This window comes from Myxine glutinosa, chromosome 8, assembly GCF_964187855.1.
Source record: "Myxine glutinosa chromosome 8, kmMyxGlut1.1, whole genome shotgun sequence".
NCBI lineage: Eukaryota > Metazoa > Chordata > Myxini > Myxiniformes > Myxinidae > Myxine > Myxine glutinosa.
In genome coordinates, this window is record NC_136268.1 from 18299108 (window position 1) to 18443286 (window position 144179).

At 46.7% G+C, this 144179-nt stretch overlaps 1 protein-coding gene and 1 long non-coding RNA gene across 3 annotated transcripts; one reads left to right on the plus strand and one right to left on the minus strand.

Annotated features, from left to right (window-relative positions):
- Nucleotides 1-17396: 17396 nt before the first annotated feature.
- On the minus strand, nucleotides 17397-118234 carry LOC137417327 (MOB kinase activator 2). Of its 2 annotated transcripts, none has more exons than XM_068103179.2 (5): nucleotides 117893-118234; nucleotides 28074-28225; nucleotides 25567-25660; nucleotides 24154-24281; nucleotides 17397-20249 (listed from the first exon to the last, which is right to left on the minus strand). In XM_068103179.2, exons 1-5 carry the CDS (start codon nucleotides 117928-117930, stop codon nucleotides 19978-19980), a joined length of 684 nt encoding a protein of 227 aa, XP_067959280.1. In that variant the 5' UTR covers nucleotides 117931-118234; the 3' UTR covers nucleotides 17397-19977. The 2 variants fall into 2 exon arrangements, with proteins under 2 accessions (XP_067959280.1, XP_067959279.1); XM_068103178.2 differs by lacking the exon at nucleotides 117893-118234 and adding an exon at nucleotides 65306-65480.
- Nucleotides 67991-100355, plus strand: LOC137416080 (uncharacterized). Its single transcript, XR_013624206.1, has 4 exons — nucleotides 67991-68033; nucleotides 76753-76888; nucleotides 97700-97746; nucleotides 100074-100355. It is a non-coding gene; the product is annotated as an uncharacterized LOC137416080 (long non-coding RNA).
- Nucleotides 118235-144179: the final 25945 nt, after the last annotated feature.

Sequence of the window (144179 nt, forward strand, 5' to 3'; positions counted from 1 at the left end):
GTTCAGCAGCATGCTGATACGCACCTCGTGAACGCCGCCACGCCCCGCCCACCGCCGCGGCGAAAACCGCCACCGCGGGGAAACCCGTCGACTCCACCGGCCTGGCGGAGCCAGCCGCGCTCCTCCAGCTCCACCACCTGGTGCTGGTTCCACGCCAAGTTCGGCCACGAAGCTCGGCGGTGTCATCCGCCGTGCTCCTTCAACGGGTCGGGAAACGCTCGGGCCGGCGCTCAATTGTGGCGATGAGCGCCGGCCGTTCGAGCAGCCTGCTGTTCATAACGGACACCTTCTCCGGGCGCCGTTACCTGTGCGACACGGGAGCACAGGTGAGTGTCATTCCCGCCGGCACGTCAGACAAGCACGCCGCGGGTGGGGGCCCCGCGCTGCTTGCCGCGAACGGGACGCCCATCCGTACGTACGGAAAACGCTGCCTCTCTCTGCGGTTTGGAGGGCAGGTTTTCCGATGGACGTTCGTCACTGCCGACGTGCCCATGGCACTGCTTGGCGCGGACTTCCTGTGCGCTAATGGGCTCCTGGTCGACGTCAATCGCAGACAGCTTGTCCAGGCCGAGACGTTCAGCTCGCTCGCATGTGCGTTGCCAAGCTCAACGAGCGGCTTGCCAAGCGGCTTGCCGAACGATTCGGTTCCGGCCATGTTGGTCTGTACGCTTCCGGCAGTGGACGCATTCACCCGCCTCCTCGCCGGCTTCCCGGCCCTCACGCGGCCCACCTTCTCGGCGGGGGCCGTCAAGCACGGGGTGGCCCATCACATCCCCACCGTCGGGCCACCGGTCTACGCCCGGGCACGCCGCCTCGAGCCGACGAAGCTGGCGGTGGCAAAAGCGGGGTTCGCTACCCTGGAGCGACTCGGCATCGTTCGGCGCTCAGAGAGCGCTTGGGCGTCGCCGCTGCACATCGTGCCGAAGCCCGGCGGGGGATGGCGACCGTGCGGGGACTATCGCCGTCTCAATGACGCCACGACTCCCGACCGCTACCCCGTCCCCCACATTCAGGACTTTTCCGCCCGTTTGGCGGGCAGGTCCTTCTTCTCGAAGGTGGACCTCATACGCGGCTACCATCAGGTCCCCGTCAGGCCGGAGGACGTCCCGAAGACGGCGGTCATCACGCCATTCGGACTCTTCGAGTTCCTGCGCATGCCCTTCGGTCTGAAGAATGCGGCTCAGGCGTTCCAGCGACTGATGGACAGCGTCCTGCGCGACTTGGATTTTGTCTACGTCTACCTGGACGATATCCTCGTCGCCAGCGCGTCCCGCGAAGAGCACCTACGCCACCTCCGCACGCTCTTCGAACGCCTGGGCCAGCATGGCCTGATTGTGAACCCCGCAAAGTGCCGGTTCGGCGCCGCCACAATCGATTTTCTGGGGCACCGTGTCACCAGGCACGGAGCCGTCCCCCTGCCGGCCAAGGTGGAGGCGGTGAAGGGGTTTCCGCGTCCCCACACGATCAGAGGGCTGCAGGAGTTCCTGGGCATGGTGAACTTTTACCATCGGTTCCTGCCCCGTATCGCCCAGCTCCTGCGCCCCCTGCACGAAGCTCTCCGAGGTAAGCCGGGCAAAGGCGACGTTACCTGGACCGAGCAGATGGACACGGCGTTCACGGGCGCGAAGCTCGCTTTGGCTAACGCCACCATGCTCGCGCACCCGGCGCCCGATGCACCGATCGCCCTCACCACCGATGCCTCGGACTACGCGGTGGGCGCGGTGCACGAGCAATGGGTGCGTGGAGCTTGGCAACCGCTGGCGTTCTTTAGCCGGCAGCTTCGCCCGCCCGAACGCCGTTACAGTACCTTCGACCGCGAGTTGCTCGGACTTCACTTGGCGGTCAGGCACTTCCGCCATCTGCTCGAGGGCCGGGCGTTCACTGCCTTCGTCGACCACAAGCCGCTGATCTTCGCGATGGGCAAGGTCACCGAGCCGTGGTCGGCCCGGCAGCAGCGTCACCTCTCGGCCGTGTCCGAGTACACGACGGACATCCAGCACGTCGCGGGGAAGGACAACCCGGTTGCGGATTGCCTTTCCCGGGCCGTCGCCCACGCAGTCCACCTCGGCATCGACTATGCCCGGATGGCAGCGGACCAGGCCGCTGACCCCGACGTCCAGGCCTTGCGGACCGCCGTCACGGGCCTCCGCGTCACCGAGGTGCCGTTCGACGGCGCGGGCGCGGCCCTCTTGTGCGACGTCTCCCTCGGGCGTCCTCGCCCCATTGTGCCCGCGGGCTGGCAGCGCCAGGTGTTTGACGCCATCCACGGCCTGTCCCACCCGGGCGCGAGGGCCTCCCAAAGGCTGATCGCCGACAAGTTCGTCTGGCATGGCCTCCGGAAGGCCGTCCGCGGCTGGGCCAGGACATGCCTCGCGTGCCAGCGCGCCAAGGTGCACCGGCACACCCAGGCCCCGTTGGCCCCGTTCACGGTGCCGGAACGCCGGTTTGACCACGTCCACGTGGACCTGGTGGGACCTCTGCCCCCCTCACGGGGTTTCACCCACGTCCTCACCATGGTGGACCGCACCACCCGGTGGCCGGAGGCCGTGCCCTTGGCGTCGACAACGGCGGCCGATGTCGCGCAGGCTTTCATCGCCACCTGGGTCGGCCGGTTCGGCGCCCCCTCAGACATCTCATCCGACCGCGGCCCCCAGTTCACCTCGGAGCTCTGGGGGGCAGTTGCGCAGGGACTCGGGGTCCGGCTGCACCGAACCACGGCCTACCACCCCCAGGCTAACGGCCTGTGTGAGCGATTTCACCGCTCATTGAAGGCCGCGCTCCGGGCCACCCTCCGCGACGGCGGCTGGGTCGACAGGCTCCCCTGGGTCCTGCTGGGCCTCCGGACGGCGCCCAAGGAGGACCTGCGCGCATCCGCGGCGGAGTTGGTCTTCGGGCAACCGCTGCGGGTGCCGGGCGAGTTCCTCCCCGACTCCACGGCACCATGGTCCGCGGCACAGCAGCGCTCCGCTCTGCAAGAGACCGCCCAGAGGTTCGCCCCGGTGCCAACGGCATGCCACGGGCACCCACCGACGCACGTCGCCCCGGAGCTTCGCACGGCGGAGTACGTCTTCGTCCGCCACGATGCCCATCGGACACCACTGCGGCCCCCGTACGACGGGCCTTTCCGCGTGCTGGAGACCGGGGCGAAGCACTTCACCCTGGACATTGGCGGTACTCCTGACCGCGTTTCGGTAGACCGCCTCAAGCCGGCCCACCTCGATGTGGACCATCCACCGCCAGTGGCCCGACCCCCACGTCGGGGCCGCCCTCCTGCGGGCAGACCCCCGGCACCGCCCAGCCCCGCCGCCACGGCGCCCCCCGGTCCTGCACCCATCCCAGGGGCAGCCAGGGGCATCCCACCTGGTATCCCTGCACCCCGGACGCCGCCGATCGCCAGGGGGCGCTTCGGCCGGGTCATTCGACTGCCCCACAAACTGGCCCTCCAGGTGCGCGGGAATTCTGGGGGGGCGCGTGTGGCGGACACAAAAGCCCACTGGCGTGGTGACATCATTCCACGCACCAAGTGGGCGGTGGCCACGCCCGAGGGGTAGGCGTGGCCTCATGATATACACCGGGCGACCAGCCCGGAAGTGTTACAGTGTAGTCTTACAATAAAGACGTTTATATGTTACCGCTTGTCCGCTTCCTCCTTGCTCACAAGCAGCGCGCGTAACGCCGCGCTTTAGGAACATGAATTGCTAACTTGGCACAACTGCTGACTCAAGCCAATGTTGATTCGCATGCTTCCAATCTTTTGAGATAGCAGCATCCATTGCAAAAGATATCCTAGGTATTGTTCTACACCAACAGCTAGTTTGTATTACCTCACTTTGTGTTGATATACAAAGATGAACAGCGATTTCATAGACTTTAGGAATGCTCTGGTTTGAATTTAATTATGATAACGAACACGGCAGAATTATACATAAAGAAGACTCATTCGGATTTTAATTCAGATCGTTTTGAAGGTGCTACGAAAGTTTATGGCGACCGTCTTAACGTATCTCCGCAGCTGCTCTTGCCTTTTCAATAAACTTGTTACATCTTCAACAACTGGCCTCAAGGCTCGGTCTACCTCGGAGGACGAGGAAAGGGGTCGGATCCAACATTTTGGCAGCAGCGAGCAAGGCTCATCACGGATCAGGACCGACCCAGACGAATCCTGGAGGAACTGAGAGGAGACAGGCCACGGCAATTGATTTGATTAAAAAGGTAAGCCTCTGTGCTTAAAAAGGGATTCCAAATTGTGCTCCAAGCTCTTCCTCTGGGTTTTTCGTCTCTGCCGGCCGCCGTGCTTGAAAGCCACGAAACGAGAATTTGTAAAGTATGGACGATTGATCCGAAGTAACAAGGGTATTGTTAAACCAAGGGGGTAGAGGGTTTGGTTGGCAGGGGAGGGGGGGGGGTGTGTGAGGTAAAAAGGCAGACGTCATACGCCGAGATCATTCCAGGAAGGATAAGCCTACAGAGAAGATGGGTAACAAGACAGGAAAGGAAGTAGTACCTCTTCGCAAAACTCCGGCACATTTTTGTTCGAAAGACATGGATTTGCCGCGGTGAGAGAATGGAGGCAGTGGGCTGAGCCAAACCAGAACCTTCATTGAGAAATGGACAAAAAAGGGAGGAAGATCAGGTCAGGTTGAGACCAAGGTGAACTCACAATCGGTTGAGTTGGATTGGGCATGTAGAATTATGCCCAGTTCAGGAAAAGGAAAAATACGGAGCTCCAAAGGAATGAATGGAATGATTTTTGGTCGAACGAAAAAACGAATGAATCATGAGCTCAAATGGGTGCGTGTCTTGAATGGTGCGGAAGGAATATGAATGGATGAAAATGGTTGGATAAGACTGTACAAAGAGATAGGTGTGCCGGTGAAGGTCAGGGTGTGTGCTTCAGAATGGTGTCTGGTGTGGTGGCGGGCTGCCGGTGAATGTATGGAAAATATATTTGAATGAATAAATATTGTGTCAACACACACACGCAAAAGGGTGCACACGTGTGATTTCAGTTACAGAAATGGGCAAGTATTTTTTGATCCAGCGGAACACGTTCTGAGTGACGATTCAGAAATGTTTTGTCTGTGATCAATCTTAAGGATACAAGCCTCTTTATGTGCGAATTTCTGTGTGATCTGCATGTTGACCTTGTGTTGGAATATAAATATAATGTGCGATTCGCGTGCTCTAGGATGCGGCATATCGGCTAGCTGAATGATTGTGCCCTCGCCTTTGAATATGTGCCTGGGGTGGTCTAGTAGTTAGGATTCGGGGCTGTTTCACAAGCTTGATGCCAGAGTGTCTGATCTGTGCGGGATCCGTGCCGGGTAAGATAATTGTTTGAGAGAATGTCGCATTAAGGGAGTCTTGAAGGATAAGGTTGCGGCTAGACCTGACCAGAGTGCGAATGGTATTGTGATAAATAAATAAATGCTACAGCATATTGGTATATGATGGTAGCATGTACCATTGATGGGTATGGAGTATATATGACATCGTTGGCTCAGGTGTGGATGTGCCACTGATGCGGTGTCCCTTTTTGGATGGGAACGTGGCAAATTGGAGCTATCATTCACCGGCGAGCTTACGTGGTATGTAGATGGGCTAAATTCACTTGGGACTTGGGCCAAAGTATATCGTGTGGAAGCACGAACTTTCGCTCTGAGTCGAAGACGGCATGACGTCATCGCGTTGAATTGCTTGCGTCAGGAAGGGGTCACATTTGTCTCCAATTGGACATTTGATACAGGTGTGCGAGACATGTAACCAGGTAATGAATGCTCACGTGAGGTGGAGATGCAAATTGGCCAGCTCACAGGTGAGCATTGTAGAGTGGCTGGATGAAGCTGGACAAAAACAAGGTAGATGAAGGTAAAGAAGCGAGTTGTCTCTGTCAGGTCCCATGTAATCTAGGGTTCAGAGTGTGAGGCAGTCTCTTGGCGGGGGCCACACTGGATGGGTTGCCATTGCCTTTGCAGTGGTACTTAGGGCAGGAATTTGGAATTTGTTCACAATGCCGGTGATAACTCCCCTACTCTTAACAAAGGACACTGTGGGATCATGCATCCAGCAACGACTGCCGGACAGACGGGACACCAAGTTTAACGTCCATCCGAGGGATGGAACACACATTGTGAAGTCTTCCTGCCTGAGAAACATGGGATAAAAGATGGGATCAGGACCCCTGTCTTGCTGTTCGACTTCTGTTCTGTTCTGTTTGTCTGCCTATCTGTCTTTTTTGTCTGTGAGCTGGACATCTCAAAAAGTTGTGGACAGATTCGGACGAAACTTAGTGGGCAGGTTGTGTGTGTGTAACAAGGAAGAAGAAGAAGCATATCGATTCTTTAGCTCTGGATTTTACCAATGGCAACCATTGGTTCGATTGACATGGGGGTAAAACCGCCTGGGTACTGTTACGTGCTCCCCCCCAAACCCCGGTCACGGTGTACCTTCGAGCCCCGAGAGGAGTCACAGCAGAAAGATGTGTTATTCTGTGTGTCAAAGATCAATGGTGAAACCACACCAATAATTGTTACCAACAAACAAGTATTGTATTAAGATCACACAAGAATAACAGCACAATAACAATATTAATCAATTGTACAACCAATATATCATTCCTGTGATGGTACCATCAGTTTCGTACAATATAACTCACTGTGCTCCAAGTGAGTGAAAATAACATTCCCAATGTCTCTGTCCCAGCTTCAAACCAAAGTCGATCCACGCTCCAGTGATCGTCAGAACGATGTTGTATCGAGACCAGAATCCCGTTCGGTTGACAGTCACACTGCCAAAGATGGGCAAAAGTGTCCTCAAGAGGCGGCTGGGAAATCACACCTTCGGGTATGGACGTTCAACGACTCCCAATAGGCGAACCGCAATTTCCCACTCAAAATCCACGTTACACACACACACCAGGTTAATGGCTGGATGCGTTGAAATGGTTGAAGCGAGGTGAAAAACCTGGAGCGATGCGAAATCGGGCGCGAGGCAATCTGGCCAACGGTCCGTTCTCGAGACGTAACGGCACTCCAATGATTCTCTTCGGAATCAACTGCAAAACCTGTCACGCAGGTTTATCTGTCACAGCGATAACAACTCTGTCGCAGGAATCCCTTTCCCAGGAAACCCCAAAGTTCGCTGGTGACCCTCGTTCGCCAGCGTTTGCTCAAAGCCTCAACGCAGCTCCGCTCCTTCTCCGAACTCACTCGCTCCGCCTCCTTTTCCTTATCTTCTTCCTCGTCCAGTTCCCGATCCGGTTTCCGGTTTCTTTTTAAAACATTAACTTTTTTTCCTTTTGAAAACAGTAATCTCTATTTCACTTAAACGATAACAATAATAGTACATGGAACCAAAAATGTTTACAGTGGATGAGAACCACAACAACGGAAGTGACGAATCCGTAACAGTACACGCATCACATTGTCAACATGGGGCACAAAGGGGTCCGACACATGTAAAGATGGTATGACGTCGGTGTCTGAGATGTCGGTCTTTGACCGGTGGTCTGACACCTGTGGTATGGTGCCTGAGACTGACAGAAGGTCTGTGGTCTGTGGTCTGACTGACAAGGTCAGGGGTCTGAAACAATAATGATCCCACCCTCTGTCCAGTCCAGTGTGTATGTGAATTCTCTGTCCAGTGTGACTGTGATGTCATGTATAATGATGTTTCTGTCTGTCTGTCATGTATAATAATGATGATTAAACAAAGTTGTATTGGAACTGCTGTTCGTAATAATTTGCTTAACATTAAGTTTGTATCAAACTAATGAGGATAAGCCGATTAGATTTTGTTTCAAGTTTGAATCCAGATCCGGCCCAACTTTGGGATACAAAATTGATAACGACTATGTGTTATCATGATGTTGTTTGAGTACGAAAGGTATGTGATCACCAATTCAAGGACAATGGTATGTAAAATATATACAACCACGTTGTGGGTACAGATAGATATTAGGAGTAGTTCACATGTTTTCCGATTGGGTTGAGATGTGAACATGTAAAGGGTAAATGTAATTAATGTAGCAAAATAATATGTAAATTTGGGACACTTAAAACTTGTGGAAAGATGCTTCCAGTGTTCCTTAGAATAGTTGGTGGGGTTAGGACAAAACGGATTCCTAGACATTGGAAAATTGTGACCAAAATTGGAAAAGAAATGGTTGAATGGGATAGTTAATAGTAAAATTTTGTGAGGATTTAACAAAATGGTGCTCAAAGTCTGGGGCATGGATGGAGTAAGACCTGACTGATTGACAATCTGATGATGGTATAGATCTCACGAGGAATTGGATGCCATGTTATTAAATTGAAGGAACGCTCCAATTAATGGAATGATATAATTTATAGTAATTTTTTTTTTAAATAAGTGGTGTAGATATTTTATAAGATGGATAAAAAGGGAAGGAAACAGTGCCCTTGGGGGCATACACCTGTTGCAAGGGCATACACATAAGGAACTGCTATCTGTCCTTTGAATGTGTCGGTTGTTACGGATGAGAAGTATAGGTTATTTGAGGTCTGATGGAATTAATGTGTATGTGAGGAACATCAAAAAAAAAGAAATATGGATATATGTCATTACTAAAAAAAAACAAGCAATTGAGAGTTATTGGGTTAATGGGATATAAAGGTATGCATCCACAAGTTGATGGGTTAATAAAATTTTAGTTCTGGATGATACTTAAACTATGAACAATGTTGGCAATATACAGGGAATGTGACTTGTTGGTTTTGGGGGCAAACAGGTGGGTTAAAATAACTGGCTAGTTTTAAAGATCGAGAGGACCACATGATCGTGCAGATGTTGATTGGACGCATGATTGGGCTTGTGGACGGATTTGGACGGGATTTGGCGTATTTCACGGGGACAGACGATTGGATTTTGGTGAAGATGTAAATATGGATTCGGATATGAGAAAAATTTTAAAGTGCTTCTTCATCATCGAGTAATATGGCCAACCAGGTGGAGTTATACTCTCCACTGAGTGCCATTCTAGTTGTAAAATGCTATTTGTCAGAAGGCATTTTTTCAGAATTGAATGCAGATATTGGGAAGTTCTGGAAAATTGAAGTAAAAAGACTCAGGATTGGACTTAATTATTGGATGAAGTTTAGGAAATCACATACTGGCGAGATGTATACGTGTGTTTATGGGGCACCATGGAGAATTAAACTAAAAGACAATTTTTGGAACAATTCATTTACCGATTGGTGAGAAACGCCATGGATCCCTACCAAATGTAAGACAGTATAAGACAGCCAGAGGCCGACAAGGGCAGTAAACAGGTGCATGGTGAACAGGTGCATGATATGCTGAAAGCAACACCCAAGCGGAGCCAGGAGGATTGGAGTGGATTGGATTGATATGGAGTGGATTGGAGTGGTGTGTGTGGTAACGACCACCAACTAATGCCTGCTTTCGTGATGTGTGTTTAAAATCCACCTGAGGGATGGACCACATGGGATTGATCGGACCAGGCACGAGATATTTTGCTTTGTGAAATTGCAATTTTGGGGTCCAGATGTAAAAAAAAAATTGGTAGCTTTGGTAGCAGGAGCTACTGTGTAAATTGGGGTATGCTGCGTTATGCGCGAGGTTTGCAGAATTTACCCTTGATGACAAACTTTTTGGCATTTGGAGTCTGGACGGACCCAAGGGAGGGTGTCCAGGCAGCATGTCGGAGTGTTAGTGTCGAGCTGTGATCAAAACGCTTGGCCTGCGATTGAAATCTCAAAATGTTCAAATGAGATTTTGAACATTGGGGGTGGAACACGAATCTCAAAGAGGACGCAGACAGGTGCGTCAGGTGACAGGTGTGTGACAGGTGTGTCCCTACAGGCAGAAGCGACAGTCTGGATCGAATGGGCATCTGTGAGACCTTCCTGTCAATACGTTGAGGTTTGCCCCTGTCTGTTTGTCTGTCGAGTCACCTGTTGGAACACAACAGATAGGAGGTGGGCGAGTCACCTGTTGTAAATTGTCGGGGAACATTTGGTATGTCCCCCTATTAATAATTTGCAAAAGAACAGATGAACATACAACGGTCGGACAAATTGATTCGTGAAGTAAGTGCACGTAGGATCTCTAGCACCGGAAGTGGCCGAGTATTTTTCAATCAGGCTAGTGTCAGCAGGTGACGACGTCTTAGTATATGTTGTGCTGCTGGTAGTTGGGATTGTGGTGACAATGGCGAGTGGTATCAGCAGCGGGAGCTCTGACGGTTTGTGAACAAGTGTCGATGTGACGAGAGATGGACATTGAAGATCAGAGAGGTGATTGGTTGAAGAAAACATTTTTGAGATGTTTGGGATGTTCTGCTCTGGAAAATTGAAATTGTGGTGTACAGGTGTATATTCCAACCCTAAGGAGGGACGATGGTAGAGGTCGTCTCTGTGGTAGGATGCCTTCGGATGGGAGAGGATTGGTTGCGAGACCCGTACCCTTTTGTAGTGGCTGAAGGAGAGAGAGAAAATTGGTTTGTTTAAAATAATCGTTGGAATAATTTTTTATATTAGATGCTTGAAAAATTCTAATCGTGGCTGTTGTCAGAAGTTTTTTGGGTTTTTCAGCAACGGAGATGCTACAAATGGCAGGTGGGTATCCTCAGAGACGCAACACCAATAGGCTACTCAGGGAACACCTGCACTCGCCCAGGGCGCCAAACAACCCCAGCACACCATGTTGCTGCTAGTCATGATAGAAACACCGCTAGTACAGAGCGAAGCACCACTGAAACAACATGTATGGCCAGCAATGGAGGAATGAACCTGCGCCAACCTAACAAGCAGAGATAGATTTATTTGATAACTGCAAGGGGGACCTGCTACTTGAGTTCGGAGATAACCGGAGGTCCTTTTGTTCGATAGCCTCGACGTCTATTTCAAAAGATTAGTTGGGGTTTAACAGTAGACCGGACAAACGGGGACAAAGGGATGGCCCATTAAAAGCGAACTTCGAAATATACTCAAACCTCACCCCCGGCAAGAGGCTCGAGGGAGAAACGAGGAGAACACACGTTGGAAACCGAATGGCTCTCTAAATGATTCAAAGATTGGGGGGCAACCATTTTGAAATCCCATGTGGGCGCAGGAATTGGCTGCTCCTGTTTTTCCTTATTTGTTACAAGCTCTTAGCTCGGATCTGATTCCCGACGACTTCGCTTTGGGTCCGACTCCCGAAGAATTGCTGTCACCACATGGAGGACATGGATTTCCTCTATGCTAACGGCGCAAGCACATCCGCGGCACGAACCCTTGGAGAACGCAACACTGCAAAATGGCGCCGATCATGCAAGCGTCATTTCAGTTCTGATTGGCGACAATTTTACCACCACGAGATTAAGTATCGCGGGTGTAGCTTTGTCTCGGTTCTGTATAGTCTTGCGTTTTCAGTCCTACGATTGGAGTCGACGATGGCAAGATGCCTACGCCGGAGGAAGGGTGAGCTGGAAGCTGCTCTGGGCGCTAAAGGATGTAAGAAGATACACTGCCGAGTACTAAGAGGCTCCTGTAATTCTACTTGTATCAAAATGTTTCTGCGACATGGTTCTTTAGAAACAGAGACGAATGTGGAGACCAAGGGTCTATTCAAATGGTAAAATGATACTTAATTGAGAAATAATATCTATAGGAACATGAATTGCAAGCTTGGCACAACTGCTGACTCAAGGCTCGGTCTATGTCGGAGGACGCGGAGTGGGGTCGGATCTAACAGTAGTCCCTGCCAATCTGCTTGAGTGACTGCCAGACTCGCTGCTGGCATTGAGGCAGCTCTCTGGGAATATCCAGAGAGATGTTGACTTTCACAAGCCCATGATCAGATGAACCAATTGGAGCAGAGGAAGCGCAGGAGACATTTGTGGGAAAGTTAGTCATCATGTCTAGAAGGGAGGACTTGCCATTCGGAGAAGTCCGGGTTGGAAAGTTTACAGATCGAGTCAGCCCCATGGAGTCATAGAAGTCCTTTGATGAAGTGCCATGGCTTGTGAGAGGTGCCCACACCAAGCGGATTTGCATGGTGACAATTGAAGTCGCCACATACAAGGAAGCGAGAGTTGGGATGAGAGGTTAAACGTTTGTCCATGTTCTCTGAGAGACATGTAGATAGAGTCATCACTGTTTGGAGGACGGTACAACATACAGATGAGCAAGCAGTGGGAGCAGAGGGGAAGTCACAGGCAGAGGTATACCTGGGGGTTGGGAGGTGCAAGGTGAGTCCATGGGCAGTTGGAGATTGAGTTCTTGATGTAAGGTGCAACTCCGCCACCAGGGTGTTGGTTGTTCAGGCCTATCAAATCCGAAGACAGCAACGAGGGAGACACTAAGCAGACGGGGATGTCCTGTAGGAAGGATTCTGGTTTATCGGCAACGATATTGGATTGAGAGATCTGTCATGTTAAAGAGGAGACCTCGGATGTTTGAGATCCACAGAGGTGGGGATGGAATGGGGGGATGGGAGTGGGGGGATGGGAGTGGGGGGAGGGGGGGGGGAAGTGTTGGGGTGGTGCTGGATGGTGGGGAGGCGGGGGCAAGGTGAGGCTTTGCAGCGTGAGATGAGGAGGAGGTTTAAGTGTGTGGGGGAATGTTTGTGTGTGTGTGAGACAGAGAGGTGCGGGGGAAAGATTGTGTGGGTGGGGGCAAGGGAAGGTTTGATTGTGAAGGGTGTGGGAGAAGATAGAAAGGGGTGACATGAAGTTTTGATGGGTTGGGGTGGTGGTGGATGATTTTCCGGATTCCACATTCCCCAAGTTTGACAGATGGAGATAAAGATCATGAGATGGAATGTTGGAATGGTTGTTAACACTGTGCTGCAGGAGAGGGGCTGAGGTTGGAGGAGGTTTGTGGATGAGGTGCAGCTATCCTCAGCACCAACTCTGTGCGATCCTGTCAGACAAAATAACACGAATACACGCACTAAACGCACCATTAACTCAGTAAATAATAAGTTAAATGCTACTTCAGTTCATTACACTTGCCAGATGGTATTGCATTTGGTCCGTTTGTTAGTCTGTCTATAAAGTACGTACTATTGCAATGTGAGCACGTCTATAAAGTACGTATTATTATAACGTGAGCATGTCCATAAATGATGTATTAATAAGAATGTGAGTACGTGTATTAAGAACGAGAGTGCATCTATAAAGTACGTACTATTAGAACGTGACTATGTCTATAAAATGCATATCGTAACATGAATCTAAACAATAAAACCGAAACAATCTTGTCTGCTATGTGAGCATAACCTCACATCGTCAACGCCACACAAAGTCCTGGTGAGGGTCTGACCTTGGCGAGGGTCTGCAATGTCTCATTGCTCTTTCTAGTTAGCCCGTCCCCAGCACAGCGGGGTTTTGCAATCACTTGTCTGTGTGTGTGTCTGTCTGGGCCGCAACTTTTTTTTTTACCATTTGAGCGTTGTCATCAAATTTTCAAGGCTTTTTAGCTCACCTGGAACAAAGTTCAGGGGAGTTTATGCGATGGTGCGTCGTCCGTCCGTCAGTCCGCCCATAAGCACTTGTAACTTCTTCTCTGAAACCACTGATGTGAGTGTGACGAAACTTGTCACAAATGATATTTGTTATGTTGTGACTTGTTTGTTTACGGCATAAAAATAAATAAATTAATAAATCGGGGCTTAAGGGGGTTTACCAGAGGTCAAAGTGGATCAAAGTCTGCCCCCCCCCCCCCCCCCCCCAAAATAGGAATTTGCTTTTTTTCTCTGAAACTACACACAATATTTCGATTAAAACTTGAACACAACCTTCATCACCCTTGATGCACCGAAGTTTGTTCACGGCATAAAAAAAATGGGCCCGATTGGGGTTAACGGAGGGAATCGGGGGAGGTTTATGATCACAAGTCTTATGATTACGTTTGTATGATTCTACATGCTGCCCTGTCTTTTAGCAACCATTGAAATTGGTTTAAAATACAGTGATACTCTTTAGAATACCTTGACTGCGTGGAGTATCGTGCTTTATTCTACCAGGTGAGCACCTAGAGGTATGCCGCTATTTTTAATGATAAGAGAAAAGACAAATTCATAATTTTGTCAAAAGGTCAAAGGTCAGCGTCACCAAAAATCATAAATTTTCATCCAATTGACCTAAAATTTCAATTTACCATTTGACTTTTGTCATCAAATTTTCACCAAAGCTTTATTATGAGAATATGGAGAAAGGAAATTAATAATTTGGTTAAAAGTCTCTCAGATTCACACTCACGATGTCTCTCCTAAAAGACCGTCTGGACAACCCTCCCATCCACTTTCTGAATAATCCTCTCCAAGAAATTCTGTCACTCAAGCTTTTGGGTCTCACTATCTGCCATGATCTTTCCTGGGAAAACCACATTTCAAATCTGGCCTCCAAAGCCAGTCGCCGACTGGGCATCCTCCGTCGTGCGAAGTCCTTCCTTGGCACACCTGAGCTCCTCACCACATACAAGGCTTTCATCCGCAGCTCAATGGAATACTGTTCCCCCATCTGGTCTGGTGCTCCTGCCTCACACCTAGCTCGTCTTCACGCTGTTGAAACCAAAGCGTTCAGAATCATTGGTATTGAAGGAGTCCGGGCTCCAGCAGAATACGGACAAAAGCAAGGCACAAACTCGTCCGAGAAGATTCGTAAAACCAACTCGGGAACACTGAAAAGCCCGTTTATCGGGCTGCATTATAAAGCACAACCCGAAACCGAAAGCCACGCCTCTCAAGCGAGGTGTGCTTCGGTGGTCACGTGATCGACAGGTGTAGCTGATTATACCCGCACGCGCGGCACGCTTTGGTGGTCACGTGACCAGCCACTCTGGCGCCGCGGATCCCCGCCGGTGACGTCACCAGCTGGAGCAAGGAGATTCTGATGCTGGTCTTGCTTGGGGGACCCATGGGTCGCTACACACGCCCCCCCAGAATGGACTTGGTCCAGGGAGGTCAACCTGAGGGGGGTCTGGATGACCCGACCGAAACGACCCCTGGCTAGTCGCGGGGGGGTTGGGGGGGGGGTCCGGTGTGGTGGCGGGTGGTCGGACGGGGGGTGCAGGCAGGGGGGGTCCGGTGTGGTGGCGGGTGGTCGGATGGGGGGTGCAGGACGGGGGAGCGGCCGAGGGGCCGGGCAAGTCTTCGGGGGAGGCTGCCGAGGTTCCTCGCGGGCCTCCCGAGGTTGCAGTTCGCGGGTGCAGTGCCGAGAAGGCTCGAGCGGTGCACGCGAAAAGCGGGTGAGCCAACCGAGGGGCTGGTCCAGGCCTCGGGGGAGGCTGCCGAGGTTCCTCACGGGCCTCCCGAGGTTGCAGGGTCGGAGAAGTAGTTGCGGTTGTAGTTGTAGGTGCGCGAGGGTGACGAAGTGGCCGTGCCGCGAACGTCAGTGTGCGCGAAGGTGACGAAGCAGCCGTTCTGCCAACGTCAGTGCGCGCGAAGGTGACGAAGCAGCCGTTCCTTCGGAGGGTCTTGGAATAGCTTTGCCCCTCCGGTCGTAGAGGAGGAGCTGAGCGTGGTGCGCGAACCTCATAGTCATGGCCATCGTCGTTTCCGAAACTCCGGCATTTCGAAACCGCGTTCGAAACTGCGCCCGAAGCCGTGCGGGAGAAGCCGGCGTCACCAGCTTAGGTGGCTTCCCTGGCTAGGGCGTGCTTGCCGTGTCCGTTCGCAGCCCCCGCATCCGTGCGGGGGCAGTCGGGGTTGCGTGTTCAAATTCGGGGTCACCAGTGAAGGAGTCCAGGCTCCAGCAGAATACGGACAAAAGGATGGCAAGGCACAAACTCGTCCGAGAAGATGTTTATTCGTAAAACCAACTCGGGAACACTGAAAAGCCCGTTTATCGGGCTGCATTATAAAGCACAACCCGAAACCGAAAGCCACGCCTCTCAAGCGAGGTGTGCTTCGGTGGTCACGTGATCGACAGGTGTAGCTGATTATACCCGCATGCGCGGCATGCTTTGGTGGTCACGTGACCAGCCACTCTGGCGCCGCGGATCCCCGCCGGTGATGTCACCGGCTGGAGCAAGGAGATTCTGATGCTGGTCTTGCTTGGGGGACCCATAGGTCGCTACTGTATCTCCTGCGATGAAGCTGATTCTGAGGGTCTTTCACTTACTCACCGCAGGCAGGTTGGTGGTCTTTCTATCTTCTACCGACTCCTCTCTGGCCTTGCTCCCCCAGCTCTCTCTGGGCTCTGTCCCCCAAATATTCCTTCAGGTCGCACAAGATCTGCCTGCAACCCTCTTATGGTTAAACTGCCAAAATCAAGACTCTCTGCTCACCTTCACTCCTTCATTCCCTTTCTCCCACCTCTGGAACAAACTCCCCCACTCCCTTCAATCCCACTCCTCCCTCCAGGTCTTTAAAACAGGTGTTCACCACCATCTCTTATCTTCCCCCATCCAAAACCTTGATCTTTTCTACTCCCGCTAAGTCACCCCAGATACACGTTTTTGAAATACCAACTTCTTTCCTGGAAGTCCCAGCAGTGTCCGTTTTTTTTGTTTTTTTTAAATCTCTCGACCCTCCCCCCCCCCCCCCCCTTCCCATGCCTCCTCCCCCCAAGCCTTCTCCCTCCCACAGATCTCCCGATGTCCCTGGTCTCCATCTTCTCTTGTCCCTTTATCATATGTTTTATGTGTCAGTTTGTCTTTTTTATTGATCAATGTTCGCTCTTACACGAGCCTCGATCTTGTACACCTGCACGGGATACCAACCTTTGCAGTACCCACTACTCCACTAGTAGATATTGCATAAAGTTTAGCGAAGGATGCAACTGTTGAGGAGACTTTCATTGGTGATGATTCGGTAGAAGGGACAATCTAAATACCTACGAAATGGCAGTGCACATTCCAAGTTGACCACAAATCCATGAGTTACCTGCATGTGACAACAAACGAGTTTTAACAGGTAAATATTCAGTTGCAAATTGCCAAACAACCTGTCTGTCACCAGGTCGCAGGATAATACATTTGAGATGTACAATTACAGGTTGGAATCATCAGTTGTCCGAAAAGAGTGCAGAGGTAGCATACCTAACTTTGCGTTGTGTGGCCTTGGTTCGATCCCCGACCCGAATATGAAGTGCCTGGTGCTTTGCCAGCAGTGCGTTCAGGGTTGCAACATCAAGTACACAATCCCTCTGCGGAACGTTAGGCCTGGAGTTAAATATCCCAAGGTGTCTTTCGCTAAGAGGAAACAAGCTATCATTGCTTACTCAAGACTTGCCCAAATCAGCTCAAATCGAACGTCAGGCCTAGCCATCTGGTTCATGAAAGACTTGGAAGAAAACCGTTCCAACCACACAAAGTGGGAATACATGGCCTGGCAGTTGTAGTAGTAGTAATTGTCTGCACAAATGGATGTGATGCCCCACCCACAGCACAACAATCAATCACAGAAGAAGCTTTAGAAGAAAAAAACCCAAAAAAAACACAAACTTTATTACGCAATACATTACTGTGGTAACATTCAGCTTAAAAAGAATGTGACGTAATGAACAAGGGCAGCACAAAATGGCCGCTTTCAATCTGCACAAGGAGCCTCTACGAACAAACAATTTAAAATGTAGACATATTTGAACCCTAAAGAAAACCCAGGTCACTCACACCGATCAGGCAGGCAGTCCCACAGTGCAAGCTCAAAGTGGAACACATTTAAACATGGTAACGAGCAACGCTTCAAATGATTGGTGATACAGGTAAAAAATACACTATGTACACTGAAGCATGCGTACAGAAAAAAAAAATTATTTTATTTATTTATCACACTTGGTACATCTTCCATGAAAGTCACACTGAGGTCCACCCCCTCAAATCCCCCGACCACCAAATCAAGATATACGTAATAAACTTTAAAAAAAAATTATACGATTGATAAATGAAGAAAAAAAACCATTCAATGGAAATGCCGAACGATTAAACGATAATGGAAGTTTCACAACGCTGCCGGATAATGATCGGAAAGCAACAAAGCTTGCCAGCAATAAAAACTGCACGTCTAAGTTGATGGCAAGTGACATGGCCTTTGCCGAACCTGCTACAATAAGGTTCAGTGACGTCAGTGCACCTGTCGTGCACGTCAACGCCTTCGGACAGTGACGTCATTATTCTCCATGACCATCGCCAAGCGTACCGTCGTTGCCAATGGGCCACGTGAGGCGTTTTATAATGGTGTTGTCTGCGGAATGTATGCGACGACAAATATACAACTCCAAAACGAATCGTACAAGATTGGTGCTTTGTTGCGTCTATGAACGTCGTCGACTCGAAACAATCGGCAGCTTTTTGATTCGTATAATTTTCCGACAGGAAAAGTAAAATGCTAAAAGGCACGTTTTGAGACACCTGCATTCCTGGGTTGGACGTCCCTCAGGAGCACCGTTCAGAGAGGAAAGAGGCACGGTTAGCTTTTCGGACACGAATGGAAGGCACAGCAGAGGGCGCTGGTTGGACGTTTAACGCAAGACGTCTCGTAGATACCAAGCGTATTGCCGTAGAGGAAAAACTCATGTGAAACCCTTTAAGATCCAGATTGAAAAGAAAAACGTGTCACGTGTTCTTACATTTCATCAAATTCGCCAAATATGTCAAGATGTTCAGGCAACAAAGTGGCGAATGCTGAACCGAAAAGGCTGCAGCAAACCAGGGATCAAAAGACCTCGAAGCTCCTCCACAGGCCTGGACCATGTAAGCTCGATCACAAAGCATTCAAAGTCTCGAAACCGAAAGACGCTCTTTTGCTCCGCTCGATAATCATAAAATTCCACGGCCCTTGGAGAAATTGTGTGGGTCACCAAAGTGGCTTGGGAGGAGATCCGATTCGAAACAACAGACCTGGATGCAAATGTTGGTGGAAGAATGCATTCTGCGTTTCGAACATGGACGTTTTGAAAGAGTGGCATGACAATCGGTCCTTTGGAGGCGCTTGTGCTTTTCGCTCAAGACAGGAGTTGGGAACGATTGCGGAGATCTTACGGCAAAGTGCACTTGAATAAATGTCGGCCCCGGCTCGCAAGACACTGTTGGTGGGAATCGGGTGGACCGTTCCTAAAACAGAGTGACAATTAGTCAGCGCTAGGACCGGAGGTGTAGGCAAGGCCTGAAGGTGTAGGCCCAACAAAATAAGGTTTGGCAGTGAAAATCCTGATTAGTTAGGGGGACGGTGACACTCTATCACAAAAATAAAATCAACACCCATACGGCTGGATAGTTATAAGGCACAAATAAGGTCTAGACTCTAGATAAACCAAGCGGCTGTCATGGAAGTCACGCAGAGGCAATTGCGATATGTTGTTAGGGCACAAAAATGACTTAAAAGCATTTTACTTTGTGCTCAGTAATAAGTTGCCACCTCCAGAGTATTGGGAATTTTCTACTTTGCAATTGCACAGGAATACAGGAGTCCGGCTCACGAGTCCAGCTCAGCTAGCATGCTCGGAGCACAAATTCGCAATGGGATCGTGTCCGGATGCAAGAGCGTCACAAATAGGGAATGCTAGTTGGGGAAGGCAGACACCATTTGTTGTGACTGCCAGGAGGGGATGCAAAAGGCATGCCGCCGACATGCAGCAGGCCAAACGACCATGTGGAAAAAAATATGTCCTCGATGTCGCAAGTCTAGGAGGCCACCATGAATGCGAGCGCATCCCCAGACCACGTCCCAAAGAAACGGATCAGAATCAAGGAAATGAAAGCGAACTCATTTTGGACGATGCGGATCGAATGCTACTTATTAAATAACTCAAATGACTGAAACCAGCTCAGCAACAAAAATGGTGGTGACCAGCACTCTACAAAACCCTCGCCTCGAGTCAACCTCGAATAGTCACGCCTCGAGTCAAATATAAAAAAGATAAACAAAGGCAACAGACATTCGTTTGCCATAAGAATGTGAAAGAAATAAGAGGAATAACCAGCAGCTTTTGGTTCAAAACAGCGAAGCCATGAATCGAACCTCAGTGGGCTCAATGTTTGAATGTCGACGCCGGCTCATGGAGCTGCCTTATGTTTGAGGAGCGCGGTGGTGTGGCGATGAGGCGGAGGGGATGCACAGAGCGTCGGTCAGGTCGGAAAGAGGCGCAAGCTCCGCGGGCGGTAACAGGGAGAACTGGAGGGCGAATGTGACGAAGTGAACGTAGAGGCTATTGAGATGCGAGTGGAGATCCAGCGCCACGGTCTCGCGGAAATGCGAGTGGTACAGGTGTGCGAGCACGTGGAAGCACAGCCGGAAGATGCGCTGGATGTAGGTGCTGAATGCTGGAGGAAACTCCTGGCCTGCACAGAAAGAAATAGTGCAAAATCCATCATTATTCTGCTGTAAACTACAATTAGTCAGGTTTACTATGTTTTTTTGTTCAAATTTTTTGGAGATTAGCAAAACTACACATTTATGGAATATTCAGAGCATGAGGAATCCAAAAATTAATGTTGGCATTTGCGAATTAATTTTGCCGAAAATGACAGGACAGTGATGAAGATCTGTAAAAGCATATTCCTGAACGGTGTAGACCTAGTAGATCCTGTGTATAGGACTTGTAGTTCAATCTGATACTAACAAGGCTGCTTTCTTGCTTTATAAACCCATACCTATAACTTCAAAGGACTTGCAATATCATGTATTAAGTAATACAGTTATATCACAAATATAAAGACAATGGTATTCAATTACCTTTGTTTGCTGCTTTTCTATAATCCTGAGCACTATTTTGAGGCCTTTATTGGATTCCTTGACCCAGAAAACATAGGATTAGCATATTTAATTAAGTTTCTAGGTTGACTAGAAGCCGAGATAGCGCAAAATATGTATTTTATGGCGGCCATTTTGAAAATCCAAAATGGCGGCCATGCAGGTGTCTGTGCAAATGCCAACATTGATTTTCGGATTCTGCATGCTCTACAACAACAAAACAACAGGCATTTTAAGGCCATTTTCCCTGCTAGAGCGGGGGTTAGCCTTGCGGTCCCCATGACAATCTTCTCCATTTTGCCCTATTTTCTGCATCTCTCCTTGTTAACCCCCTTGCCCGCATTTCTTCTTCGACCATCTTCAGCCAAGTCTTTCTCGGTCTTCCCCGTCCTCTACTTCCTTCTATATTCATTTCCATCACTCTTCTCAATCAGTCACTTTCATCCATCCTCAACACATGACCAAACCATCTCAACCTGTTCCTCTTCACAGCATCAATCACAGGCTCTATTCCCATCATCTTTCGCAATTCATCATTTGTCTTCCTCTCTCTCAACGATACTCCGCACATCCATCGAACCATTCGCATTTCCACCCTTTCCAGCCTTCGTGCTGCTCTACGTTCATTACCCATGTCTCGCTCCCATAAATCATAGCACTTCTCACACATGCAGCATACACCTTTCCCTTCAGCTTCAACGACACGCCCCTCCTCGTCAGCACGCCACTCAGTTCCCAAAACTTCTTCCATGCACATCTCACTCTCGCAACCATTGCCGAGTCTGATCCACCTTCTCCATTCAGCATGTCTCCGAGGTAGCAAAATGTTTTCACAGCTTTCACAGCTTTCAATTCCCCATGCTCTGATGATTCCAAAAATGTTCAGGTTTGCTAATCTCCCAAAATTTTGAACGAAATTATATTTGTTAACATAGTGAACCTGACTAAATGCAAACTACAAGTATGATTACTGGCTTACTTTTCAACAGGATGCTAGAATGGGAGAAAACCTAAGTTAAAGCGGCCTCGTCTGGGTTTGATTCTCCACCCGACTATAATCTGTCGGATTGGTGCATCGCAGGTGGGGCGATATATCACAAAACATCGCCACCATTTGATCAGAGATGAGAATTGCAACTCGTGTGTTAACTCAAGCCGACCAAGCTCAGAACAAGTGTGTGTCTACCCTCAGGAGTGCCAGGAAGCACTATCTCTTCACACTGAAGAATGAACTCTCAAACCTGTCTCCTTCCTCCAAATCCTGGTGGCGTCTGGTCAAATCCGTTTCTGGTGTTTGTTCCCCCTCCATCCCCTCCCTAATACCTCAAATGGCCACACAGTTGACATCGCACGTGACAAAGCCGAATGCCTCAACTCTGTGTTTGCCTCAAAATCTTTAGTCCCAAACCCATCTCTCTCTGTTCCCACCTTTCCCAGTCGAACCCAACTGCTCCTGGACTCTGTGTCCTTCTCTCCTGACAAGGTGGAGGAGTTTTTGTCTAACCTCGACTCTGATTCTGCAACTGGACCAGACGGCATCAGCCCACGGGTCCTAAAATCCTGCTCTGCCGCTCTATCTCACCCTCTCTCTGTTCTTTTCACCCTCTCTTTTGCTCAAGGTCATCTGCCAGCATCCTGGAAATCAGCAAACATTACCGCTTTACACAAAAAAGGTGCAAAAACAGATCCTTGCAACTACAGACCAATCAGCCTGCTCCCAATTATCAGCAAAGTCATGGAATCCATCATTGCCTCGGATATGAAATCTTTCCTCTTCTCCAATGGCGTGATCTCTGATCATCAATTTGGTTTCAGACCAGGTCACTCTACTCTGGACATGCTGCTTCTGCTGTCTCAACAATGGATGGAGGTCCTCAATGCCAAACAGGAAATCAGAGCTGTCTCCCTTGACATATCATGTGCCTTCCATACGGTCTGGCACCCAGCTCTGCTCACCAAACTCTCCTCGTATGGTATCCATGGAAATCTCCACGCATGGCTTGCGGACTTCCTCTCTGGTCGTAGTCAACGTGTGGCCCTGAATGGATTTCTCTCATCTCCCCTTCCTGTTCAGGCTGGAGTTCCCCAAGGCAGTGTTCTGGGCCCTGTGCTTTTTCTGGTCTTTATCAATGATCTCTCCGACTCTCTGGAAGATCCTCTCTATCTCTTTGCTGATGACTCCACTCTCTGCCGCTCCATTCTTCTTCCCTCAGATCGGCAGTCTGCAGCCTCCTCACTCTCTGAAGACTTGGACAAAATCACAGACTGGTCAAACAAGTGGAACATGTCTTTCAATCCTGACAAATCTCACACTCTTACTATGTCTCTCCGAAAAGATCGACTGGACAACGCTCCCATCTACTTTCTCAACAATCCTCTCCAAGAAGTTCTGTTGCTCAAGCTTTTGGGTCTCACTATCTGCCATGATCTTTCTTGGGAAAACCACATTTCCAAGCTGGCCTCCAAAGCCAGTCGCCGACTGGACATCCTCCGTCGTGCGAAGTCCTTCCTCGGCACACCTGAGCTCCTCACCACATACAAGGCTTTCATCCGCAGCTCAATGGAATACTGTTCTCCCCTATGGGCCGGTGCTCCTGCCTCACACCTAGCTCGGCTTCACGCTGTTGAAACCAAAGCTTTCAGAATTATTGGAATCTCCCACGATGAAGTTATCTCTGAGGGCCTTTCACCCACTCACCGCAGGCAGGTAGGTGGTCTTTGTCTTCTTCCGACTCCTCTCCGGCCTTGCACCCCCAGCTCTCTCTGTGCTCTGTCCCCCAAATATTCCTACAGGTCGCACAAGATCTGCCAGCAACCCTCTGATGGTTAAACTGCCGAAATCTCGGCTCTCTGCTCACCTTCACTCTTTCATTCCTCTTTTCTTCCGCCTCTGGAACAAACTCCCTCACTCCCTTCAATCCCACTCCTCCCTCCAGGTGTTTAAAACAGCTGTTCACCACCATCTCTTATCTTCCCCCATCCAAAACCTTGATCTTTTCTACCCCCGCTAATTCACCCCAGATCCACCTTGTTTGAAATTCCAACTTCTTTCCTGGAAATCCTGGCAGTGTCCATATGTTTTATACCTCTCCCACCCCCCCCTTCCCATGCCGCCCCCTTCCCATGCCCCCCCACCCCCCAAAGCCCTCTCACAGATCTCTCGATGTCTCCATGTCTCCATGTCTCCATGTCTCTCGGTCCCTGCTCTCAAATGTTGTGTTTGTGTCCTTCCCCCTCTCTCCCCATCTTGTCTACCGCTCCCGATGTTATATGTTTTATGTGTCGGTTTGTCTTTCTGTGTGATTAATGTTCGCTCTTTCACGAGCCTCGATCTTGTATACAAAGAAAAAAAAAAAAAAAAAAAAAGAAGCGCCCAGGATCTATCCAACGGTACGATCTGGCCTCCCCTGGCCGAGGCGTGTTTGAGCACGTAGTGGCGTCACATTCCCCGAGGGACAAACGGGATTAGAGAACACATAGCCGTATACTCACCGAATTTTGTGGGGAAAATGCTTTCATTTGTGACAAGCCGCTGCACGGAGCACATCACGCAGTCGACGTACTGAGGTGCCGCCAATTTCACCTTCTTGCCCTTCTCTCCATCCTGCCAGTGCAGCATCCTGCAAACACAATCCACCAATCAAATAAACGCTCACCACTCCATCATCAAAGAACCACCACTACTACTTCACCATTGCAGGTGGACAAATCACAAAGCTCAATCAATTCTTCAATACAATTCAGGCATGACCACATGTGTATTACAACATGCTAAATCACACCCTGAACAGCAACTTCATCAGTGACCACCTGGTATGTGTAACTGGTGGTTGGAACAGTCGGCATGGATTGGCGACTCCAAACAAATAGTCTCTCCCTTTTTGAACGGAAAGTTATCTTAACTGGAATTGCGCTACTGGAATTGACAAAAAAACGTTACGGAACCAAAGAGAAACCTTATGCTTATGAACCATGTTCTAGGACAAATTCACTGCCCCACCACTCTTCCTTCCTCCTCCTAATACCAAATACCAGTTCCACTCCCTTGGCTGAACCTCCGAGTTCGTCACGGCGGCGTGATCATTGCACACAACACCACAGTGCGTGCATATGGAAATGAAATGTCCCCACAGGAAGTGTTGCATCATCACACTTCTGGGAATGAAACCACAAACTCTTCGAGCCAACTGCTATGCGTCAATATAGGTGTGTGTACAACACGTGTGTGCGTGTGTAACGTCTTTGTGTACAGTGTGTGTGTGTCTGTCTGTGTATGTGTCATGCTGACCCTCATTTATGAGTGTATCTATACAAAGCGGTCCATCCATAACCACCAAAAATGGCTTCCATCCCAACACCTTTTGGAACCAACAATCCTGTCACTATCTCAGTCACAGTGTCGTGTGACACAGACACAGGGCTTGGATATTTATTTCTTTTTTTACAATTTCCAGTGTGTCTCAATAAAATGTAAACAGACTAATAGTTCAGAAGAGTTAATTAAACATCAGAAAGAGGCGATGATGAGTGTCACTAATACCGAACAGACAGGTGGTGTTAGCGTGTGATGGAATGAAATGATTGCACGTCATCAGTCAGCTGTTACTCATAAAGTGCAGAACGACTACATTGTAAAGTTTCTCTTTTCCGGGATCAAGTCTATATACATTTTATTGAGACACCATGTATTTTAAATCCAAAGAGTTCAAAGATCACAAAGTCCGGGGTCAAATGGTACTCCAAAATCTGAATTATGAAAATCTGAATATTGTATTACGCTTTATGTGTTTAAACAACACAAAAAAATCACAAAAAAAATATTCAAAACCTGCGCCAGACTGGAGGACGTTACATACATTTATTGAACGACACCCGATCCACAGCGGACGGTCATGCAGCACTTACGTGCCAGGAATAGCCATGCTTGGACACGTCTGACTGGTGCAGTACTCCGAGATGGTGCTGTACTGGAGGCTGATATGGTTGAAGAATGTGGTGGCTGTGAAAGGGAGAGGGACGGGGGAGTGGCGGTGAGGCAATGAAGCAAAGAGGAATGGTGATCCCGGCCTTTAGAACTCGCAGAAACAAATGAAACGTGCAATTAGAAAGAAACTTCATTTACACTGGAATTCCTGCCTCATAATCAACCTCAATATAGTTAGGCCGGAATAACAAACGCGCCCAATGGTGATTTATCGCTCGAGAAGCTCTGCACACAGAGGTCCCACTGTTGGCATCTTATTCCAGGAGAAAATCCAGAGGCTGTCTGTAAAGTAAAGGACAGTTGATCGACGTGTGCCAGCAACTGCGTGCACAGTACATTTCCCCTTCATACAAGAGTCCGCGAGCTTCATACAAGTATCTAAAAGTCCGCGAGCCAGAGAATGGCGTTCAGACATTTGCAGGAAAAACACATTTAACCTGCCATTTTTATTTTATGATCGCGTGTCTGTCCGATCCATTTCACGTGAAATGAATGATCCTTACAGGTGAGTCACGTCAAAGTGTCACCTGCACAGGCTCGAGGCACCGCACGCGATGATGAGGCCGAAAGCCACAAAAGCTGGTCATGTTAGGCAAACACACGGACAATGTGATTACAAGACACGAGTTTTATTGTGCGTAACGTGAGCACCCAAGCAAGGAGATCATACAGGAAGGCAGCTGGCTTCATGGCTTCAGTAGAAACGCCGATGGAAGCGTCAAAATTGAAGGATTGCTATTTTCATGATGAGAGGCCAATGCTCACAAACAATCATCCTCACACAAACGGCAAACTCGGGTATGCATAGCACTCTGCGCTTTGCCTCAAGTTGGAATCTCGGAGGTTCGAGTCTGGTCGGCAGTGAAGGGACATTAAAGGTTTATTGCTCTAATAGGTGCTGTTACAATACAAGAAAGAAAAAATACAAAAGGGGCTTTGGATGCTTTTCTTTCCCTTTTGACAGGCTGCCTCGCAAAGAACACCTGCATTATATTGCCCTACTCAAATTTCTCCCTCACCTGTGACATTCCTTCCTTCAACTTGTCTACCCGTGTATGTCCCTCACGGGATGTCTGCGAGCGACTGAGGTTGGAAACTAGTGCAAGGATCTAGGTTCCCTACGCAGACTCACGGCGCAATACACAAAACAAGCATTCTGAGCATTGCGCTGCAATACATGTCCCCGACCGGCAGTCTGTCGCCCGGAAAACTGTTGGGGAAATTACCAAAGTTCAAAGTGCCATAACTTTGTCAAAAACGATCGAAACGTCGTGAAGTTCGAACTTGATCTGTAACTTATCAGGTGGAAACGATGTGCCAAGTTTGAAATCATTAGCATTAAGAGTTTAGAAAAAAAGTCCGGAAAACTGTTCTTTGCGTGACGGACTGACGGACTGACAGACGGACAGACGGACAGACGGAGGGACGGCGTGCAAACCTATAGTCCCCTCCGGTGTACACCGGTAGGGGACTAATAAACAAGTAAATAAAAAAAAAAGAGTCCTTGGAACAAATATACGAGAAAAGATTGACCACTGGAAATAACAACAAACTGGTCCTAGAAAAGTGATCCATGCAAAAAGAACGGATTACTTTGTGCCCCTGGAAGACTCGTGTCCACCTTCTGACACTTGCTATAGGAGATTACAAACCAACGTGAAGAATAAAACAGCGTCGTGGAGAAATAATGCGCTGCAGCTGCAAACGGCATGGAATGGCAGCCAGTTGTGGATTAAAGGCAATCTAACTACTGAAGCAAAACAACGCGGCTTAGGTGAAGGCCCTTTGGTTGGTGCGAGACCGAACCTGCCTTGATCATGGAATGCAGGTGCCTCGTAAACAGGCACCATCCCACACCTTAGCCCAAGGCAGTACTCACAAGACATTCAGGATGAGTTGAGCAGAGAGAGAGAGAGAGAGAGAAAAAGCATTTGGACAAAATGAAGAAGAACCAAATATGAACCACCCCAATCGGTCATCTCAGCACAAACAAGTTTCGTCCAAATCCGTGCACGACATTTTGAGATATCCTGCCATGTATCATTTTGGCCCTATCTCCTAATGGTGAAGAATCACTTTAAAAATTCTAGTAGCCGGATCCGAATCCTGATATTCACCAAAATCGTGTCACATACGCTACATCGCTGCCAAATTTCGTCCGAATCCGTGCACAACTTTGAGATATTTTGTTCACAGACAAACAGACAAACAGACAGGGGTGAAAACATAACCTCCCTAAGCTTTGGTGGCGGAGGGAATAATTAGCCCTACCAGTTAAACTTTGCTCAATGCACGACCTACATGGTAGAGCAGGAAAGATGGATGGTGGGTTTGGGTGTGGGGGGTGGGGGGGGGGGGGGGGTGAGGGAGGAGGGATAAACAACAGAACTATGTATAAGCCACCTATGTGGCTAAATCAGTGACTTACTATGTGTAGCCAACCACTCGTTGTGGTCAATGGCATCCGGCAGTCGAACCAAGGCACCGAAGTCACAATCGGTAACTTGGGCTCGAATGACGTCACCATCGAGATACGTCTTCTTCTGATCTGCTGGACGCTCGCGGTCCTTCTTGCTCTTCCTTCAATGAAAAGAAAAAATTCTACTTCAACAGGTTTAATTTTAATACTCCATTAAAAAATACATTACATTTAAATAAATTTAATACCTTACAAAAGGAAAACAAACTGTGCTGCTCAGTCGGTAAGCTCATACGTAAACGGCCAGCTTTGAAAGACAATTACAACTCGCAAGGACATTAGGAGACATCGATGTACTTCCCCATCAATGACAAAGAAATAGTAAGGAAAGGACATGAAGTTTGGGATTTGAAACTTGGCTCACAAAGCAAGTGCTGAAACGGGAACAGCACACACAGCAACGCAAATATGATGAATGTCGTGTGCGAACACACAAACTATTTTGCGTTCTGTTTGTCTGTCATTGAGAACAAGGTAAAAACAAAACAACTTGATTTGGTGTACAATGGTATGGTACCATGCAAAGTTAAAAAAGAGACAACTTTCTGCCCTGAGAGCTGGAGGAGGAGACGAAGGTAAGACAAAAGAGAGACAGAGACCGAGCTAAAGACAATTGAAGTAACCAAGGCAGACAACAGCCATTTTGATCTAAATGTGACGTCATTGCTCGACCCACAAAGCAGGACTAAAGAACAAGCATATGGGGGTAAACGATGCACACCTATCTGGTACGATTCAAATTACACTGAAAAAAAAAAAAATCAAGGAATTCCATTTACAGAGCTGTGGAGTCATATTACAAATATTCTTTAAAAATAAAATAGAAAAACTACAAAACACCACACCCCTGACAATAATGCAACTACTCAATAAATAATCTGAGCATAGTTTCCTGGAAGAAGATCGTCAACGCAGAACAAACTAGGAGGGGCCCACGGAACATCCACACAATGTAAAATGTGACTTCAAAAATGATGAAATGTAACTTTGAGCCCCCCCCCCCCCCTCCAAACTCCCCAAACCCTCAACCTCCCCTCCCCACTTCAGGCCTTTAAACCCCTGCCCACCTTCGACCACAACACATCAACCCCTCCATACCCCCCCCCCCCACCCTGACCAAAAGTCCTCAACTCCCCCCACACCCCAAGCCTCCTAAGTTTGTCCTCCCCTCTTCCTGCTCATAAAAGCAAATGAGCATTCCCATATCGAAACAGCGGACTAATTAACGCTCAACCTCCCCCGCCATGCCATCACAGACTTCACAGAAACCAGTCATGGTCGCCTGTCCAACTCACAATCCTTCCCGCGAGATGGGAAACCTCATGGCATTGCAGCTCTCAAGTGACAATGAGCACATTAATTGTGCCAATAAACAACACAAAACCAATTGTCTTCTTCCTGGTGCATATATAGGCCTACACATCGTTAAACGTAAATAATGATGGATGTTTTCTCGCACAATGTTGCAAGATTCCCCAAAGTCCTCGGACAAAGACATTGGTTTTATGGTTCCTGGTCAAGTCATTTAAGAGAAAAATAGTTGGAAATAATAGCAAGGACGCGCATAACCTCCGCAGTAAAAGCCTTGCTTGAGGGAATGTCACATAGTTATATGGGTGGTGTATACACAAAAGACAGCTGCCTCAGCTTCCTCGATCGCTGAGACATATGTTCACAAGGCCCGTGATGCCTAGCAGGTTCTTTTAACCGTCGCGTTGGTCATTTGACACTAAAGGGAAAACTTATAGGGAGGGCAGGGCGATTGCAAATATTCAAGTTCCGAAAATGGCTTTAGCTTCGCACAGCAGTAAGTACCTACATGGCGGCCGTATAATTTTCCAGGTTGAAATTGTGGGTGGATTCAGGTGAACTGTCCAACCAATGGGTTGAATGGAATGTTGGATGGATGCACGCACAGCACCTTTTACAGCACAGATATTGCTGGACGTTGTTGCAACAAATTTCCACTGCTCACAAAGGATCTGAACAAGCTCAGGGGAGCCATGAGGTGGGGATCAATAAGTGACAAAGTCCAAACTCAGGTGGTTGGCTTCTATGATTACATCACCACAGAATGAACTAGAATGGCATTCGGGAGAGAGCGTACCTCCACCAGGCTGAACATTTTACGTTTTGTATCCCACCGATAGGCCGGATCTGGATCTGGACCTGAAGTAAAATCTAATCGGCCTGTTTTTGTCACCTAACCAACTCATCCGCCAAGTTTAGTCATAACTCGTCCACAACGTTTTGAGAAATCGTGTTATATATTGTTTTCACCCGATCTCTCAATGGTGAAGAATCACTTGGAAACAAGCGTTACGCCTAAGTCCCCCGTCGTTGAAGTGATGCGAGTTGACAAAGTGGAAGACGCAAGGCGGCCATCTTGGATTTTGACGTGGCGACCCAATTTTCAATAGCGTTCTTCCTTATGCCTACATACACCGACACACAAGATTAGAAGTTGGTACTTCGCTTATTTTTCAAGATATTCCACTCACAATGTTCAGACATACATGGCGGTGGCCATCTTAGATTTTGGCTTGGCGACCCAATTTTCAATAGGGTTCTTCCTTATGCCTAGATACACCCACATACCTCATTAGAAGTTGGTACTTCGCTTATTTTTCAAGATATTCCGCTCACAATGTTCAGACATACATGGCGTCAGACATACATGGCGGCGGCCATCTTGGATTTTGACGTGGGTTGCACACACACCAAATTTGAATGCGGTCCTTCGTTTACTCCCGCACGCATGCCCGCCCGCACGGACGGACACACGGACGGAGGGGAAAACCATAGTCCTCCTTTCGCTCCGCGGTGCGACGGGGGACAATTAAAAAAAAATTCTTGTATCCGGAACCGGATTCAGATCTTCACCGAAATCGAATAATTTTGTCCTCATCACACACCCAACCTGTCCACCAAGTTTCGTCCAAAGCTGTCCATAACCTTTTGAGATATCTTTCTCACAGACAGACAGACAAACAAACAAGGGTGAAAAGATAACCACTTGGATAAGATAGGGGAATAACGCACAAAACTTTGCGTGGTCTCATATGTCCCCAGACCTGAAGTATTTGCTGAGTCACATCGACATTTATACATTGTAATTCATTTTCTTTGGACAATTTCACCGGTCCCAGCTCATTTCAAAGTGCAATTAACGAAGAAACTCAATTTCACATCGCAGGCACACAACGTCCTGCCCTTTTTGAAAACCACGGGACCAACTCCGAAAATATAGAACGGTGTGTAATCCAATGCCCACCTGTAAAGCACAAGGACAGCAGTTCGTACTGGCGAATCAAGCTCAAAATGGGACAACCTGTGGGATAGTCTGACTATCAGACTTTTCCTTTAACCATTCGATTGTTTTATATTTTGTCCTTCTACAAGTAAAACAACATTTCTGTCATTGAACCAAAGCAGAGTTGTAAGGAAATGAACACTAGCTCATGTGAGCGCTGTGGATGTTTTAAAAGGTATCTGCAGCAATTAATGAGCAAGTTCTGGCCTCGGGAAACTGTTCATAATGACAAAACTGGGTGTAAACAAGCCATAAGTACTTAATCTCGTTATTACATCAAAAAAAATATACACACCATGCACAGAGATCAAGAAATACAGGATTTCTCAAAAAATGTTTGTTTTATCGAGAAACGTTGACACAAAATTCACAAAGCCACCCTTCGTGCGTTCCACAGTAGCCGCCTTGCCTGACAGGGCCTTGTTAACACAATTTACAATGACAGCTTTTATTACTCAAAACACCATTTGCTGAACACAGACCCCACAAAATAGCCAAGCTACTATAAACAGCGTGACCAAGCTGGCACATTGGCAAGCCGAACCAACAGATGCCAATTTAAGCTAAAAAGGCGACGTTCAATGGGATAAATTAGACAATGCCTACGACGACAAAAAAATAGGACCACGGGTCCTAAAGTTCACCTGGATCAGGAGTAACAGTCAATGACATCATAAAGGATTGAAATTTTGTTCGTGCGCAGAATCTGGTCACATGATTGGTTGAATGGAAGCCCTCTTGATGCCGATTACAGCAAAACATGCTTACAGGTTACATACAGGTCATGTTTTGGGTTGAGGGCATGGCTGTGCTGCTGATGCAACACCCCCTGTAGGATATGGCAGGATTTTTTTTTTAGCGTTTTAGGCCTGATTTCAACCTGTTAGTGAGTGCAGATTTTGATGCGGTCACCTGTTAAGCATCAGATATGAAGCTTATGGCCAAGTTTAATCCAAATTGTGTGTTTCGTTCAGTCGATAATGACTGAAGTGTTTAGAGATTCACTCACTCACTGACTTACCAACAGAAACTGCTCGATTGCATAAGTTCACCGGAATAAGTCCAGGTGAGCTTAAAATAAATAAATAAATAAAAACACACAACACACACACCTAACTCATCCACCAGGTTTTGTTCTAACCCATCCACAACTTTGAGGTATTGTGCTATATATCGTTTTCGGCCCTATCACTCAATGGTGAAGAAGATGTTGTGCTCACAGACAAACAGACAGGGGGAAAACATGACCTCCTGCAACCTTAGGTGGCAGAAGTACAGATAAAAATTTGCATATCTTGGTTACGCAAAAGGGTAATTTTTTGAAAATGGCTGCCAAGGCAAATGATTATGACTCGTTGCAAAATTAATAGTACCTTAGAGAGAATGCAAATTCGGTTTGAAAATCACATTAATAAGTTACAGACATTATGTAGGCAGACACCATTGCTTGCCTCATGTTAACAAACCGTGATAAAATCCGAAAGGAAGTGCCATACTGCAACTGCTCGCATGTACAAATTGGTTAAAGATCAATGGCCTATTATTACCAAACCAACCCCACCACTTGATTTGCAGATTTAGGTTTTTTTATAAACCGAAATGGCACATTTTAGAAAGCCTGTTGTTTTTGGGCAAAAACTGCATGAAACAGTCTTTTAAACCACAAAAAAAACAAAAAACATACACAGTTCGGGATACTGGCACCCATCGGTCTATACACATGTGATCGAACATGAAATCAACATGCCTTGAATATCACATCGAGATGAGAGAGATTTTAAAAAGTCCATCACAAATTTCCATGAACTTTACGCATTTGCATTTGATTTATGTACATGACAAGTAAGAAAGCAGAGTCCCCCGAGCCGTGGCCTCTGGGCAAGGAACCGGCTTTGCGTGCTCGGTGTGCACTTTGCCTTTGAGCCACGCGGGTAGCAGATGGTCTATCTGCTCGGAGGAGAAACCAAGGATCCCCCCCCTCTCCCCGCTCCCAGAAAAGAATTCACTCGCCGGCCAGGAACGGCGGCCATTTAACCGCTGTTAATTCCACTACTCCCTCCTTTCATTCGGCCCAACATGGCAGCTCGTTTGTTCCTTGCAGTGAAGATGACGAAGGCTTCTCGTCATTCGGAATCCACCATTTCGCTTTGTCCAAGACGTAGGCCTCAGTATTACCCTTTTAGAAGACAGAACTATTTCTGGGGGTGGTCCGATTTTTACAGAGGCCTGAAAATAGCTAAAACTGGTTCACTTCTATTGTGGCTTGAAAGGAAGATACTTATGCAATGTCCAGAGAAAAAATAACGACCACTTGACGTTTGTTTAACAATACATCGACGCTGAGCCGTAAAGAAATAGCAAATATTTTAGGACAATGAGGCAACACTGATAAGTTGCGTTTCACTCGAGCGTTGCAACAATGTCTGAAAGATCTTTATCGCCAACAGTATGTGTGGGAATATGTGTGGTAACACAGACACGCACACCTGTCAATGTTGGTCTCATTGTAACTTCTATCAAGGTCTTCCGTACTTGACTTTGAAAACCGGCCTGCCTTGATTTGCAGGTATTGTTCTCATCTTGATTCACCTCATCTTACTCGTTCTCATAAAAGGTCAAATATGGTTCTACTTCTTTCAAATCGACATACCTATGTCACCGGTCAGGTCCTTCTGAGATCTGGCTCCGTTTCCACAGACCATAACACTATGGTGTGTTCGGAGAAATGACCTTTCCTGGCCATGCCATATGAAGGCTGAATAACTTCCAGATGGGTCCAGTGCAAGGAGTTTTGAAGTTTGATGTTCATTCATCTTTCTCTTTATGAAATGGACGTGTAGTTTATTCTCTGATGTTGAGGTAGAAAAGTTCCTTCCCACCCCAGACATGGTGTCTGTGCTCTGTCTGGATCATAATACCAATTCTCACCGGCGCAGGATCGCCTCGGACGACCCAGGGTACTTGAGGGATAGCTAATGGTTGCAAGCTCCTTAACATACTGCAGACTTGTGCAGCAACCTGCATGTTTGGAGACGACTTGAGGTAGTGCCCTCGTCCTATGTGAGCCTCGAGCAAGATCGCTCAAGAGTTTTTAACCAAAAACAATTCCCATTAAAGCATTAAAAGTTAAACTGGAGTTACAATGTCCTTAATGCATCAGTCTCTACTTTCAACTGGGAAATTATCCCCAAAACACAGTGAACTCCAACTCTTCAACCTTGTGGAACACGACATGTTCAAGGCAATGGAGGGTGGGTGGGAGATCAGTAAACCGTCAGAACAGGAATGCATGCCAGGACAGATAACCAGCCATAGGGCTGGAATGAGAATTCTGTGGAAGCCTTGGATTTGTTTTCGAGTGCTACAGCGATCCACAATGGCAAAACATCGCCCATCCCGAGGTCTACCTGACCTCCTTTAAATGACTGCTGACCCAATATAATATGACATTGAAGGAGAGCATTGCCTTTTCCACCCATCTTCAGTGTAAGGGATTGGGGGAGGTTTGGAGTCGGATATCCCTTAAAGCAAGTGTGAAAACATATTTGGACACGCTAGAATTGATGGTGAGCTGTCACCTGTACATAGTCGCTTTGAAGTTAAAGATGGAGTTTCGTCGATCTTCAAGGGATTGTTAAAGCATGAAAAAATTGGGGCAAATGGTCAAGTAAAAGTAGAGGAAAAGAAAAATAAAAGGCAGCACAGAACGGGGTAACGCGATAGACTCCATGGGTCTTCGTGGTGAACACAAAGTTTTGAAGCAAGGATACAATTGTCTTCTGCATTGTACTCGGGAATGTTTGTAGTCCAGGGATCTAAAGATGTGGTCTGTGAATGCACACACACCCTGCTGCTTCTTTGTAACTACAAAAAAATAATTCCATTTGCACCTGCTATTTCACCATCAAGGACTTGGATGGTCTTTCACGTAATGTTCGTGGATCTTCACTGGAGCAAGTTGCCATGCAACATGGCGGTCTTCCGATTGTTCGTACAAGGTAGGTTCATTAAAAGAACCCCAAACCTCAATCATCCTTCGAATCCCATACTGTACCATCCTAACAACTCTTTGCTCACAAAAGCCATACACCTGCTCCTCGTCAGCGACAAAAACGGCAAGAATGTCTAAGTGAGGGCGAAGGCATATATACAGACTTGGCATTTAATATGGAATATTTTTTTTTTCTTGACTTGGGTTTACTTTCTTAACTCAGTATATCAATCTAGTGAGTTTCTTTTACACTTTGGTGATTTATTTGTTAAAAGAACCATGTCACTGATTGTCTGTCGCAGCAAGAAGTCAACAACAGGATTATATCACAGGTGGCGTGGCAAAATGTACGGACAGGCGCATTTGATGATTGGCTTCACAGTCGGATATACAAGGGTTGTTGCGTTCTGTATTGGTGGAAAACAACTGCTGCACATCTCCAAAGGTTATCGCCGCTTCCTCTGGAGATAGTCCGTCAACTCGACAATGCTGTTTGTCATGGAGTGGTGGCTTTACGAAATTACGGCATGAAACAGCATGCTATTGCTCGGCAGTATGGCATCACTCAAGGTCAGGTGTCAAACATCCTGAAACGAAATGCTCAGAGGGGTGTCTCTACTCCAATACCGAGGCCAGGACGTTCCCGCAGAACCACAAGGAGGGATGATCGCCAGCTGCACCGGTTAGTCTGCAATGGCCGTACCAAGTCAGCTAATCGGCTTGGGGCTGAGTGGCAGCAACTGGCAAATGTGCCTGTATCCAGAAGGCTATTCAACCAACGACTGGTTCAAGCAGGCTATCGTGCCAGGCATCCCCTGAGAAAGCCACGCCTGATCAGACAACACCGCCAGCGCCGATTGCAGTGGGCCAGAGAGCACCGTCAAATGGCAGCCAGGACACTGGAATCACGTGATCTTCAGTGACGAGTCTAGATTTCTGGCCTATCGTCAAGATGGCCGCGTCCGAGTGTGCAGACAAGTGCATGAAGCCGACAACAAAGATTGTATAGTGCCAAGAGTCCAAGCTGGAGGTGGTGGGGTGACCGTTTGGGCTGCTTTTCATGCAGGCGGCAAAACTGACCTGGTTGTTCTGAATGGAAACCTGAACCAGTTCAAGTGCAGGGCCATTCTGGAAGAAACATTGCTTCCATTTGCTCGTGCAGCCTTTTGAGGAAACTCTGTCTTCCAAGATGACAATGTATGGCCTCATCGAGCTCGCATGATCCAACACTTTCTTGCTGACCGTGGTGTAGAGCATATGGAGTGGCCTGCCATGTCCCCGCATATGAATCCGATAGAGAACTTGTGGGCAGAATTAACGCGTCAAATCGACCACTTGGACCAGCAGCCGACCTCTGTGCGTGATTGCAGCAGGCCGTTGTCACTGCATGGCAAGTGATTCCTGTCCAAACCTTGGCAAATCTCATGAACAGCATGCCTCAACGTGTACGTGTTCTCCTGAGTGCTCGTGGGGGTTACACGAAGTACTGAACTGTAATTTTACTGTCTGTAATCCCAGTCGTAATTTAACTTTTGTTAAAAAATTTTTTGGCTAATGTGCAAAATAAAGAGATACTTCTGGAAAACGTACAGAAGTTTAACACAGTACTGTCCATGAATTGAGTTCGATATCAGTTTACATCACTTTCAAGGATCAATTTATTTGTTTCGAAATGTCAAGTGGTTTTTCTTTCTTTTAAAGGTCACATATTAAATGAATTATATTATATTCCATATTAAATGCCAAGTCTGTGTGTGTGTGTATATATATATATATATATATATATATATGGACAGCAAGTCAAGTTTTGATGGAACAGAATAGTTGTCATGGAAATAAAGTTGGAACCATTTTGTGGATAACCTGGCAAAGAAGGTTTCTCCAATGAATGTAGTTGAGCAACAAGAAAAAATAATTTTAAGATAATTATATATCCACAACAAAACTAGCTGCAGGCAAAGGCCAACTCTAGCTGCCAAAACCACAGAGTCCTCATTTCTACATCATCGCCTCGGTACAATATACCTCCGGCTGGCTGCGCAAGCTCAAAACAATACCCTAAAACGGGGACTTTAAATGAGTACGACTTTCCTGGAGGGCCGTGAGGCATGATGATCCATCTTTTCTTTGCCAATAAGCTAGGCCGACGTCAGCAAGGCAATAAGCCAGCTGTGTCAATTGGCAACCGGGTGTGCTGGCGACACCGCATCACCCGAAACGCAGTCGAGCAATGCCACGAGACAAAAGGGCGTTTCTCCTTCCACATTTTGGAATCAATCGACCAACAAATTTATGGGCACCTAATTGTAGGTGTTAGGTTCCGATCCAGTTATACCTGCATTCACACCCTCAAAGCCTGCTGGGAAAAATGACCTCGTTGACCAACCAGAGCTTGACATCAAAGACTGTTTCCTCTAATCACCACAGTTTAACCCGAACCAACCATTTTGCTTTCTTTGTGTTAACGTCAAGAAAAATAAAGCTGAGCAAGGAGGAAGAGACAACTCTGTCATGGCCTGATACACATAATCTATCTATAATTCCAGTAATCTCTGTCTGTACGTTTGTACGTTTGTACGTCTGTACGTCTGTTTGTCTGTGACCGCTGTTTCTCGACAACCACGGGTCCGATATACTTTTAACTTGCCAGGTATATTGCTGGGGACCCGAGGATGTGCCTTTTCAAGGTTTCATATTAATCGGACAATTACTTACCGAGCTATGTCCAAAAAACGATTCAACCAATCAGAGAGCAGCGAACGATCGCGTGTGCCGAACGTGGAGGACACACTCTGCCTCGGATGGCACATTTGAGAGCGTATTCATTTATTTCACGTTTGCAAACTATGTTGGCGTTAAACTATGTTTTAAAACTAATAAAACCGAATTTGCGATTCATTCGCTTTCCTGCGCGTTTGTGCACGCGATGGCGATTTCTTTACCAAACTCCGGAAGCCGTTCGCTTTGGACCAAACCATTGCATGTAAATAGAGGGGGGGGATTGTCACCGTACTCGCAAGCCGTTCGCTTTGGACCAAACCATTTCATGTAAATAGAGGGGGGGGATATAATTTTAGATATAGATATAGTACGGGCAATGCCCTAGTATTGCAAAGCCACAATAGTTTGGACGATCACAGAGCAGAATACACAAGGGCTCAAACAACTCGAGGATTTTGTCAAAAAATAAATTTAAAGGGGCTGAGGATCAGGAAGTATGGGATGGTAGGATAGCTTAGAGATACGTGCACTTACCTTTGAGCTATCTAGCATGGGTTTCAATCTTAACTGTCTTCCCTGGTTTTTTTGCATGCAAGGTGAGGCTGCCAAGTGGACGTCAGGATCCACCTGTCAGGAATGGTTGTGAAAGGTCGCACTGGTCTTTTGCGGAGAGTACGAGAGTCATCGTCCCAAAATTGAAGAAACTAAAAATTCCCGACCAAATCACCTTCAGTCATTCGAATGTCAGACCTGGTCAGTTTGTTAAAGACTTTGGACAAAAAAAGTTCCCCGACTGACCCCTCAAGAAGGTGGGAGCAATTGGAGCCATTAAAGTAGAAGTCAGAGAGGCTCAGAAAGTCTATTGTTTTTCGATTTTGAACCTTTTTCTTTCATCTCAATACATCTGTGCTTCTGCGTTGTCCGCTCTGCCGATCTCGCATTTCTTGCGATTATGGATTCACGTAACTCCAAGCAGTGGTTTGATATGTTGCAAAAGGTTTCGCATTAACGAGCAGCTGTGCATCTATTTGGATGACGAGCCGCACGAGAAGTTGCTACATGAATGTCGCTTGCATAATCTGGCCTTACCAACCTCACTCGGTTCAGCGCATGCCAGGCCCGAGTGGTTGAGGTCGAGTCATAACACACCCTGACATGTAAATGATAATGAAAATAACAATTTTAAAAACTTTTAAGGCCTGAAAATGTGTTTTTTTCTTAATTTGTGGTAAGACAAAGGGTTGTGAAGTTACCTTAAGAGGAAGCTGGAGCAAGGCCAACAACAACAAAAACTAGGGTACATATCACACGTTACCCCACGCAGTTTATTGTATAATTAAATTGAAATAAGACAAAAGGTTGTATAAATAATTAATTCTCGAAGTTTACTGCCGTTGACACATTGGCTACTACACCACCCAATCTAACACGTTAAACTAGTCTGTTGCCTGTTGTTTGCGTCCTTAAAAACAGGAAGTTTCTTGCTTGGAATGATTTTCAATTTTGTTTGACTGTCAGACAGGGGGGACAGAGTAAAAATATGTTATCTCGTTCGTCTCTGCTCATGTGCGTTCGGGATAAATTGAGAACCCAAATACTGTTAAACTACAGGTTGGTTTTCCGATTCATGTTCAAAATTTAACATTCCATTTAAAGAATCTGTTCCTCTCTCATAACTTGACGCTTGTGGACAGAAAGACGGATGGTCAGACAGAAGTTAATAGTCAGACAGAAGTTAATACTAAACATTTGGACCTCTGTGGTGTTAGATTTTCCAAAGAGATGATAGACCAAGTAGCTGGACCCATGGATTCCTCAAACGGATCTTTCAAAAGCGGATATCTGGTGTCCTGCAGGGAAATAAAATTCATTGGATATCATCAAATGGATTATCTTTCCAGACCCGATTGTTTGTTAGCAAGCAAGGGGGATGGTTGAGGTGGGGATCGGGAGGGGGCAGTGGTGGGATCTTCCGTATCCATGGCAACAAAACAATCGGATAAAATATGTGCAGCGAAGGCGGTGAGGTGGCCTTTAGTAAGGACTTAATTTTTCTACTTTTTCGTATAATTACATGCTAATGAAGTATGAATGATTAATCATTCAGAATGATATGGAGGAATCAATGGGATTTGCAATGTTCTATAAACCACGACAACGATGATGTTCACCCTGCCTCAGATGATGATGATGATGATGATGATGATGACATCAATAACAATAATAATACATCAATAATAATAATAACTCAATGGGCCACTTTATAACTGCGGGTATTTAGGACCGGATTCCAAGATGCTCCGCTTTGATCGGACACGTGACCCATGACGTCTTCTTTATAAAAAATGAATTCACAATTGGATTTTAAATTTCCAAAAAGAAATCCAGATTCAAAATAATTTTTAAAATGGCTGCCAGACCATGTGACTTATGACGTTTAAATTATCAAACTATCACATTACAATGAGCAATTTGGTGTCTGTCTGTCTGTTCTTTTTGACCATGATACATTCAGTCGTTACTTATCCAATCGCAAACAAACTTGACAGAGGGCCGAAGTGACACACGATGGAGGTTGTAGCAAATTAACCCCTTCACATCAATCTTGTAAGCCGTTCTGGAGAAGATAATACAGTACAAGGTTTCTTCTTCAAGTAATTAAATTTTTTTGGCTGCCAGACTGTGCAACCGATAATGTTTAAATTTTAAAACATGCATTCCACTTGACGACTGGATCATACATGTAAAGTTTGACTTCAATATCTTAAGCCGTTTCAGATAAATATTTATTTATATATTGTCCTTTGACCGAACATGGCGAGATCATGTAACCTACGATTTATTGGTGAACATCCCAAGATATCCTCACGGCTTGTGGAACATGTGTGTGAAGTTTCTCCTTGATCGATCTGGTCACCCATTCTGTAGTTTTTAAAGTTTATGTTCTATCTAATATGGCTGCTGAAGCACGTGACCTATAACGTCATAAACTACAATTTTTGTGCAGATCACCCTCAACAATTTTCAATGATCGGGTAAAGTGCTTTACTGGTCAAAATTATGACGTCATGGTGAACAACATTTATTCTCCATGAGGAGCACTTGACAATGAGCCATGTTTCAATTTTTTTCCCATGGAAAGGTTTCGGAAATACAGAGGTCCAAAGTTTTTCCTTTTTTCCAACATGACGGCCACATCACGTGACCTATGACGTCATAATTATCACAAAATTCTACATGAGTAGACTGCATACGATGGTGAAAATTTATTTCGTGTCAATCAGACCAACGGTTGCAGAGAAAATGAATTTGAAAGCGAATAAACCCGCAAAAAACATACAAAAAATATTCAGAGCGAGAATTACTTTGCAAAACACATCCTCGACTGATGTGATATTTTTGAAGTCCAAAAAGGCCATAACTCTGAAAAATTGACGAAATGCCCTGATACTCAAAACTTTTTTCTGTAACTATCATAATAAAGCCACACACCAAGTTTCTGTTGAATATGGTAAAGCGTATGAGAAAAGAAAGTCTGAAAAATCACAGGTCGGACGGACAGACAGAGAACAACGTCTATAGTCCCCTCCGATGAAATCGGGAGGGGACTAATAACAAATAATCTGAACAATAATAATACATTTCCCAGGCTGGAAGTGTTGGCTTAGCGGTTAGGGGCAGGCTTGGGATCCTAGGATCCTGGGTTCGAATCCCGGTCGATCGCTGAATTAACACCAGGGTGGTTGACTCAGCCTGTCATCCTTTCGAGGTCGGCAAATTGACTACCAATTCACTGGTAATTCCTTGTGTGTCGCAAGAGATGACAAACAGGGTTGGCGGCAGGAAGGGCATCCGGCCATAAAACATTGCATCAAAAAGGGGACCACGGTGCCCGAAAAAGGCCAACCCTCACCCTGTGGGGAAAAATGGCCTCGAAAGGTGGTTCCTTCTTTCCCAGCCTGGAAGGCTTGGAACTCTAATAACCGACCAAGTAAGGTCAACCCAATGCGATGCTGGCCTTGTGTCAGTCCCCAGGCTTCATATTGCTGTAGAACACCTCCAGCACCCCCCCCCCCCCCCCCAAACCCACCTCGATCGTTTTATTTAGTCAATTCCCTCACACCGACACTGCCCGTCAGCTGCAAACCTCATGGAGAAAGAGATAGGAGGAAGCTGTAAAAGAGGAACAAAAGTGAAGCTAGTCAGAGGAACTTTTTGCCAGGCCATGCCTTATTGGGCCTTCATGACATATTTTTGACCTAGTTAACCCCACGCCTTTTCAAATAAACGAGGGGGTGGGGGGACGGGATATTGGAATCGGCCACATCTCTCTGTTATGTCCGTCCGTATGGCATCTTTCGGTACTGCCAGTTGCACCATCTTGAAAAAGTAGAGCACTTTTGGAGACTCATTTGCAGCACAATAAACGGTTGTGCAGAGATTCACCAAACCAGGTAGTTATGATCAGTGATCAGCACATGGCACGAAGGTGTATCATTTTTGGCCCCACTTCCTGGTGCGCTATTAAAAGGACAAGTACCAAAAATTCAATTACTTTTACAAAGATTTTAAAAATGAAACTTTGTATGTGCAATCAACATTGGGGGATGCATGAAATATGTAACGAATTTTAGCATTTGATGCCAGGTCCATGTCCCCGGGGGGGTGGGAACTTAGGGTCACAGGAGTCAAAATGGGGAAAAAATAAATAAACCTCAAAATTTTATATTGGATCAATCCTTGTGTTCTCGGTCCCCTTGTGTTTTATACTTCTCCCACCCCCCCCCCCCCCCCTTCCCACGCCTCCTGCCCCCAAGCCCTCTCCCTCCCACACTTCTCCCTGCTCTCAAATGTTGTGGTTGTGTGCTTCCCCTTCTCTCCCCATCTTGTCTTCCGCTCCCTCTTTTTGTATATTTTGTTTGTCTGGTTGATTTGTTTGTGAAATAAATGTTAGCTCTTCCACGAGCCTCGATTCAGTATACAAAAAAAAAAAAAAAAAAAAATTCCTGATCTTTTTTAAACGTTCAACTTATTGCTATCGTTCAACTTTGCTTTTGGTGGATTTGCATTGGCGCCGTAGACTTTGCACTCGTAAATTGTAAATGTACTGGAAATCGTGCACTGGGAGGTGCAGCATCTCAGAGTCCAACACTTTTCGAATGTACAGATGTCAAGACTCATGGAAGAGCGGAACAACACCGGCGAAAGGGGCAACAGACAGACATTGGGGAAACGAGTCAAGAACATACAGGTGCAGAACTGTGACAAGGAGAGAAGTTATAGGTAGAAGAGGGGTGGGGGGAGGGAGGGTGGTGGGGTGGCCGGAAGGGGGAATTGTTTGCTTTCAGCATGTGCTGGTACATGTTCGAGTTGCATCTTTAACCGGTGGTGAATTTCAAACTTTGCATGGATCAAGGGTTGGTGGTGGGGGGTTTGAATGGATCAAGGGTTGGTGGTGGGGGGTTTGAATGGATCAAGGGTTGGTGGTTGTGGGGTTTGAATGGATCAAGGGTTGGTGGTGGGGGGTTTGAATGGATCAAGGGTTGGTGGTGGGGGGTTTGAATGGATCAAGGGTTGGTGGTGGGGGGTTTGAATGGATCAAGGGTTGGTGGTGGGGGGTTTGAATGGATCAAGGGTTGGTGGTTGTGGGGTTTGAATGGATCAAGGGTTGGTGGTGGGGGGTTTGAATGGATCAAGGGTTGGTGGTGGGGGGTTTGAATGGATCAAGGGTTGGTGGTGGGGGGTTTGAATGGATCAAGGGTTGGTGGTGGGGGGTTTAAATGGATCAAGGGTTGGTGGTGTGGGGTTTGAATGGATCAAGGGTTGGTGGTGGGGGTTTGAATGGATCAAGGGTTGGTGGTGGGAGGTTTGCATGGATCAAGGGTTGGTGGTGAGGGGTTTGAATGGATCAAGGGTTGGTGGTGGGAGGTTTGAATGGATCAAGGGTTGGTGGTGGGGGTTTGAATGGATCAAGGGTTGGTGGTGGGAGGTTTGAATGGATCAAGGGTTGGTGGTGGGGGTTTGAATGGATCAAGGGTTGGTGGTGGGGGGTTTGAATGGATCAAGGGTTGGTGGTTGTGGGGTTTGAATGGATCAAGGGTTGGTGGTGGGGGGTTTGAATGGATCAAGGGTTGGTGGTGGGGGGTTTGAATGGATCAAGGGTTGGTGGTGGGGGGTTTGAATGGATCAAGGGTTGGTGGTGGGGGTTTGAATGGATCAAGGGTTGGTGGTGGGAGGTTTGCATGGATCAAGGGTTGGTGGTGAGGGGTTTGAATGGATCAAGGGTTGGTGGTGGGAGGTTTGAATGGATCAAGGGTTGGTGGTGGGGGTTTGAATGGATCAAGGGTTGGTGGTGGGAGGTTTGAATGGATCAAGGGTTGGTGGTGGGGGTTTGAATGGATCAAGGGTTGGTGGTGGGGGGTTTGAATGGATCAAGGGTTGGTGGTTGTGGGGTTTGAATGGATCAAGGGTTGGTGGTGGGGGGTTTGAATGGATCAAGGGTTGGTGGTGGGGGGTTTGAATGGATCAAGGGTTGGTGGTGGGGGGTTTGAATGGATCAAGGGTTGGTGGTGGGGGGTTTGAATGGATCAAGGGTTGGTGGTTGTGGGGTTTGAATGGATCAAGGGTTGGTGGTGGGGGGTTTGAATGGATCAAGGGTTGGTGGTGGGGGGTTTGAATGGATCAAGGGTTGGTGGTGGGGGGTTTGAATGGATCAAGGGTTGGTGGTGGGGGGTTTAAATGGATCAAGGGTTGGTGGTGTGGGGTTTGAATGGATCAAGGGTTGGTGGTGGGGGTTTGAATGGATCAAGGGTTGGTGGTGGGAGGTTTGCATGGATCAAGGGTTGGTGGTGAGGGGTTTGAATGGATCAAGGGTTGGTGGTGGGAGGTTTGAATGGATCAAGGGTTGGTGGTGGGGGTTTGAATGGATCAAGGGTTGGTGGTGGGAGGTTTGAATGGATCAAGGGTTGGTGGTGGGGGTTTGAATGGATCAAGGGTTGGTGGTGGGGGGTTTGAATGGATCAAGGGTTGGTGGTTGTGGGGTTTGAATGGATCAAGGGTTGGTGGTGGGGGGTTTGAATGGATCAAGGGTTGGTGGTGGGGGGTTTGAATGGATCAAGGGTTGGTGGTGGGGGGTTTGAATGGATCAAGGGTTGGTGGTGGGGGGTTTGAATGGATCAAGGGTTGGTGGTTGTGGGGTTTGAATGGATCAAGGGTTGGTGGTGGGGGGTTTGAATGGATCAAGGGTTGGTGGTGGGGGGTTTGAATGGATCAAGGGTTGGTGGTGGGGGGTTTGAATGGATCAAGGGTTGGTGGTGGGGGGTTTGAATGGATCAAGGGTTGGTGGTGTGGGGTTTGAATGGATCAAGGGTTGGTGGTGTGGGGTTTGAATGGATCAAGGGTTGGTGGTGGGGGTTTGAATGGATCAAGGGTTGGTGGTGGGAGGTTTGCATGGATCAAGGGTTGGTGGTGAGGGGTTTGAATGGATCAAGGGTTGGTGGTGGGAGGTTTGAATGGATCAAGGGTTGGTGGTGGGGGTTTGAATGGATCAAGGGTTGGTGGTGGGAGGTTTGAATGGATCAAGGGTTGGTGGTGGGAGGTTTGAATGGATTAAGGGTTGGTGGTGGGGGTTTGAATGGATCAAGGGTTGGTGGTGGGGGGTTTGAATGGATCATGGGTTGGTGGTTGTGGGGTTTGAATGGATTAAGGGTTGGTGGTGGGGGGTTTGAATGGATCAAGGGTTGGTGGTTGTGGGGTTTGAATGGATCAAGGGTTGGTGGTGGGGGGTTTGAATGGATCAAGGGTTGGTGGTGGGGGGTTTGAATGGATCAAGGGTTGGTGGTTGTGGGGTTTGAATGGATCAAGGTTGGTGGTGGGGGTTTGAATGGATCAAGGGTTGGTGGTGGGAGGTTTGAATGGATCACGGGTTGGTGGTTGTGGGGTTTGAATGGATTAAGGGTTGGTGGTGGGGGGTTTGAATGGATCAAGGGTTGGTGGTTGTGGGGTTTGAATGGATCAAGGGTTGGTGGTTGTGGGGTTTGAATGGATCAAGGGTTGGTGGTGGGGGGTTTGAATGGAGCAAGGGTTGGTGGTGGGGGGTTTGAATGGATCAAGGGTTGGTGGTTGTGGGGTTTGAATGGATCAAGGGTTGGTGGTGGGGGTTTGAATGGATCAAGGGTTGGTGGTGGGAGGTTTGAATGGATCAAGGGTTGGTGGTTGTGGGGTTTGAATGGATCAAGGGTTGGTGGTTGTGGGGTTTGAATGGATCAAGGGTTGGTGGTTGTGGGGTTTGAATGGATCAAGGGTTGGTGGTTGTGGGGTTTGAATGGATCAAGGGTTGGTGGTTGTGGGGTTTGAATGGATCAAGGGTTGGTGGTTGTGGGGTTTGAATGGATCAAGGGTTGGTGGTTGTGGGGTTTGAATGGATCAAGGGTTGGTGGTTGTGGGGTTTGAATGGATCAAGGGTTGGTGGTTGTGGGGTTTGAATGGATCAAGGGTTGGTGGTTGTGGGGTTTGAATGGATCAAGGGTTGGTGGTGGGGGGTTTGAATGGATCAAGGGTTGGTGGTTGTGGGGTTTGAATGGATCAAGGGTTGGTGGTTGTGGGGTTTGAATGGATCAAGGGTTGGTGGTGGGAGGTTTGAATGGATCAAGGGTTGGTGGTTGTGGGGTTTGAATGGATCAAGGGTTGGTGGTTGTGGGGTTTGAATGGATCAAGGGTTGGTGGTGGGGGGTTTGAATGGATCAAGGGTTGGTGGTTGTGGGGTTTGAATGGATCAAGGGTTGGTGGTTGTGGGGTTTGAATGGATCAAGGGTTGGTGGTGGGGGGTTTGAATGGATCAAGGGTTGGTGGTGTGGGGTTTGAATGGATCAAGGGTTGGTGGTGGGGGTTTGAATGGATCAAGGGTTGGTGGTGGGGGTTTGAATGGATCAAGGGTTGGTGGTGTGGGGTTTGAATGGATCAAGGGTTGGTGGTGTGGGGTTTGAATGGATCAAGGGTTGGTGGTGTGGGGTTTGAATGGATCAAGGGTTGGTGGTGGGGGTTTGAATGGATCAAGGGTTGGTGGTGGGGGTTTGAATGGATCAAGGGTTGGTGGTGGGGGGTTTGAATGGATCAAGGGTTGGTGGTGGGGGGTTTGAATGGATCAAGGGTTGGTGGTGGGGGGTTTGAATGGATCAAGGGTTGGTGGTGGGAGGTTTGAATGGATCAAGGGTTGGTGGTGGGGGTTTGAATGGATCAAGGGTTGGTGGTTGTGGGGTTTGAATGGATCAAGGGTTGGTGGTGGGAGGTTTGAATGGATCAAGGGTTGGTGGTTGTGGGGTTTGAATGGATCAAGGGTTGGTGGTTGTGGGGTTTGAATGGATCAAGGGTTGGTGGTGGGGGGTTTGAATGGATCAAGGGTTGGTGGTTGTGGGGTTTGAATGGATCAAGGGTTGGTGGTTGTGGGGTTTGAATGGATCAAGGGTTGGTGGTGGGGGGTTTGAATGGATCAAGGGTTGGTGGTGTGGGGTTTGAATGGATCAAGGGTTGGTGGTGGGGGTTTGAATGGATCAAGGGTTGGTGGTGTGGGGTTTGAATGGATCAAGGGTTGGTGGTGGGGGTTTGAATGGATCAAGGGTTGGTGGTGGGGGTTTGAATGGATCAAGGGTTGGTGGTGTGGGGTTTGAATGGATCAAGGGTTGGTGGTGTGGGGTTTGAATGGATCAAGGGTTGGTGGTGTGGGGTTTGAATGGATCAAGGGTTGGTGGTGGGGGTTTGAATGGATCAAGGGTTGGTGGTGGGGGTTTGAATGGATCAAGGGTTGGTGGTGGGGGTTTGAATGGATCAAGGGTTGGTGGTGGGGGGTTTGAATGGATCAAGGGTTGGTGGTGGGGGGTTTGAATGGATCAAGGGTTGGTGGTGGGGGGTTTGAATGGATCAAGGGTTGGTGGTGGGGGGTTTGAATGGATCAAGGGTTGGTGGTGGGAGGTTTGAATGGATCAAGGGTTGGTGGTGGGGGTTTGAATGGATCAAGGGTTGGTGGTTGTGGGGTTTGAATGGATCAAGGGTTGGTGGTTGTGGGGTTTGAATGGATCAAGGGTTGGTGGTTGTGGGGTTTGAATGGATCAAGGGTTGGTGGTTGTGGGGTTTGAATGGATCAAGGGTTGGTGGTTGTGGGGTTTGAATGGATCAAGGGTTGGTGGTTGTGGGGTTTGAATGGATCAAGGGTTGGTGGTTGTGGGGTTTGAATGGATCAAGGGTTGGTGGTGGGGGGTTTGAATGGATCAAGGGTTGGTGGTGGGAGGTTTGAATGGATCAAGGGTTGGTGGGGGTTTGAATGGATCAAGGGTTGGTGGTGGGGGGTTTGAATGGATCAAGGGTTGGTGGTGGGGGGTTTGAATGGAGCAAGGGTTGGTGGTGGGGGGGTTTGCATGGATCAAGGGTTGGTGGTGGGGGGGTTTTTCATGGATCAAGAGTTGGTGGTGGGGGGGTTTGAATGGATCAAGGGTTGGTGGTTGTGGGGTTTGAATGGATCAAGGGTTGGTGGTTGTGGGGTTTGAATGGATCAAGGGTTGGTGGTTGTGGGGTTTGAATGGATCAAGGGTTGGTGGTTGTGGGGTTTGAATGGATCAAGGGTTGGTGGTGGGGGGTTTGAATGGATCAAGGGTTGGTGGTGTGGGGTTTGAATGGATCAAGGGTTGGTGGTGGGGGTTTGAATGGATCAAGGGTTGGTGGTGTGGTGTTTGAATGGATCAAGGGTTGGTGGTGGGGGTTTGAATGGATCAAGGGTTGGTGGTGGGGGTTTGAATGGATCAAGGGTTGGTGGTGTGGGGTTTGAATGGATCAAGGGTTGGTGGTGTGGGGGTTTGAATGGATCAAGGGTTGGTGGTGTGGGGTTTGAATGGATCAAGGGTTGGTGGTGGGGGGTTTGAATGGATCAAGGGTTGGTGGTGGGAGGTTTGAATGGATCAAGGGTTGGTGGTGGGGGGTTTGAATGGATCAAGGGTTGGTGGTGTGGGGTTTGAATGGATCAAGGGTTGGTGGTGGGGGTTTGAATGGATCAAGGGTTGGTGGTGTGGGGTTTGAATGGATCAAGGGTTGGTGGTGGGGGTTTGAATGGATCAAGGGTTGGTGGTGGGGGTTTGAATGGATCAAGGGTTGGTGGTGTGGGGTTTGAATGGATCAAGGGTTGGTGGTGTGGGGTTTGAATGGATCAAGGGTTGGTGGTGTGGGGTTTGAATGGATCAAGGGTTGGTGGTGGGGGTTTGAATGGATCAAGGGTTGGTGGTGGGGGGTTTGAATGGATCAAGGGTTGGTGGTGGGAGGTTTGAATGGATCAAGGGTTGGTGGTGGGGGGTTTGAATGGATCAAGGGTTGGTGGTGGGAGGTTTGAATGGATCAAGGGTTGGTGGTGGGGGTTTGAATGGATCAAGGGTTGGTGGTTGTGGGGTTTGAATGGATCAAGGGTTGGTGGTTGTGGGGTTTGAATGGATCAAGGGTTGGTGGTTGTGGGGTTTGAATGGATCAAGGGTTGGTGGTTGTGGGGTTTGAATGGATCAAGGGTTGGTGGTTGTGGGGTTTGAATGGATCAAGGGTTGGTGGTTGTGGGGTTTGAATGGATCAAGGGTTGGTGGTGGGGGGTTTGAATGGATCAAGGGTTGGTGGTGGGGGGTTTGAATGGATCAAGGGTTGGTGGTGGGGGGTTTGAATGGATCAAGGGTTGGTGGTGGGGGGTTTGAATGGATCAAGGGTTGGTGGTTGTGGGGTTTGAATGGATCAAGGGTTGGTGGTGGGGGGTTTGAATGGATCAAGGGTTGGTGGTGGGGGGTTTGAATGGATCAAGGGTTGGTGGTGGGGGGTTTGAATGGATCAAGGGTTGGTGGTGGGGGGTTTAAATGGATCAAGGGTTGGTGGTGTGGGGTTTGAATGGATCAAGGGTTGGTGGTGGGGGTTTGAATGGATCAAGGGTTGGTGGTGGGAGGTTTGCATGGATCAAGGGTTGGTGGTGAGGGGTTTGAATGGATCAAGGGTTGGTGGTGGGAGGTTTGAATGGATCAAGGGTTGGTGGTGGGGGTTTGAATGGATCAAGGGTTGGTGGTGGGAGGTTTGAATGGATCAAGGGTTGGTGGTGGGGGTTTGAATGGATCAAGGGTTGGTGGTGGGGGGTTTGAATGGATCAAGGGTTGGTGGTTGTGGGGTTTGAATGGATCAAGGGTTGGTGGTGGGGGGTTTGAATGGATCAAGGGTTGGTGGTGGGGGGTTTGAATGGATCAAGGGTTGGTGGTGGGGGGTTTGAATGGATCAAGGGTTGGTGGTGGGGGTTTGAATGGATCAAGGGTTGGTGGTGGGAGGTTTGCATGGATCAAGGGTTGGTGGTGAGGGGTTTGAATGGATCAAGGGTTGGTGGTGGGAGGTTTGAATGGATCAAGGGTTGGTGGTGGGGGTTTGAATGGATCAAGGGTTGGTGGTGGGAGGTTTGAATGGATCAAGGGTTGGTGGTGGGGGTTTGAATAGATCAAGGGTTGGTGGTGGGGGGTTTGAATGGATCAAGGGTTGGTGGTTGTGGGGTTTGAATGGATCAAGGGTTGGTGGTGGGGGGTTTGAATAGATCAAGGGTTGGTGGTGGGGGGTTTGAATGGATCAAGGGTTGGTGGTGGGGGGTTTGAATGGATCAAGGGTTGGTGGTGGGGGGTTTGAATGGATCAAGGGTTGGTGGTGGGGGGTTTGAATGGATCAAGGGTTGGTGGTTGTGGGGTTTGAATGGATCAAGGGTTGGTGGTTGTGGGGTTTGAATGGATCAAGGGTTGGTGGTTGTGGGGTTTGAATGGATCAAGGGTTGGTGGTTGTGGGGTTTGAATGGATCAAGGGTTGGTGGTGGGGGGTTTGAATGGATCAAGGGTTGGTGGTGGGGGGTTTGAATGGATCAAGGGTTGGTGGTGGGGGGTTTGAATGGATCAAGGGTTGGTGGTGGGGGGTTTGAATGGATCAAGGGTTGGTGGTTGTGGGGTTTGAATGGATCAAGGGTTGGTGGTGGGGGGTTTGAATGGATCAAGGGTTGGTGGTGGGGGGTTTGAATGGATCAAGGGTTGGTGGTGGGGGGTTTGAATGGATCAAGGGTTGGTGGTGGGGGGTTTAAATGGATCAAGGGTTGGTGGTGTGGGGTTTGAATGGATCAAGGGTTGGTGGTGGGGGTTTGAATGGATCAAGGGTTGGTGGTGGGAGGTTTGCATGGATCAAGGGTTGGTGGTGAGGGGTTTGAATGGATCAAGGGTTGGTGGTGGGAGGTTTGAATGGATCAAGGGTTGGTGGTGGGGGTTTGAATGGATCAAGGGTTGGTGGTGGGAGGTTTGAATGGATCAAGGGTTGGTGGTGGGGGTTTGAATGGATCAAGGGTTGGTGGTGGGGGGTTTGAATGGATCAAGGGTTGGTGGTTGTGGGGTTTGAATGGATCAAGGGTTGGTGGTGGGGGGTTTGAATGGATCAAGGGTTGGTGGTGGGGGGTTTGAATGGATCAAGGGTTGGTGGTGGGGGGTTTGAATGGATCAAGGGTTGGTGGTGGGGGTTTGAATGGATCAAGGGTTGGTGGTGGGAGGTTTGCATGGATCAAGGGTTGGTGGTGAGGGGTTTGAATGGATCAAGGGTTGGTGGTGGGAGGTTTGAATGGATCAAGGGTTGGTGGTGGGGGTTTGAATGGATCAAGGGTTGGTGGTGGGAGGTTTGAATGGATCAAGGGTTGGTGGTGGGGGTTTGAATAGATCAAGGGTTGGTGGTGGGGGGTTTGAATGGATCAAGGGTTGGTGGTTGTGGGGTTTGAATGGATCAAGGGTTGGTGGTGGGGGGTTTGAATGGATCAAGGGTTGGTGGTGGGGGGTTTGAATGGATCAAGGGTTGGTGGTGGGGGGTTTGAATGGATCAAGGGTTGGTGGTGGGGGGTTTGAATGGATCAAGGGTTGGTGGTTGTGGGGTTTGAATGGATCAAGGGTTGGTGGTGGGGGGTTTGAATGGATCAAGGGTTGGTGGTGGGGGGTTTGAATGGATCAAGGGTTGGTGGTGGGGGGTTTGAATGGATCAAGGGTTGGTGGTGGGGGGTTTAAATGGATCAAGGGTTGGTGGTGTGGGGTTTGAATGGATCAAGGGTTGGTGGTGGGGGTTTGAATGGATCAAGGGTTGGTGGTGGGAGGTTTGCATGGATCAAGGGTTGGTGGTGAGGGGTTTGAATGGATCAAGGGTTGGTGGTGGGAGGTTTGAATGGATCAATGGTTGGTGGTGGGGGTTTGAATGGATCAAGGGTTGGTGGTGGGAGGTTTGAATGGATCAAGGGTTGGTGGTGGGGGTTTGAATGGATCAAGGGTTGGTGGTGGGGGGTTTGAATGGATCAAGGGTTGGTGGTTGTGGGGTTTGAATGGATCAAGGGTTGGTGGTGGGGGGTTTGAATGGATCAAGGGTTGGTGGTGGGGGGTTTGAATGGATCATGGGTTGGTGGTGGGGGGTTTGAATGGATCAAGGGTTGGTGGTGGGGGGTTTGAATGGATCAAGGGTTGGTGGTTGTGGGGTTTGAATGGATCAAGGGTTGGTGGTGGGGGGTTTGAATGGATCAAGGGTTGGTGGTGGGGGGTTTGAATGGATCAAGGGTTGGTGGTGGGGGGTTTGAATGGATCAAGGGTTGGTGGTGGGGGGTTTGAATGGATCAAGGGTTGGTGGTGTGGGGTTTGAATGGATCAAGGGTTGGTGGTGTGGGGTTTGAATGGATCAAGGGTTGGTGGTGGGGGTTTGAATGGATCAAGGGTTGGTGGTGGGAGGTTTGCATGGATCAAGGGTTGGTGGTGAGGGGTTTGAATGGATCAAGGGTTGGTGGTGGGAGGTTTGAATGGATCAAGGGTTGGTGGTGGGGGTTTGAATGGATCAAGGGTTGGTGGTGGGAGGTTTGAATGGATCAAGGGTTGGTGGTGGGAGGTTTGAATGGATTAAGGGTTGGTGGTGGGGGTTTGAATGGATCAAGGGTTGGTGGTGGGGGGTTTGAATGGATCATGGGTTGGTGGTTGTGGGGTTTGAATGGATTAAGGGTTGGTGGTGGGGGGTTTGAATGGATCAAGGGTTGGTGGTTGTGGGGTTTGAATGGATCAAGGGTTGGTGGTGGGGGGTTTGAATGGATCAAGGGTTGGTGGTGGGGGGTTTGAATGGATCAAGGGTTGGTGGTTGTGGGGTTTGAATGGATCAAGGTTGGTGGTGGGGGTTTGAATGGATCAAGGGTTGGTGGTGGGAGGTTTGAATGGATCACGGGTTGGTGGTTGTGGGGTTTGAATGGATTAAGGGTTGGTGGTGGGGGGTTTGAATGGATCAAGGGTTGGTGGTTGTGGGGTTTGAATGGATCAAGGGTTGGTGGTTGTGGGGTTTGAATGGATCAAGGGTTGGTGGTGGGGGGTTTGAATGGAGCAAGGGTTGGTGGTGGGGGGTTTGAATGGATCAAGGGTTGGTGGTTGTGGGGTTTGAATGGATCAAGGGTTGGTGGTGGGGGTTTGAATGGATCAAGGGTTGGTGGTGGGAGGTTTGAATGGATCAAGGGTTGGTGGTTGTGGGGTTTGAATGGATCAAGGGTTGGTGGTTGTGGGGTTTGAATGGATCAAGGGTTGGTGGTTGTGGGGTTTGAATGGATCAAGGGTTGGTGGTTGTGGGGTTTGAATGGATCAAGGGTTGGTGGTTGTGGGGTTTGAATGGATCAAGGGTTGGTGGTTGTGGGGTTTGAATGGATCAAGGGTTGGTGGTTGTGGGGTTTGAATGGATCAAGGGTTGGTGGTTGTGGGGTTTGAATGGATCAAGGGTTGGTGGTTGTGGGGTTTGAATGGATCAAGGGTTGGTGGTTGTGGGGTTTGAATGGATCAAGGGTTGGTGGTGGGGGGTTTGAATGGATCAAGGGTTGGTGGTTGTGGGGTTTGAATGGATCAAGGGTTGGTGGTTGTGGGGTTTGAATGGATCAAGGGTTGGTGGTGGGAGGTTTGAATGGATCAAGGGTTGGTGGTTGTGGGGTTTGAATGGATCAAGGGTTGGTGGTTGTGGGGTTTGAATGGATCAAGGGTTGGTGGTGGGGGGTTTGAATGGATCAAGGGTTGGTGGTTGTGGGGTTTGAATGGATCAAGGGTTGGTGGTTGTGGGGTTTGAATGGATCAAGGGTTGGTGGTGGGGGGTTTGAATGGATCAAGGGTTGGTGGTGTGGGGTTTGAATGGATCAAGGGTTGGTGGTGGGGGTTTGAATGGATCAAGGGTTGGTGGTGGGGGTTTGAATGGATCAAGGGTTGGTGGTGTGGGGTTTGAATGGATCAAGGGTTGGTGGTGTGGGGTTTGAATGGATCAAGGGTTGGTGGTGTGGGGTTTGAATGGATCAAGGGTTGGTGGTGGGGGTTTGAATGGATCAAGGGTTGGTGGTGGGGGTTTGAATGGATCAAGGGTTGGTGGTGGGGGGTTTGAATGGATCAAGGGTTGGTGGTGGGGGGTTTGAATGGATCAAGGGTTGGTGGTGGGGGGTTTGAATGGATCAAGGGTTGGTGGTGGGAGGTTTGAATGGATCAAGGGTTGGTGGTGGGGGTTTGAATGGATCAAGGGTTGGTGGTTGTGGGGTTTGAATGGATCAAGGGTTGGTGGTGGGAGGTTTGAATGGATCAAGGGTTGGTGGTTGTGGGGTTTGAATGGATCAAGGGTTGGTGGTTGTGGGGTTTGAATGGATCAAGGGTTGGTGGTGGGGGGTTTGAATGGATCAAGGGTTGGTGGTTGTGGGGTTTGAATGGATCAAGGGTTGGTGGTTGTGGGGTTTGAATGGATCAAGGGTTGGTGGTGGGGGGTTTGAATGGATCAAGGGTTGGTGGTGTGGGGTTTGAATGGATCAAGGGTTGGTGGTGGGGGTTTGAATGGATCAAGGGTTGGTGGTGTGGGGTTTGAATGGATCAAGGGTTGGTGGTGGGGGTTTGAATGGATCAAGGGTTGGTGGTGGGGGTTTGAATGGATCAAGGGTTGGTGGTGTGGGGTTTGAATGGATCAAGGGTTGGTGGTGTGGGGTTTGAATGGATCAAGGGTTGGTGGTGTGGGGTTTGAATGGATCAAGGGTTGGTGGTGGGGGTTTGAATGGATCAAGGGTTGGTGGTGGGGGTTTGAATGGATCAAGGGTTGGTGGTGGGGGTTTGAATGGATCAAGGGTTGGTGGTGGGGGGTTTGAATGGATCAAGGGTTGGTGGTGGGGGGTTTGAATGGATCAAGGGTTGGTGGTGGGGGGTTTGAATGGATCAAGGGTTGGTGGTGGGGGGTTTGAATGGATCAAGGGTTGGTGGTGGGAGGTTTGAATGGATCAAGGGTTGGTGGTGGGGGTTTGAATGGATCAAGGGTTGGTGGTTGTGGGGTTTGAATGGATCAAGGGTTGGTGGTTGTGGGGTTTGAATGGATCAAGGGTTGGTGGTTGTGGGGTTTGAATGGATCAAGGGTTGGTGGTTGTGGGGTTTGAATGGATCAAGGGTTGGTGGTTGTGGGGTTTGAATGGATCAAGGGTTGGTGGTTGTGGGGTTTGAATGGATCAAGGGTTGGTGGTTGTGGGGTTTGAATGGATCAAGGGTTGGTGGTGGGGGGTTTGAATGGATCAAGGGTTGGTGGTGGGAGGTTTGAATGGATCAAGGGTTGGTGGGGGTTTGAATGGATCAAGGGTTGGTGGTGGGGGGTTTGAATGGATCAAGGGTTGGTGGTGGGGGGTTTGAATGGAGCAAGGGTTGGTGGTGGGGGGGTTTGCATGGATCAAGGGTTGGTGGTGGGGGGGTTTTTCATGGATCAAGAGTTGGTGGTGGGGGGGTTTGAATGGATCAAGGGTTGGTGGTTGTGGGGTTTGAATGGATCAAGGGTTGGTGGTTGTGGGGTTTGAATGGATCAAGGGTTGGTGGTTGTGGGGTTTGAATGGATCAAGGGTTGGTGGTTGTGGGGTTTGAATGGATCAAGGGTTGGTGGTGGGGGGTTTGAATGGATCAAGGGTTGGTGGTGTGGGGTTTGAATGGATCAAGGGTTGGTGGTGGGGGTTTGAATGGATCAAGGGTTGGTGGTGTGGTGTTTGAATGGATCAAGGGTTGGTGGTGGGGGTTTGAATGGATCAAGGGTTGGTGGTGGGGGTTTGAATGGATCAAGGGTTGGTGGTGTGGGGTTTGAATGGATCAAGGGTTGGTGGTGTGGGGGTTTGAATGGATCAAGGGTTGGTGGTGTGGGGTTTGAATGGATCAAGGGTTGGTGGTGGGGGGTTTGAATGGATCAAGGGTTGGTGGTGGGAGGTTTGAATGGATCAAGGGTTGGTGGTGGGGGGTTTGAATGGATCAAGGGTTGGTGGTGTGGGGTTTGAATGGATCAAGGGTTGGTGGTGGGGGTTTGAATGGATCAAGGGTTGGTGGTGTGGGGTTTGAATGGATCAAGGGTTGGTGGTGGGGGTTTGAATGGATCAAGGGTTGGTGGTGGGGGTTTGAATGGATCAAGGGTTGGTGGTGTGGGGTTTGAATGGATCAAGGGTTGGTGGTGTGGGGTTTGAATGGATCAAGGGTTGGTGGTGTGGGGTTTGAATGGATCAAGGGTTGGTGGTGGGGGTTTGAATGGATCAAGGGTTGGTGGTGGGGGGTTTGAATGGATCAAGGGTTGGTGGTGGGAGGTTTGAATGGATCAAGGGTTGGTGGTGGGGGGTTTGAATGGATCAAGGGTTGGTGGTGGGAGGTTTGAATGGATCAAGGGTTGGTGGTGGGGGTTTGAATGGATCAAGGGTTGGTGGTTGTGGGGTTTGAATGGATCAAGGGTTGGTGGTTGTGGGGTTTGAATGGATCAAGGGTTGGTGGTTGTGGGGTTTGAATGGATCAAGGGTTGGTGGTTGTGGGGTTTGAATGGATCAAGGGTTGGTGGTTGTGGGGTTTGAATGGATCAAGGGTTGGTGGTTGTGGGGTTTGAATGGATCAAGGGTTGGTGGTTGTGGGGTTTGAATGGATCAAGGGTTGGTGGTGGGGGGTTTGAATGGATCAAGGGTTGGTGGTGGGAGGTTTGAATGGATCAAGGGTTGGTGGTGGGGGGTTTGAATGGATCAAGGGTTGGTGGTGGGGGGTTTGAATGGATCAAGGGTTGGTGGTGGGGGGTTTGAATGGAGCAAGGGTTGGTGGTGGGGGGGTTTGCATGGATCAAGGGTTGGTGGTGGGGGGGTTTTTCATGGATCAAGAGTTGGTGGTGGGGGGGTTTGCATGGATCAAGTGTTGGTGGTGGGGGGTTTGAATGGATCAAGGGTTGGTGGTGGGAGGTTTGAATGGATCAAGGGTTGGTGGTGGGGGGTTTGAATGGATCAAGGGTTGGTGGTGGGAGGTTTGAATGGATCAAGGGTTGGTGGTGGGGGGTTTGAATGGATCAAGGGTTGGTGGTGGGAGGTTTGAATGGATCAAGGGTTGGTGGTGGGGGTTTGAATGGATCAAGGGTTGGTGGTTGTGGGGTTTGAATGGATCAAGGGTTGGTGGTTGTGGGGTTTGAATGGATCAAGGGTTGGTGGTTGTGGGGTTTGAATGGATCAAGGGTTAGTGGTTGTGGGGTTTGAATGGATCAAGGGTTGGTGGTTGTGGGGTTTGAATGGATCAAGGGTTGGTGGTTGTGGGGTTTGAATGGATCAAGGGTTGGTGGTTGTGGGGTTTGAATGGATCAAGGGTTGGTGGTGGGGGGTTTGAATGGATCAAGGGTTGGTGGTGGGAGGTTTGAATGGATCAAGGGTTGGTGGTGGGGGGTTTGAATGGATCAAGGGTTGGTGGTGGGGGGTTTGAATGGATCAAGGGTTGGTGGTGGGGGGTTTGCATGGATCAAGGGTTGGTGGTGGGGGGGTTTTTCATGGATCAAGAGTTGGTGGTGGGGGGGTTTGCATGGATCAAGTGTTGGTGGTGGGGGGGTTTGCATGGATCAAGTGTTGGTGGTGGGGGGTTTGAGTGGATCAAGTGTTGGTGGTGGGGGCTTTTTTTCATGGATCAAGAGTTGGTGGTGGGGGGTGGGGGGTTCATGGATCAAGGGTTGGTGGTGGTGGTGGGAGGGGTGGGTCTTCCTGCCTCAGACTCTTCAGTTTTAACCAGCTTGGAGCCCTTTCATCGGCACTTATTGTTAATTACAAAATAGTTTCTAGAAGAATGTGAAAAACTAATGTCAGGTAGAATTTTTTTCAAGTTCATTTCAAAAGACCATTCCATCCGATTGATAGTTCATCGTAAAAGTGCGATTCAGGCTGGGGGGGTAACGTTCAGTTGTAAATGCATGTAAGGAAGGAATGTACGACTTTTGGAAGAATGACCAAACAGTCCCTACCGATGTGAAGATCAGGGCACATTCAGGTAAAAGGATATTTTTATTTTGTCTACAGCACAAAGCTACAGGGTGGCATCGTCGGCTGAGGGTATGGCTGCCCCCATCTGTCGGTTCGGCAGAAACTTGGAATTTCTTCATGGTATCAGCGATAGCCCACCTACTCTTCACGAAAGAACCCTGGGATCTTCAACATCCAGTAAGAAATGCCGGCAGACGGGACGCACAGTTTTGGCGTCCATCCGAAGGACCTCACACATATCAATGGGTCACCTTGCCTGTGAAACACCGGGATGACAGTTCATAGCTAGGTCGGGATTCGAACCCAGGCTAGAGGGCTTAGAGGCGTGTGTGCGTACCTATAGGGGGTCTCGGTCATCCTTCCAGCCCAGGAGCAGCTGAAAGGGCCCAATGAATGGCCCACAGTTTGGCGAGGAATGGAAACGTTTAGGATGACATGTTAATAGCTAGCAGGTGCCCATCCCCAGTTTCCTCAAACGCACGGGCACTGGCTATGCAAATCTACTCTCAAACAGAGCCGAGGTGGCAGCTGTAAAAATTTCCAAAGTAGATTCCACGGTAATAAGAGTCCGCAGGTCATTAAACCTCGCAAGAACTATCACCTGGTGTATTTCTCACTTCGCGTTGATCTCCCTGCAGGTTCATAAACTGTTGCCAAAGCAGGAACGGAACCTGTACCAAGAAGAGACCTTTGCACGGCACAATGTAGACCTAGAAACCAAAGTGGAAAAGAGAGCAAATTTGCAATGCCAACAAAGACTCCATCATACGGTGTAAGTTATACCCCAGTGTCGTCATAGGCTGAAACTGTCACACCCAAAATGGGGGGAAAACCAACAAGAGAATATTTGTTTTTATCACAGGTACGAGCAGTCTGCTCCAGCGAACACCGTGTTTCTTTTGTTTGACAGGTTGAGGTGGAGAGGAACAGATCCCAGTCGAGGATATCGTGGCCAACACACATTTCTACTTTACGTGTAAATTCATCGAAGGCAAAGCAGAAGTTAGAGACAAGATGTTAAGGACCACCACCTCATCAGCCAATAAGCGACGTCCCATCACCCCGACTCCAACCACCTTCCACCCATTGCACATCCCACATGTCCTCCGGTCTCTTCCATAAATGAGCACGATTCATTACCCTAGGGTTGCACAGGTGTGTCTTAAAGCTTCGACCAGTTGTAACCAGCTTGAGGGAGTCTTCTGGGAATGAATCATCGATTTATTCTTCATGTCTTACAAAGACGGACCAATTTAAACATGGGAAACTACCCACGTGAGCAGCGAATTAGCTCGACGACCTTCCAGCAGTCGACCCGAAGGGTGGCCACTATGGGGGCAGCCAATGGTAAGACGGACCAATCTGCTGCAAGGATGTGATACCCGAGGGATTTGGGGTAATCGTGCACTTCTGCCATGGTAACTGCGCGTACGATTAGCAAATATGCTCCCCAACAACAACACAACAGAAAGCACCAGTCAAGAACCTGATTGTGGGGACACAGTCAAGGACAACACCACGCACCGGACAAGCACAAGGTTCCTTTTTTATTAACCACAGGTTCGATTTGGCGTTCCCTTTTGGGTGCGGCTGACAATCCCGCCATATCAAATCCCATATACTGTTATGATTTGCCCATGGTCTTTTCATGCTCTCGTAATACATAGAACCAGACTCGGGGTTGAAACCCCATCCAAGTCATAGCAGAGACATTTAATTTTAATGGTATTATTTTTTTATGCTCCTTTCTTGCTTGGCGCTCGGCATTTTGAAGGATAGGGCACGCAAAAAAACACTGGGAAGGCAATGGCAAACCAGCCAGTATAACCCTTGCCAAGAAACTGCTACAGCAGCAATAACGCTCCATAAGGAGTATGGTACGTCAAAATAAAATAAATATATATATAAAGGGGCACTGCAGTCTACTAATGTCCAATGTGTTCATGAAGATCCTACTCGAATGTGACCACCACACCCTCTGTGGACTAACAGAGCAAACCTTGTTCGTTCCTGCATTGCTATTATACCCTCCACGAAAGGCTCCACCAACTGGGGACCGGTCATTCGCAATAAACAAATACAAATGGATTCAAAATGAAAAGCGTTAAACAAGCAAGCAAACGCCCAGGAACGCATCGGTAGGCAGGAACGCATCGGTAGGCAGGCACGCATCGGTAGGCAGGCACGCATCGGTAGGCAGGCACGCATCGGTAGGCAGGAACGCATCGGTAGGCAGGAACGCATCGGTAGGCAGGATCGCATCGGTAGGCAGGATCGCATCGGTAGGCAGGATCGCATCGGTAGGCAGGATCGCATCGGTAGGCAGGAACGCATCGGTAGGCACGAACGCATCGGCAGGCAGGAACGCATCGGCAGGCAGGATCGCATCGGCAGGCAGGAACGCATCGGCAGGCAGGAACGCATCGGCAGGCAGGAACGCATCGGCAGGCAGGATCGCATCGGCAGGCAGGAACGCATCGGCAGGCAGGATCGCATCGGCCGGCAGGATCGCATCGGCAGGCAGTATCGCATCGGCAGGCAGGAACGCATCGGTAGGCAGGATCGCATCGGCAGGCAGGAACGCATCGGCAGGCAGGATCGCATCGGCAGGCAGGAACGCATCGGCAGGCAGGATCGCATCGGCCGGCAGGAACGCATCGGCAGGTAGGAACGCATCGGCAGGCAGGAACGCATCGGCAGGCAGGAACGCATCGGCCGGCAGGAACGCATCGGCAGGCAGTATCGCATCGGCAGGCAGGAACGCATCGGCAGGCAGGATCGCATCGGCAGGCAGGAACGCATCGGCAGGCAGGATCGCATCGGCAGGCAGGAACGCATCGGCACGCAGGATCGCATCGGCCGGCAGGATCGCATCGGCAGGCAGTATCGCATCGGCAGGCAGGAACGCATCGGTAGGCAAGATCGCATCGGCAGGCAGGAACGCATCGGCAGGCAGGATCGCATCGGCAGGCAGAAACGCATCGGCAGGCAGGAACGCATCGGCCGGCAGGAACGCATCGGCAGGCAGGAACGCATCGGCCGGCAGGAACGCATCGGCAGGCAGTATCGCATCGGCAGGCAGGATCGCATCGGGAGGCAGGAACGCATCGGCAGGCAGGATCGCATCGGCAGGCAGGATCGCATCGGCAGGCAGGATCGCATCGGCAGGCAGGCAGGCAGGAACGCATCGGCAGGCAGGAACGCATCGGCAGGCAGGAACGCATCGGCAGGCAGGAACGCATCGGCAGGCAGGAACGCATCGGCAGGCAGGAACGCATCGGCAGGCAGGAACGCATCGGGAGGCAGGAACGCATCGGGAGGCAGGAACGCATCGGGAGGCAGGATCGCATTGGTAGGCAGGATCGCGGAATGCGCAATACAACACCAGCAGCGCTCCGCATATCGTAATCACTACACAGACCTTGGAGTGGTGTCGATAAGAAAACATCAAAACCACAAGATACTAAACCTTGCACTACTGGGGTAACGACTGCTCCTGAGTGTTTCCATAGCCAAGAATTTACCCTCAACACGTCACCACTTCATTGATGGCTGCTGCCGGTTTAATGGCAGCTTCGGCGAAAAGGTCATCACCGTCCCTCATCTATCTCATGGAATCATTACTGGTAGTAGTAACCGTGTCCGAATTTGGAGTGCAGTCTCAAATGAGTTGGTGTACACGTCAGACTTCCATCACTGGTTCTGGACATTTAAATATTTCGAAATGAAGTGAAACAGCATTCCCACCAAGTCAGCCAATTTATCACAAAAATAGTCTTGTTTTGTAGACCAATGTACCACATGGATGGTAACGACGTACCACATGGATGGTAACGACGCAGCACATGGATGGTAACGCCGTAGCACATGGATGGTAACACCGCAGCACATGGATGGTAACGACGCAGCACATGGATGGTAACGACGCAGCACATGGATGGTAACGACGCAGCACATGGATGGTAACGACGCAGCACATGGATGGTAACGACGCAGCACATGGATGGTAACGACGCAGCACATGGATGGTAACGACGCAGCACATGGATGGTAACGACGCAACACATGGATGGTAACGACGCAACACATGGATGGTAACGACGCAACACATGGATGGTAACGACGCAACACATGGATGGTAACGACGCAGCACATGGATGGTAACGACGCAGCACATGGATGGTAACGACGCAGCACATGGATGGTAACGTTGTACCACATGGACGGTAACGTTGTACCACATGGACGGTGACGATGTACCACATGGATGGTAACAATGTACCACATGGATGGTACCGTACATCAGCTACGGAGGAGTTTAACATGCACAACGATGCGCAATCCCTTCTGCTGTCACTTGTGAAACGTCTTGCACCACAGAATCAGCACAAATCAATGATCACAACCACCAACCAACAATCACTCCCACCGAATAATCACCCCACAACAATCACCCCACAACAATCACACCACAACAATCACAACACAACACAACAATCGCACCACAACAATCACTACCACCGAATAATCACACCACAACAATCACTACCACCGAATAATAACATCACAACAATCGCACCACAACAATCGCACCACAACAATCGCACCACAACAATCGCACCACAACAATGACTACCACAACAATGACTACCACAACAATCACAACCACCGAATAATCACACCACAACAATCACTACCACCGAATAATCACACCACAACAATCACGACCACCGAATAATCACACCACAACAATCACTACCACCGAATAATCACACCACAACAATCACGACCACCGAATAATCACACCACAACAATCACTACCACCGAATAATCACACCACAACAATCACTACCACCGAATAATCACACCACAACAATCACTACCACCGAATAATCACATCACAACAATCGCACCACAACAATCACACCACAACAATCACACCACAACAATGACTACCACAACAATGACTACCACAACAATCACGACCACCGAATAATCACACCACAACAATCACTACCACCGAATAATCACACCACAACAATCACTACCACCGAATAATCACATCACAACAATCGCACCACAACAATCACTACCACCGAATAATCACACCACAACAATCACTACCACCGAATAATCACATCACAACAATCGCACCACAACAATCACATCACAACAATCACACAACAATCACACCACAACAATGACTACCACAACAATGACTACCACAACAATGACTACCACAACAATCACGACCACCGAATAATCACACCACAAGAATCACGACCACAATCACTACCACCGAATAATCACACCACAACAATCACTACCACCGAATAATCACACCACAACAATCACTACCACCGAATAATCACACCACAACAATCACTACCACCGAATAATCACACCACAACAATCACGACCACCGAATAATCACACCACAACAATCACTACCACCGAATAATCACACAACAACAATCACTACCACCGAATAATCACACCACAACAATCACTACCACCGAATAATCACATCACAACAATCACTACCACCGAATAATCACATCACAACAATCGCACCACAACAATCACTACCACCGAATAATCACACCACAACAATCACTACCACCGAATAATCACATCACAACAATCGCACCACAACAATCACACCACAACAATGACTACCACAACAATGACTACCACAACAATCACGACCACCGAATAATCACATCACAAGAATCACGACCACAATCACTACCACCGAATAATCACACCACAACAATCACTACCACCGAATAATCACACCACAACAATCACGACCACCGAATAATCACACCACAACAATCACGACCACCGAATAATCACATTACAACAATCCCACCACAACAATGACTACCACAGAATAATCACACCACAACAATCACGACCACCGAATAATAACACCACAACAATCACGACCACCGAATAATCACATCACAACAATCGCACCACAACAATGACTACCACAGAATAATCACACCACAACAATCACGACCACCGAATAATAACACCACAACAATCACGACCATCGAATAATCACATCACAACAATCGCATCACAACAATCGCACCACAACAATGACTACCACAGAATAATCACACCACAACAATCACTACCACCGAATAATCACATCACAACAATCGCACCACAACAATGACTACCACAGAATAATCACACCACAACAATCACGACCACCGAATAATAACACCACAACAATCACGACCACAACAATCACGACCACCGAATAATAACACCACAACAATCACACCACAACAATCACACCACAGCCACAACAAATAATCGCACCATAACAACCACCGAACCTCCATGAACAACCATTTCCTCACCTTGAATCCACGCAAACTGTGCGACACCTTTTACCTATTCACCATTCCCGGGGTTTTAAGGTCCAGGTGGTTGAGGGTCACGGTTCATCTTGTGTGTGCATTAATCACATGCATGACAAAGATATTTAGACATGTCATATCATTTTTATATTAATTACAATTCACAAGCAAGGAAGGGCATTAGGTTGGGGACAATAACCTGGTCAAGGTAGATCAGTGTGAGGGATTCGAACCTCACATCCTCCATTATGGGTTTAGGGAACAACACGAGGAATTGAAACAAAGACGTTCGCCATTTACACAAACGAGTCCACGACCTCTATATTTATATATATATAACATGTATGTATGTACAGCATGTATAATCCCCACCGCCCTCACTTTCAAACATGTACAGTACATGTCCACAAATCATTGTCCTTCATCACTTTAACCAGCACTGCTGTCCCTTACCAGCGCAGCACGCGTCCCACCGCCTGCAACACCATGATGTACAACCGGTTCCGCGTACGTTCAGCGCCCGATCGCTCCAGCATGTCCCGCCTCTCCACGTCCGTCGTACCTTGTGACTATTAACGGCAATTCCTCCTCCGAAAGTCGGGGATGGTTCACTCGCTCCGCCCAACTCCCTACGTCATTCCTTTCCTTTTCTCTGTCCACAAACCTCACTCAATTATCTCCGCCCCTCTTTCACTATCCCCGCCCATCTTTCTCTATCCCCGCCCCTCTTTAACTTATCTTCGTCTGTGATCTAGACTACGGATTTTTTTGTTAAGAAAATAGGCCTTTTATGTTTTGAAAAGCGGAATTTTTTTTTTTTAATGTGAAAAAATCCCGAAATATATTTTTCCCCCGTTTTATTCATTTTTTATTATTACCAAGTTTTTCAGAAATCAGTCAAAAAAAGAACAAAAAAATGGTAAGCTTTTTCCTGCACAACATGAAGCATTCTGGGCTAGTAAACAGGTAAAAAATGACGCTCAGGTACCTTTATTGCAACCGCATTGTTTGATAAGTAGAGGACTAGAAGAAATTGACAAGACTGCCTTTTAGGAACGGTTAAAGTAGGTGTTTGAAATCATTATCTTGGTAATGTTCTCCTTGGTGAGGCAGTGTCGGCGGTCGGTGAGGACGTTTCTGTAGACGGAGAAGGACCTTTCCACGTCGACGCTGACGATGGGGCAGTACCTCAAGAGGGGGATGTCAGCAAGCTTGACTCCAGCCGGCACACCAACCTCAGATCCGTGCTGATCTCCATCCAGGATCAAAGCCACTGTCCTCAGCACACCAATGTCGGGATTGCGCTGCAGCACCGCCTTGAACTAGGTGAGCAGGATCTCCTTACGGCAGCCTCGGATTTTTTCGAGCTCCTCCTTGGCCTGATCAAGGAGCTGGAAGGCCTTGGCCAGCTCCATGCCGGCCTCCTCCAGCTGCTTAAGGATCTTCGGGATGAACGACACATGGGCATTTAAGAAGACCAAACTGAGCTTGATGTTCGCCTTTCCGAACAGGTCCTTGGCACTCCGGATTGCTATCGCGTCGTCATCGTTCAGCTGGTCCACAATGTCCTTGACGGCCTCGAAGTGCTCGGCGTAAAACACCGCGGCATCGATCCACATCCCCCACCGAGTCAGAATGGGCTCCGGGGGAGAGAAAGATTGGGCTGCTGCTCCTTCCAAAGGACAACACGCGACGGGGCTTTGACGAACACCTTCTTCGTCGTGGCAATCAGGTCGTTGACGTCCTTGAACATTTCTCGGACTGTCTCGCAGACACGGTGGAGCGCCTGGGCAATGCAAGTCACATGCAGCAAGCCCGGGAAGAGTTCCTTCAGGGCATGGCCGGCCTTGATCATATAGGCCGCGGCATCGCTGACGAGGACCTTGAGGCACTCCGGCTTGAAATCAGGCCAAAGATAGCGCAGCGTGTCATTGACTGCGCACACGATCTCCCCAGAGTTGGTCTTTTCCAGAAACATGCACTGGACGAGGTGGGGACGAAAGTACCCCTCCTTGGACAAGCGTCCCGCGATGATGTTGGCCACATATCGACCTGCCGAATCGGTCGTCTCGTCGACGGACAGCCAGATGGGCTGCTGTCCGAGGTCGGCACGGATCCCCGCCAAGGCCTCGTCGTCGCACTTGTCGAGGTAGTGCTTTCGAATCCAGCTTTCATTGGGGATCTGGAGAGTGATGTGCTTCTCCAGGAACGACCGGAGGGCAGGGTTTTCCAATTTCGACCATGGGATGCCAGCGGCCACCATGGCCTGGCACAGCTCCTGAGCCACGACGTCGCACTTGTGCCTCTTTCCGCCACCAAAGTCCTCCATGGTGGCTTGCGTGACCGTCCTCTTCTTCTTCAAGGCCAAGTTGCTCTTGTGGCGGTCTCCTCGGACATGTTGGGCCAGCTCAGACTTCTGCTTCGCCCGGAAAGTCTTTTCACAAGCTCGACAGAAAGCCGTGTCACTCGACACGTACTTGAAGGTGGCCCCATCGCTGCCAGCGTTGAATTCCTTCAGCCACTTGTCACGAAGAGCAGCACGCATCTTGATAGGAGACTTGTTCACACTTTGTGTACACTCTCTCACTGTAGTACACTGCCTCACTGCTGTACACACTGGGGACGCAACGCACGCAAGTGGACGCAACGCACGCAAGTGGACGCAACGTTTTGTTTTTGAGATCGATCGCAGTTAAAAATTTCGATCGCAGTTAAAAATTTCGAAAAATTCCCTAATTTTTTTTAGCGTTGCCAGACATTTTCGACCAAAAAGGGCATTTTATTTGATTTTTCCCGAAAAAGGGCGAAATATTTTTTTTCTCCGAAAATAGCAAAATATTTTTTTTGCACACAAAAAAGCCGTTTTATGTGAAAAAATATTTTTTATTTTTTCACATAAAAATCCGATGTGCAGTGATGACAATCCTCGTCCTTCTCTTCAATATCCACCCGCCCCTCTTCGCTTCGCCATGTCCCCGCTCCTCCATTCACTATATCCCCGCCCCTCTTCACTTCTATTTCCCATGTCCCCGCCCCTCTATTCGCCATGTCCCCGCCTCTCTATTCGCCATGTCCCCGCCCCTCCCCCGTCCTGTCCCCATCACGCCATTTTTTTCTACATCCATGTCATGTACCCTATAACAACCTATATTTTGACTGCTTTACCTTTATTCTCGCACAGGTACAGGTGCTCTGATGAGCCGCATGAAGTTTTCTTGTATTCAAGCTGAGTTGCTTTTTTCTGTTATTGTAGTTTTATTTTACAGTAGGCCTATTTATAAATATAGTACACCGAAATATAATTACAAGGAAACGTTTACAAGACGCCATTATGTATAATTTACAAGAAACGTGTACCATGTTTACAAAGGTGAGTTCACGAGTAAAAACAAGGTGATGGGGTGGGGGAGGGAAGAGAATATGAGTGCGGAGGGGGGAGGAAAGGGAATATGTGTGGGGAGGCAGAGGAAAGGGAGTATGAGACTATGAGTGGAGTTGGGGAAGGGGAGGGGGGAGGAAAGGGATATGAGTGGGGAGGGGGAGGAAAGGGAATATGAGTGGAGTGGGGGAAGGGGAGGGGGGGAGGGGGGAGGAAAAGGAATATGAGTGGGGTGGGGGATGGGGGAGGAAAGGGAGTATGAGTGGGGGAGGGGGAGGAAAGGGAGTATGAGTGGGGAGGGGGGAGGAAAGGGAGTATGAGTGGGGAGGGGGAGGAAAGGGAGTATGAGTGGGGAGGGGGAGGAAAGGGAGTATGAGTGGGGAGGGGGAGGAAAGGGAATATGAGTGGGGAGGGGGAGGAAAGGGAGTATGAGTAGGGAGGGGGAGGAAAGGGAATATGAGTGGAGTGGGGGAAGGGTAGGGGGGAGGAAAGGGAATATGAGTGGGGAGGGGGTGGAAAGGGAGTATGAGTGGGGAGGGGGAGGAAAGGGAATATGAGTGGGGAGGGGGAGGAAAGGGAGTATGAGTGGGGAGGGGGAGGAAAGGGAATATGAGTGGGGAGGGGGAGGAAAGGGAATATGAGTGGAGTGGGGGAAGGGGAGGGGGGAGGAAAGGGAATATGAGTGGGGAGGGGGAGGAAAGGGAGTATGAGTGGGGAGGGGGAGTAAAGGGAGTATGAGTGGGGAGGGGGAGGAAAGGGAGTATGAGTGGGGAGGGGGAGGAAAGGGAATATGAGTGGGGGAAGGGGAGGGGGGAGGAAAGGGAATATGAGTGGGGAGGGGGTGGAAAGGGAATATGAGTGGAGTGGGGGAGGAGGGGGGAGGGGGGAGGAAAAGGAATATGAGTGGGGTGGGGGATGGGGGAGGAAAGGGAGTATGAGTGGGGAGGGGGAGGAAAAGGAGTATGAGTGGGGAGGGGGAGGAAAGGGAATATGAGTGGAGTGGGGGAAGGGGAGGGGGGAGGAAAGGGAATATGAGTGGGGAGGGGGAGGAAAGGGAATATGAGTGGGGAGGGGGAGGAAAGGGAATATGAGTGGAGTGGGGGAAGGGGAGGGGGGAGGAAAGGGAATATGAGTGGGGAGGGGGTGGAAAGGGAATATGAGTGGAGTGGGGGAAGGGGAGGGGGGAGGAAAAGGAATATGAGTGGGGTGGGGGATGGGGGGAGGAAAGGGAGTATGAGTGGGGGAGGGGGAGGAAAGGGAGTATGAGTGGGGGAGGGGGGAGGAAAGGGAGTATGAGTGGGGGAGGGGGGAGGAAAGGGAGTATGAGTGGGGAGGGGGAGGAAAGGGAGTATGAGTGGGGAGGGGGAGGAAAGGGAATATGAGTGGAGTGGGGGAAGGGGAGGGGGGAGGAAAGGGAATATGAGTGGGGTGGGGGTGGAAAGGGAATATGAGTGGAGTGGGGGAAGGGGAGGGGGGAGGAAAAGGAATATGAGTGGGGTGGGGGATGGGGGAGGAAAGGGAGTATGAGTGGGGAGGGGGAGGAAAAGGAGTATGAGTGGGGAGGGGGAGGAAAGGGAATATGAGTGGAGTGGGGGAAGGGGAGGGGGGAGGAAAGGGAATATGAGTGGGGAGGGGGTGGCAAGGGAATATGAGTGGAGTGGGGGAAGGGGAGGGGGGAGGAAAAGGAATATGAGTGGGGTGGGGGATGGGGGAGGAAAGGGAGTATGAGTGGGGGAGGGGGAGGAAAGGGAATATGAGGAGTGGGGTAAGGGGAGGGGGGAGGAAAGGGAATATGAGTGGGGAGGGGAGGAAAGAGAATATGAGTGGGGAGGGGGAGGAAAGGGAGTATGAGTGGGGAGGGGGTGGAAATGGAATATGAGTGGAGTGGGGGAAGGGGAGGGGGGAGGAAAGGGAATATGAGTGGGGAGGGGGTGGCAAGGGAATATGAGTGGAGTGGGGGAAGGGGAGGGGGGAGGAAAAGGAATATGAGTGGGGTGGGGGATGGGGGAGGAAAGGGAGTATGAGTGGGGGAGGGGGAGGAAAGGGAATATGAGGAGTGGGGTAAGGGGAGGGGGGAGGAAAGGGAATATGAGTGGGGAGGGGAGGAAAGAGAATATGAGTGGGGAGGGGGAGGAAAGGGAGTATGAGTGGGGAGGGGGTGGAAAGGGAATATGAGTGGGGAGGGGGAGGAAAGGGAGTATGAGTGGGGAGGGGGAGGAAAGGGAATATGAGTGGAGTGGGGGAAGGGGAGGGGGGAGGAAAGGGAATATGAGTGGGGAGGGGGTGGAAAGGGAATATGAGTGGAGTGGGGGAAGGGGAGGGGGGAGGAAAAGGAATTATGAGTGGAGTGGGGGATGGGGAGGAAAGGGGTTATGAGTGGAGTGGGGGAAGGGGAGGGGGGAGGAAAGGGAATATGAGTGGGGAGGGGGTGGAAAGGGAATATGAGTGGAGTGGGGGAAGGGGATGGGGGAGGAAAAGGAATATGAGTGGGGTGGGAGAGGAGGAGGGGGGAAGAAAGGGAATATGAGTGGTGTGGGAGAGGAGGAGGGGGGAGGAAAGGGAATATGAGTGGGGTGGGAGAGGAGGAGGGGGAGGAAAGGGAATATGAGTGGAGTGGGGGAAGGGGAGGGGGGAGGAAAGGGAATATGAGTGGGGAGGGGTGGAAAGGGAATATGAGTGGAGTGGGGGAAGGGGAGGGGGGAGGAAAGGGAATATGAGTGGGGAGGGGGTGGAAAGGGAATATGAGTGGGGAGGGGGAGGAAAGGGAGTATGAGTGGGGAGGGGGAGGAAAGGGAATATGAGTGGAGTGGGGGAAGGGGAGGGGGGAGGAAAGGGAATATGAGTGGGGAGGGGGTGGAAAGGGAATATGAGTGGAGTGGGGGAAGGGGAGGGGGGAGGAAAAGGAATATGAGTGGAGTGGGGGATGGGGGAGGAAAGGGATTATGAGTGGAGTGGGGGAAGCGGAGGGGGGAGGAAAGGTAATATGAGTGGGGAGGGGGTGGAAAGGGAATATGAGTGGAGTGGGGGAAGGGGATGGGGGAGGAAAAGGAATATGAGTGGGGTGGGGGAGGGGGGAGGTTAGGGAATACGAGTGGGTTGGGGGGAGGAAAGGGAATATGAGTGGGGTGGGGGAGGGGGGAGGAAAGGGAATACGAGTGGGGTGGGGGGAGGAAAGGGAATATGATTGGGGTGGGGAGGGCGGAGGAAAGGGAATACGAGTGGGTTGGGGGAGGGGGAGGAAAGGGAATACGAGTGGGGAGGAGGAGGGGGGAGGAAAGGGTATACAAGTGGGGTGGGGGAGGGGGAAAGGGAATATGAGTGGGGTGGGGGAGGGAGGAGGAAAGGGAATACGAGTGGGGTGGGGGAGGGGGAGGAAAGGGAATGAGTGGGGTGGTGGAGAGGGGAGGAAAGGGAATATGAGTGGGGTGGAAGAGGGGGAGGAGGGAGGAAAGGGAATATGAGTGGGGTGGGGGAGGGGGGAGGAAAGGGAATATGAGTGTGGTGGGGGAGGGGGGAGGAAAGGGAATATGAGTAGGGTGTGAGAGGGGGAGGAGGGAGGAAAGGGAATATGAGTGGGGTGGGAGAGGGAGAGGGGGAAGGAAAGGGAGTATGAGTGGGGTGGGGGAGGGGGAGGGAATATGAGTGGGGTGGGGGAGGGAATATGAGTGGGGTGGGGGAGGGGGAGGGAATATGAGTGGGGTGGGGGAGAGGGAGGGAATATGAGTGGGTTGGGGGAGGAAAGGGAATATGAGTGGGGTGGGCGAGGGGGAGGAAAGGGAATACGAGTGGGGTGGGGGAGGGGGAGGAAAGGGAATATGAAAGGGGTGGGGGGAGGAAAGGGAATATGAGTGGGGTGGGGGGAGGAAAGGGAATATGAGTGGGGTGGGGGGCGGAAAGGGAATATGAGTGGGGTGGTAGAGGAGGCGGGGGAGGAAAGGGAATATGTATGGGGAGGATGGAGGAAAGGGAATATGAGTGGTGTGGGAGAGGGGGAGGGGGGAGGAAAGGGAATATGAGTGGTGTGGGAGAGGGGGAGGGGGGAGGAAAGGGAATATGAGTGGGGTGGGAGAGGGAGAGGGGGAAGGAAAGGGAGTATGAGTGGGGTGGGGGAGGGGGAGGGAATATGAGTGGGGTCGGGGAGGGGGAGGGAATATGAGTGGGGTGGGGGAGGGGGAGGGAATATGAGTGGGGTGGGGGAGGGGGAGGGAATATGAGTGGGGTGGGGGAGGAAAGGGAATATCAGTGGGGTGGGGGAGGGGGAGGAAAGGGAATACGAGTGGGGTGGGGGAGGGGAAGGAAAGGGAATACGAGTGGGGTGGGAGAGGGGAAGGGGGGAGGAAAGGGAATATGAGTGGGGTGGGAGAGGGGGAGGGGGGAGGAAAGGGAATATGAGTGGAGAGGGAGAGGGGGAAGGAGTGGAGTGGGGGAAGGGGAGGGGGGAGGAAAGGGAATATGAGTGGGAGGGGGTATGAGTATGGGAATTTAAAATTCTGGAGTGGGGGATGTGGGAGGAAAGTGAAATTTGTGGGCGGATGTGGATGGATGTGGGCGGAGGAAATATGAGTGGAGATGTGGGCGGAGGATGTGGGCGGAGGAAATATGAGTGGAGAGGGAGAGGGGGAAGGAAAGGGAGTATGAGTGGGGTGGGGGAGGGGAGGGAATATGAGTGGGGTGGGGGAGGAAAGGGAATATGAGTGGGGTGGGAGAGGGAGAGGGGGAAGGAAAGGGAATATGAGTGGAGTGGGGAGGGGGAGGGAAGTGTGGTGGGGGAGGGTGAGGAAAGGGAATATGAGTGGGGTGGGGGAGGGGGGAGGTTAGGGAATACGAGTGGGTTGGGGGGAGGAAAGGGAATATGAGTGGGGTGGGGGAGGGGGGAGGAAAGGGAATACGAGTGGGGTGGGGGGAGGAAAGGGAATATGATTGGGGTGGGGAGGGCGGAGGAAAGGGAATACGAGTGGGTTGGGGGAGGGGGAGGAAAGGGAATACGAGTGGGGAGGAGGAGGGGGGAGGAAAGGGTATACAAGTGGGGTGGGGGAGGGGGAAAGGGAATATGAGTGGGGTGGGGGAGGGAGGAGGAAAGGGAATACGAGTGGGGTGGGGGAGGGGGAGGAAAGGGAATACGAGTGGGGTGGGTGAGGGGGAGGAAAGGGAATATGAAAGGGGTGGGGGGAGGAAAGGGAATATGAGTGGGTGGGGGAGGGGAGGAAAGGGAATATGAGTGGGGGTGGGGGAGGCGGGAGGAAAGGGAATACGAGTGGGGTGGGAGAGGGGGAGGGGGGAGGAAGGGAATATGAGTGGGGAGGATGGCGTAAAGGGAATATGAGTGGGGTGGGGGGAGGAAAGGGAATATGAGTGGGGTGGGAGAGGGGATGGGGGAGGAAAGGGAATATGAGTGGGGTGGGAGAGGGGGAGGGGGGAGGAAAGGGAATATGAGTGGGGTGGGGGAGGAGGGAGGAAAGGGAATACGAGTGGGATGGAGGGAGGAAAGGGAATATGAGTGGGGTGGGAGAGGAGGAGGGGGGAGGAAAGGGAATATGAATGGGGAGGGTGGAGGAAAGGGTATATGAGTGGGGTGGGAGAGGGGTATGGGGAAGGAAAGGGAATATGAGTGGGGTGGTAGAGGGGGAGGGGAGGAAAGGGAGTACGAGTGGGGTGGGAGAGGAGGAGGAGGGGGAGGAAAGGGAATATGAGTGGGTGGCAGAGGGGGAGGGGGGATGAAAGGGAATATGAGTGGGGTGGGAGAGTGGTGGGGGAGGAAATGGAATATGAATTGGGTGGGGGATGAAAGGGTCATCCCTTTTTCTATTCCTGCCCACAATCAATACCTTGCATTTCCAATATTCTACTGCAATATCTGTCTGCACTGAGAGCATCTTAGCTTTCCTGAATCGGATCACTCTACTCTTTGTTCTCTACTTGAGCTCCAAGCTTCATATGTGCAAATTTTAAAAGTCTACTCAACAATGCTGTCCAAATAATTGACATTGTTACAGATATGGCTTCGGGATAATTGGGAATATATTATATTAGTTATTTCATAGTGCATGTTACCGTAAGTGTGTCTAATTACTGTAATTAGCGAGGCATTGTCAAGGTCGTTCCAAGAAGCTCCCCTGCGTCTTCCCTCCCAACCTGTTTGTGTCTATGCCAGCATATCCCCACCGAAGGGTTTCTTGTGGTTTTCCCCCTTGTAATCTGTCATTATGTGTTTTCTCTTTATAATAAATGGCAGTCACATGAACCTGAGACCGCGACGAGTGAGCGTGCTCTCGTGGTGTCAGGCAATCACCCAGGATGGAAGCCTCCATAACTGGGTACGTCCACATGAGGGGGCACCGCAGTACTCCAGAGAGTGGCCAATCAGCGTGCGCCGTGCAGCAGATAGCGCCATCCCGCGAGAAACTATAAAATGATCAGGAACCGCTTTCTCTCTCTCTCTGCGCCCTGGACTCTATCTGCTCGGCTCTCGACTCACTGTTCCTTGGGATCTGTCCCTCTGGCTCAGTTCCTTGTTCGACTCTGCCAGAGATCTGTTGCTGAAGCTCTTTCAGCATCGGGTACTGCCATTTGTGGTGCTTGGCAAGCGGACGAGCCCTTTAAGTCGCAACCCTTGGAGCATTTTGGTGCGAGCTGGGATGCTCAAGCTGCGGGTTTATTTTGTGTTTCGTCTTCTCCCTCTATCTGTCCTGTCACATGAGTGAGTGAGGCCTTTAAGTTAAAAGAAATAAGACTGTCGATAGCACCATAGGCACAAGAGATATTATTATTATTATTATTTTTGGTTTGTCATCAGTCGGTTTGCCGCTTGCGGCCGTGCTCTCTTCCTTTCTCCCCCGCTCCCTTTTAATGGTTATTAAATTCCTCCTGTAAATGAGAACCCATGCCATGGACATTGGGGAACACTGAACTCCTCGCGCATAATCGATTTGGCACGATAAGTCCATAGACGGGCCGATTGGAAATCAGAGCGGTAAGGCGCCATTCATTAAAACCGGATTGTCCTTCGACGTTGCTCGGCCTATTCGGAAGGTCAAATCATCCTGGCACATGAGCAAATTAAGCCCATGTCCTCAGAAGCTGAATGGATGACGGACGCGGGAGGTGCAACAATCATTTGTAGTTGGCCGTAGGCTGACACCTAGAGCCTGAGGCCTATCGCCTTCACAAGGGCTGTGACGCTTATCAGCTCCAATCTTTAGATATTTGATGATCCTTTTAAAGGTCGTTTTGGTTGTTTTACACTGAACGGAAAGATATCGGGCATGGCGATTGTGAATATGAGACTTCCGAAGACATCTTTAGGTTCACCATAGCACCAAAATGGCGGACGTATGATTTTCCTGCTTACAATTGTGGGTGTGGTCAGGCCAGCTGTCCATCCAATGGGTTTTGAAAGGAAGGCTTCAGACGCACGCAGCCATTCAGACAGCTTAATTACGTTTTTAAGTTATCGTGATTTATAGAAATGTTTTTTATCTGATTCCTAATAAATGCTTCTAATGCCTTCCCAACTCCTGAAGTTAAGCTAAAAGGAAAATAGTTCTCCAATGTTTCTTCTACGTCTTTAACGGCCAAAATTATTCCCACGTTCTTGTGAGGTTGGTCGAGGGAAGCTAGCCTCAAGTCTTTCACGAACAGGCTGGCCAGGCCTGACACTCGACTGAGGCTCGTGCAGGAATTTGGAATTTGGCCATGATGGTGCCGGGAATAGCTCACATACTCTTCGCCAAGGACATCACGGGATCTGTAACGTCCACCAACTACTGCTGGCAGTCGGGGCGCGCAGTTTAACATTAATCCGGGGGACGGCACACACACACACTGATGGCTATGGCACACCCTGTCTGTGAAACACCGGGACGACGGTTTATAGCTGGGTCAGGATTCAAACCCAGGCTAATACAGTGTGCGTACATCTAGGCCTCTAGGCTATCCTGGCAGCACCAGTTCTCCAACATTTTTACTTATTTTTTTTTTTGTACACAAGATCGAGGCTCATGAAAGAGCTAACATTAATCACACAAAAAATCAGACACATAAAACATATAATTTATCATATTAATAAAGGTTATATTAATAAATAATATTATAATATTAATAAGTTTAAATTAAATAATATTAATGAAGGTCATATTAATAAATAATAAATCCATTGATCTTATTAATAAAGGTGTTACATTTGCAATTTTCTAATCCTCTGGTACCAGCCCTGATTCCAGTGAGCTGTTAAAGGTATCTACCAATATCGCACTTTATCCACTCTACCCACTGTTACACTATTGGATCTTGGAAGTTTTTCCAAGATTGTGCTATTCGGTCATTTCTTTATTACATACTCGCAGGGGGTTGGTGTGGGATGACACCCCAAGTGTGTAAACAATAAATGTATTACCACGATTGACAATGTATCAAGGTTGACAAGTTATTGTTAGAATTCCCAGCATATGTAACAATGCAATGCACTTGTCCCTGTCTGAGAGTGTCAAGGCCCTCTCATGACACCCTCAAACCACTCATGCAGATGGGATGAAGAATGCAGTCTGAGAGCAGAGCAGCACTCAGTACAGCAGAGTACCACTCAATACAATCGAGCTCGAGCGGGGAAAACAATGAGAGTCCTTTGTGATCGGATCCAAAACAAGGGCAAACTATCCAAGGTACACTTATTAAATTAAAACATTTACAATTTTCAAAAATATCGATTAATAACTTGATTTGCATCTTCGAGTAATATATCTTTATATATATATATATATATAAAAAAGCTTTGCAGTTAGTATCAGGTTCTTGTGGTCAAATGCTGTCTTTGGTTTTCGCCAAACATGTCTTCTGGTACTGTGGCCAAATAGCTCTACCTTTGACTCATCTGTCCAGAGCACATTGTTCCAGAAGTGCTGGTCTTTGCCTAGGTGTTCATTGGCAAACTTTAGTCTTGCACTGATGTTCCTTCTGGACAGCAAAGGTTTCCTCCTGGCACACCTCCCATGTAGATCAAATTTGTGCAGCCTCTTTCTAATGGTAGACTCGTGCACTTTGACATCAACAGTGGCAAGAGCTACCTGTAGGTCCCATGATGACATTCTGGGGTTCTTAGAGACTTCTTTCAGCATCTTGCGGTCTGCTCTCGGGGTGAACTTGCTGGGGCGGCCTGGCCTGAACAAGTTGGCAGTTGTTTGGAATCTTCTCCACTTGTAGATGATCTTCCGGACAGTCGAATGATTGATTTCAAATTGTTTGGAGATCTTTTTAAATCCGTTCCCAAACTCGTAAGCATCGATAACCTTCTTTCTGAAGGCCTCAGAGAGCTCGTTTGATATAGGCATGGTGACGCCGCACACTTCAACAACAAAGAGCAAACCAAACGAAATGTCTGAGGTTTAAATAAGACAGGTTCCTCTAAGATCCTCTCTAACGATGTTCTTATCATTTTCACCTGAGCTGGTGCACCTGATTCTAATTTTAGGTATTTGAAGTAGTGATAAATGTCGGGGTGTACTTACTTTTTCCACATGCGAAATTTGCATTTATGTTTATTTAAATTATACAATGGACTCAAAATGTAAATGTTTCATGATATTTGTTATATTATATCACCTTTATCTATCAATATTGTTGAAATGAAGATCAAATAGCTGTATGTTGAAATAAGTTGAAAAATTCAAAACTTTACACGGGGTGTACCTACTTTTTCACGTGACTATATATATATATATATATATATATATATATATATATATATTAGAGGGAGAATTATGTATTAGAGGGAGAATTATGACATCATCACTTAGCTATTTCACCGCTATGACATCCTTTCCATCCAAAAGTGAAAGCGGCATGCCTGTGCCTGATGCATAAATCAACGCGATTATGAACGAACATGATGTTGATAACAAAACTGTTCTCAAGTCAGAATAAAATAATGTGCACTTTAAGTTATACTGTTATGTAATAATCCGTGTACCAGTATCTGTCCAAGAGGAATTCAAAATAACATGGCATCCATTAACAGCTGGCTCTCTATGAACACATAAGTAGGAAAAATAACAATTGGGGGTAAAAAACAAATAACTAATTCATATCATTTGTTGTGATGTCCCATTGGAGGCTCATTGTTCGTTGGTTGATCCATGATGTCAGATGGCAAATGATACATGATGCAGTGCCCCCTGCTGGCACTGCAGCACGTGGCAGGTCCAGGCTCTAAATGAGTCCAAGTACAAAGCACGACAAACGACGAGACCGTTTCCATGAATACTGTCGACTTATTACGTACATATTGTTACGTGCTCCTCCCTAAACCCCGGTCACGGTCTACCTCCGAGCCTCGAAAGGAGTCACCGCAGAAAGATGTGTTATTCTGTGTGTCAAAGATCAATGGTGAAACCACACCAATTGTTACCAACAAACAAGTATTGTATTAAGGTCACACAAGAATAACAGCAATAACAATATTAATGAATTGTACAACCAATATATCATTCCTATGATGGTACCATCAGTTACGTACAATGTAACTCACTGTGCTCCAAGTGAGCGAAAAGAACATTCCCAATGTCTCTGTCCCAGCTTCAAGCCAAAATCGATCCACGCTCCAGTGATCGTCAGAACGATGTTGTATCGAGACCAGAATCCCGTTCGGTTGACAGTCACACTGCCAAAGATGGGCAAAGGTACCCTCAAGAGGCGACTGGGAAATCACAACTTCGGGTATGGACGTTCAACGGCTTCCTAACGGCGAACCACAAATTCCCACTCAAAAAATCCACGTTACACACACAAACCAGGTTAACGTCTGGATGCGGTGAAATGGTTGAAGCGAGGTGAAGAGCCTAGAGCGATGCGAAATCGGGCGCGAGGCAAAATGGCCAACCGGCCCGTACTCGAGGCGTAACGGCACTCCAACGATTCTCTTCGGAATCAACCGCAAAACCTGTCACGCAGGTTTATCTGTCACAGCGATAACAACTCTGTCGCAGGAATCCCTTTCCCAGGAAACCCAAAGTTCACTCGTGACCCCCGTTCGCCAGCGTTTGCTCAAGACCTCAAAGCAGGTCAGCTCCTTCTCAGCCTCACTCGCTCCACCTCCTTTTCCTCTTCTTCTTCTTTTCTTCGTCCGGTTCCCGAGCCGGTTTCCGGTTTCTTTTTAAAACATTAATTTTTTTTACCTTTTGAAAACAGTTATCTCTATTTCACTTAAACGATAACAATAATAGTACATGGAACCAAAAATGTTTACAGTGGATGAGAACCACAACAACGGAAGTGACGAATACATAACAATATGTAAAATAACGAAATATTGGATCTCCTCTTCCACCGCCTCCAAGCGTACGCAAAGACCAACTTGATGAACCCCTTCCCCATCGCTGTCTTCCGACTCACATAAGCTCATCAAACAGATAAAAAATACCTTGTCGTACCTTGATAAAGTACCTTGTCGAACAAATTACAGTCCCATCTAATCCTAAGAGCATCTGCAATTCTGCCACAAAATCACAGGCGTTGTTGTTTGGAGCGTACAGTATTTTGCCCCCAAAAGATAGGCCTGTGGTGACAACATGATGCAGGTATTGGATGATACAGGTAGCATGACTGTTTGAGATGAGTCATTCAAAGGGACTTTCAAATCTTTGCCCTTGTCAGCAACCCAGTGGAACACCCGCTAGCAGGAATGACTAATCCTTATTTTCCATAAAAATATTTATCATCGAAACGATATTGTTACCATTCACCTGCACGCTTCACTTGGCCCTTTTCACCTGGTGAAACAGCTCTTAACAACATGTAAGCACGGTTTGGATCACAGCCGCAATTACTTGCCATGGGTTGTCCATTCAAGATATGTTGAGTTAATTTCAGGATGGTAATGTGTTCATCGGATTCTCCACATGGTGCATAGTTGGTGGGTTTGCTTACTCCTCCACTCTGTTGTCATTGACGGTGTCGCAAGGTTTTATCTCCAGGCACGCATTACCTTCGGAAGTCAATCTTCTTCTATGCAGGTGAGCGTTTGTTGTGCAAATGTCCCGTGGTTCCCCCATGAGTTCAGAAAATTAGCTGGTGGCTTTTCCATGCTCTTGGAATCTCCAGATTCAATGCTGAGCATCAGGCGAGGAAGCAGCATGCACCATTTTCAAAGTCTTTCGTATGACTGGGTCGTGGTTGGAATCGAACCACCAACCTACCAGACTCAGAGTGGACTCTCTAACCACAAAGCCACTTTACATCCTGGCCTTCTACTTTCTGATTAGATTTGTCCAAGGTTCACTCTTGACATGCTCCTTTTGCTTTCTCTGCAATGGATAAATGAGCAGAGCCTCAAACAAGAGGTCAGAGCAATTTCCCTTTTTTATTTCGGTATATGCAGGTAGCATACCTGTTTGAGATGAGAGGAAGGGCAAAGACCAATATATGAGGAGCTCTAACAATTGGAAGAAAACCGAGACTTAAGACAGGCAATTTTTGAAGTTTGATTTAAGTTTATGGAGATTTAATAAAAGAGCAACAGGAAATGGAAAGGCAAAGGATTTCCATAACCTAGCTGCATGACAATAGAAACTAGAACGACACTCGGTAGAGCGCATACCTCCGCCAGGCTGAACAGTTTACGTTTTGTATCCACTGAAAGGTCGGATCTGTATCAGGACCTGAACCAAAAGCTAATCTGCTTGTTCTTGTGTTGTGACCCAACCAACTCACCCACAAAGTTTAGTCATAAGTCGTCCTTTACGTTTTTAACTAGAACGCCACTCAGGAGAGCGCATACTCCCGCCGTGGGTCAAGTTGGAATAGTACGATTGCACAACAGTTTGAGGGAGTAGTTCAGTGACAACACAACACAAGACAGACTGAGACACTGCACAGATATATATTTAGAATATATAGAAGATAATGTTAAAAAAAAACAAGGCAATTTCACTTACATTTTCGGATTCAGCGTTCAATTCTATATAAGTGAGTGTACTTTGAGGCATGTGTGACTTCAAATAAAATTGTAAGCCAGGAAAACGTTCGTTCTATTCCTATGGGATACAACATGTAAAACTGGCCCAAACGTCAAAACAAAACTCGCTCATTTTAAGTCGTACAAGCTAATGCGACCACTCATTCTTCTGGGAAGAATCCCGTGCACATGCTGGTCACACTTATAACTCACCCAAGTCTTTGTAAGTTCATCAAATACTGACACCGCGATTGACATTCGCTGAGGGTGTTGACACCTCTTCTGAGGTTAAAACAAAAAAAAACAGTTTTAAAGCATTATACGTATCAACCGATACATTTTATGAAACGGAGACCGAATACACACTTTTGTGGTTTTAAAATGACAGAATATGTCTTTATTAGAAAAAAAGAAAAAAAGAACCTTGAAGACGACGCTGCTAACAAAATACACCGCTCTAACGCATAACCACGAGTTTAAACTACATTTACAACAAATATGAAAACTATTTTCATATCACAATGTTAAATATAGAATATATAGAAGATAATGTAAAAAAAAAAAATTAGCCAAATCTTCCAATGGTACAAAATTCCCCAAAGAAATTCCTGGATCTGGAATAATATCTTGAGCTTCAAGAAAAACTAATAAATTCTTCCTTATCCCAAGGGCAATCATCCCACCAACTTTCATCCAAATCCGTTCAGAACTTTTCCAGATATCTTTTTCACGAACACACACACACACACACACACACACACGCACACACACACACACGCACATACACACACACACACACACGCACACACGCACACACACACACGGACGGACACGATCGAATGCATTACTCCCTGGCGGGAGTAAATATCATGTTATATATCGCTTTTCACCAGATCCCTCAATGGTAAAGAATCACTTAAAAATTAAATAATTCTCGTATCTGAATCCATATTCGGGTCTTCACCAAAATCGAATTGATTAGTCCTTGCCACACACACAACCTGTCCACCAAGTTTCGTCCAAATCCGTCCATAACTTTTTGAGATATCGTGCTATGTATAGTTTCGGCCCCATATCCTAATGGTGAAGAATCACTTTAAAACTTTAATAGCCGGATCCGGATCCGGATTTTCACCAAAATCTCATCATTTCGTCCTTGTCACATACGCTACATCTCTGCCAAATTTCGTTTGAATCCGTCCACAACTTTTTGAGATATCTTGTTCACAGACAGACAGACAAACATACAGACTGGGGTGAAAACATAACCTCCATCCTCCTTCGGTGTCAGAGGTAATAAGAGGGATGAAGGTTGGTTCTGATATGAGGAATTGAAACTTGAAAAAACATGGCTGCAGGAAGCTTGGCAGGAAACCGGGTCTAAGGTTAATGGGCAAGGAACCAAAGCAGCAAATGAAGCAGAACAACAACAGTAGAAAAGGGAAAGGGAGGAATAGCTCATAGACGGTGAGCAAAGATTTCAAATTGTAGGTGAGGCAGGCATCGCTGATAAAATGAACAGCTTGGTTAGTACCTAGTAAAGGACCTTGAGGAGAGACGCAGGAGTCCCACCCCATGCATGGGAGCTCTACTCCAGTGATGGCTGAATCTCGGATTTGTAAACCGTGAAATATATACTACTGGATTCTTCTAGATTGGAGTCATTCATTGCAACACGAGGGACAAATTGAAGAAGATTTTGTATGATTATGATTACAGACTGTGTCTTTAACTTGTGAAAGGATACAAAATCAATCATCGGAGCCCCACTTTCAAATGATGTCGAGATATGAATTATCGGAAGAAGAGATAACAGAGCATTTGGAGAAGAAAGAGTTCTGATAATTAGTGAGACTTCAATAACAAGAACGCCCCTCGGTAGAGCACATACCTCCGCCAGGCTGAACAGTTTATGTTTTGTATCCACTGGTAGGCCGGATCTGGATTCAGACCTGAATCAAAATGTAATCGGGCTGTTCTTGTCACTAACTTAACTCATCCACCAAGTTTTGCCATAAGTCGTCCATAAATTTTTGAGATATCATGTTCCCAGACAGACAGACATACAAATGAAAAATCACTCATAGAGTGACACTTGGAAAAACAGAACAAAGTAGAATGGCACTCAGGAGAGCATTCTTTTGACCTCAAAAATAATTCGTGGTTGAATTCAGTGACCTGATATGCAAATCGTCTTCAAAGTTTAAGTGAATCGGATGAAAATTGACAATTTTAGAAATTTGGCCTATGTTGACCTTTTGGCCTATGTTGTCTAAAAATAGTTGGTGGTTTGTTTCACGAAGCTGATATGTAAATCCTATTCAAATTTCAAGTAAATCTGATGGAAATTGAGGATTGTAGATATTCGAAAAAAAAGTGGTTGACCTTTGGCCTATGTTGACCTTTTGGCCGACGCTGATCTCAAAAATAGGTCGTGGTTGAATTCAGTTAGCTGACATGTAAATCCTATTCAAAAGTCAATCGGATTAAAATTTAGGATTTTAGAAATTTGAAAAAAAAAGTGGTTGACCTTTTGACCTTTTGACCTAAAAAATATAGAGGATTTTGTCGGACCACGAACTCTTCCATTTGGTGAAGTTTCGTGAAGATCGGTTTAAAATTGTGACCTGCAGGCAAGTATAAGTGAGTGGACAGACAAACACACACAAATGGGAGTGATCAATATACTTGCAAAAATATATATATATTTTTGTTGTCAAGTTACAAACAAACAGACAGACAGATGGGTGAAAACGTAACCACCGTCCACCTTCGGTGGTGGAGGTAATAAAGAAGACTGATGTGTTGTATCATTGGTGAATGAATGCATGCTGTTGGACGTAGAAAGTAAATCCTAATAAAGAGCATGAAAGGTAAAGGGGGGAGTACTAAAGAATTGGAGGGACTCAATACGAAAACTGCATGAGACAAAGATGGAGTCCATACGTAGAAAGTTCAGTCAAAATGTCCGTGCCAGCTGCAATCAAAGGTTTTAGATGTGTCTAGGGCTTTTGCCAAAAGAGTCAATCGCAGAGGACGAAACATCTGTTATGTAGGTATGCAGGTCACCTGTTGACTTTGCATTGTGAGAGCCATTCTGGCAATCAGAGAGGAGGCAATGAAGATATTAAAACAGTTTATTCACTATGTTGGATTCCATCACTTTACAGAGGAGAAATGTTAGAGCTGTGTGTCAATATTGAGAGGGAGCAGAATGTTTCCCCTGTTTGAAGTTGTAAAAATGTGGGTATGCTTCCGCGAGGATGAGAAGATGCCACATGAATAGGCCTGAAAATATGGCCGAGCATAGGAGGGAGTTCAGGGTCGCATTGTTTAAGAGCTATACCTGGAATCCCGTTGGGCCAAGAGACTTTATTAGTTTGCGAATTAAATTTGGCTTTATAGACATTTCTGGTGGTGAAAGAGATGGGGTGCATAGTGACTGAAAACCACATGTCCAAGTTGGCCTCCAAAGCCGATGGCAGACTGGGCGGCTATCATCGTGCCAAGTCTTTCCTTCACAAATCTAAACTTCTAACAACTTACGAGGCCTCCACCCATAACTCTGCTCTCCCCTTTCGGAGGGCACCCCTGCCTCACACCTTTCACATCTTAATGACGTGGAGACAAAGGCCCTTAAAATCATTCCTGATCGCATATGAGTCTCTGGGTCTGTTACCCTGCCATCGCAGATGTGTTGGTGCCCTCTCGGTCTTCTGCTGCCTCTGTTCTGGTCTCGTATCCTCAGGCCCTTCCATGCTCCGTTCCCTCCAGGTTTTTCCAGGGTGCATGTGGTGGTCTGTCAGTAACCAACCTTTGGTGAAACTCTCAAAATACAGGCTCACTGCTCACCTCCACTCATTTGTTCTTCTTTTCTCTCACCTGTGCAACCACATTCCTCAGCCTATTCAATCTCATTCTTCTCTACTGTCTTCCCTCCAGGGTTACAAGATGGCTGTTAACCTTGTCGTCAGGTTCTTGATCCTCCTCCCCAATCCATACTCATCCTCTTTTCTATTCTCACTAACAGGGAGCCGTGGAACCCTTCCTTTTTTGGGGGCGGTGTATAGGCAATGAAGCGCTGCCTCGCATGCTCCCGGAAGTTTATGTTTTAGCAATGTAAAGGTAGGGCATACCGATTGTGAATATGACAGGTTTGTCTATGTTTTTGGCCTGAACTGCATGGAAATCAAAATGCCGGTGGGTGGAGTGAGCCTTCCTACTAATGACGTCGTTGTGGGTGGAGTCAGGCCAGCTGTACAGCCAATGGGTGGGAAGAGAGAAACAGACAGACAGAAAACTGCTGCTACTTTAACATATAGATTCATCTCCCCAAGCCCACCACTTCCTTTCCAGGTGACGGCATTGTATTTTCTCCCGTCTGCCTCCGCCCACCTTTCCATCTTTTCATCCATTACTATTTCATCCCTCATTTCCCCTTCCTCTTCTTTCAGCACCCTTCTTGCTGCGTTTGAGCTTGTATGCAGCTTGTTAACCCCATGTGTCCTCTAATCTCATTTGCTCTCATTCTTCCCCTCACAATTTTCTTCCTCTAACTCTACCTCTTTTGTGTCCCCCCCGTCATTCCAATGCTGTGTTTCCCAGTTTTCCACTGTATTCGTTTTGTTCTGTGTCCTCGCTCTTCCATGAGCCTCGACTTTGTGTACAAAAAAATAAATTAAACATAGAGCTGAAAATATTAGAATTATAAGAGAAAAGAGCTGCAAAGCAGTTAGTCTTAGATTCAGTCACGAAGGTCACGAAGTACCATGCACCTTATAAAATGAAGGGAAATAGGAAAAACAAGAATCCCAAGAAAATGGACCAGAAAAGGTGACCTCCAGAAGGGCAGTTTACTACTTCTTCGGACATTTGCTGGATGTATAGCCTAAGATATGATTTGAGAAATAACATAAGAACAGAGATTACCAGCACAAACATAACCCGCATGAGCTTGAGAGGTTAGACATTTCCAGGCTTTGACAAAAATGTTTTTTTTAACATTGAATGGCTATAGAACATTTGGCAAGAGATGGAAGATGCTGCGGAAGAAGGTTCAACGGACAAGCGAGTCTCTTTCCGACAATCCAAAGAATAAAAACAAGCGTTACGCCTAGGTCCCCCGTCGGTGAAGTGATGTGAGTTGACAAAGTGGAAGACGCAAGGCGGCCATCTTGGATTTTGACGTGGCGACCCAATTTTCAATAGCGTTCTCCCTTATGCGTAGATACACCCACACACCAGATTAGAAGTTAGTAGTTCGTTTATTTTTCAAGATATTTCGCTCACAAGGTTCAGACATATATATGGTGGCGGCCATCTTGGATTTTGACGTGGCGACCCAATTTTCAATAGCGTTCTCCCTTATGCGTAGATACACCCACACACCAGATTAGAAGTTAGTAGTTCGTTTATTTTTCAAGATATTCCGCTCACAAGGTTCAGACATATATATGGTGGCGGCCATCTTGGATTTTGACGTGGCGACCCAATTTTCAATAGCGTTCTCCCTTATGCGTAGATACACCCACACACCAGATTAGAAGTTAGTAGTTCGTTTATTTTTCAAGATATTCCGCTCACAAGGTTCAGACATATATATGGTGGCGGCCATCTTGGATTTTGACGTGGCGACCCAATTTTCAATAGCGTTCTTCCTTATGCGTAGATACACCCACACACCAGATTAAAAGTTGGTACTTCGCTTATTTTTCAAGATATTCCGCTCACAAGGTTCAGACATACGAAGGTCACGAAGACATACATGGCGGCGGCCATCTTGGATTTTGACGTGGGTTGCAACCGCACACCAAATTAGAATTCGGTCCTTCGCTTACGCACGCACGCACGAACGGACGCACGAACGGACGCACGGACGGAGGGGAAAACCATAGTCCCCCTTTCGCTCCGCGGTGCGACGGGGGACAATAAAGGATGCACTCCCAGTCTGCTTTCTTGTAATGGTAACTAACGACGGTTTAAAAGAAAGTATAAATTTGTGGGAATTGGACGGGTGACTGGACATCTTCTGAGTATTTGATACTTTTTGGCACCTGCTCCTGCTCACTACTAACAATAAGCCAGTTCCTCTCGTTGACCTGGCTGGCAGTTTTCCTTCATGGACACGACCAGTGGATGCCATTATCTCTCCTGTGCTATTCTTCGAGGCTGGCAATCATCCCTGGCAGTATCCTAGGACCAATGTTGCTTTTAGGGAATTTTTGAACATAAAAGCTCAAATTGTGGGAGAGAAAGGTGACAAATGATAGGGTCACGCACAGAGGCGTCACGAGCTTCCAAAAGTTTCGGATCCCCCCCTTGCTACCTCGAGTTTCAGATCCCCCAACCCACAATAAAACTTTTAGCACAGTGGCACGTGTAGAAAGATAGGCTAATCATTATAAAGTGGCCTATCGTAGCCAAGAGGTTAAAATAGATTCGGGACACAGCAAAAAGCGTTTGGGGCACGTGCCACATGGGCAAGTATCCAGCGACGCCCCTGGTCAGACACTGACGGCGGGGTGGTGGGGGGAACAACCAGACACAAAGATAAATAAACAAGCATGTGGACGAACTTATTGGGGAAAAGGGAGAGGAAGAGATGTGTGTGTAGAGGGGTCAATCAGGGTAGATATGATCATGGGTATAATGAAGATGACGTTTGAGATTTGAGATGGTGGTGTACTGCCATCTTCAAACACTGGAGGAGAAAGTGGGATTGTCCTGATTTGGTGGATTGGAGGAATGTTGTTGGGGATTTAACAGGCAAAAAGGAAAGAAAAACAACAGATTGGAGCAGTAAGCCTGGATTTTGGGATGTTTATGAGAAAGGGATTTACTGGAGGAAAATGTGCAACTTGGGGAGGGGCTGAGGTGTGGTGTAGGCCTTAAAGAGAAGGGGAATAAATGAACAGAAGAGAGATGGAAGAAAGCACAGCTCTATATAAAAGACCATTCTGCTGCCAAGGCGAACACTGTACCACTTTCAAAATGGCTTCACCATGTGCTTGATCGTTCCCCGCCCCTGTCAAAGGCACGCTGTGATTGCATATTCCTAAGAGGCGATCTAGCCAGCAAAGTAGGAAGCTTGTAAGCCACTCGGAAATTTATCGTCAAATGTTTTGTAATTCCCATACTTTCATTCTGTTTCTTAACAAAAATTGGTTAGGAAACTGTCCAATTTCCTCCTGCCAATGGCATGTTGTGGTCCGGAGCCCTCAGACTCATCTGGACCTGGTCCGGTCCATAACCCTCAGACTCATCTGCACATGGTCCGGTCTAGAACCCTCAGACTCATCTGGACCTGGTCTGGTCCAGAACCCCCAGACTCATATGGACCTAGTCTGGTTCCGAACCCTCAGACACATCTGGACTTTATCCGGTCCAGAACCCTCAGACTCATCTGGACCTGGTCCAGTCCAGAAACCTCAGACTCATCTAGACCTGGTCTGGTCCGGAACCCTCAGATTCATCTGGACCTGGTCCGGTCCGGAACCCTCAGACGCATGTGGACCTGTTCCGCTCCGGAACCCTCAGACTCATTTAGGCCTTGTCCGGTCCAGAGCCCTCAGACTCATCTGGACCTGGTCCGGTCCGGAACCCTCAGACGCATGTGGACCTGTTCCGCTCCGGAACCCTCAGACTCATCTGAAACTAGTTCGGTCCAGAACCCTCAGACTCATCTGCACCTTGTCCGGTGCAGAACCCTCAGACTCATCTGGACCTAGTCCGGTCCAGAACCCATATACTCATCTGGACCTAGTCTGGTCCAGAACCCTCAGACTCATCTGGACCTAGACCAGTCCAGAACCCTCAGACTCATCTGGACCTAGTCCGGTTTACTTTTATTATATTCTTCATTCAGTCCCTCACGAAAAGTCCATCACCATCCCATGTTGTTTCCTATACTGACAAATTAGCTCCTGCTAACCTACACCTATATCGACCGGCAGCTCTCTGAACCCACACTAATCCTATTTGTTTGTGCATCCTTGGACCTTGTGGTCACAACTGCTTGGCAGTCAGTGCATTTACTGTCTACTTCCTTCAGGAAATATCAATGTACCTTTACATGAATAACAAGGACATTAAAAGCAATTATATGAACAACTAGAACGGCACTCAGTAGAGCGTACACCTCCACCAGGCTGAAAAGTTTACGTTTCGTATCCCACTGATAGGCCAGAACTGGATTCGGACTTGAACCAAAATCGAATCGCTTGTTCTTGGCACCTAACCAACTCATCCACCAAGTTTCCTCCGAATCCATCCACAACTTTTTGAAATATCTTGCTATATATTGTTTTTGGCCCAATCACGCAATGGTGAATAATCACTTTTAAAAATAAATTATCTAAACCGGATCCGTATTCAGATCTTCACCAAAATCGGATTAATTCTTACTTGTCACATGCCCAACCAATCCACCAAGTTTCGTCCAAATCCATCCATAACCTTTTGAGATATTCTGTTCACAAACAGAGAGACAAACAGACAGACAGGGGTGAAAATAACCTACGCCCAACTTCGGTGGTGGAGGTAACAACATTAACAAGAAAGAGCAATCAGAGATTGCAGACCCTCACCAGGACGTGTTTTCAGTGGTTCTTAAGGCTTTTGTGTTGAAACAAATATGGCGGCCGAACGACGTGACCGATGAAGGCATCATTATTTATTTTATCTCCACCAATCTATCTCTAGATGATGCTCGATAAATTTCATCTTGATCAAGTGAAGTTTTGTACTTGTCAAATTATGACGTCATAATGGAGGCACCTATGAATGAATGAAAATGTTGAGTCTCCTCGGGCAATGATGGCATTGCCTTTCTATGGCTGGTACACACGGGTAAGTGTGTGGTATAGACGGGGGTCGCCACTCCTCTCCGTCTCTCTGCTGGCCGTTGGGGAATTCACCCTCTTCCGCCCGTGCTGTTTGAGTCATCTGGACTCTCATATACCAGCTGTTCAGAGTCATCTGCCATTTAAACCGCATGGCTGCAGACCGTTACCCTGGTAAGGGGGGCTGACAGGTATTACACCTTGTCCACAGGTGACCTGGGGTTATGCAAGACAGGGCATCCATCTACCTGAGGTGTCAGAAAGCACCTATGACAGTATGACATCATCATTAACATATTTTATTCCCCATGGAGAGTTCTTTACAATGAGCCATGTCTGAATTTTTTCTACGCAATGCTTTTGGAGATATGGAGGTGCAAAGTTTTTCGGTTTTTCCAAGATGTCGCCCATACCACGTGACCTATGGCGTCATAGTTATCATTACAAAATTCTACAGGTGGAGTTGCAATTCTATGGTGAAAATTTCCAGTCAATTGAACCAACGGTTGCAGAGAAAATCATATTTATTCTCTGCGGTCAGACAGACAAACAAATAGACAGACAAACAAGAAATATGTCGTGCATAGCACGATACTTGTGAAATACCTAAAATAAGTTGTTGGCCTTTGATGACCTCAAAAATAATTGGTGGTTGAATTCAGTGACCAGGTGTGCAAATCCTCTTAAAATTTCAAGTCAATCAGATGAAAATTGAGGATTTTAGAAATTTGGCCTATGTCGACCTTTTGGCCTATCGTGACTTCAAAAATACTTGGTGGTTGAATTCAGTGACCAGATATGCAAGTTTTCTTCACATTTCAAATCAATCGGATAAAAATTGAGGATTTTAGAAATTTGACAAAGTTGGTGACCTTTGGCCTATGTTGACCTATTGACCTTTTGACCCCAAAAACAATAGGCATCTTGCTTATGACCAACTGTACCATTTGGTGAATTTTCGCGAAGATCATTGAAAATTGTGACCTGTAGGTGACTGACATACAGACAGACAGACAGAACAAACAGACAAACAGACAGAATGAAGAATCACTCATAGAGCGACACTTGGCAAAAGAGAACAATGCAGAATGGCAGTCCATAGAGCATCCTTTTGACCTCTTGAATAATTGGTGGTTGAATTCAGTTAGCTGACATGAAAATCCAATTCAAATTTCAAGTCAATCGGATGAAAATTGAGGCTTTTAGAAATTTGAAAAAGGTGGTTGACCTTTGGGCTATTTTGACCTTTTGGCCTATGCTGATCTCAAAAATAGCTTTTGGTTGAATTCAGTTCACTGATATGTAAATCCCATTCAAATTTCAGGTGAATCGGATTAAAATTGAGGATTTTAGAAATTTGAAATTGTTGTTGTCCTTTGGCCTATGTTGATCTCAAAAATTGTTGGTGGTTCAATTCAGTTAGCTGAAATGAAAATCCTATTCAAATTTCAAGTCAATCGGATGAAAATTGAGGCTTTTAGAAATTTGAAAAAAGTGGTTGACCTTTGGCCTATTTTGACCTTTTGGCCGAAGCTGATCTCAAAAATATTTGGTGGTTGAATTCATTTAACTGATATGTAAATCCCATTCGAATTTCAAGTCAATCGGATGACAATTGAGGATTTTAGAAATTTGACATAGTTGGTGACCTTTGGCCTTCGTTGACCTTTTGGCCTACGCTGATCGCAAAACTAGTTTGTGGTTTCATTCAGTAAGCCGATATGTAAATCCTATCCAAATGTCAAGTCAATCGGATAAAAATTAAGGATTTTAGAAATTTGAAAAAAAAGTGGTTGACCTTTGGCCTATGTTGACCTTTTGACCTCAAAATTATATAGGATTTTGTCGGACCACGAACTCTACCATTTGGTGAAGCTTCGTGAAGATCGGTTTCAAATTGTGACCTGTAGGCAAGTATAAGTGAGCGGACAAACAAACAAACAAACAAACAAACAAACAACCCGGAGTGATCAACATACTTGATTATTTTTTTTTTTTTTTTGCCAAGTAACAACGCACAAGACCAATCAATATACATGAAAAATCTTCGATTTTCGCAAGCAACAAACGGACTCAAATGCATTACCCTCTCCTCTTGCGAAAGTAATAACATACAATGGACAATTCAACATTGTATGACATCGGATTTGAAGTTGGAGTCACAGCGTCACGAATCAAGGGCTCAAACCAGAATGCGAAGCCAACAGCTCCCAAAAGTAAAAAACAACAACCCTACATTCAACTTCTGTTTCATATGAGTTCCCTTGCAAGGGAGTTCAACGCCCTTACGTAATGGTTGCCAGCCTATGGTGTTTGCCCGTGCTCCATCCTTTTTAGGTGTTGAGCATCAAGCAAGGAAGCAGCACGTTTTTAATCAGTTGATGTGACTCAGCCGGGGTTTGTAACGGTTAGAACGGACGCCCCTGAGCACCCGAGCATATGTTTACTCCATGTTTGCTCCATGTTTGTAGAAGCGATAAACTTTCAGAGAGTAAAGTTGCAAAACTAAAGTCATAAATTAAGATGATTGAACTGAAGTTTAAATTTTTCTTGCAAATCTGGAGTTTTGTTGACAGTTCAAGTCCATTACCTTTCCAAGGACCATTAGCCCTACTTCGTTGCAGGCAATGTTTCTTAACATGCAAAACCTCTGCACGAGGTTTGCCAAAATGGCAGCAAAGGAGGAACACTTCAACTGGCTCCTGTGCAAGGAAGCTTTCTGCGTTTTCTCCATCACAGCGCACGCAGTATCGAGCTCCTGAAACTTGATCACAACTCGCGCCTTTCAACCCAGCCCTCAACTTCAAAGGCGATGCTATCGCGTGGAACCCAGTTCATGAACCTGGACCCAAGGGTCATCACATCAGCATTTGTTTGTGATGTTCACAGCATTTCAGGAAGACTCAATTACTCTTCAGGAAAGTCCAGGAAGCGAAAAACAACGACATTCTCTCCAAATAAGCAGCAGGCCGCTGTTGACTTCTGCGGAGTAAACTTTGCCCAGACAGTTCCAGTCTCCAGGAAAGACAGCAGATAGACAAACACAGACGGCGGAAGGTCATCAAAGCTTAAGGAGACTCACTCGGTGGCCCATCCCAACTTCTGGCCAAAACAAGGGCCCCGTGCGTCCGGCCCACCGTGTGCTTTGGCTTGGTGGTCCAGTGGGTGGGTAGGTCTTGCCTCACCGAGGCCTGGCCATAATGCGAAGCCTGTCAGGCAACGGGGCCTTAAAGCGGCCCCAATGGGGCCTCGTCTTAAAACAGTGCAAACGTTCATGCTCCGTTCACAACAGCTCTCATTGAGAAAGCGTTTACGTAAATAATCACGTGTGTTATTGCTCCTCCGTTTACTTTGGGCTCATTCCCCCCACTATAGTAAGAATAGGTTACATTTATGTAACACACATACGGTAGTGTTATCAACCTTTAGAACATCAGCAACATGTTATTGTTGTTTGCCACAGTCCAGTCAATGTGGAACTCATTGCAGAAGGTGTTAGTTACAAAATGCAGATCTGTAGCACAAAAATATTTCCCTAAAAAAAAAAAAAAAAAAAAAATCCCCTCGGCCACTGAAGGCGGATGAACATTGTGTTTTCACCCCTGTCTGTTTGTCTGTGTCTGGTTTTTTTTTTGTTTGTGAACAGGATATCTCAAAAAGTTGTTGATGGATTCGGACAAAATTTGGTGGAGAGGTTGTGTGTGTGACAAGGAAGAATTGATGAAATTTTGGTGGAAATTTGAATCCGGATCCGGATCTGGATCAGAGAGTTTGTAAAAGCGATGCTTCATCATTTAGAGACAGGCCAAAAAACCATGTAAAGACATCTCAAAACGTTATGGATGGATTCAGACAAAACTTGGTGGACAGGTTGTGTGTGTGACAAGGAAGAATTGATGAAATTTTGGTGAAGATCTCAATCTGGATCCGGATCAGAGAGTTTTTAAAACGTATTCTTCACCATTAATTGATAGGGCTAATACCAATATATAGCACAATATCTCAAAAGGTTATGGAAGAATTCGGACGAAACTTAGTGGTCAGGTTGGGTGTGTGACAAGGACAAATTGATTCGATTTTGGTGAAGATCTGAATCTGGATATGAGAATTTATAAATTTTCAAGTGATTCTTCAATAGTTAGTGATAGGCCCAAAAATGATATATAACATGATGTTTCAAAAAGTTGTGGACGGATTATGACAAAACTTAGTGGATGAGTTGGGTGAGTGACAACAACAAGCCGATTCGATTTTGGTTCAGGTTCAAATCCAGATCTGACCTATCAGTGGATACAAAACGTAAACTGTTCAGCCTGGCGGATGTGTGCTCTCTCTTCCGAGTGCTGTTCATTGCTGAGGTTTTTCTTATCAAATGAAAAACTTTAGTGTCGCACTGTTTGTTTCTGTATAATCGTGCTGGGATAGAGCTTACACCATTATTATTATTATTATTTTTTAATACAAGATCGAGGCTCATGGAAGAGCTAACATTAATCACAAAAAGACAAACTGACACATAAAACATATGATAAAGGGAGCGGGAGACAAGATGGGGAGAGAGAGGGAAGCACACAACTACAACATTTGAGAGCAGGGACATCGGGAGATCTGTGGGAGGGAGAGGGCTTGGGGGGAGAGGGCAAGGGAAGGGTTGGGGGGGGGGGGGTGGGGGTGGGAGAAGTATAAAACATATGGACACTGCAAGGACTTCCAGGAAAGAAGTCGGTATTTCAAAAAAGTGGATCTCGGGTGAATAAACGGGGGTAGAAAAGATCAAGATTTTGGATGGGGAAAGACAAGAGATGGTGGTGAACAGCTGTTTTAAAGACCTCGAGGGAGGAGTGGGATTGAAGGGAGTGGGGGAGTTTGTTCCAGAGGTGGGAGAAAAGAGGAATGAAGGAGTGAAGGTGAGCAGAGAGTCTTGGTTTTGGCAGTTTAACCATAAGAGGGTTGCTGACAGATCTTGTGTGACCTGTAGGAATATTTGGGGGACAGAGCACAGATAGAGCTGGGGGAGCAAGGCCGGAGAGGAGTCGGTAGAAGACAGAAAGACCACCTACCTGCCTGCGGTGAGTGAGTGACCATAATTGTGGTGCACTTTCGGTACATCATCTTGAGCTGACAGGATGGCAGAGAGGTAGCACACTCGACTTTGAGCTGTTGAGCTTATGTGGGATTCCCAACCTGTCTTTCTCACTCAAGGTGATGCATCAATGACGATCCCATCATTTTGGAAAACAACAATGTCTGCTAGTGGTTGTCAAAGACCATATGGTTGCTTTTTAAAAGACTGTGCCATTGTGTGCCCCAACCATGTGCAAATTCTAAACCTCCACTTTGGTTTCGGACCGCTTCTGCACCGCCATAGGATGACCTGTCCATGGGATAGTTTTCCATGGGGGCATGCTCACCACTTGTTGTGCGAACCCACAAGCTCACAGCAAGGTATCAGAAGAGCAATTAACACCAACTTACAAACAACGTGCATTCAGCACAACTTCTTTATCTACTTACATCGTCGTTAAGATGTGAAAGAAAGCACCACTCTTGTTACGATGTCGAGAGGTATTCAAAGACAACGTCTGTAGGTATTCCACCAAGGGATTGTATCGTAACTACCGATCGGCAGGACATGATGTGATCAACATGTGGGATTGTAATATACTCCAATGTAAGTAGACAAATTCACAACTAATGTGGTTGTTAGATGCATATTTTGTAGGGTGCTTAACGACTACCAGCATACCATAAAATTGCATTGGAAAACTGCGGTATTCTTAATCGCGAATGCCAGGTATAAGAGTTGCAAGGGTAATCTGACATTTCGGGTGGCAACCCTTCATCAGAACAAAAGAGGTACCCAGCCATCGTTCCTCCTCATCATTGCAGACTCATGTCGTGTTTTGGGCGTATGCTTCCAGCGCACAACAAGCATCATAGGGCTTCCTTGGATTTAGCATCCGCAGACCGTGTACATGTAGTAACAGCCCCCGCAAGGAATTCCATAAGAGTCTGGCGCTGGGGGCTAGGGATAGGGGTAATGGCTTGGCTCAGAGGGCTCGGTGAGCAGCTGCTAGAAAATAGACCCTCGACCCCAAATAAAATAGTGCTGGAAGGCTGCAGCTGTCACTTTCTGCGACATTTCTTTCCGAAGGCATTCAGAACACGGGCGAGAGTTCGTTGTCGAGTCGGGAATGAGGCTGCACAATGTACCCACAACCATCGGCCTTGTGTTTTCCGAATGTAACAGTACAACCTCCTTTGAACAGCTAATGTTTGTTATGAAACAAAGGTTCTATTTGTGTAAGTGCTCAAGGATGACATAAGATATGGCAGTGGAGGCAATGGGAACATGACAGTTGTATAGTGTGCTAGCGGAGAGGACCTGAACTGGCGTCTCGGAGACTGTGGGTTGAAATCCGACTGAAGGCGGCAGTGGTAAGGATTTGAGTTCCACACTTCTGGAAACTGAGCTCGCCTCGAGAGAATTACCGTTTCGCTATCGGAATGTTGGTAAAAAAAAAAAAAAAAAAATCAAGCTCGCTTACTAAACACCTTCAGGGAGGGGGTGATCGGCATGACCCGCCTGGTCTGGTCCAATGCCATCTTAATGCCATCAGAGAAACTTGAGATGGCCATTAAAATGCTACATATGAAAAAAACAACCTCGCCCACATTGTCCAATCGAATGAAAACAAAATATATCTTATCACAGGAAATGAAAAACAACTGCTTTCAACAAGAGTGAAGTTTCTGACTCTTGAAGATTTGACTGTTCTGGTCAGGTCACGTGAACAGTGCTTCCCTTTCGGGTGGAGCTCCCTTACACTGAATTGGATTTTTGACTCATCCGTGGGTGAGGTCTTCTTTTCCTGTTTTACCATAACTTACATTTCTATGAGTCTCGATAAACGAATTCTGTTTTGTTTCTGGGAACCTTTTCTCTTCCTTGTTTATCATAACCTTGTGAATCATTCCGCTACATTTCTATCACTTCCTTTCAACTGATACTCCCAAAGGATGTCTTATTTTATACAATAACATCTATTTAGAGTTGAGAAAATATTAATCTTTTGTGAAATTTCCACTCTGGCTTATTTAGCAGAGGACTATGGTTCCATCGGCAAGTGAAGATATCTTCTCTCATATAGGAAACGCTGGTGTCCCAAATCCGATTGGTACCACCCCGAGTGGTTGAGCGAAGCCCACACACACACACACAACCGATAGGTCACCTCCCCACTCCTCCAAATTATATTTATTGTTTTCCATATCAGCTACAACTCTCATCTTCTAACATCTTATTTTGGGCATTATTTTCAACGCAATCCTTATTATAATTCACGGACGGTGTGTTTGTTTGTCGTGCTGCTCCTCCCACAGTTCTGGGCCAATTACATCCAAACTTACAACATAGGATCAGCATGACCCCAATTCGTGTATAGGGGTGTTTTAAGTTTTGCCCGTAGTTTTAGGAGGGAAGGTAGGGGGACGCAAATTCCCTATGTAAATGCGTACCGTGTAGCGCTGCCTCACGGTGGGAGAGGGTATTATAAGTACCCACCATTTACAGTGAAGTATTCCTGTACCAACGTTTTCCAGTGCAGTGTGGTGTTTTAAAATATAAGCAGTAAGCATGCTTTTGCTTCATGCACGTAACCTGCGTTATAATCTTTTTTTGTCAGGAGCGATTGAGGGAGCTGTCAGTTGCCTATACACCACCCAAATAAAGGTATGTATCAGAATGGGTGGCATGCTTGAAACACGATCGCCCATAGAGTGGGTACTCTGCTAGTGTTCTACAATGGATAATTATGCAGTAGTTCTACAGTCACGTGAAAAAGTAAGTACACCCCATGTAAAGTTTTGACTTTTTCAACATATTTCAACATACAGCTATTTGATCTTCATTTCAACAATATTGATAGATAAAGGTGATATAATATAACAAATATCATGAAACATTTACATTTTGTAGTCCATTGTATCATGTAAATAAACATGAATGCAAATTTCGCATGTGGAAAAAGTAAGTACACCCTTGGCTCTAATAGGTGGTATTGCCCCCTTTGGCAGAAACAACCTCACGTAGGCGTTTCTTATAACTGTCTACCAGTCTCTGACATCGACTGGGAGAAATTTTTTCCCACTCCTCCATGCAGAATTATTTCAGCTGTGCGATGCTTGAGGAGTTTCTTGCATGCACAGCTCGTTTCAAATCCCCCCACAACATCTTGATGGGATTTAGATCCGGGCTTTGACTTGGCCATTCCAGAACCCTCCATTTCTTTCTTTTCAGCCATTCCTTGGTGGATTTACTGGTATGTTTCGGGTCATTGTCATGTTGCAAAGTCCACCTTCGGTTGAGCTTCAACTTTCCGACAGATGGCCTCACATTATCCTCAAGCACCCTCTGGTACTATGAAGAATTCATTGTGGATTCTATGACGGTGAGCTGCCCAGGCCCTGATGCAGCAAAGCTGCCCCAAACCATAATATTTCCACCACCATGCTTTACAGTTGGTATCAGGTTCTTGTGGTCAAATGCTGTCTTTGGTTTTCGCCAAACATGTCTTCTGGTACTGTGGCCAAATAGCTCTACCTTTGACTCATCTGTCCAGAGCACATTGTTCCAGAAGTGCTGGTCTTTGCCGAGGTGTTCATTGGCAAACTTTAGTCTTGCCCTGATGTTCTTTCTGGACAGCAAAGGTTTCTTCCTGGCACACCTCCCATGGAGATCAAATTTGTGCAGCCTCTTTCTCATGGTAGACGCGTGCACGTTGACATCAACAGTGGCAAGAGCTACCTGTCAGTCCCGTGATGACATTCTGGGGTTCTTAGAGACTTCTTTCAGCATCTTGCGGTCTGCTCTCGGGCTGAACTTGCTAGGGCTGCCTGGCCTGAACAAGTTGGCAGTTGTTTGGAATCTTCTGCACTTGAAGATGATCTTCCGGACAGTCGAATGATTGATTTCAAATTGTTTGGAGATCTTTTTAAATCCCTTCCCAGACTCATAGGCATCTATAACCTTCTTTCTGAAGGCCTCAGAGAGCTCTTTTAATCGAGGCATGGTGACGCCGCACACTTCAACAACAAAGAGCAAACCAAACTAAATGTCTGAGGTTTAAATAAGACAGGTTCCTCCAAGATCCTCTCTAACGATGTTCTAATCATTTGCACATGACCTGGTGCACCTGATTCTAATTTTAGGTATTTGAAGTAGTGATAAATGAAAGGGTGTACTTACTTTTTCCACATGCGAAATTTGCATTTATTTTTATTTAAATTATACAATGGACTACAAAATGTAAATGTTTCATGATATTTGTTATGTTATATCACCTTTATCCATCAACATTGTTGAAATGAAGATCAAATAGCTGTATGTTGAAATATTTTGAAAAAGTCAAAACTTTACATGGGGTGTACTTACTTTTTCATGTGACTGTATATAACTGTATTTGATTGACTAGAAACACCCACTCCCTTAGGGAACAGCCTGAGTTAGAAATGGGGGCTAAGGAGAGAGGATAGTGGGGGACTCGGGGCAAATATATATTGTGCTGTGGCTAATAATCCACCGGCCTGCAGCAGAGATCAGTGAACCACTTGCACTGTGGCACGTGTACAGCCGAAAATCATAAGACATCTCCCTCTCCTCATGAGGGGAGACTTTTTTGTGCACACAACCTGACCACGGGTGTTACCAACACGTGTACAAAATTTGGTGGAGATTGGCCCAGCTCTGCTTTTTTTCTATGAATTTCAGACGTACACACATACAGAGAATTGTCTTATTTAATGTAGTAGGATATGATGGGCTTAGTCAAAATGGGTCTGTTTGACATTACCATTTAAGCACCGAGGTCACAATCCTGATGTTCCTCTGTTCAAAACTCCTATACGGTGTTGATATGTCTATTTTCTGCTCGTGTACTTGTAATCCACAGAAAAATACAATGAACCCATGCTTTCTGCTCATCTCCATTCATTAGTTCCTCCTTTTCTCACCTGTGTAACCAACGTCCACATTCTCTTGAATCTCATTCTTCCCTCCAGGTCTTCAAGACAGCTGTTCATCATGATCCCAAATCATCCTCATTCCAAAACTATGATCTCTTCTACATCCATTTACCCTCCCCAAGTCCACCTCTTTCCAAATTTCCAGTTTTTACTTTCCCGAGAGTTTGCAGCTGTATCTATCTTGCCCACCCCATGCGTCCTCCCCTACCCCTCATTCTTCCCCACATCCATTATGTGTCCAAGTCTCCCCCTCTCTTTCTACTGTTCCTTTTGTTCTGTTATGTCCTGATCCATTCTATGCTCCAGCTTATCCCTGAGCCTCGACTTTGTAGACAATAAAAAGAAAACTTGAGCAATGTGACTGTGTCGCCAATATACCTCCAGTCCCACAATGGGTAGATGCCTTCGTTCACAGTCCTAAAAATAAACACGTTTGATTTAAATCCCTTCAGCTGTTTTCAAGTATCACATTTTCACCAGCCATGACAGGTTTCACATCGATCGGTGAGGCAGTTTCAGAGAAGGGATTTTTTATTTAAAATATTGGCTTTCAAGCTAATATGGCTGCCAAACCACATGACCTATGGTATCAAAAATGTACACTCTGCATATGCATGGGTAGGGGATCACGTTTGTGAAGTTTCGTGTTGATCGGATAAGGTTCGTTTTTCTATTCAAGATGGCTGCCAAACCACATGACCTACGACATCATCATTTTCAAACGATATGCAACAGTGGTGTTAGATTATATTTGTCAATTTTAGCATCGATATGGTAAGCGTTTTAAGAGATATAATTATTTAATATTTTCCTTCAATCCAATATGGCTGGCACACCATGTGACCAATGATATTTTCGTGATCAACTTTTAATCGCCATGCCGAGTCAATGACGCACGTTAAGTTTCGAGTCAATCGATTCGGTGTTTTGGGAGAAGATGTTTTTTAAGGTTTTAGGAAAAATCCAATATGGCAGCCAAACCATGTGACCTATGATGTCATAAATGTAATATTTCAATACAAATGGGTCATAGATCATGTGCATGCAATTTCAGATTTTTAGGATAAGGAATTCGATTAAAACATTTTTGGCTGGTATACCACTTTGACTATGGTGTCATAATTATCATGATTTTGTTCCTCATTGAGAGCACTTGACAATGTGACAAGTTTAAAATTTTTCCATTCAGCGGTTTCTGAGAATTTTTTTTATTACTATTTGCGTTTAATCCAAGGTCGCTTCCATACCATGTGAACTATGACGTCACAATTATCATAAAAACATTCTGCATGGGTGTCACTCCTACCCTGAAAGCTTCGTCTCAATCAGCCATGTGGTTGCTGAGAAAAACGAGGTTTAGCCCGTACGGACGGACAGACGGACGGACAACCCGAAAACATAATGCCTCCGGTCACCTTGGCTTTGTCCAACCTGTGATATTGTGCACATGCTCTTCCATCTCAGACCACCTTGGCTTTGTCTAACCTGTGATATTGTGTACACACTCTTCCATCTCAGGTCACCTTGGCTTTTTTTTTTTTTTTTTTTTTTTTTTTTTTTTTTTTTGTATACAATATCGAGGCTCGTGAAAGAGCGAACATTAATCACACAGAAAGACAAACCGACACATAAAACATATAACATAGGGAGCGGTAGACAAGATGGGGAGAGAGGGGGAAGAACACAAACACAACATTTGAGAGCAGGGACCGAGAGACATGGAGACATCGAGAGATCTGAGAGAGGGCGAGGGCTTTGGGGGGGGGGGGCGTGGGAAGGGGGCAGTGGGAGAGGTATAAAATATATGGACACTGCCAGGACTTCCAGGAAAGAAGTTGGAATTTCAAACAAGGTGGATCTGGGGTGAATTAGCGGGGGTAGAAAAGATCAAGGTTTTGGATGGGGGAAGATAAGAGATGGTGGTGAACAGCTGTTTTAAAGACCTGGAGGGAGGAGTGGGATTGAAGGGAGTGAGGGAGTTTGTTCCAGAGGCGGGAGAAAAGAGGAATGAAAGAGTGAAGGTGAGCGGAGAGCCGAGATTTCGGCAGTTTAACCATCAGAGGGTTGCTGGCAGATCTTGTGCGACCTGTAGGAATATTTGGGGGACAGAGCACAGAGAGAGCTGGGGGTGCAAGGCCGGAGAGGAGTCGGTAGAAGACAGAAAGACCACCTACCTGCCTGCGGTGAGTGAGTGAAAGGCCCTCAGAGATAGCTTCATCGCGGGAGATTCCAATAATTCTGAAAGCTTTGGTTTCAACAGCGTGAAGCCGAGCTAGGTGTGAGGCAGGAGCACCGGCCCATAGGGGAGAACAGTATTCCATTGAGCTGCGGATGAAAGCCTTGTATGTGGTGAGGAGCTCAGGTGTGCCGAGGAAGGACTTCGCACGACGGAGGATGCCCAGTCGGCGACTGGCTTTGGAGGCCAGCTTGGAAATGTGGTTTTCCCAAGAAAGATCATGGCAGATAGTGAGACCCAAAATCTTGAGCGACAGAACTTCTTGGAGAGGATTGTTGAGAAAGTAGATGGGAGGGTTGTCCAGTCGATCTTTTCGGAGAGACATAGTAAGAGTGTGAGATTTGTCAGGATTGAAAGACATGTTCCACTTGTTTGACCAGTCTGTGATTTTGTCCAGGTCTTCAGAGAGTGAGGAGGCAGCAGACTGCCGATCTGAGGGAAGAGGAATGGAGCGGCAGAGAGTGGAGTCATCAGCAAAGAGATAGAGAGGATTTTCGAGAGAGTCAGAGAGATCATTGATGAAGACCAGAAAAAGCACGGGGCCCAGAACACTGCCTTGGGGAACTCCAGCCTGAACAGGAAGAGGAGATGAGAGAAACCCATTCAGGGCCACACGTTGACGACGACTAGAGAGGAAGTCCGCCAGCCATGCGTGGAGATTTCCATGGATACCAAAGGAGGAGAGTTTGGTGAGCAGAGCGGGGTGCCAGACAGTGTCGAAGGCACGTGATATGTCGAGGGAGACAGCTCTAATTTCCTGTTTGGCATTGAGGACCTCCATCCATTGTTGAGACAGCAGAAGCAGCATGTCCAGAGTAGAGTGACCTGGTCTGAAACCAAATTGATGATCAGAGATCAAGCCATTGGAGAAGAGGAAAGATTTCATATCAGAAGCAATGATGGATTCCATGACTTTGCTGATAATTGGGAGAAGGCTGATTGGTCTGTAGTTGCTAGGATCTGTTTTTGCACCTTTTTTGTGCAAAGCGGTGATGTTGGCTGATTTCCAAGCAGATGGCAGTTGACCTTGAGCAAAAGAGAGGGTGAAGAGAACAGAGAGAGGGTGAGATAGAGCAGCAGAGCAGGATTTTAGGACCCGTGGGCTGATGCCGTCGGGTCCAGTTGCAGAATCAGAGTCGAGGGTTGACAGAAACTTTTCCACCTTGTCAGGAGGAAAGGACACGGAGTCCAGGAGCAGCAGGGTACGACTGGGTATGGTGGGTACAGAGAGGGATGGGTTTGGGACACAAGATTTAGAGGCAAACACAGAGTTGAGGCATTCAGCTTTTTCACGTGCGGAGTCAGCTGTGTAGCCGTTTGAGGTAAGGGAGGGGATGGAGGGGGAACAAACACCAGAAACGGATTTGACCAGACGCCACCAGGATTTGGAAGAGGGAGACAGATAAGAGAGTTCGGTCTTGAGAACGGAGAGATATTGTTTCCTGGCTCTCCTGAGGGTGGACACACACTTGTTTCGGGCTTTGTGAAAGGAAATGAGATTTCCTTCCGTTGGATTTGCTTTCCAGGAGACGAAGGCAAGTTGTTTCTGGGCAACAGCCTCACCACAAGATTCTGTGTACCATGGACGGGAGGAAGGGTATGACAACTGAAGACGAGATGGGATAAATCTGTGCATGAGAGAGAGCAATTTACTTTGGAAGAATTCCCAGGATGAGTTGATGTCAGAGGTGGTAGAGATGGGAGACCAGTCCAGATGATTGATGGCTGCTTGAAGACCGTGCCAGTTGGCCTGAGTGAAATGCCAGACTCGTCGACGCTGAGCAGGCTCCCTGAGGATGGTCAGAGAGATGTCCACTTTAACAAGGACATGATCAGATGATCCGATCGGAGCAGAAGAAGAGCAGCAGACATTTTCAGGGAAGTTAGTCATAACCAAGTCCAGAAGAGAAGATGTTCCGTTGACTGAGATCCGGGTCGGGAAATTGACAGATTGTGTCAGTCCCAGTGAGTCGCAGAAGTCCTTTGCTGAGGAGCCATGGCTGGTGAGAGAGGTACCCACACCCAGCCAACTGGCATGATGACAGTTGAAATCACCACATATGAGGAAGAGAGAGTTGGGATGAGTAGATAGAAGTTGGTCCATATCATCAGACAGCGAGATGTAGATGGAGTCATCACTGTTTGGTGGACGGTACAACACACATATGAACAAGAGGTGGGAGCGAAGGGGAAGCCGTAGCCAGAGGTATTCCTGGGGGTGAGGTGGAGAGAGTGCAGTGCAGGGCGAGTGAGGAAGAGAGTTTTTGATAAAGATAGCAACCCCGCCTCCAGGACGAGGCTCAGGTCTATCATACCGGAGGAGGGAGTAGCCCGGGAGAGATACTATGGAATCAGAGACATCATAAAGGAGGAAAGTTTCTGTTAAGCAGATCACGTCTGGTTTGACAGAAGCAACCTGTATGGAGAGATCAGTTAAGTTTGAACGAAGGCCCCGGATGTTTGAGGTCCATACCGTTAATGAAGAGGAAGGGGGAGCATCAGATACAGAACAGGGGGGAGGAGGGGTAGGGTAAGATGTGGAAGAGGTGGAAGAGGTAGGGAGAGCTGTTGAAGGTGTGTCAGACATTTCAGAATAGCTCGGAGAAAGGGAAGGATGGGGCGGACAAAAGGTTTTGTCTAACCTGTGATATTGTGTACACACTCTTCCATCTCAGGTCACATTGGCTTTGTCTAACCTGTGATATTGTGTACACGCTCTTCCATATCAGGCCACCTTGACTTTGTCTCACGTATGATATTGTGTACACGCTCTTCCATCTCAGGTCACCTTGGCTTTGTCTAACCTGTGATATTGTGTACACGCTCTTCCATCTTAGGCCACCTTGTCTTTGTCTAACCTGTGATATTGTGTACACGTTCTTCCATCTCAGACCACCTTGGCTTTGTCTAACCTGTGATATTGTGTACACACTCTTCCATCTCAGGTCACCTTGGCTTTGTCTGACCTGTGATATTATGTACACACTCTTCCATCTCAGGCCACCTTGGCTTTATCTTACCTGTGATATTGTGCACACACTCTTCCATCTTCGGCCACCTTGGCTTTGTCTAACGTGTGATATTGTGTACACGCTCTTCCATCTCAGGTCACCTTGGCTTTGTCTAACCTGCGATATTGTGTACACGCTCTTCCATCTCAGGCCACCTTGGCTTTGTCTAACCTGTGATATTGTGTACACGCACTTCCATCTTAGGCCACCTTGGATTGTCTAACGTGTGATATTGTGTACACGCTCTTCCATCTTCGGCCACCTTGGCTTTGTCTAACCTGTGATATTGTGTACACGCTCTTCCATCTCAGGCCACCTTGGCTTTGTCTAACGTGTGATATTGTGCACACACTCTTCCATCTTAGGCCACCTTGTCTTTGTCTAACCTGTGATATTGTGTACACACTCTTCCATCTCAGGCCACCTTGGCTTTGTCTAACCTGTGATATTGTGTACACGCTCTTCCATCTCAGGCCACCTCGGCTTTGTCTAACCTGTGATATTGTGTACACGCTCTTCCATCTCAGGCCACCTCGGCTTTGTCTAAGCTGTGATATTGTGTACACGCTCTTCCATCTCAGGCCACCTCGGCTTTGTCTAACCTGTGATATTGTGTACACGCTCTTCCATCTCAGGCCACCTCGGCTTTGTCTAACGTGTTATATTGTGTACACACTCTTCCATCTTAGGTCACCTTGGCTTTGTCTAACCTGTGATATTGTGTGCACACTCTTCCATCTCAGGCCACCTTGGCTTTGTCTAACCTGTGATATTGTGTACACGCTCTTCCATCTCAGGCCACCTTGGATTGTCCAACGTGTGATCTTGTGTACACGGTCTTCCATCTTCGGCCACCTTGGCTTTGTCTAACCTGTGATATTGTGTACACGCTCTTCCATCTCAGGCCACCTTGGATTGTCAAACGTGTGATCTTGTGTACACGCTCTTCCATCTTAGGCCACCTTGGCTTTGTCTAACGTGTGATATTGTGTACACGCTCTTCCATCTCAGGCTACCTTGGCTTTGTCTAAGCTGTGATATTGTGTACACACTCTTCCATCTTAGGTCACCTCGGCTTTGTCTAACCTGTGATATTGTGTACACACTCTTCCATCTCAGGCCACCTTGGCTTTGTCTAACCTGCGATATTGTGTACACGCTCTTCCATCTCAGGCCACCTTGGCTTTGTCTAACCTGTGATATTGTGTACACGCTCTTCCATCTTAGGCCACCTTGGATTGTCTAACGTGTGATATTGTGTACACGCTCTTCCATCTCAGGCCACCTTGGCTTTGTCTAACCTGTGATATTGTGTACACGCTCTTCCATCTTAGGCCACCTTGGATTGTCTAACGTGTGATAGTGTACACGCTCTTCCATCTTCGGCCACCTTGGCTTTGTCTAACCTGTGATATTGTGTGCACGCTCTTCCATCTCAGGCCACCTTGGCTTTGTCTAACCTGTGATATTGTGTACACGCTCTTCCATCTCAGGCCACCTTGGATTGTCCAACGTGTGATCTTGTGTACACGGTCTTCCATCTTCGGCCACCTTGGCTTTGTCTAACCTGTGATATTGTGTACACGCTCTTCCATCTCAGGCCACCTTGGATTGTCTAACGTGTGATCTTGTGTACACGCTCTTCCATCTTCGGCCACCTTGGCTTTGTCTAACGTGTGATATTGTGTGCACGCTCTTCCATCTCAGGCTACCTTGGCTTTGTCTAAGCTGTGATATTGTGTACACACTCTTCCATCTTAGGTCACCTCGGCTTTGTCTAACCTGTGATATTGTGTACACACTCTTCCATCTCAGGCCACCTTGGCTTTGTCTAACCTGCGATATTGTGTACACGCTCTTCCATCTCAGGCCACCTTGGCTTTGTCTAACCTGTGATATTGTGTACACGCTCTTCCATCTTAGGCCACCTTGGATTGTCTAACGTGTGATATTGTGTACACGCTCTTCCATCTTCGGCCACCTTGTCTTTGTCTAACCTGTGATATTGTGTACACACTCTTCCATCTCAGGCCACCTTGGCTTTGTCTAACCTGCGGTATTGTGTACACGCTCTTCCATCTCAGGCCACCTTGGCTTTGTCTAACCTGTGATATTGTGTACACGCTCTTCCATTTCAGGCCACCTTGGCTTTGTCTAACCTGCGATATTGTCTACACGCTCTTCCATCGCAGGCCACCTTGGCTTTGTCTAACCTGTGATATTGTGTACACGCTCTTCCATCTTAGGCCACCTTGGATTGTCTAACGTGTGATATTGTGTACACGCTCTTCCATCTTCGGCCACCTTGGCTTTGTCTAATCTGTGATATTGTGTACACACTCTTCCATCTCAGGCCACCTTGGCTTTGTCTAACCTGCGGTATTGTGTACACACTCTTCCATCTTAGGTCACCTTGGCTTTGTCTAACCTGTGATATTGTGTGCACGCTCTTCCATCTCAGGCCACCTCGGCTTTGTCTAACCTGCGGTATTGTGTACACACTCTTCCATCTTAGGTCACCTTGGCTTTGTCTAACCTGTGATATTGTGTGCACGCTCTTCCATCTCAGGCCACCTTGGCTTTGTCTAACCTGCGGTATTGTGTACACACTCTTCCATCTTAGGTCACCTTGGCTTTGTCTAACCTGTGATATTGTGTGCACGCTCTTCCATCTCAGGCCACCTCGGCTTTGTCTAACCTGCGGTATTGTGTACACACTCTTCCATCTTAGGTCACCTTGGCTTTGTCTAACCTGCGATATTGTATTACACGCTCTTCCATGGAGCCTTAACTCACTGCATACAAAACAACTTTAACGCAATCGCAAAGTGAAAATTCTCTATTTCATCATCAGTGCTCTCAACTACCATCAGCAGGTTTGGTTTGATCGGCAAAAGGACGACAGAGATAAGGTCCCTCTTTTTCCGCAGGGTCGTGCCCAGGTAACGCCTCTGCCAGCGCAACCCGAGGGCCCACGCTTTCCGTGCATTCGGTGGGGAAGCAATCTTGGCCGAAGTGTCTGGAAGTTTTGTCTTGAAGGAAATAGCTCGGCTGTACGTCCGTTCTGGCACATTCCGTGGTGCCGCGCATTTACCCTCAGTTCCCATGCACACTGGAGTGCTGGATCCCTGCACATACACTTATATGGGCAAGTGAGCCGAGCACCCCCCCCCCCCCCACGCACATAGCTGGGCAGTTGGTTTACTAAACATTGCTTTCTGTTGTTCTGCCATGGCCGGCGCATATTTATAATACCGTGTTAAAGACAGAGGCAATTCCAAGGACACTTTTAGGACACATTCCCATGGGTTCTTATGTTCCCCAGCCTGATGGACAACCTGTGGATGTGAAAAACCTGAGGGAGCTCATGTAACATTCAGCCTCAAAGTTTTGGAAGAAAAAAGTTACAGTTTACAGAATCAATGAAATTTAAAGTTTTTCTTTCCTTTCGCCACCGAAGGTCGACAGAGCTTTCACCCATGTCTGCTATCTGTCTGTGAGCAGGACACCTCAAATAGGTTATGGGCATTTTAGGACGAAAATGTCGGAAGACTTGGCTGTGTGATAAGAACAAGCTGATTCGATTTCGGTTCAGGTCCAGATGCACATCTGACCTATCGGTGGATACAAAGTGTAAACTGTTCGGCTTGGTGGAGGTATGTGCTCTCTACCTGTGTGCCGTTCTAGTTTCTAGATTGATCTGAAGCTCATAGAGGAGCTTATTTGAACATATCACAGGTAAGACAAGTGTATTCAATGTATTTTCATATGAATCAGAAGAACATTAGGAAACGAAAAATGAATAAACGCAGCACTAGATGTAGGGATATAAATGTTAGAATAAATGTTATTTTATGTTATGTATAACTTTATTTTAACTTTATTTATGTTATATTTTATTTTATTTTATGTTATTATTTTATGTTAATAAATAAATGTTAGCTCTTTCACGAGCCTCGATTCAGTATACAAAAAAAAATATATATATATACAATATATATATATATATATATATATATGTGTTTGTGTGTGTGTATATGTATGTATCTGTATATAGTATATATATGTATATATGTGTTTGTGCATGTGTATATATCTATATATATATATATATATATATATATATATATATATATATATATATATATATATATATATATATATATATATATATATATATATATATATATATATATATATATGTGTTTGTGTGTGTGTATATGTATGTATATGTATATAGTATATATATGTATATATGTGTTTGTGCGTGTGTATATATCTATATATATATGTGTGTTTGTGTGTGTGTATATGTATATATATATATATGTATATAGTATATATATATATGTATATATATGTAAATAGTATGTATATGTATATATATATATGTATATAGTATATATATATATGTATATATATGTAAATAGTATGTATATGTATATATATATATGTATATAGTATATATATATATGTATATATATGTAAATAGTATGTATATGTATATATATATATATATATGCACTAGTATTTGGCTTAAATGTTCAAATGGGGGTTCCAAAGAGGCCAAAGCAAGGTTATGTAATAATGTGTGAGTCCAGGCAGCAAGGAACATCTGCCCCTCTTCCAACCTCTTATCAGACAAAAAATGTTGCCCTTCATTGTTTTCCTGTTTCTGCTGCACTTTGCATTGTAGTATTACAATAACTTTCACACATTACTTCACAAATATATGAAATATTTTTGCAAATGAATCCAGTGGACTTAAACATTCCTTTTCCTACTAGATCTAGGCTCACGGAAGAGTAAGCTTGCATGGGATAAAAAGGCAACAAATTGTCAGTGGGGGGCTCGGGCACAGTTGGGCAAAACAAGCAAGAGAATGAACAAAGAGGATACGATGAGGGGAGGGACCAGAGTAACCTGCAAGTACGAGGGTAGAGTTATTTACGGTAAATTGATTGGGGGGTAGAGAAAATCGCAGGTAGGGATGAGGGGTGACATGAGACGATCTTGCACTGCCAACTCAAAACTCTGGAGGGAAGAGTGGGATTGAACGGCCTCAGGAAAACAGTTTTTCAAACAGGAAAAAAGAGGAACAAACGACTTGGAGGTGTGCAGTAAGCCTCAATTTTGGTGTTTAACCAGAAAGGGGTTACTGGAGGAACGGGAACATCCTGGAAGAGCTGCGGAAGGTTGGAAGGCTGAGAGAACACGTGAAGTAAAGAGCAGGGGATAGGCGGTAATGTTATTCAGACAGCAGAGAAATAGTTTAAACATCAGGTTAGATGGGAAGGAGATAAGGCAGGGAAGTAGATTTGTGTCTAGGTGGAACAGTGACAAATGATGGTAGTTTGGAGGCAGAGGTACGGAGGAAGATACAGGTGGGTGTGAATGATTCTAGGAAAGCGGAGGGTTTGATGGCGGACAGGAAGATATAGAGGAAGTTGAAAGGGAAAGTCCTGAGGTCATGTGTAATCTCGGCACCCGCTGTATGGTCTGGAGACAGCGGCACGAACAGAGCAGCAATGGGAGAGGCTGCAGGTCTGCGAGACCAACTGGGAGGATTGTTGGAATGAAAACAGTGGATAGGAGGAGGATGGACAAACTGAGAGAGGAAATCAGTTTGCAGATCAGCTTGACGAGAAGATCGGTGAAGAGCCGGCTGAGGTGGGCAGGGCACTCTGGTGCGGATAGAGGAAGATAGACTTCCGAAGAGAGTAGATGTGTTTGAAGAGCAAGGCAGGAGAAAAAGTGGGAAACCGTAGTTGCGATGGGAGGATTGTGTGAATAGGGATATCAGTAAGGTGGAGGTGGAAGGAGAGTGGAGAAGCAGAGCCGCAGCTCAGTACCAGTTTTTCTCTCCCCATATAAAGGAAATTCGAGGAAGAACTGTAATGATTTGGAATAACGGAGGATGCCCAGTCTGTGTCTGGATATGGAGGCCAGACTTGCAATATGGTCAGCCCAAGAGAGGTCACGGTTGATAGTGAGGCCTACACAAGTTAAAAAGACTGAACCTCATCCAGTATTGACCATGAAGATAGATGACCCTTTTGGAACAACAGAGTGAAACTGAGATTTTCCAAGATTGAAAGGCATGCTCCATTTGTTAGATCCACATATAATCAATGCCAGATCAGCAAAGGGTGACACAGGTACTGTCTACCTGTCAGTAGGATGGGGGTACTGAATGACACAATGGGAAGTTATCTTAAAAAGGAAGACAGGTCTTACAGAGAGCATCGGAGAGGTTTCTTAGGTAGATGCGGAACAAGACTATGCCCAACACACTGGCATGAGGCAATTGAGTCTCCACTGTGAGAGCAGAAGAGAAGGTTCTGTGTTCATATGTTGATTGCGACTGTGCAAAGCCAGGTGTCATGGTGCTCTTGTATGCTTCGGACAGAGAGCTTGGACGAGCAGAGCACGATGCCAGACATCCAGGGAGATAGTCTTTGAGGCCTCATGTTTGAGAGATGCTCCTCTTCCTTGAAATTTACTGCATTGGTCCATTACTGAGAGAGAAGCAACAGCATGTGCATAGTTTTGTGACCAGGACAGTATCCAAACTGATGGTTTCTTGGAGATTCAGTCGTTTAATAAGAGGAAAGACTTGATATCGGCAGCAATGATGGATTCCATGTCTTTGCATGTAAGGGGAAGTGAGATCACTGGCCTATAGTTGTGACGGTCTGTTTTTGCACCATTCTTGTTTGAATGGGAGTGAAGTTGGCGGACTTCCAGGGCAGTCGGAAGGCAGCCAAATGAAAAGTAAGAGCAGCAGTGCAGGATTTGAAAAAGGTTAACAGCACCGACACTGATGCTATCTTGGCCCATCACTGATCTCTACGTTCTCTGATGTGAAAGACTCTTCGCTGTGTAAAAGAGAAGGTAGTGGGTATGGGGGGGGGGGGGGGGGCGTAAGGTGGAGACAAATTGGTACATGAGGATTGGCACACCTTGAGCTGCGGAATTCTGCTTCGTCCTGAATGGAGTCCGAGATGATGTCGTTAGAGGTGAGCAAGAATATGGAGGGGGACGTACTCCAGAGATGGGTTTGACAAGATGTTCATCCTATTTGAGTCGACGATGGCAGATCACTGTAAGATTGAGTTCAGGTTTATAAAACAATGAGGAAACTGAACATACCTCGTAAATATGTTACCAGTGATACATCCCTGAAACATGCCACGCCATGAAATATTTTACAACATGATGCTGGGCCAATGATCGAGTGCTACAAATATCTGGATATATTTTTTTAAAGCTTCAAGTGGTGTTAACCTTTCAGAAAGTCAAGTGAGAGAGAGAACCAAGGCATCCACAAATTGCATGGAACAATCGATTAAATAATAGCTACTACTACTACTACTACTACTGCTACTACTACTACTACTACTACTACTACTGCTACTACTACTACATCATCATCATCATCATCATCATGTTCAACTGCATCTGATTTGGCCAGCAGTTAGTAATTTGTAAAGGCTTAACTTGACGTTAACTCACCTACTCTTCACTAAAGACATCGTTTGAACCTTAACACCAGCCAATGACCAGTGCTGACAGATTGGTCTTCTGGCAAAACGTCGCTCTGCAAGCCTGGGTTCGACTTTCGACCCAGCTATAAACTACCATCTGGTGTTTTGCATGCAGGGAAATGCACTGGGTGACACTGTGTGATACTGCGTGCCACTGGGTGACACTGGCTGACACTGTGTGACACTGTGTGACACTGTGTGACAACGTGTAACACTGGCTGACACTGGCTGACACTTTGTGACAGTGTGACACTGGCTGACACTGTGCGATACTGTGTGACAATGTGTGATACTGTGTGACACTGTGTGATAATGTGTGACACTGTGACACTGTGTGACAATGTGTGACAATGTGTGACACTGTGTGACACTGTGTGACACTGTGTGACATTGGCTGACACTGTGTGACACTGTGTGACAATGTGTGACACTGTGTGACACTGTGTGACAATGTGTGACACTGTGTGACACTGTGTGACACTGGCTGACACTGTGTGACACTGTGTGACAATGTGTGACACTGGCTGACACTGGCTGACACTGGCTGACAGTGTGACAGTGTGACACTGGCTGACACTGTGTGACACTGTGTGACAATGTGTGACACTGGCTGACACTGTGTTGCAATGTGTTGCAATGTGTAACAATGTGTGACAATGTGTGACACTGGCTGACACTGTGTGACACTGTGTGACAATGGCTGACACTGTGTGACAATGTGTGACACTGTGTGACAATGTGTGACACTGGCTGACACTGTGTGACCCTGGCTGACACTGTGTGGCAATGTGTGACAATGTGTGACACTGGCTGACACTGTGACAATGTGTGACAATATGTGGCACTGGCTGACACTGTGTGACAATGTGTGGCAATGTGTGACACTGTGTGACAATGTGTGACACTGTGTGACACTGTGTGACAATGTGTGACAATGTGTGACACTGTGTGACACTGTGTGACACTGGCTGACACTGTGTGACACTGTGTGACACTGTGTGACAATGTGTGACACTGGCTGACACTGTGTGACAGTGTGACAGTGTGACACTGGCTGACACTGTGTGACACTGTGTGACAATGTGTGACACTGGCTGACACTGGCTGACACTGTGTTGCAATGTGTTGCAATGTGTAACAATGTGTGACAATGTGTGACACTGGCTGACACTGTGTGACACTGTGTGACAATGGCTGACACTGTGTGACAATGTGTGACACTGTGTGACAATGTGTGACACTGGCTGACACTGTGTGACCCTGGCTGACACTGTGTGGCAATGTGTGACAATGTGTGACACTGGCTGACACTGTGACAATGTGTGACAATGTGTGACAATATGTGGCACTGGCTGACACTGTGTGACAATGTGTGGCAATGTGTGGCAATGTGTGACAATGTGTGGCAATGTGTGGCAATGTGTGACGATGTGTGACGATGTGTGACAATGTGTGACAATGTGCGACAATGTGTGGCAATGTGTGATGATGTGTGACAATGTGTGGCAATGTGTGACACTGGCTGACACTGTGTGACCAGGTGTGACACTGTGTGACAATGTGTGACACTGTGTGACAATGTGTGACACTCTGTGACAATGTGTGACAATGTGCAATACTGTGTGACAATGTGTGACAATATGTGACACTGCAACAGTATGACAATGTGCAACACTGTGTGACATTGCCTGACACCGTGTGACACTGTGTGACATTGTGTGACAATGCCTGACACTGCCTGACACTGTGTGACAATGTGTGACAATATGTGACACTGTAACAGTGTGACACTGTGTGACATTGTGTGACAATGCCTGACACTGCCTGACACTGCCTGACACTGCCTGACACTGTGTGACAATGTGTGACATATTGGTGCATCACGCTGCATGCGAAACACCAGATGGCAGTTTATAGCGAGATTTGAACCCAGGCTAGATAACACACAGGTGATTGTGCGTACCTCAAGGTTATCCTGCCAGCCCAAGTGGAGTGTAATATCAGAATGAACAGATGACTGGAGTGGAAGGGCTGAGTGAGTTGGGGGGGGGCAGGGGGTGGGGGAAGGTGGGCAGGTGGCAGGGGGTTCATTAGTAAAAGGGTAAAATAAAATATTGCCGAAAGGATGATTCTCTTGTAATGGATTGATTGAAACAATCATCCTAATCGTATTTCCCATATATCATGAAATTCCTTTGCATGTAAGGAAATTCCTACGGGATTCATGCAAGTCTTTGGCTCTTACTCACACATGGTCAGGCAGGACAGCTCAAAGGTCACGCACTGGTCTGTGAGACGTGTAGCTTGTGCTCGAATCTATGCCCGAGTATAAACACTTCACCTGGTGCTTTTCAGGTATGGAAGCATCACTGAGTATGCTATCCTTTGGTGTGTGTGTGTGTGTGTGTGTGTGTGTGTGTGTGTGTGTGTGTGTGTGTGTGTGTGTGTGTGTGTGTGTGTGTGTGTGTGTGTGTGTGTGACCGAGTGACCGACCGACCTTTCATACACAATACTTTCCTAATGAAAGATAAATTCAGGATTTTTAAAATACTTCCATTAAGGCGTCAGAAAAGAAAGGTGTCCACGGTGCAGACATCGACAAGTGTGGCCTCACATGACCTCCCCACCACCATGGCCACAAACGTCCTTGCATGGACCAGGAAAGCTTGCGGACGCTGCTAAATACATGCACAATGAAAAGCACAATTGAACACTCGCTGGGGCCTGAGGTCACGCGTGAATTCAAGTGTCGGTCATGCAGATTGCACGTGCAGGGCATGGGTCAAGAGGGTCACAGCACAAGAATTGCACAGGCTTAACCACACAGCAAATAGAGAGCTGTCACCGACGTGGTAAAAATGGCACCTCACTGACTGAAGTGCACCATCTGACCAGACATCTGAAGTGCAAGTTAAAACCCTGGGAAGTCAAAAGTAACAACCAAGAACTTTCACAATCGTACAAATCAAAAGGTTCAAGAGAGAAGCAACTTTTATATCAAGTGTATCAAGTATCAAGTATATTAAGGATAGTTGGGATGTGTGCGTGAAGTGGGGAGAGAAGCGAGGTTTGGGAGTGGAAAGGAGTAAAGGATGAAGAGGTAAAAAAGTAAACGGGGTGGGGAATCCATTTATTTATTTTTCATCTGAAAAATCGTCAATTTTCATCCTATTAACTTGAAGACTAAACAGCAATTACATAGTGAATCACTGAATTGGGAAACCGACTACTGTCAAGGTCAAAAGGTCAAAGGTCAACTGAAGGTCAAACTTCTAAAATCATAAATTTTCATCTGAAAAATCATCAGTTTTCATCTGATTAACTTGAAAAGTAAACAGCAATTACATATTGCATCACTGATTTGGGAAACAAACTATATTTAAGTTCAAAAGGTCAGAGGTCAACTCAAGGTCAAACTTCCAAAATCATCCATTTTCATCTGACATATCATCAATTTTCACCCTATTAACTTGAAACGTAAACAGCAATTACAGAGCGAATCACTGAATTGGGAAACCAACTATATTTAAGGTCAATAGGTCAGAGTTCAACTCAAGGTCAGACTTCTAAAATCATCAATTTTCATCTGAAATATCATCAATTTTCATCCGATTAACTTGAAAAGTAAACAGCAATTACATATTGCATCACTGATTTGGGAAAGCGACTATTTTTGAAGTCAAAAGGTCAAAGGTCAACTCAAGGTCAATCTTCTAAAACCATCAATTTTCATCTGAAATATCATCAATTTTCATCCGATTACTGGAAAAGTAAACAGCAATTACATATTGCATCACTGATTTGGGAAAGGAACTATATTTAAGTTCAAACGGTCAGAGGTTAACTCAAGGTCAAACTTCTAAAATCATCAATTTTCATCTGAAATATCGTCAATTTTCATCCGATTAACTTGAAAAGTAAACAGCAATTACATATTGCATCACTGATTTGGGAAAGCAACGATTTTTGAAGTCAAAAGGTTAAAGGTCATCTCAAGGTCAATCATCTAAAATCATCAATTTTCATCTGAAAAAAATCATCAATTTTCATCCAATTAACCTGAAAATTAACGAGCAATTGCATAGTGCCTCACTCAATTAGGAAACCAGCGACTCTAAGGTTAAAAGGTCAACTCGAGATCAAACTTGTAAAATCATTTGAAAATCAATTTTAATGCGATTGCCCCAAGCTTTCATGAAGATCGTCCATTTTAATCTTAACGAAATGGACAATTTAATGTCTCCATGGCATCTTTTTGGGGGGGGGGGGGTGAGGGGGTGGGGGGAGGGAGAGGGGTGGATTTTGCAGGTATCTAGAGCACGACGTCTTTCTTGTTTACTTATTCGTATGCAGCCTATGGCTGCTGGCTGCATCATTTTCTGGGCGGCACAGTCGTGCCACTGATGCAATGCACCCTTACCAGCTAGATGGAGCTCATTTTGCCGACCTCAGAAAGATGACCTGCCTGGAGTTAATTCAATGGCACGACAGGTTCTTGAACTCAAGACCCGAGGATCTTAAGCCAGCAACCTTAACCGCTAAGCCAACACCAGGCTTAGGGTTGGGGAATGAGGGGTGGGGGGAGAGGGCGGAGAAAAGAAAGGAGGGTTTGCGAAGAGAAGAGGCGAGAATAAAAATATTCTGCCATATTTTCGTACGTAATAAATAGATTTCCTTTTATTTAATGGTTTCTTCTGCAGTATCAGAGTCCATTTTAATCTGATGCTTCCAAGCATCAACTCGCACAAGACCAGCATCAGACATGAAAATGTGACTTTTGCAAACTTGCTCGTCCGGGACGACCCACGGTCTACATTGGCAGTTCGATGTGACAACCCATGTCAAGATGCGCCATTCGGGTCTTAATATCACGGATGAGGTCAAAGTTCGTGGTTTCGACTTAAATGCCCGAGTGGTTCGTTTACTACGATCGTATAACAAAGGGAATCAAATAATACACGTGACGTCACCGAAAACACGGCGTTTGAAGGAATGTTGGTGTGAAAGTGGAATGCTAGAGATAACGGTCTAGTGCCCGGTGAGACCCGCGGTGACCCTTACCGGTGTAACGTGTAGGACCCGTTGCGTTTTAGGCGCATCGTGGCCCAGATGGATCGGAGGAGGCGCTTGGAACACACCTTCGGTACCGGTGGGGGCTCGACCGGGAGAACCGGGTCTTCCGACGAGTCGGGCCGCGGGAGGGTCGACGTGCGACGCGGGGTCCGGCGACCTGGCTCCAAACGTCGACTTCCTCGTCTGACCGACGCCTCGCCTCCTTCGCTCCCGGAATTCCCTGCACGGGATCCAGGCAAGGTGCGGGTGACCGGGGGGACTCGGACGGGTCTCGCGGGGACTCCCAGCGGAACGCTCGGGCGCACGCACACACGTGGTCACGGACGGGATGATGTGGCATTCCGCCAGGAGCACGGCTCGGGAAGATAGAGACGGTGGGCTGGATTAGGGCGGGAAAACGAATCTCGAATGGAATGGGAGAAGGGAGGGCCACCCCCCGCCGGTCCCGCCTTTGACTTCCTATCCCTCCTTCGGCCTCCAGCATCTCCACTTCGAGCTGGGGCTCCGACGGGACGACGTACCATGGCTGGCGGCAATATCATGGCAACAGCATTGGAATTTCCTTTGGTGACATTAAATGGCGCTTGTTTACACAAATAGCACCCATTGGCACTTGGCCTTGGATGGTGATGACTGCGGGGTGATGACTGTGAGGTGATGACTGTGAGGTGATGACTGCAGGGTGGTGACTGTGCGGTGATGACTGCGCGGTGGTGACTGTGAGGTGGTGACTGCGAGGTGGTGACTGCGAGGTGGTGACTGCGAGGTGGTGACTGTGAGGTGATGACTGTGGGGTGGTGACTGCGAGGTGGTGACTGTGAGGTGGTGACTGCAGGGTGGTGACTGCGAGGTGGTGAATGCGAGGTGGTGACTGTGAGGTGATGACTGTGGGGTGGTGACTGCGCAGTGGTGACTGCGAGTTGATGACTGTGGGGTGATGACTGCGGGGTGGTGACTGCACGGTGGTGATTGCGAGGTCGTGACTGCGAGGTGGTGACTGCGAGGTGATGACTGCGGGGTGGTGACTGTGGGGTGATGACTGTGCAGTGATGAATGCGGGGTGATGAATGCAGGGTGATGACTGTGAGGTGATGACTGCGGGGTGATGACTGTGGGGTGATGACTGTGCAGTGATGAATGCGGGGTGATGAATGCAGGGTGATGACTGTGAGGTGATGACTGCGGGGTGATGACTGTGGGGTGATGACTGTGGGGTGATGACTGCGGGGTGATGAATGCGGGGTGATGACTGCGGGGTGATGAATGCGGGGTGATGAATGCAGGGTGATGACTGTGAGGTGATGACTGCGGGGTGATGACTGTGGGGTGATGACTGCGGGGTGATGACTGTGGGGTGATGACTGCGGGGTGATGAATGCGGGGTGATGACTGTGGGGTGATGAATGCGGGGTGATGAATGCAGGGTGATGACTGTGAGGTGATGACTGCGGGGTGATGACTGTGGGGTGATGACTGCGGGGTGATGACTGTGGGGTGATGAATGCGGGGTGATGAATGCAGGGTGATGAATGCAGGGTGATGACTGTGAGGTGATGACTGCGGGGTGATGAATGCGGGGTGATGAATGCAGGGTGATGAATGCAGGGTGATGACTGTGAGGTGATGACTGTGGGGTGATGACTGCGGGGTGGTGACTGCACGGTGGTGATTGCGAGGTCGTGACTGCGAGGTGGTGACTGCGAGGTGATGACTGCGGGGTGGTGACTGTGGGGTGATGACTGTGCAGTGATGAATGCGGGGTGATGACTGCGGGGTGATGACTGTGGGGTGATGAATGCGGGGTGATGAATGCAGGGTGATGAATGCAGGGTGATGACTGTGAGGTGATGACTGTGGGGTGATGAATGCGGGGTGATGAATGCAGGGTGATGAATGCAGGGTGATGACTGCGGGGTGATGAATGCGGGGTGATGAATGCGGGGTGATGAATGCAGGGTGATGACTGTGAGGTGATGACTGCGGGGTGATGAATGTGAGGTGATGAATGCAGGGTGATGACTGTGAGGTGATGACTGCGGGGTGATGACTGTGGGGTGATGACTGTGCAGTGATGAATGCGGGGTGATGAATGCAGGGTGATGACTGTGAGGTGATGACTGCGGGGTGATGACTGCGGGGTGATGAATGCGGGGTGATGAATGCGGGGTGATGAATGCGGGGTGATGAATGCGGGGTGATGACTGTGCGGTGATGAATGCGGGGTGATGAATGCGGGGTGATGGCTGCGGGGTGATGACTGTGCAGTGTTGACTGTGAGGTGATGACTGTGCAGTGATGAATGTGGGGTGATGAATGCGGGGTGATGAATGCGGGGTGATGACTGCAGGGTGATGACTGCGGGGTGATGACTGCGGGGTGATGACTGCGGGGTGATGACTGCGAGGTGATGACTGCGGGGTGATGACTGCGGGGTGATGACTGTGCGGTGATGAATGCGGGGTGATGAATGTGGGATGATGACTGTGCGGTGATGAATGCGGGGTGATGAATGCGGGGTGGTGACTGCGAGGTGATGAATGTGGGGTGATGACTGCGGGGTGATGCCTGTGCGGTGATGAATGCGGGGTGATGAATGCCGGGTGGTGACTGCTAGGTGATGACTGTGGGGTGATGAATGCGGGGTGATGAATGCGGCGTGGTGACTGCTAGGTGATGACTGTGGGGTGATGACTGTGCGGTGATGAATGTGGGGTGATGAATGCGGGGTGGTGACTGCTAGGTGATGACTGTGGGGTGATGACTGTGCGGTGATGAATGTGGGGTGATGAATGCCGGGTGGTGACTGCTAGGTGATGACTGTGGGGTGATGAATGTGGGGTGATGAATGCGGCGTGGTGACTGCTAGGTGATGACTGTGGGGTGATGACTGTGCGGTGATGAATGTGGGGTGATGAATGCGGGGTGGTGACTGCGAGGTGGTGACTGTGAGGTGATGAAGGCGGGGTGATGACTGCGGGGTGATGACTGGGTGGTGGTGACTGCAAGGTAGTGACTGCCTGGTGGTAACTGCGAGGTGATGAATGTTAGGTGATGAATGCGGGGTGATGACTGTGAGGTGATGACTGCGGGGTGATGACTGTGGGGTGATGCCTGTGCGGTGATGAATGCGGGGTGATGAATGCGGGGTGGTGACTGCGAGGTGATGAATGTGAGGTGATGAATGCGGGGTGGTGACTGCGAGGTGGTGACTTTGAGGTGATGAATGTGGGGTGATGACTGCGGGGTGATGACTGTGCGGTGATGAATGCGGGGTGGTGACTGCGAGGTGATGAATGTGAGGTGATGACTGCGGGGTGATGAATGTGGGGTGATGAATGTGGGGTGATGACTGTGCGGTGATGAATGTGGGGTGATGAATGTGGGGTGATGAATGTGGGGTGATGACTGTGCGGTGATGAATGCGGGGTGATGACTGTGCGGTGATGAATGCGGGGTGATGAATGCGGGGTGGTGACTGCGAGGTGATGAATGTGAGGTGATGACTGCGGGGTGATGAATGCGGGGTGATGACTGCGGGGTGATGACTGCGTGGTGGTGACTGCAAGGTAGTGACTGCCTGGTGGTGACTGCCTGGTGGTGACTGCCTGGTGGTGACTGCCCGGTGGTGACTGCCTGGTCGTGACTGCCCGGTGGTGACTGCCCGGTGGTGACTGCAAGGTGGTGACTGCCCGGTGGTGACTGCCCGGTGGTGACTGCCTGGTGGTGACTGCCTGGTGGTGACTGTGCGGTGTTGACTGCGAGGTGGTGACTGCCAGGTTGTGACTCGGGGTCCACTTCGGAGTCCGAACCAAGGCGCATAAAGCAGGTATAGATCAGGAAGATTCTTCCATGGTGGTGATTATAATTCCTCTGAGATTGAAAAATTCAGGCACGAAGACCCATGTCAGATGTCACCACCAGGCATAGTTTATATAATGATTCATTGTAAAAAAAATTTTTTTTTTTTTTTCCCCTTTCACATGGTGGACAAAGTCCTGAAAATGTAAAATGATCATTGAAACACCAAACAACCATTGATAGCCTGTTCACCCGGTTAACAATGTCTGTTTATATGATCAGAGATGAGAAACCGCAATCTCCACGAGCGGAAGATGCGGTTTTGCAATCGTGGTTTGTGTGTATGTGTTTGTGTGCGTGTGTGTGTGTGTGTGTGTGCATGTGTTTGTGTGTGTGTGTGTGTTTGTGTGTGTGTGTTTGTGTGTGTGTGTGTGTGTGTGTGTCTCTGTTTATGTGTCTGTGTGTCTGTGTGTATGCATGTGTGTGTGTTTGTGTCTCTGTGTGTGTCTCTGTGTGTGTGTTTTTGTCTCTGTGTGTGTCTGTGTGTGTGTGTTTGTGTGTCTGTGTATGCATGTGTGTGTGTCTGTGTCTGTGTGTGTGTTGGTGTGTATGCATGTGTGTGTGTTTGTGTCTCTGTGTGTGTCTGTGTGTGTGTGTTTGTGTCTGTGTGTATGTCGGTGTGTAAGCATGTGTGTGTGTGTGTGTATGTATGTGTGTGTATGTATGCATGTGTGTGTGTGTTTTTGTCTGTGTGTGTCTATGTGTGTGTGTTTGTGTGTCTGTGTGTATGCATGTGTGTGTGTTTGTGTCTGTGTGTGTGTTGGTGTGTATGCTTATGTGTGTGTGTGTGTGTGGTTGTGTGTCTGTGTCTGTTTATGCATGTGTGTGTGTGTGTTTGTGCCTGTGCCTGTGTGTGTGTGTGGGTGTGTGTGTGTGTGGGTGTGTGTGTGTGTGTGCGTGCATGTGTATATGTGTGTGTATATGTGTGTTTGTGTGTCTGTGTATGCATGTGTGTGTTTTTTTGTCTCTGTGTGTGTTTGTATGTCTGTATGTATGCATGTGTGTGTGTGTATGTGTGTGTGTGTGTGGGTGTGTGCCTGTGTGTGTGTGTGATTCTGTTTGTGTGTGCATGTGTGTGTGTGCGCGTATGTGTGTGTGTGTGTGCGTGTTTGTGTGTGTGTGTGCGTGCGTGTTTGTGTGTGTGTGTGTGTGTGTGTCTAGGGCTCTAGGCCATTTCTTTTTTAACCTGTCCAGCTTTTGCCATCAAATTTTCAACAAACGTTTGTTATGAGAATATGGAGAACACAAATTAATATAATGTACAATTTTTTAAACTATTGATTTAGTTAAACTTTCATTTGAGTGCAAAACAAACGAGGATGGATGGGTACGACTTTCGCATTTTGAGATGCTTTGTATTTTTAGTTTTTTTCAATACATCCACACATGTTCCGGCTGTTCAACATGAGCACACATGATCTTTGTTGACCAATGAATGCTGAGCTATGGATTTTCTTCTGTCCTTTGGAGAGGAAGTGACAAGAGGAGACGAGAGAGAGAGCCAGGCCTGATCCCCTTTTTGTTTTGGTGATTTGGGACGTATTTAGAAGTGAACTTTCATCTGATGTATTCTCTTATTTAGATCACCTTTTTCATGTAAATGACGAAATGTAGGATAGGTTTATCTTGTACTTTTACTACGTCATAGCGGTTTAGATTTTTGTGAAGTTGTGAAGTTTTTGTGAAGTTATAAAGTGATTACGACTGATGCCTTGTATTACCTCTTCGCAACTTGATGGAGTACTGCACTTCCCTCTGCGCTGGCGCTCCTGCCTCTCATCTTGACGTCATGGAAACAAAGACCTTTAAGATCATTGGAATATCCCGCAGTGAAGCTGAGTCCATGGGCCTATCACTTTCACATCGCAGCCAGGTCAGGGTCTCTTTGTCTTCTTTTTTCCGCACCGATTTCATTGTTTTGTTTTTTTACTATTTTCCTGGACTATTTTCCTGGGTTCCAAAACTGGCTATTTAAAATGTATTTTTCTCCTATTTTTTTCATAGTTTTTTGTTACAAAACTGCCGATTTGAAAAATATTTTTATGCCTCCACCGACGAAATCGCCGGAGGCATGTTTTCAGGTTGTCCGTCCGTCCATCCGTGATAGGTTTTTATTACCACGATAACTTGAGAACAGCTGGAGGGATCTTAGTCAAACTTGGTGCAGGAATGTATAATGAGGTAAAGATTAACTGAATAGATTTTGGGGTCACAAGGTCAAAGGCCAAAGGTCAGAGGTCATGTTAGGTAAAAATCCTATTACCACGATAACTTGTGAACCAGTGATGGGATTCTGACCGAAGTTGGTAAAACGATGTATTATGATGCAAACATGAACTGATTATATTTTGGGGTCAATAGATCAAAGGTCAAAGTCTGTAATAGGTCTATAACATGAGAACGGCTGAAGGGATCTAACGCAAACTTGGTACAGGTATGTATAATGATGTAGAGATTAACTGATTCGATTTTGGGGTCAAGAGGTCAAAGATTAAATGTCAGACATCCCGTCAGGTAAAAATTCTGTTACTGAGCTAACTTGTGAACCAGTAATGGGATTTTCACCAAACTTGGCATAATTATATATTATGATGCAAAGATAAACTGATTCGATGTTGGGGTCATGAGGCCAAAGGTCAAGAGGTCATGTTAAGTAAAAATTATGTTGCCGTGCCAACTTGTGAACAAGTGATGGGATTTTGACCAAACTTGGTATAAGTATGTATTATGATGCAAATATGAACTAATTATATTTTGGCATCAAAGGTGAGGATTGAGGTGATTTTGGTGAGGTCAGGGCTCATGTCCATAAAAATGTGACACTTGACACCAGCTGAATGGATTTAAATCAAACTTGGTACAAATACAGTCACGTGAAAAACTAAGTACACCCCATGTAAAGTTTTGACTTTTTCAACATACGTATTTCAACATACAGCTATTTGATCTTCATTTCAACAATATTGATAGATAAAGGTGATATAATATAACAAATATCATGAAACATTTACAATTTGTAGTCCATTGTATAATTTAAATAAACATAAATGCAAATTTCGCATGTGGAAAAAGTAAGTACACCCCTACATTTATCACGACTTCAGATACCTAATATTAGAATCAGGTGCACCAGCTCCGGTGCAAATGATGCAAATGATTAGAACATCGTTCGAGAGGATCTTGGAGGAACCTGTCTTATTTAAACCTCAGACATTTAGTTTGGTTTGCTCTTTGTTGATGAAGTGTGCGGCGTCACCATGCCTAGATCAAAAGAGCTCTCTGAGGCCTTCAGAAAGAAGGTTATAGATGCCTATGAGTCTGGGAAGGGATTTTAAAAGATCTCCAAACAATTTGAAATCAATCATTCGATGGTCCGGAAGATCATCTACAAGTGGAGAAGATTCCAAACAACTGCCAACTTGTTCAGGCCAGGCCGCCCCAGCAAGTTCAGCCCGAGAGCAGACCTCAAGATGCTGAAAGAAGTCTCCAAGAACCCCAGAATGTCATCACGGGACCTCCAGCTAGATCTTGCCACTGTTGATGTCAAAGTGCACGAGTCTACCATTAGAAAGAGGCTGCACAAATTTGATCTACATGGGAGGTGTGCCAGGAGGAAACCTTTGCTGTCCAGAAAGAACATCAGGGCAAGACTAAAGTTTGCCAATGAACACCTCGGCAAAGACCAGCACTTCTGGAACAATGTGCTCTGGACAGATGAGTCAAAGGTAGAGCTATTTGGCCACAGTACCAGAAGACATGTTTGGCTAAAACTAAAGACAGCATTTGACCACAAGAACCTTATACCAACTGTAAAGCATGGTGGTGGAAATATTATGGTTTGGGGCAGCTTTGCTGCATCAGGGCCTGGGCAGTTCACCATCATATAATCCACTATGAATTCTTCATTGTACCAGAGGGTGCTTGAGGATAATGTGAGGCCATCTTTCAGAAAGTTGAAGCTCAACCGAAGGTGGACCTTGCAACATGACAATGACCCTAAACATACCAGTAAATCCACCAAGGAATGGCTGAAAAGAAAGAAATGGAGGGTTCTGGAATGGCCAAGTCAAAGCCCGGATCTAAATCCCATCGAGATGTTGTGGGGGGATTTGAAACGAGCTGTGCATGCAATAATCCCCTCAAACATCGCACAGCTGAAAGAATTCTGCATGGAGGAGTGGGCAAAAATTTCTCCCAGTCGATGTCAGAGACTGGTAGACAGTTATAAGAAACGCCTCCTTGAGGTTGTTTCTGCCAAAGGGGGCAATACCACCTATTAGAGCCAAGGGTGTACTTACTTTTTCCACATGCGAAACTTGCATTTATGTTTATTTAAATTATACAATGGACTACAAAATGTAAATGTTTCATGATATTTGTTATATTATATCACCTTTATCTATCAATATTGTTGAAATGAAGATCAAATAGCTGTATGTTGAAATATGTTGAAAAAGTCAAAACTTTACATGGGGTGTACTTACTTTTTCACGTGACTGTATGTATAATTATGTAATAATGTGTGTGGAGGCATATCGGTCGACGTTGTGACATTGATGAATGTCGTTCTAGTTTTCTTACTTGTTTGTTCCCAAGGTCGCTATTTAAAATACAAATATATATTTTTTTCAGAGTTTTTTTTATTCCAAAACTCACTATTTTAAATGTATTTCTCTCGTATTTTTTTCTTAGTTTTTGTTCCCAAGGTCTCTATTTAAAATATATATTTATATTTTTTTCCTAGTTTTTTTTATTCCAAAACACTATTTTAAATGTATTTTTCTCCTATTTTTTTCTTAGTTGTTTGTTCCAAAAGTCGCTATTTAAAATATATATTTATATTTTTTTTCCTAGTTTTTTTGTTCCAAAACACGTTAAAATGTATTTTTCTCCAAATGTTTTCTTTATTTTTTGTTCCAAAGGTTGCTAATTAAAATATATATTTCTGTTTTTTTCCTAGTTTTTTATTCCAAAACTCACTATTTGAAATGTATTTCTCTCGTATTTTTTCTTTGTTTTTTGTTCCAAAGGTCGCTATTTAAAATATATATTTATATATTTTTCCTGTTTTTTTTTGTTCCAAAAGTCACTATTTAAAATGTATTTTTCTCCTATTTTTTTTCTTAGGTTTTTTTGTTCCAAAAGTCGCTATTTAAAATATATATATATTTTTTTTTCCTAGTTTTTTTGTTCCAAAACATGTTAAAATGTATTTTTCTCCAAATTTTTTCTTTATTTTTTGTTCCAAAGGTTGCTAATTAAAATATATATTTATGTTTTTTTCCTAGTTTTTTGTTCCAAAAATCTATTTAAAATGTATTTTTCTCCAATTTTTTTCTTAATTTTTTGTTCCAAAGGTCGCTATTTAAAATATATATTTATATTTTTTTCCTTGTTTTTTTGTTCCAAAAGTCGCTATTTAAAATGTATTTTTGTCCTATTTTTTTCTTAGTTGTTTGTTCCAAAGGTCGCTATTTAAAATATATATTTATATTCTTTTCCTAGTTTTTTTGATGCAAAACTTACTATTTAAAATATATTTTCTTCCTATTTTTTTTCTTAGTTTTTTGTTCCAAAAGTCGCTATTTAAAATATATTCTTTCATATACAGAAAAATAGGAAGAAATCTATTTCAGCATGTATTTTCCCTATTTTTCTCCTATCTTTCCTTTATTTTTTGATGAGGTTGACAGGGTTGTGAGCTCAATTGGCTGAGCCTCTGTCATGTAATTTAGTGATTGCGGGTTACAGTTCCGACCCCAATGGGAAGGCAACTGCAAACCATCCAGTGCATTTCATTGCCCATGTATTTTTATTGTTGCTTGCATGTCAGTATAAATCCCTTCGGATGGATCGCCATTTTGATCTGATGTGGGGCTGGTGACCACCATGGATCGACCCTCAGGACAATTCCTTTGTTTTGTTTTGTTTTCAGCAAAAAGGCCCAAACTCCTGCACAGACATAATCAATCCGTCCCTTCCTTCCACTCATCATTGTTGAGGACCTTGCGTGTGACCTTCTCATTGGTAGATCAACTTACATCTCATTAATGACGTCTTTTGCTGCTCATGAAACCAGGGCCTCCTGTGGAAGTCCACATCCCACCATTCTGCATTTGAATCAGGTAAGCTTCTTGTTGGAGGTGACCACCAGATGCACACTATAACCGACAAGTGGATGGGCAAACAACACCTGTCCATGTAAACCACCTCTGAACGGAGGGTTTTCCCAGGTTATGAAACAAATAGTTGTCGTCATCGCCCTAAAACTTCTTGCAAACCTTCACTCGTTTATCTTTGTTGGCTTATCTTCTCTCTGGGAAAGTCAATACTGCTCTCCAAAATTTAACTTTTGAAGGACCTGGTGCCGCATTATATCACTGTTTCCTGGTGTTGGCTCAACAAATACCAGTCACGTGTGATAACCTTCGTGAACCTCTTGTAAATACGACTCGTGCGAGACCATAACATGAAGCCAGAATTCCAGAAGTGGAACCCAAAGATCATTATTGATAAATGGCGTCATGCTTGGCATCAGTGCAGAAAGACAGCACAACCATATATATTGTTACGTCATGTATGCCCACCATGTCTCTGTGCTGTATGAATACACACGTGACATCAGACAGTAGTTAATTAATTATCAGCCACAGACTTGTCCCATCGGTCTGGTTTCCCCTCAATCCCACAAATCCTTGTTACTCTGCGCTCGCGAAGCAAAAAGCAAGGTTAGGCATTCGGTGACGTACAGTCACGTGAAAAAGTAAGTACACCCCATGTAAAGTTTTGACATTTTCAACATATTTCAACATACAGCTATTTGATCTTCATTTCAACAATATTGATAGATAAAGTTGATATAATATAACAAATATCATGAAACATTTGCATTTTGTCGTCCATTGTATAATTTAAATAAACATAAATGCAAATTTCGCATGTGGAAAAAGTAAGTACACCCCGACATTTATCACTACTTCAAATACCTAAAATTAGAATCAGGTGCACCAGCTCAGGTGCAAATGATTAGAACATCGATAGAGAGGATCTTGGAGGAACCTGTCTTATTTCAACCTCAGACATTTCGTTTGGTTTGCTCTTTGTTGTTGAAGTGTGCGGCGTCACCATGCCGAGATCAAAAGAGCTCTCTGAGGCCTTCAGAAAGAAGGTTATAGATGCCAACGAGACTGGGAAGGGATTTAAAAATATCTCCAAACAATTTGAAATGAATCATTCGACTGTCCAGAAGATCATCTGCAAGTGGAGAAGATTCCAAACAACTGCCAACTGTTCAGGCCAGGCCGCCCCAGCAAGTTCAGCCCGAGAGCAGACCGCAAGATGCTGAAAGAACTCTCTAAGAACCCCAGAATGTCATCACGGGACTGACAGGTAGCTCTTGCCACTGTTGATGTCAAAGTGCACGAGTCCACCATTCGAAAGAGGCTGCACAAATTTGATCTACATGGGAGGTGTGCCAGGAAGAAACCTTTGCTGTCCAGAAAGAACATCAGGGCAAGACTAAAGTTTGCCAATGAACACCTCGGCAAAGACCAGCACTTCTGGAACAATGTGTTCTGGACAGATGAGTCAAAGGTAGAGCGATTTGGCCACAGTACCAGAAGACATGTTTGGCAAAAACCAAAGACAGCATTTGATTACAAGAACCTGATACCAACTGTAAAGCATGGTGGTGGAAATATTATGGTTTGGGGCAGCTTTGCTGCATCATGGCCTGGGCAGCTCACCATCATAGAATCCACGATGAATTCTTCATTGTACCAGAGGGTGCTTGAGGATAATGTGAGGCCATCTGTCGGAAAGTTGAAGCTCAACCGAAGGTGGACCTTGCAACACGACAATGACCCTAAACATACCAGTAAATCCACCAAGGAATGGCTGAAAAGAAAGAAATGGAGGGTTCTGGAATGGCCAAGTCAAAGCCCGGATCTAAATCCCATCGAGATGTTGTGGGGGGATTTGAAACGAGCTGTGCATGCAATTGTGCATGCTGTGCAACAATTTGTTGTTGAATAAATTATTGCAGTCAATTTGTCATTGTTTTTTGTTCAAATAGATCACCTTGATCTTTCGATACTGTTTAAATGAAGATCAAATATTGATATGTCCACATATGTTAAAAAGATTTAAAAAACATTTCATGGGGTGTACTTACTTTTTCCACATGCGAAATTTGCATTTATGTTTATTTAAATTATACAATGGACTACAAATTGTAAATGTTTCATGATATTTGTTATATTATATCACCTTTATCTATCAATATTGTTGAAATGAAGATCAAATAGCTGTATGTTGAAATATGTTGAAAAAGTCAAAACTTTACGTGGGGTGTACTTACTTTTTCATGTGACTGTACGTGTCTGCATTTTAAAAATTCTTTTTCTCGGCAACCGTTGGTCCGATTGACACAAAATGTTACCATAGGAGCGCCTCCACCTGTCGATTTTTTTATTCATAATTATGACGTCACAGGTCATGTGGTATGGACGCCATCTTGGAAAAACTTCGCATCTTTATCTCTGAAACCACTCCATGGAATAAATTGAGACCTGGCTCATTGTCAGCTACTCCCCATGGGGAATAAGATATGTTAATGAGGATGTCATAGTTATGACGTCATAATTCGACAAGTACAACACTTATCTGATCATTATGATTTTTTTTTCTGAGCAACTGTTGGTCTGATGGGCACGAAATTTCACCATTGGAGCGGCTCCTCCTGTAGAATATTTTAATGATAATCATGACGTCATAGGTCATGTGGTACAGGCGCCATCTTGGAAAAACCGAAAAACGTTGCACCTCTATATCTCCAAAACTGCCCAATGGAAAAATTGAAACATGGCTCATTGTAAACAACTCCAACCAAGAAGGTGGCCTTGAAGGTGGATAAGAGTTCAGGTGTGCCAAAGAAGGACTTTGTACGACGGAGGATGCCCAGTCGGAGGCTGGCTTTGGAGGCCAGCTTGGAAATGTGGTTATCCCAGGAAAGATCATGGCAGAAAGATTGGTGCTGTCTTTCCCTCGTGGTCCCCCTGTGCTGTCTTTCCCTCGTGGTCCCCCTGTGCTGTCTTTCCCTCGTGGTCCCCCTGTGCTGTCTTTCCCTCGTGGTCCCCATGTGCTGTCTTTCCCTCGTGGTCCCCCTGTGCTGTCTTTCCCTCGTGGTCCCCCTGTGCTGTCTTTCCCTCGTGGTCCCCCTGTGCTGTCTTTCCCTCGTGGTCCCCCTGTGCTGTCTTTCCCTCGTGGTCCCCCTGTGCTGTCTTTCCCTCGTGGTCCCCCTGTGCTGTCTTTCCCTCGTGGTCCCCCTGTGCTGTCTTTCCCTCGTGGTCCCCCTGTGCTGTCTTTCCCTCGTGGTCCCCCTGTGCTGTCTTTCCCTCGTGGTTGTCAGCTCTTTCACGAGCCTCGATTCAGTATACAAAAAAACAAAAATAATAATATGGGGAATAGGTGTTGTTAACGTTGATGTCATTGGTGCCATAATTATGACATCATAATTTGGCAGGGACAAGGTTGAGTCTGATCAGATGGAAATTTATTGAGCATGATCTATGCAAGAATTACATTAGAGAATATAAAATGATGATGTCATTGCTCACATGGTCTGGCAGCCATATTGGATCAAAGAAAAAAAACTAACTTCAAAAACAGAAGAGTTGGCTCGCACCAAGTTGACTGCGCAGGGTAAGTATTCTAAGAATACCATGTAGTTTATGATTATAATTTCATCTCATGTCCTTTACTGTTACAAGTCCATGCCATTCTGTGTGTCTGAGACCATCGGTGCATATTTGACGTGGGATTACCTGAGGCATGCAGACACATGCCAGGAAATCAACTTACCTGGTGGGCACGGCTAAAATAAAATGTGTGTCGCAAGTTGGCATATTTCAAGTTGGTATTAAGTTGGTCCAGTTGTGTTTGGAGAGAGTGTGGTTTGTGAAGTCGCATTTGACGAGCGTCGGAGCTGGCAGGGACGATCGCTGGTACAATAAGAGCCTGGGTAAGACCAGCAGAATCATGAAAACAGGATGACCCTCATCTTCGATTTGTGCCAGTTTCGCACCATCCAGAACAAAATTCTTCTTCTTCCTCTCCTTATTTTGTATGCAGCATGGCTGCGAGTAGCATCATTCCTTGATTGAATGGAGGTGAGCAGTGATACTGGATTTTGGTAGTTTCAGCAGAAGAGGATTGATGGTGGATCATGTACCTCCTGTAGAATGAAGAAGCCTGGTGAGGAGGAGGGGGGCTGGGGAGGGGGGCAAAGCAAGGAAAGAGCAAAGGGTGCAAGACCAGAAAGGAGCGGCAGAAGACAGAGACCACTGACCTGTCTGCGATGGGAAAGTGACAGGCCCATCGACTCAACTTCAACCCGAGAGATTCCAATAATCTTGAATATATCTGATTATAATAGAGCAAACGTATATGGTTATGTTTATATGCGACCAAAACATCTTCTTCTTCTTCAAATAAAATTAACACCCAAAACACAGTCCGTAAACTCTTAATTACGTTTAGACTGCTGAGACCCCTCAGACCTTTGACAACCCTTTAAGTCCCCCAAGACCCTTAAGACCACCAAGACCCTTGAAGACCCAAAATACCCCTAAAGACCTTGAAGACCCAAAATACCCCAAAGACCCAAAACACCCAAAAGCCCCTGAAGACCCAGAAGACCCCGAAGACCCAAAACACCCCAAAGACGCAAAATACTCTGAAGACCCAAAATACCAAAAAGCCCGTGAAGACCCAAAATATCCCGAAGACCCAAAACACCCCAAATACCCAAAATACCCTTAAAGCCTTCCCATTCCTCCTCCCCCCCAAGCCCTCTCCCTCCCACAGATCTCCCGATGTCCCTGTTCTCTACTGTTGTACTTTGTCCTTCCCTCTCTCCCCATCTTGTCTCCCGCTCCCTTTCTCATGTTTTATGTGTCAGTTTTTTTTTTGTGATTGATGTTAGCTCTTACATGAGCCTCGGTCTTGTATACAAAAAAAAAAGGCCCTGAAGACCCAAAAGACCCTGAAGGCCCAAAACACTCTGAAGACCCAAAACACTCTGAAGACCCAGAAGACCCAAAACACCATGAAGACCCAAAACACCCTGAAGACTCAAAACACCCCAAAGACCCAAAATACCCCAAAGACCCAAAATACCCCAAAGACCCAAAATACCGTTAAAGGCCCAGAAGATCCAAAAGACCCTGACGACCCAAATGCCCTGAATACCCAAAACACCATGAAGACCCAAAAGACCCTGAAGATTCAAAAGACACCGAAATGGTCAAAGATGCCTATCCCTCTGAAACGACGTGTGGTGAGGCGCGCGGAGTGCCCCGAGTCACGCTAGTTTATTTGATTACTGACATTTAACTTTCTCCTCACTTGCCTCACACTAATAGTTTTTTGTTTTTTTTAGAGTTTAGACCACCCCCAGTAGAAGGGGGATCCCACTTCCGTGAGTCTGGAGACGCAAAAACAGAGTTTGCCTGGACTGGAAAGAGACCCATCTCATAGCACATAGTGTGTGGGAAAACTGATGCCTGTTCGTCCCATCGATTCTAAGCGAAAGCTCAGAATCGATGGTAGTAGGACCCCAGAGGGGGATCGTGACAATGGTTGACAAGAGTGTTGATCAAACCCAACACCAGTGACTGCATTACATTTTGGTGTTAGGCGTTTAGAATTCCAACCCTGTGGCATCAATAGAATTCCAACACTCCGATAAGTTCTTAATTCGATTTGGGTGTCAGGAAAATTTCAATTTGGGTTTAAATTGAACTCAATTCGGCGAAAACTTAATTTACTTCAAATTTGGCGTTGGGGAAATGTTCTTTTTAATTTTTATAAAATTCTATGGATGAGGAATCATATCCCAGGTGAGGATGGACATTTGTTGGATGCTGCGGGCACCAACGTCAAGAAGATGGAGTTAGCACTGAGATGCAAAAGCTTCTTCATCATGTGATGTACCAGTGGAAGAACTGCTAGAGAGTGAAGAGGGGATTTTTTCTGGATTCGGTGAGCAAAGTGGATTCATGACCTCACAGGGAGAAGACAAGATAGATAAAAGCATGGAAGGAATGATAGAAGAGATGGAAAGAATAAACGAGCAGATGAGGGAGATGGAAGAACGACAAAATAAAAAGGCAGTGGAGAGTCAGATTGAAATGGATAGAAAAATGACTGAACTTACTGAAGGAATGGCAAGGATGGGAATTGATTTTGGAGATAAATTTGAAGTGACTTAGAAACAAATGGCTGAGATGTGGAAGTGAGTCAAATTATGGAAGACCGGGGGAATATAAAGGTGGAGTGCGAGCAGATGGCAGGACGCAGTCGGCCACCTTCAGGTCATTTGCTCACCACACATCATCGCTGAGAGCTTATGGAACTCTGATTTATGGTCGAACGCAGACAAGAACAGACAGCTCAAAGGTAAGTAGGCTACCTGTGCATCACCCTGTAAGGACTTTCATATTGTCGCGCGCACGGCCCCACATTGACCACAACCACTCTTGGAGCTGGTGTGGAGACCGAACACCATGTATATTAACTCCTTGAATGACCACACTTTTAATTCGTGTACAAAACACACCTGAGTGGAGAATGCGCTTTGCATTCCAAACGAGGTCTCAACTACCTCGGTTATCTAGATTATAATTATGAGAAAAAAACCTGTCCTAAAGGATGGGTTAAACTTCCCGCTCCTGCGATGTCCATGGCGTGTATTATTATGGATGATGATACCATCTTCCACCAAGTGGAACTGTACGGTACATATGTACATAGAGAGAATTGGGGTCCTCCTGCTATCTCAAACCACAGGGCCTATGTTTTTTTTTTAACATCTAAAACCAACACACATAGTACAGCCTTAAGGTTTCAACTCCTTCCGTCTAGTTATTCAGGAGCTTTTAGAAGTCAAACACGCAAACACAAACCTCCAGGAGTATTATTTTATTTTTTGGCAACTCGATCTTCAGGATGTTTATCATGCTCAGCATTTCTGCTTTCATGTGTTCTCTTTGTTGGAATAATGTTATTATTAAAACACGTTTGGCCTGGCAGTTCCAATTTCCTGGAGAATCCATTTTTATGGTCTAGAACTTCCCATGCGCACCCCAAGTAAAACCATCAGTTTTCAACTCAATAGGTCCAGCAGTTCATGAGTTATTAGAAGTCAAACAAACAAACAAGAAATATGTTGTGCAGAGTCCAATACTTGTGAAATCACTAAAAGAAGCTGTTGACCTTTGGCCGATGTTGACCTTTTAACCTCAAAATCAACAGGTTTCTTCCACATGACCAACTCTACCATTTGGCGAAGTTTCGTAAAGACCGGTTTAAAATTGTGATGTGTAGGTGAATGACTTTCAGACAAACAGACAGACAGACAGAATAACACACAAGACCGACCGATACACTTCAAAAATCTTTGATTTTCACAAGTAACAAACACACATTTCTCAAATCATTTATAGTACAAGCAACGGTACCCGCCCTAAGGACAGCGCTTTAATTGGGAGGCCCAAATGAAAAGGCAAAATATCAGATATTGAAGGCTTTTTTCTATTTTAAACGATTCATATAAACATCCGTTGAATCATATCACACGCAAATAATCAAAATCGAAACAGTACATGGCGCCCATTTTGAAAAAAGATTGAATTCTGCAAAACGGAAGTGGCCGCTACACGTCTTTCTCAGTCGCAGGTTCATGTGTGAAGAGTGCGCGCCGAATCTGTAACACGGAAGCGGCCGCTACACCTGTTTCTCAGTCGCTTTGCACACGCTGCCATGTTACTTCCGAGCCGCACGTTTATATAGGAAGAGTTCGTCAGGAGTCGATCTACTCTCTCCTGGTACGTAGAATAAACAGTATTTGTAGAATTTCAACAAAAGCCACATCACTTTTTATATCGGTAAATAGAATTCCTTCGTGTTTGGAAAAACTGGAAAATTGGAAAACTTGGAAAAATTGGAAAAACAATATAGCCTATTTTACTCCAGGGGGTCCTAGGATTACCCACCCAAAATGTCGTTGCGATCGGTTCAGCCGTTTTTGCGGCACCTTCGAACGGACAGACAGACAGACAGACGGACGGACTGACATTTGGTGAATTATAGTAAGATGATGATCCTCATTTAATCCTCCAGGGGTTATCAATCAAACCGAGATGGTTGGCATGACAATGATATGACAATTCACACCAAACCGGGCGACATTGAGATAGCTGGCAGGAAAAGGCCAGGTCCAATGGGCAGCAAAGCGGGCCCCAAGAGCGAGAGGGAGCAGGCAGGAGCTAACAATACGTACCGGCAGTCACTCGCTCAAAGGAACTGTGTCTAGTGTCCAGTTTGAAGGGCCCAGAGCAACAGTTGCCAGACCCAACTGGCAGAATGAATCAACTGTCTATTCTTTCCAGAGCTAAAGGTGTGTCCTGATGCTCCCTTTACCCTGACCATGCGGGAATTATTCACCCTAGCCACAACGGGCCAACCACCAGCCTCGACTCTCCACCAATCACAGACAGAGAACAGTCTGGGGCCCGCATCGACAATATTGATGGACAGCTGGCAGGGGAGGAGCTTCCTCTGTGGGTAGGAGGGAAAATTCCATATCTCTCCCCCCGCACTCACCTGGAACCTGCTCAGTTTGACATGAGAGACTTGGGACAAGACATCCTTACCCATTTCCATCCACTAAAGTATACAACATCCACTAAGTCTCCCTGCAGCGCAAGAACAAACCCCACAACTTATCCCAATCCACAGGTTCTTAATACATGGTTCAAAAGTCCAATAATATGTTGAGACAAAAATGGAGGGGGAGGGGGAGTTATGCCTGAATTATAATACTGAACCCACCCCCTACAAACGTTGCAATATGTGAGTAGAGATGTAAAGGAGAGTAGTGAAAACTTGAGAGTGTGAAAAATCGAGCAGGAACGAGTTATGGGGCAAATTTCACGCACAGTTGTCATTCTGTGAAAGAGGAAATGGAAATGGAGGTGAGGTAGGTTGGTGGAAAAAGTTAGAGAAATACAACTTTGGAGCAAAGGAAGTGGACATAACACTTTTGTAAAGTACTTGGTGTTTGTCCAGTGAGGTACGAAGGATGTCCATCATCCTCCCCATCAATTTCCCAGTTTTTCCTTGTGCAGTGAAAAAATGAAACTTTTAAACTTATTTACAAAGTTATAACTTCCAGCCGCCGCAACGCTTTTGTTCTCATTTGCTTTGTTCCAGATGCAATGGACGTGGTTGTATTTATCTGCTCGTATGTCAATGTGTTTGTGGATTTGATTACCGTAGCTTCGACTATAAAACCTCGATTATGAGACGACTTTTGGATTAATCAATCAATTAAAATCTCCTTCCATGGCGCACCAATTGAAGGGCTGTTTAACTCGACTTTAAACAAGACGTTTTTAGGGCTCCGGTGGGGTCTTTATTTAGGAGGGGAAGAGGAGGTGGGCTATTCCACGTCTGCTTCACGACCAGCAATCTGGCTGAAGCACAGCGCTGTGTTCACTCCTATAACTGGAAGCACGCGATGGAGCGCAGAACAAACGGCTCACTTGTTGGCCATAAGAAAGCAACAGTATTCCACCGGCGCCTGCAGAACTCACTCCGCGCAGTTCGTGTAACTCAACTCGAAAGAGCAGTCTAGTGGCACCGAGGGGGGCGTCCGTGGAAAGGCAACGAAGTCAAACACACAGGTCCCAGCAAATGATGGGTGTGTTATCCGTAACATCGAAACTTTAGCACTATCAGAAGGTCCATAACCAATAACTCTAACCCTAACTAGAACGCTAACCCTAACAACGAACCCTAACCCTAACCCATAACCAGAACCCTAACCCTAACCCTAACCCTAACCCAAACCCTAACCCAAACCCTAACCCAAACCCTAACCCTAACCCATAACCAGAACCAGAACCCTAACAACTCCAGTGGCACCGAGGGGGACGCCGTGGCAAAGCAACGAAGTCAAACACCCAGTTCCCAGCAAATTATGGGTGCGTTATCCGTAACATCGAAACTTTAGCACTATCAGAAGGTCCATAACCAATAACTCTAACCCTAACCCTAACAACACTAACCCTAACCCGAACCCTAACAACGCTAACCCTAAGCATAACCCTAACTATAACGCTAACCCTAACTATAACGCTAACCCTAAGCATAACCCTAACTATAACGCTAACCCTAACTATAACGCTAACCCTAACCCGAACCCTAACAACGCTAACCCTAAGCATAACCCTAACTATAACGCTAACCCTAACCCTAACCCTAAGGCTATCCCTACCCCACTGAAGGTGGACGGGGATTATGTATTCGCCCCTGTTTGTCAATTTTCGTCATATGTCGGTCTGTCTCGTTTGTTCGTCATATGTTTGTGAGTGCGATATCTTACGAACACTTTCAGCCATCTTTGTCAAACTTTACCAGAGGATTCCAAAGGAAAAAAGTGAGGTTGTCAATGTTTTTTGCTCCAAAGTTGTATTTCTATAACTTTTCCCACCACCCTCCATTTCCATTTCCTCTTACTCAGAATGACAACTGTGCGTGAAATTCACCCCCATAACTCGTCCCTGCTCGAATTTCCACACTCGCAAAGCTTTCCCTCTCCTGTACATCTCTATAACATAGTGCAACCTTTTTAGGGGGTGGGTTCAGCTTTTTGAATTAATCCCCATTTGTGTCTGCACATTTTATAGGACTTTTGATCCATGCATTATTGCATTAAGGACACGTGGATTGGGATACATTGTCGGGTTTGTTCTTGCGCTGCTGGGAGATGGTGATGTAAACTTTAGTAACTAGAAAGGGTGAAGGATGTTTTGTCCCGTGTCTGCTATGTCAGACCGAGCAGGTGAGTGCGGAGGGAGTGATATGGAATTTCCTCTCCTACCCACAGAGAAGACTCCTCCCCCTGCAGCTGTCCATCAAAGGTCAAGGTGACAGTGACATAATTTCCATCAAACAGATACAACCAAAAGTGTTTGTGCTACGTGATGTCAAACTTGACACAAATGAGTTGAAAAACATGACCTACAAATTCCGAGAATATTTGAGAATCCGATTCTTATTAAAACATAAGATTTCTGTGGGGGATTTCTGTGGATGACGAATTTCCAAGATGGCGGCCATCCGTTGACGTATAACGTCATTTCCATGTCAACGAAGTCGCCCATGTTAAAGTAAGGGGTTTTCTCGGGACAAAAAAAGAGGATAACTCGGAAACAAGGTTTAAGGCTCGAATCAAGGTTCTCTCGATGTTCGTCATACCTATCAGGCCTGATGCCATCTTGTTACCTCCGCCACCAAAGGTGGATGGAGGTTATCTTTTCACCCCTGTCTGTCTGTTTGTTTGTCCGTTTGATTGTGAACAAAATATCTCGAAAAGTTGTGGAGGATTCGGACGAAATTTAGCAGAGAGCTTCCAGTTACAGGATGGAATAATTTTTACCTGACGTATGTGACAAGAACGAAATGATTAGATTTTGGTGAAGATCCGGATTTGGATCCGGATACTAGAACTGTTAAAGTGATTTTCCACCATTGGAAGATTGGGCCAAAAACGATACATAGCAGGATATCTCAAAAAGGTATGGATGGATTTGGACGAAACTTGTTGGATAGGTTGTGTGTGTGACAAGGACGATTCGATTCGATTTTGGTGAAGATCCGGATCCAGCTAGTAGAATTTTTACGGCGTAGCCCAAAGGGCAAAGCCGTCTAGAACAGTGTTTGTCCGTCTGTATGTATGTATGTATATATGTATGTATGTCCCCTCAAACGTATACCAATCAGAGCTGAGGATCTGGTCACATGACAGGGTGATGTGATTACGTCTGATGTCATTACGGCGGTACGGCGGCTGACTCTCCACACACCGCCATTTTGATTCCAATTTCGTTCAGGTCGAACATATCGTCGAACCTATCATATATCACAATCGCCATGCTCTACCTTTACGTTTTTCATTCAGTGTGAAACACAAACAAACCGATTGTTAAAATGATCATGAAATATCGAAAGCATAGACGTTACGTCTCTTCCAACAAAATGGTACATATAGGCCTTGGGCTTCATGCCTCACCTTTGGGCCGCTTTGAACAAATTAAGCCCAGGTTTCTTAATACAGTAGTGTATCGTTTCAGTAGTATCGTTTTCGTAATAGTAATAATAATAATATAGTAAATATGACCATAACACTTTAATCCCAATGTCGTGAATACAAAGTTAATGGAGTGAAGCGGTGTATGGTTCATGAATCAATGATAAGCGGTGTTCGGTACTAACAACCGCGGAAGTAAGGAATTCGCCTCGGTTTTTTGATAGCATGTTATTAACCCAATCCTTGTGGAGTGTATAGATTACAGTAAATCTTCCCTCAGTTCTGTATGTAAAACCTCCGTCACGGATGTCGGGATTCCTCCAAATTTATTTGTTTAATGTTATAAACAGCATTAGCGACTGTTTAAAAAGCTAATCATGTGTGTTTGTGGTTTATAATATTTTACAAGCCAGGCTACGCCGTTGTTAGAATTTCGGTCGTGTTTAAGTGATTCTTCAGCATTGAGTGATATGACCAACCAGGCGGAGGGTGAAGGCTCTACTGAGTGTCGTTCTAGTTTGTCTGTTTGTGAGCAACATATCTCAAAAACATAGGGACAGATTTGGACGAAACATGGTGGACCAGTTGGGTGTGCGATATGGACGAATTGATTCGTTTTTGCTGAAGATCCATATCCAGATCAGAGGAATTTTAAAAGAGATTCTTCATAATTGAGAAATGGGGCCAAAAACTATAAATAGCATGATATCTCAAAGTTATGGACAGATTATCTTATTTTATTTTTGTATTCAAGATCTAGGCTTGTATAAGAGCTGAAAAATTATGATTGTTATATATTTTATAAAAAATTAGAACAAGTTTATAACAAAACTTGGTGGATGAGTTGGGTACGTGACAAGAACAAGCCGAATAAATTTGGGTTGAGGTCCGGATGCAGATCCAGCCTATCAGTGGGATACAGAACGTAAAGTCGAGTCATACCAAAGGTTTTTAAAATGGTACGTGCTGCTTCATTGCTTGACGTTTACCATTTAAAAGGACTGAGCACAGACGATCCCCATCTGTTGGCATCCATGGGGAGGATGAAATTCCTCCTGAGGAAATGCCCTACTGAGTGCAGTTAGAAAGGCTGCGCCATTGTTATGACGTCACTGGTATCCAGAGTATCATTGGAAGTGATGGCAGTGACGTCACTTCCCCCAAGCTCAGTGGCTGTGTTAAGTGTTTGTCTCGTCAGTATGTTTGTGTGCGTGCGGCAGCTCCATTACGAGCCTTAGACCATCTATCTATAATTCCAGTAATCTCTGTGTGTCTGTGACCGCTGTTTCTCGACAACCACGGGTCCGATATACTTGAAACTTGCCAGATATACTGCTGGGGACCTGAGGATGTGCCTTTTCAAGGTTTCATATTAATCGGACAAGTAGTTACCGAGCTATGTCCAAAAAACGATTCGACCAATCAGAGAGCAGCGAGCTACCGAGCTATGGCGATTTAGCCGTTCGCCGTTCGCTTTGGCTTTGCGAATGGACCAAACCATTTCATGTAAATAGAGGGGGGGGGGGGGTTCTACCGTACTCGCAAGCCGTTCGCTTTGGCTTTGCGAATGGACCAAACCATTTCATGTAAATAGAGGGGGGGGATATAATTTTAGATATATATATAGTACGGGCATGCCCTAGTGTATTAAAAAAACAGTAAACTCTTCATCCTGGTTTAGGTATGCGCTCTCCAAGTGCCATTCTAGTACTGCATGCATTAGAAGATGTCTTTGATCAATGTAATCTTACTATAATTCACCAAATGTCTGTCTGTCTGTCCGTCCGTCTGTACCCAGGTACTGCAAAAACAGCTGAACGGATCGCAACGACATTTTGGGTGGGTAATCCTGGGACCCCCTGGAGTAAAAATATTGTTTTTCCAATTTTTCCCCAATTTTTTCCCCAATTTTTCCAATTTTCCAGTTTTTCCAAACACGATGGAATAATATTTACCGATATGAACAGTGATGTGGCTTTTATTGAAATTCTACAAATACTGTTTAGATTTTGATGATTTGCGTGTGAAATGATTTAACGGATGTTTATATAAATCGTTTAAAATAAAAAAGCCTCAATTTCTGATATTTTGCCTTTTCATTTGGGCCTCCCTAGGGCGGGTACCGTTGCTAGTATATAAAATTTACATTCAGGAGATGGCTGTAATAAAAGTTTACTTTTCACATCAATTACAAGGATGTTAGTAAATAAGCTGAATGAACAAACCAACACACTGCGTGGGATTGTGAACCTGCAGGAATCTCAGCTTCACGAGTGTTTTGCTCAATTGGAAACAGTAAACAGGCCAACCCTAAAATTTTCATTCAAACAATTTTTATTCTGGAGTCAGTTGAGCCATTCTAAAGCTTGAAATGTCGCCCACACTTGAAACCACAGGAATCACTCTAATAGAGCCAGGCAGGTGTGTTCTTACCAACAATGGAGAACTCGACAACAGCAAAATATGCGGATATATCGACTCTTTCAGAAGATTGTACCAACGAACACAACATTGTTTTCCATGATCTCGACAGGGAAGGATTTTTTGGGGTGGGTCGAGGGAGGTGGTGCAAGGACTGTGAATGACCAGACTCTGTGGCTTGTATCAAATGTAATCCTCATCCCCAAAAGTAACTACCATAAAATACCTTACTGCCGCCCGTGTCCCCGACTCCCGACTTCACCAGATTTGCGCACAGGCCCCACTTCTGATTTCTTCTTAATGCTTTGTTTCCTTGCATCACTCAAACTGAGATGAAAGCCGGAATTTGATCCGATCCAGGTTCTCCCATAACCTGCTATTACAGTCTACCTGGATTGAATGAAAAGGTCCCGCGTCCATGCAATGCCAGGTTTCATCAGAACCGGACGGACGCTTCTTTCCCAACAAGCTTTGCGCCAAGACCAAAAGTATGGACACGATTGCTTTCCTCTCGAAAATCATCCGAACAATTCATTGGAGTACTTGTTAGTAGAGTTTTGAATCTTTCACTGACCTGACTGTGCTCAAGAACACCCTTGTTCATACCAATGGTTTGAGCAAACACCTTCAATGCTGGATGGAGGACACCATCTCAGGAAACCAGAAGGTTTAAAACAAGGTCAGAAGCTTGCTATGCATCAAGGTGTGGAAATGGTCGCACCTGTTATCACATACCTGTCAGAGGCGATAAGGATGGAATAAAAGGAGCAGATCAAAATCGAAGTGAAAGGAGATTGTGGAGAGGGACATGAGAGAGGTGTGGTGCAGGGACGATGCTCGTGGGATAGAGGGACGTGAAGAGGGAAAACATGTGGCAGACCCCACAAGAAGGTTGGATAAATCATGGCCACTAAAGTAGTAGTGGTACTGGTGGTGGTCCTGGGAGTGGTTGTTGTGAAAACCACATCCATGTCAGAAATATTCAAAAATAACTAGATAACTGCGATCACAAAGCAATCGCCAAGGATAAGCCTCCCATGATCCAGTGATGGCGATATATTTTTGGACTGCCATATGACCCTGACCTTTCAGCATTTACAGATAAAATATAGAGCTGTCCCTCACACACAAAAAATTTTCAGCAAAATCTTTGCATTGGCAAAATTGAGCGATGACAAAAAACGCTTTCTTTTTTCAGACCGCCATTTGACCTTGACCTTTAACCCAGAGGGGTATGATCTAAATTCTCAAAGAAGCGCAAATGCATCTTGCTCCAGGCTATCTAGGGAGGGCAATTGCGTTCCAATCGGCCAAACCATAGGCAAGTGATTGTAAAAATGTTAAAATGTCTATAATTGGGTCATGACCTTAAAATTAGGTCAAGGTGAAAACAAACATTCCTTTTTATACTTTTTACAATACTTTCTATTCCCATTATTGATGCAACATTTAATTCTGAAAGTCCCAGCCGGATCCGAGATACAGATCGGACATTAGCAGAAAAAATGGAGAAAAATCTTAATGGTGGTTTAATACTCCTTGGGGTTTAAGAAGCTCTGAGCTACAGTAGAATTAACAATTGGGGGCAGTAACTGTAAAAACATACCCGACAACATGTATGAACATTCCTATCCTGTGGACTATAGAGGGAGGATTAAATAATGTGCTGGGAGAGAGCAATGAGGAATGCTGCAATATCATCCCATTCCTGGACCACATAATGAGTTGCCTACACCCTCAACTAAAGGGTCTATATGTTGGTGCCCTCTATTCTGGTCAAGCAGGAGCACAGTGAGTCTCCTGTAAGGAGAAGCCCTAGCTGACAAATACTCCGATGATCTG

Excerpts from the sequence above, each read along its gene's own strand:
- LOC137417327 (XM_068103178.2), bottom strand. The coding sequence starts at position 65,388 with ATGCTGGAGCGATCGGGCGCTGAACGTACGCGGAACCGGTTGTACATC. Across the intron at positions 25,661-28,073 it reads CGAGTGGTTGGCTACACATA|CCACCACATTCTTCAACCAT; the intron begins GTAAGTCACTGA and ends TCCCTTTCACAG. Across the intron at positions 20,250-24,153 it reads CATTTTCCCCACAAAATTCG|GCCAGGAGTTTCCTCCAGCA; the intron begins GTGAGTATACGG and ends CTTTCTGTGCAG.